This window comes from Candoia aspera, chromosome 13 (assembly GCF_035149785.1).
Source record: "Candoia aspera isolate rCanAsp1 chromosome 13, rCanAsp1.hap2, whole genome shotgun sequence".
Lineage (NCBI taxonomy): Eukaryota > Metazoa > Chordata > Lepidosauria > Squamata > Boidae > Candoia > Candoia aspera.
Genome location: NC_086165.1, coordinates 5,695,210 through 5,835,384, shown reverse-complemented (window position 1 = coordinate 5,835,384; position 140,175 = coordinate 5,695,210). Strand labels below are relative to the sequence as shown.

The window sequence follows — 140,175 nt, the reverse complement described above, 5'->3', positions numbered from 1 at the left end:
CAAGGGTTCTCTTTCTTATGAATCGGCACACTACTTCAAAAAGATGAGTGTATAAAGGTTTTCAATGCATAAATCAGTTCTCTTACCATACTGAGAGCAATGAAGGAGAGCACAGACATGGCTGTGAAGAGAATGGTGGGAATTAGCATCACGACAGCTGAGCCCACATTGGTCCCAAAGAAAGAGATTGCTGCAATCCAGCCACTGTAGGAAAACAAGAGAAAAACACTTTTTAGAGAAATTTGGGGTATTCTCGCCATGACTCAAGAGCTACTTATTCTGTCCAGATCTGTTTAACCCCGTGATGCTAAGGGTCCTAGCAAAATGATGCAAATCTTCAGTTTGAAGCAGGTGAAGGAAAAGACGCTCCTTGACCCCAGTTGCTAGTTCTGGGAACTAAGCTCCCGCAAGTGACGAAAAACGCCGGTCTGGGAAGCTGAAGGGAGCAAAACCATGAACTGATAGCAATGTCTTTCAGCAGGCGGCAGCGTCCCACTTACCAGACTCCCCAGCCGGGGATGCCGACTGCTTGAATGATGCTGATCACAAGCTGTGCCATGAAGGTGAAGAAGAACGCCATGAAACTGAAGGAGCTGTCTGTCCTGCGGGGAAAAAAAGGGACTCTCTGCACTGCCTTTCCGGTGACAAGGACGGGCACTGCCAAGAGAAAAAAAGTGAGTCCAGGCTCTTCACTGGAATTTCAAGAGCCAGCGGTACTGGCACGTGGGAAGGACCTTGGGAGACTGGGCCGAGAGATGCTGCCTAGGGAACAGTCAGGTAAGAGACAGCTGAGCCCACTGCTGGATAATGGGAGGGGCAGGAGGCTCAGGAGGGACCCTCCCGAATTTCTCGGGCTGTAAAGGAGACGGGGGGAGAATTGTACTTTCAGGCTTGCAAGATTCTCTCAATGTAGCCTTGCAATAAAGTAGAATTTGCTCATCTGGTCGTGTTTCCTGTCTGCTCTATCTGGGAAGGCTGAGATCAGCCCTCCAGAAGCAGAAATGTCTCACGGAGACCATGTTGCAATTCTGCTTGATCTAACTCCCTCCTCCAGGAGACCAACCAGGGCTGGATTAAGGCCAACCGATGCCCTGTGCGCAGTCCAGCAATGCTGCCCCTTGGCCCTTCCACTGCTTAGCAGACAGGCTGCCCTAACAGTCAGAAATCACGCTGAGACGAGGAGTAGGTCTCTAGTGTTTATTACTGCTACATAAAACAGAATCCTAACAAACTGAAGAAGTGTGGGAAAAACCCAGACAGATAAACCCCAAAAGCTAAGGCTGGTCTGATCTGTGTCTCTTTGAATGGCTGCTTAATTCCTCAGTACTACACATGTGTTTTCCACCCTGGATCGAGGCCCCCTCCTGCTCGCCATCAGTACTCATGACATCGGCCATGAAGACTCAGTAAGTGCTGAAGATGAAATAAGAGATTAAAAATTCAGTTTTCTTCCAGGAAATTTGGATGTAAATGCACGCATTGGTCGGAAAATGATTTTTTTATTACTGTTTATTACCACCATATTTGTGAACGGTCACTAACTGAGGTAGTCACTAAACGAGGAGTGGCTGCAAGGAGGAGGTTCTGATGAGCAGCTGCCGGTCATTGCAGAAGGAGGAGAGAGGAATGTAAGGCAAGACCCCGCCCTACCACTTACTTGAATGCTTTGTAAATGGGTCTAAACCAGCAGACATAGGAGCAGGGCGTAAAGAGAATAAGCCAAAGAATTGCCAGTCCAAAGTTAACCGCTCCACCACCTCCGATCATCCACGCGAGGCAACCGATCAGATTGACCGCCAAGGCGATGCTATTCACTGCAAACACATTTATACATAGAGACCAAGAGAGAGAGACAGGGAGAAAGAGAGAGAAGGAGCAAAGTAGCAGATCACACAGAGAAGGCCGAAGGTCCTAGAAAGGCCCCAGCTCAGAAACTAGGTGAAGGGCCAATCCCAGTTTCCAAGCTACACGTCCCAAGCGGCTTTGCGGGAAACTCGTTGGTTGAGAGGTCAAAAGAAGAGAGAGAAGCAATGAAATGGGGTGGAGAAAGCAAGATGCAGTTCTAAATGCAACCTCTGATTCAGGGTTTCTCAGCCTTGGCAGCCTGAAGATGCGTGGACGTCAACTCCCAGAAGTTGGCTGGGGAATTCTGGGAGGGGGCTTCAACTTCCCATGCTGGCTGGGGAATTCTGGGAGTTGATGTCCACGCATCTGCAGGCTGCCAGGGTTGAGAAACATGGCTCTAACTGAACCCCAGGCAGCCCTGTGCCACTGAGAGGGCTTAGTGGATCTAGATATGAAAGAGAATTCATATGTATTTGGGCTTTGGGGGATTTGGGGGACTTGATTCTGAAGTGGGATTAACGGTACACCGTCAGGGATGTGATGGCTTGCAGAAAAGCAGGAACATGGGGGCGGGGGGATTAGCAAATGCCTCCCCTACCTGCTGCCCCTCACATAACTTTAATCTGTAAGATCTGTAACTAGTAGTACTTAAGATCACCTTTCAGATCACAGGTAGTCCTTGACTTACCACCGTTCGTTTAACAACGATCCAAAGTTACAACGGCCTCAGAATGGGTGCTTTAGGGCCTGTAAAGCACTTCCGAGCATCACAAAACATTGCACCACCCCCCACAGCCACATGATCGCATTTTGGGCACTTGGCAACTGGCTCGCATTTACGATGGTGGCGGCATCCCGCAGTCACGTGATCACATTTTGTGACTTCTTTGCTGTTTTCAGGTAAAAAAATGCCCATTGGGGAAGCTGGATTCACTAAATGACCACAGTGATTCGCTTAACAACCCATGATTTGCTTAATGACCACTGTAAAAATAGTCATAAAATTGGGTCTGGTCACATGGTGACTCAACATACAACGACAATGGAAATTGTGTTGTAAGTTGAGGACGCCCTCTATATCATTTCCCTCCAAACCTGTGAGGTCATCCAATGCCTGGATGATCTGTTGGACCCTGTTCTGCCCAGAGAATTTTGCTCACAAAAGTCACAGGATCAGCCACTAAAAAGTGGAGGGGTTGAACATGGAACAGGCATGGAACAGTTTCCGCCAAGATGCACGGCATGATGGGAGCTGTAGTTCTACACATTGGTAGCGCACCAGGTTGGGCAAGGCAGCGGGGATTGTGCCTGTTACTGGTTTGGTAAAGGCAGGATTCAGATACAGATGAAAAGGGGTTAGCCTCCAGCTGAAATGCGTTCATCTTCCAAGTGCACATTGACAGATAAGAGCAACAAGTTTTTAGAAATGACACCAAATGGAAGATTATTTCAGGGTTGTTGTTAGTGTTGCCTTATGTATATAAGAGGGAATTTTGTCACAGAAAAATAATAGTTTTACAGGTACTCCTCACTTAACAACCACAATGGGGACCAGAAAACTGGTTGTTAAGCGGTGCAGTCACGTGACCAGACCCAATTTTGCAACCATATTTACAATGGTCATTAAGTGAATCACCACGGTCATTAAGCAAATCCAGCTTCCCCAACAGACGTTTTTTGCCAGAAACTGGCAAAAAAGGTCACAAACCAGGATCACGTGACAACAGGGTGGTGTGACGTTTTGCGACAGTCATATGTATGAGTACAGGCCATAAAGCACTTTTTCCGAGGCCATCATAACTTCAGACCATTGTTAAACAAACAGTCATTAGGCGAGGACTACCTGTAGTTATAATAACATTATATTTTTCTACAGCTTGTCTGGTTAGTTTATTGCCCCTTCCACCCGCAGGCCCCTAACTCACACATCCAGAGGTAGTAAAGACGTTTGACCGTGGTTCTGTGAAGGGGTGGAATTTCCTCCTCAAAATCCTGGTAAAAACATGGCTTCAGAGGGATGAATCGGGGGAGAGGGGGGAAATTGTTCACTCTTTCTGTAAAAAAAAAGCAAAAAGTCGTTTTGGGTTGGGGGTGTTCTCCTTTCCCAAACTGAAAAGCAAAAGTGAATCCTGAGCACTTATCTAGAATGAGAAAAAACCATTTTATATGCTACATGCAAAGTTACTGCTCGGGTCAAAGTCTTGATGTTCCCAAATTTTGCTCAAAGCACCAATCCTTTGCACAAGGTTTAAATTACCAGAAAATCTTCATCCACTTACCTCCCATGGTGTTTCCCTGTCTTTTGTTTATTGGGTAGCTGGACAGAAGAATTGATCTCACGTCCCCACGAAAGCTGAGCTAGGAACAAATGGGTGGATAGTGTCATTATAACATTGAGTCACTAGAGGGTGTTAGATTTGTTTGCACTTTGGAAGACTCAGGTGGACCAGACAGGAAACACGACCAGATGGGCGAATTCTACTTTACTGTAAAGCTACATTAACAGAATCTTGCAGGTCTGAAAGTACAATTCTCCCCTTGTCTCCTTTACACCCCAAGAAATTAGGCAGGGTCCCTTCTGAGCCTCTTTCTCTTCCCATTATGCAGCTGTGGGCTGTGCCGTCTCTTATCTGACCATTCCTTGGCAGCATCTCTTCACCCAGTCTCCCAAGGTCTTTCCCACATACCACATATGAAGATGTTACTCACATATCTGGGTTGGGTTGCCACATCACCCTCAGCCACAGTGTAGCCTGTCCTAGATTTAACTTTGTATCTTGGGTGAACAAAGCTATTTGGGAATGCACCCTGGTTTATGACAACCTGCTGTATGAGCCCTGCCAACGACGGCTTATTCAGGAAGCCTTGGTTGAACAAATTGTGGCTTGGTTTGATGAATGAATCCAGTAAATAGTCTTGCCCAGCTTCCTAAACAACGCCACAAAGAAACATGCCACGGAAAGACAGGACAAAAGAGGATACTGACTGGCCCAACCTGAACATCTTCTCATATAGATGTGCAGATGAAATTTTGGAAACAATTAATTTAAGTAGAAACACAGATCAGCCCAGCCCACCAAGCAAAAATGCAGATTGGCAACTGTCAAGGCCCTGGTGTGCCTTCCTCCAGTTTTTATTCTTTAAACTTGACATAGGTCAGCTAAAGGTCAAAGTTCCTTTGATTTTTTTTATTTAAAAAATATTTGAATGAAAACTTTTTTGCTGGAAATGGATAAAAATGGCAATGGTTTCTGAATCTGCTGACTGAAAAGGGCTGACTATGGGAAGAAGTGGATTATGTGATGTAACCTTGATGGGGGAGGACTGACAATATGTTGGTTTGTAACTGCTGTAGGGAAGATCAGAAGCCGTTTCTTTAAATATTTCTTTTCTTTTTCTTTTCTTATTTACTGCACTTTTTCTTTTCGTTCTTTCTTCGTTTTCTTTTTTATGTTTATCTTTTATCTGTTTAAAATATTATACAGAGAGATAGATGGAGATGGAGAGATGGAGATGGAGATAGAAAGATATTGAAAACAACTTTCAGGTTGTTTGTTTGTTTGTTTATTTTATACATTTATTCACCGCCCATCTCTCCTGGTTGAAACAGGGCTGGTTGATACTTGGAGATTCTGGAGCAGCCTTTTTGACCCTGGAGGAACCCTTGAAATATTTTTTCAGGGCTCGGGGAACCCCTGCACATTCAGACTCAAATATGGGGCAGAAGTTACAAAATTATTATATTTGTTTCATATATAGGCCTGTATTAACAGTGTTCTTAAACTGAAAACAAAGAATGAAACTTATTTCTTTAATGTGAAGTTGCCTGAATTTGAAATATCTTTTTAAATAAATCGTGAACTCCCAGGGAACCCCTAGGGATCCTAGGGTGCCATGGAACCCTGGTTGTGAAGCTCTGCTCTGGAGGTTAGCCAAGGATGGCTGAGGGCTATCCTGGATCAGATAACTCTTCTAAGGGAGGATGCTTTCAAAGAGAGGAATACCTAAGTAAAACAATACCCCTTTGTCTCCTGTTCCAGGGTCCTCACAACAGGAGGAGGGCAACCTTTTGATAGCTGAGAGGCCATTTTTAATCTTTTTCTGGGATGCTGGAGCCGCACAATTATGTAAATGGATGCCACCTGGATTTTCTAGGATTCTACCCAAAGGTGTTTAGAGGGGGAGGAAATGATATTTTTATTTTTATCATTTTTAAATTGCCAAGCTTGTCTTAGAATTCAGGCTAACATTTTTGGGTATTTTCTGCTTCAAGGTGGCAGGAAACCGTGTCACCGCTTTTTCCACTTTCAGGAGCTACAAAAAAGTGGGGGCTGCATTTGGCACCGCGGGTTCTGGAAATCCTTCACTATCTATCTTATCTTCTCTGTATGCACCTATGTCTGTCTGTCTGTCTGTCTGTTTATCTATCTCTATGTATCTATGTCTGTCTATCTATCTCTGTGTATCTATGTACAGTATGTTTATCTATGTATCTATCTCTATGTATCTATGCCTGTCTGTCTGTCTGTGTCCACCTATTATCTCTATTTCTATGTATCTGTATGTCTTGTTGGCTGGCTGGCTGGCTGGCTGGCTGGCTGGCTGGCTGGCTGGCTGGCTGGCTCTATCTATCTATCTATCTATCTATCTATCTATCTATCTATCTATCTATCTATCTATCTATCTCTATATGTCTGTTTGTCTATGTCTGTCTATCTATCTATATTTATATGTCTATCTATATCTGTCTGTCTCTATATGTCTGTCCATCTGTCCATCCATCTCTCTATCTACCTCCATCTGCCTGTTTATCTGTCCATCTGTTTATCTTTCTAAGCCAACATATATGATGTTGGAGGAAACAAACTAGGAAATAAACAGTTCCCTGACCTGCCTACTCTTCCACTTCTGATAGGCCAAGCCAATTTCTGCATCTTACATCTTACAGATGCAGAAATTGGCTTGGCCTATCAGAAATCAATCAAAATCACAATGACTCTGAATCAGGGGGAGCCGGTGGCCACCCAGACTATGTTGAGCCACAACTCCAGGAACCCCCATTGGCCTGAGGGTAGACACAGCCCATCTGGTAAAAATGGAACACAACTCTTAGAGAAGGGCAGATTCTCTATCACTTGCCTGCCATGGCTTTAAATGTGGATTTGGGGGGTCTTGCATAAGAAAACTAAAATGGAACCATGACTTGTAACTAGGAGGAACTGAGATAGGACTCTTAGTAAAGCTATTCTGGTCTTCTGGCAAGGGCTGCTTATCCTGCCTGTGGATTAAAGAGTAAGATGGTCAGCACAAATCAGAAGTAGGTTATTTCAAGAGAGTCAGATGCTAAGCCCCTCTTTCCTACATTGCAAAATCTTTTTTTTTTACTTCTCCTGAAGCCAGTGTGTTCAGCAACAGGTGTCTGAAGCCTCAGGAGATGGTCAAAGAGACTTGAGTGAACTTGCCCAAGATGATCCTGCTCCAACTTTCTCCAAGGGAAAAGAATCAATAGAGTTGGTGTCTATGAACCAACCTCCAGCGTCACTGTCAGCCATGGTGGTAGCACAGGGATCAGGTGGAAGCCCCAATGGCATCCTGTGCATTATAATACTGTTGCACCAAGAACCAACTAATTCCTTTGCACGATGATGATACGGTGCATACGATATCATTGTAGCTTGCACTGGATATCTACGCATGCAAGGTTTAGCCAGGTTTTAACCAACCCATGCATCATGCTAGGCTGCAGTTTGATGACTAAGCCACAACTGACTGGGTTCACACAACACACTAAACCCAAAACACCATGAAAACTATGTTACGGTTACTGTTGCACGACATGAGGACCCAAGCGTTAGTGCTTTGATGAAACAATCAGTTGAAATTAGAACTTTGCAAGGGTTGCACAAAGAGGAGATTAGGATTAAGAGACAGGCAATGTGAATTCTGTGATAGCTGCAATCTCTCACTCCTAGTCCAGCATCAAAGACAATGACCTGCAAAGCCTGAGGTATCTTTCTTTGTTCTCATGTTATATGCAAGAACAGCCTTGTCACTTCCAGCTCAAAGAACACCACCACGATTCTTGCAGAAGACATCTTTCTTTCTCACCCAGTATCCACAGCAGCAGCAGAGAGGACAATGGACAAAACTCCGCCCCTTCTATATGCACATAGTGACATCATACAGGTAAAAGGCGGAGCTTGCGTTATGACATCACAATGCACATTTCATCATTCCCGTTTTGGCTTGGAGCAGGGTTTCTCAAACTTGGCAACTTTAAGAGGTGTGGACTTCAACTGGCTGGGGACTTCAACTTCAAGCTGGCTGGGGAATTCTGGGAGTTGAAGTCCACACCTCTTACAGTTGACAAGTTTGAGAAACACTGGCTTAGAGCAATGTGTGAGCCCAGCCAGTGCAGTTTATGGCTTCGCAGTTAAACTATGCCTGATTTCAAATCAAATCTTTATTACAGTCATAGGCCAGCATACTATGGCTTATTTAACAAACCCTGGTTAAATTAGGATCAGGTATGAACTGAGCCATGGGCGGTTTATGCAACAACCTCCAAACACAATATTGCTCGAGAAAGTTCATGGCATTGGACTCATCCGGACAACAATCTTCTGCACACTGCTTTGAAGGCAGGCTCAGGGGGACGTCTACCTTGAGAATCTTTGCACTGAAAACCTGCAGCACGTTTTCTCACGCCCCGTCTTATATTTGAGAAGGACCTTTTCACCAGCCCTCTAAATTTAAATACACACGTAACCAAAACACATCTGTGCTGAGCTTCCTGGATGTGGGTGACAAACACGTCACTGTTTCAGAGTGATGCTTTGGAAATGCCAGGCAAGTCCCAGCCATCAGTGGAGCCCGTCCGGCGCCTACTGGCGGGGTTCACACATTTTACTGACCCGTCATGGGTTGGTTTGTAAGCACCAGGCGTGAAACCAGGGCTTCCAGCTGGGAATCGCAAAGCCACAGGGTGCTTATGTCTTGTCCAGCCAAGCACGGTTAACGTCGAGGGAGCTTTAGCGAGAAGCGTGCCTCTACCCTTTCGGTTTCAGCACCTTTGCGCGCTCCAGCGAGGAAAATTGCGGAGAAGGGAGAGGAAAGGGATTTTCCAGTAATCCCCCTAGCCAAATCTTTTGCTTGCTAGCCTCTGCAGCTTCTGGCCTCTGAATGACTCCTCTTAGATCCTATCACGGCTGAGAATTGCCGGGGTGGGGGAGGAAGGAGGAGGGAGGCTCTACCACAGACGTTGGCAACTATTTGCGGCTGGGGAGGAAGGAGAAGCGGGGAGTCATCCTAGGGAAGAGGAGCGATCTGCCGATCCGCTGGATCGTTCCTGCTGGCGGGAGGAGGGGGGGCATGAGGAAGGACCCTTTCCGGTGGCCTCGCTTGCAAAGGCTGACAGGCCCCCCCGCCAACCGCCCCGCAATCCCCCTCATCCCCCCCCCTCCCAGCCGCGTCCCCCTCTCCTCTGCGATGCGCAGGAGGGCAGGTCTTCCCTGCAACGGGGGGCCCAACACCGTCCCCCCGCGGCCCCCAGACTCACCCCCGATCGCCGCTCCTGCCCCTGGATCCCGGCCCGCAGCGCCCGCCCGCCGGCCGGCGCCTCCCGCTGCTGCAGCGCCTCAGCTCTCGCGAGGCTCCGCAGGCCGTCCTTCCCCGCGCCGGCGGGCGGGTGTCTCCGTAGGGCGAGCGAGGCGGAGCGGAGAGAAGCTGTCGCCGCTGTCCAAGGTCCTGGCGCGCGGGGGAGGCTCGAAGGGGAGTGGCCTGCCAGAGGAGGGGGCGGAGCTTGTGCCTTTGTTTACTGGATTTCGAATGACAACAACAACACGCAGGCTGGGGGGGTCTTCAGCTAGAAAGTGGAGGGGACTAAGTTGTCCATTTCAGCCAAGACACCCAAGAGTTTTGGGGCAACCCAAGGCTTGAATAAACAAATAAGCCATGCTAGGAATAATGAGAGCCAGTTTGGTGCAATGGGTAAGGTACCAGGCTAGAAATCAGAGGTAATGGTATGCAGGAAAGACTTTGGGAGACTAGGCAAAGAGATGCTGCCAAGGGAAGGGGCAGATAAGAGACAGCATAGCCTGCAAGAGGATAGTGGGCGGGGCAAGAGGCTCAGAAGAGACCCTCCCTAGTTTCTCAGGCTGTAAATGAGACGGGGAGGGGGGAATTGTACTTTGATCCTTGCAAGGTTCTGTCAATGTAGCTTTACAATGAAGTGGAATTAGCTCATCTGGCTGGGATTCCTATCTGGTTTACCCAGAGAGGCCGACATCAGTCTTGCAAGTCTGAAAGTACAATTCCCCATCCCACCCTGAATTCCCTTTACAGCCCAGGAAACTAGGGAGGGTCCCTTCTGAGCCTCTTGCCCCACCCACTATCCAGTTGCAGACTATGCTGTCTCTTACCTGGCTTTTTCCTTGGCAGTAATCGTCCAGTCTCCCAAGGTCTTTCCCACATACCTTTACATCAGGAGACTGTGAGTTCTAGTCCGGCCTGAGGCACAAAGCCAGCTGGGTGACCTTGGGCCAGTCCCTCCCTCTCAGCCCTGGGAAGGAGGCAATGGCAAGCCACTTCCAACAAAACCTTGCCAAAATAACTACAGGGACTAGTCCAGGCAGTCACCATGAGTCAACACTTGAGGGCGGCACATATACACACTAGTAATGATATCAGTAATCATCTTTCAGCCTTCCCCAGCGCTTACTGGATGGGGGAGAAGCTGCAGTCCTCTGAATTCCTGGCCTGCATGGGTCCAATCCTGGATGGAAGTGGTCATTCTGATTCCCTTGGATGGCATTGGATTGGTTTGTGGTTTAGCATATTGTGCAAATGGAACTATTGTGTAAGATATCAGGATGAGCCATAAGGCAGGGGCAGAGACTGGCAACCCTCCAAATGTTGTTGCATTAATCCTAACCCTTGGCCCTGCTTGCTGCAACTGATGTGGCCTGGAGTTCAGCAATACCCGGTTCCTTCCTCTGTTTTAAGAATGCCTTCCAAAATCGTGTCATCCATACACACATTGTACAGTAGACTCTCAGTTAACTGGCACCCATGGGGATTGGTAGATGCCGGATAAATGTAGTTTCTGGCTGCTTGAGAGTTACTATTAAACCCTAATACCCACTAGATGGCAGCAGAGAGACAGATTATTTTGCCAGTTGCTTGAGAGTGCTGGTTTTCATTTTCTGGTTGCTTGAGGGTGCCAGTTGCTTGAGTTCAGGTTAACTGAGAGTCTACTGTATCCAAGCATGTTATAGAAGGCCTTGCAACAATGGTAAAATATCCAAGTGCCTCAACCCTCTCTTCAGTAGAATTGAGGGTAGGTTATCTCAAGCACACAAGCCAGCTTGGCTTTGTTTTCTTTTTGCTTCCAAAATGTCAACAAGGCCTTTATTTTATCCCCATATAATTCTGTCTCAAGCTTTAATTCAGCCTAACTGCTTAGCTGAATTCCTAATAAATAGTCCAGGAGGAAGGAGGCATCTCTATCACAATCAGGAAAGTCACTCAGAACTGTTGTTCTTTCTTGCTATGACTCCTTAAATGTCTTGGTTTGAAGACTTTCCACTTTCTTTCCAGGTTCTTGTCCAATTAGGAAGGCTCACCTTTCTTAAAGTCCTCACTTAATGACCACAATTGGGACCAGAATTTCGGTTGCTAATGGAAGTGGTCATTAAGTGAATCTGACCCAATTTTACAACCTATTTTGCAGTGGCAGTTAAGTGAATCGTTGCAGGCATTAAGCAAACCATGTGGTTGTTAAGTGAATCACTCAGTTCTCCATTGGTTTTGCTTGCCAGAAACCAGCCAGGAAGGTCAAAAATGGCAATCATGTGACCATGGGATGCTGCAATGGTAATAAATGTGAACTGGTTGCCAAGCGCCCAAATCGTGATCACATGGCCGTGGGGATGCTGCAGCAGTTGTGTGAGGACTGGTCGTAAGTTGATTTTTTTCAGCTCCGTCATAAGGCCAAACCATCACTAAACAAATGGTTGTTAAGCGAGGACTACCTGTATCTCCACAAAACTCCTCTACTTCTGCCTCCCTTTTTCTCTAGACCCTCTTTGAAGTGGCAACATGTAATTTGTGCTTCTTTCTTTCTCACTGGCTGCATCAACTTTCTGAAATTTCTTCTTTCCTATCAAATATCCTTCCAGATTTGCAATGTGATGCTTTTATTTCTTTGCACACACCTGGTTTCTGCAAATACTGGAAACCTGGGTGAAACAAGGTGCCTAATATGCTTACAGAACAAAATGTGCACAGTTGATGTACTGATGTTCATAACTGGGTCCTGGTAAGAGCTATCCAAATCAAACTGTCCATCAGATTTGACCAGGAATGTATTGGCATTGAAGCTATGCTAAATTCTTCATTGAGCAAAATGAAAATGAGGCTGGTAATCCACTGTACAAAACCATTATGTGTTTTTTGGTTTTGGTGTAAAGTGTAAATTCAGCAGATGTGACTTGCAAACCGTTGGCCATGCACCAATGAATCACTGTGCCATATTCAACAAACTACAGTATATAGGGAACCAGGAAAAGTCCCTGCTTTTAAGGAAACCAAGAAAACCTGCAACATTGGGTTAAATCGAGTGAAATCACTAAGGGACGGTGAGTGTTAAGGGAAGACCTTGTTGTGACCATTAGATGGCACACTTCCCTTTCTACGTTCATTTTGTTACTCTGCATTACTTACTCAAGGCAGAGTACAAGCAAATTTAAAATAGTTTAAAGAAATAAAAAGAACCAGGAACTTTCTTCCAGGTCATAATGAGTAGTGACTATGGAAAGGGCATTTCTCTTGTATCTGGACTTCCTTAAGAAAAGCAGAGGTATTTCATTCACAACCAGGTTAATTATTTTCAGATTCTCTAGCCTAGGATAAGGCTTGTGGGCCAGGAGAAATGTCTGCAGAAGAAATAAAAAGCCTACTTCACAGGATTGTTGTTGCAGGGAAAAAAATTAGAAGAGAGAGCTATGTATACTACCTTGAATACCTGGAGGGAAATTGGGGTATAATCAAGTCAATCAATAAACACAATGATTGAAATTCAATACAAGAACACATAGAATCAACATATCCAATATAAAAATCAACCATTCAGGGGAAGAAGAGAGCTTGGCTTGGGCTTGGGCTTGGGCTTGGGCTTGGGCTTGGGCTTGGGCTTGGGCTTGGGCTTGGGCTTGGGCTTGGGCTTGGGCTTGGCTGGGCTTGGCTGGGCTTGGCTTGGCTTGGCTTGGCTTGGCTTGGCTTGGCTTGGCTTGGCTTGGCACCCATCTCATCTAAGGGACTCTGGGTGGCTCACAACAGATCTCTCTCTCTCTCTATCTATATCCAGCCTGATTTTTCCAGTTCTAAGAAGCTAGCCTTGGGACTTCTGTTGCTGCTGCCAGCTTATTTCACCCATTGTTAAAATTAATAAGCGTTTAGACCGCTGAGCTGCCGATCGGAAGGTCGGCGGTTCGAAACCGCGCGGCGGGGTGAGCTCCCGTTGCTCGTCCCAGCTCCTGCTCACCTAGCAGTTCGAAAACATGCAAATGTGAGTAGATCAATAGGTACCGCTTCGGCGGGAAGGTAACGGCGTTCCGAGTCGTCATGCTGGCCACATGACCCGGAAGTGTCTATGACAACGCCGGCTCCAAGGCTTAGAAACGGAGATGAGCACCGCCCCCTAGAGTCGGACACGACTGGACTTTACGTCAAGGGAAACCTTTACCTTTACTAGGGTTTGGAAATAGAATTAAACCATGGTTAATTAGAATCCAAAGGAGAAACTTCTGACCATCTTGCTTATGCTAGAAGAGGCTGGAGAACCATCAGTCTGTTTCACTACCACCATCAATTTGATTTTGGACACCACTTTTCCATCCAAGCAGGACAATCCAGCCAGCGAATGTGAGTTGAAAAAGAAAGAAAAGGGTAGAAGATACAGACACAAAACTACAGCCATGAAAACAAAGCACCCCAGAGAATTAAAACCGTTCTTTAAAACCATCCTCAGCCATGATACACTGCTGTCAGCTCTCTCCTAATGAAGGCTGGATCATTCCTGCTGCTGTGGGTTGCAATTGATGATTGTGCCTGCAGCACCCAGTCCAGATGGAGCCAAAGATGATGCAACGTTTCCCCAGATGAGCTGCTCCAATTCATGGAAAGCAATTGTGCAGAAGGCACAGTTGTAGAAGCAAAGTGGGGAGGGGCCTTTAAGTGTTTCCCACTCGGCTTCCCCGCTTCAGTGCTTGGGGAGTTTGCTTCCCAGCCCACTCCCAAATTCAAAGGGCTCCAAGCAGCTCTCACTGAATGGCCAGCAAACTGCATTCCTAACTGATCCACAGAGCTTCCCCTGGGATCTTTGCCTTTGGCCAAATGTCCTGCTGTCTCCCTTCAAAGCTCACCCTCCCCCAGAGAGACAGACACACCCTCCACCCAGACATCCTTGCAAAGTATAGAGCAGATATAACCATTACGGGCAAGATGAACAGCAGGGTGACTAAGACAGGGATGTGACAGAAGGTCTCAACGGGCAAAGGCCTTCCAGCCGTGGTCTCTACCTGCTCTTCAAGCAGAAGCCAGGAGTCCAGAAGGACTCCTAGATCATGAACCAGCTCCTGGACAGGTTGGGCCTGTCTTCTCTGGGGATAACACCATCACCAAAAGAGAGCCCTACTCTACAAACAGCAACCCCATCTTGTTCTCTCCCATGCAGACCTTCATAGCCTCCAGGCCTTGGGGTAGAAGATCCACAGCATCTCCCCACAGCCCTGGGTAGAGATGTACAGCTAGGTATCAGCAGAATACTGATGATACTGTTGGATGTCCTCAACAATAGATGTCAAAAAACCAAAGCAGATCTCTCGCAGATCCCATCTCCTCCATGCATTGAAAAGGCCTTAGTATCAGAGGATAATATTATTATTTTTTATAAAGAACTTTCTTATTTTTCAGAGTATAGTTAAAATACAAAATATAGAATATAGAAAAGCTAGAGTACAGAACTAAAGAAAAAAGATAAACTATAAAAGTGCAAAACAGAGAGAAAATAGAAACAGAAGGTGACTTCCGACCTTCTCCAGTACAGATATGAATACATTTACAAATAGAATCTCTTACAATTAGTTAAACCTTAGTAACATTATTTCTATCAGATCAAACCATTTAATCATTAAAACCTAAAATCAAAACTTCATTTTTTTCTGACACAAGCAAGTCGTCTAAAAGTGGTGGCCAAGTAGAAGGAAATCCAGAAACAGTATTTTCTCTTATCAGTGCTGTAGAGGATAATATTATTTTGAGTTATATGCCTAGTACATGGAACTTGGCAACTGGATCACGTAAATGGATTCTCTGTGTCCCTAGTGTGGCTAAAAGACTGATATTGCAGCACTGGAAAGATAAATGTATGGCCCCATCGACTCAATGGATTGAGGATGTGACTGCACTTGCCTCCTATGAGCAGATTGCCTTATAGATGTAGACTTTGTAGGGATAACTATAATGAAATAAGGGACTCATACAAATTACAGTAGGTTAAAAAAAGGATAGTTATACAAACGTATTAGAAATATATACGTTTATTGATAATATTTCTGTTCAATAAATATATATAGAATTGTAACTGGTTACTGCTATACTGTCACATTATACTGTTCTGTTGTTGTTGTACTTTTTCTACGTTTTTGCAAAGCGATTTTTTTTCCTCTTTATAACAATGTATGTATCTCCATCTGTATTAGCGTTGTGTTTTGTTTTGCTTCGTTTTTGCTATTAATTAAAAAGCAATAAAAGAATCAATTTAAAAAAAGAAAAGAAAAGGCCTTAGCAAGCTACTCTCTCTGAATCTCAGAAATTAATCTTCCCTCCAACGTGCATTTTTGTATAGTAGGTTAACACGGTTTTTTTTTGTACATTTGGTTAACATTGTTAATTTTTCATATTGTTAGCCGAATATACAGGGTGGCCCTCAGTATTCTAAGTCCTAAGTCCATGCCAAACTATGTTTGTTTAATCATGGTTTACTGAATCAGCCACAATTGGCTGCTCTCACAGAACCTCCTAATCCATAGCAAGCAAGCAAGCAAACATTTATTGCTAACATGACTCTATTGGGGCGTGCTCCAATCACAGTAAAAGCATTAAAAATAAGCAGTTAAAATTACACAAAGGGTATCGAAATAGTATGTGCCACGATGTATTTACAATCACAGTGAAAATGCAATTGTCAAAACCTAAGATCACCTATGATTGATTGATTGATCAATCGATCAATTGATCGATCTATCAAATTTGTCACTGCCCATCTCCTCCCACCAGTGGGACTTTATTATTAAGTCTTACAATAAAATAGCCCTACGGCCATTCACAATCATTGTCACCCATCAGTCTGCTTTCTTAAACCAACAGGTTTCTGAATCCATCTTAAATGCAGCCAAGAATGTGTCATCTTGAATAGGCATAATCTATGACTTACGAACCTCAGGCACAGCCAGCAAACAGACTGAGCCCCAGACAAGCAGCCTACATTATGGATTAATGTATTGTGTGAACCTGTCCATAAGACGTCTTCCCAACCTAGAACCAGAATCGTTGGGTACAAGATGGGCGGCAGAGAAATCTGATAAACAAACGAACAAACAAACAAACCTTCCCAATGTGTTGGGGCTCCCTGAGCCCCCAGCCATGATGATTCCCTCCATCCAGCACTGTCTACCACAATTGGAGAAATGGCATCAATTTTGCAAAGGGTGCTCCCAACTGTGCCATCTGGGGCTCAGTAAGGTAGCCTGTTCAATCGCCTCTCACTTGCACTGCAACATTAGACGGAGACCCAAGGAGTGATGCCAGGCACAGATAGAAAGGCATGGGGTGCCCAGTGCCAATGCTTCTGTATCGGATGCTCCAATTTTCCGTATTGCTCTGATAAAGGACAGGAGGGGTGGAAGGAAACAGAGGGAGGGCCAGAGATCTGATTACGCTGATCTTTTTGGCCCAGTTCTTGACCGATAATATTTCTTGTAAAGTCTCTCATGCATCTTAATTATTATAGCTGCAATAAAGCCACTAGAATGAATGAGGGAGGGAATGAATGAATGAATGTATGAATGAATGAATATAGAAAGAGTATATGATGTCCATTCCTTTAATGGCTCCAGGCAGCGTATATTAAAAACGTCGCCAATATCCAACACCACACACAAGATAATGGCATTAAAAGGTCTGGAGAAATCAATATGTTTTCAAGTCCTTCCTTCTGTTCCAGCTGTTGTGAAAAGAGAAAGGGTTCCACACTGCTCTGCTGAGCAAGTATGAGGACATTTGTAGTCTTCCCTCTTGACTGGGGAAGGCCAAAGCATATATCTGGGGGAAGGAAGTTCAGGAAGAACACAATCTATGTGCATCTGGGCAAAGAGGGGCATTGTTTCAAGTGTTCCATTTTCTAGGAAGAGAATTACAAACCCATTATTTTACTGCTCCTATCCTACACCTGTTTTCTTTGATGTAGTCCCATTCATTTGGATGGGCTCCACTTTCAAGGAAAGTATACTTAGACAATTGGAATGGGCCTGAAGGTTCAGGACACGGCTCTTTTAACATTTATGTCTGGTTCTGGGGGGGTCCATGGTGGGGGGGAGGGTATTTAAAAAGGCCAAATGGAAGTCTTGATGTTTTTATACCCCATCCCCTCCATGGATGCCCCTGCCTGCTGCCCATGGCACACTAATGCTGTAATGTGGGGGGGGGGGTGTCAGACTAGAGAGTTGCATAGTAGCCAACTATTGTGGCTTGCAAACCATGCTGCTAAATGGGATGTGTGAGCTCAGCTGACTGGGGTTAATGAAGCACATGATTAAGCCATGGATGAGGGTGATTTAAACAATAATCACTGTTTAAAAAGCACCTTGTTTCTGAAGCCACTGCAGGGATCCAGCAGTGGGGAAGGCCCCAAACATCTGGAAGCAGAGCTTTGCTACAGCCTTTTAGGTCTCCTTGTGCCATTCATGCATCAATTCCTGCTTGTCTTCTCTCCCTTCCTGCAGTAGTGTCTGAATTAAGTCACTACAGCTTGCCAAACAGTAGGGCTGGTTCTGCCAAGAAGGTCAAACCTCACATATCCTCCCACTCCAGTTGCCTATTTTCTGCTGGGCTAGTCCCCTGAAGCATGGCATATTCCCAAGTGGAGTAGAAAGGCCTTGTGTCACCCCTTGAAGAAGACACAGAGATGGCCAACCCAAATGACCAAAAATGACATTTGCTCCTCCAACGTTGAGTCCAAATGGGAAAGCGGATAACGACGGAAGCATCTCACTGCTCTGCAGATGCAAGGGTGCCAGAGCCAGAGATTGTCTAAAAGAGGTCCTAGCTACTTGTTTTGCATCATGGGTTAAGGGACGCTCCAGTATTAAAGAGGGAGGAAGGGAAGGGAAGGGAAGGGAGGAAGGAAGCAAGGAAAAAATGGAACAAGGAAACAAGGACCATAGCAATAAGAAAATGCAGAAAAACTAAATATAAGGAAGTTAAAAAGAAAACACTGTTGTTCTGTGTAACATGTCAAGTAATGCGATGGAAATTATTCGTTCAAAATAGTTCGAAACATCCAAATCTCTGGGCACAGTTTTGGTCTGCTTTAAGGGTGGGAACAATAAGAGTTTGTCTCAAAGTTCCTCCTGTTCCCATCTCAAAAAAAAAAAAAAAAGAGGGAGTGCAAGCGGGGGGGGAGAGAACTTGTGCAGCAGAGATGCTGTCATTTTGCGCAATTCAGCAGGGCGCATCAAGGCCCAGCCTTGCCTGAAACCACAAAATCATTGCTGGGGAGCAACACGCCGTAGAGTTTTGGGGTTGGTGCCACTAAATTCCACATCTAGGTATTTATGCTCCAACCCCACTGAGGGTGGAGTTGTAAAACATGCCCCTGACAAGGGGACTCAATTGAAAATACTGCCCGGCTTTTAAAAAAAAATATCAAAGGCTAGGCCAGGAGAGAAAGGGAGGGGAGAAGAAGCTGATGGATAGCAAGGAGAGTGCTAATCAAGCAGAGACAACTTTTCTTTTCTGACCTCCATTTTAATCACTCCTCATCATTTTCTCCAGCCTCTCCTTGTTTAAATCAATCAAGCAATTCTCCCAATCTCCTTCCCCCCCCCCCACTCCGTCTGCCAGTCATATCCCTCCCACTCATCCCATTCCCCAATCTTGGCTAGGGTTTATTTTTATTTTTTATTTTATTATTTTTTTGCTTGAAGCGCCTGAGCTAATTTCAGCTTTTCTCCAGCCTAGGATAACGGAGACCTCGCCATTGTCCTCCATCCAATAAGCTGACAGAGTAATGAATGGCTCTGGATGGCAATTAGAGGATGGAGCTGCTAATAATGAAATTCATTTACATTTTAAGCACTGCGGAGAGATCGAGGGGGAAGCAGACTGGAAAGCAGGGCTCTGGTGTCATTAACGCCCCCCTCTCCTCCTTCCCAAATTGCTGGCCTTGTGGAGGGAAAGCTCCCCACCAATCAGCTCCAGGAGGTGGAAACTGTTTAACATGATTGCTCCTGTCCTTGTTTAGCAGGCTGCAAAAAGAAAAAAGAGTTTGTTAAGCCAGGTGATGAAATGCCAGTGTTGCTTTGGATTTCAATATCCAACCAAGCCTCTTCGGGGTGGGGGGGTGGGGGGGGGAATTGCCACCCTGATGGGGGAAGCAATGGGGATCACATTGGGCAAGCTTGCACCTGTCTTGGCACCTTGGGGTGGGGGGAAGGTCAGGCACCATGCCAAGAATTTGCTCACCAAGGGTACAGTTGGGAAACAAACAAGCTTTTCTTCTCTTCCCTGAGCTTGGTTGTTTGCCTGCAGATGTCTCATCATCCAACCAGGTAGCATCATCAGTGGGGGTTTCTTCTGGTCCTCACCTGGTTCTCCCCTTTTCTTCCTTAACTGAGAGTGAATCCTGATGCACATGGGGGAATTCATAAGCCATTACATTGCACAACATGGGGCGGGGGGAAGGGTCAGCAGCAGTGAAAGGCAAAGTGCTGGAAAGAGATTTCCCTACTGATCCAATCCCTCTGCTTCCCCCAAGATGCAGCATTCACTAGCATGGACAGCAGCCTACAGGGGGGGGGGGCAACTTGCAGACTGGCCTACGCTTGACCCTCACTCTACCTTTATGTGGCCCCCCAGGCAGGTCTCAAAAGGCTTCAGCAGGTGACCTTAACGCATCTCTTTCCCCAAAGCTGTTTGCTTGGAAGAGAGTAGTTGCGGAGTGGTCGGTGAAGATGATGGGACTTGCTGAGATGGCTAAATTGACTTCTTTGATTAGAGAAAAGACAGTATCTATGTTTATTGCTGACTGAAACCCCTTATGGACTTTTTGTGTAAAGCAGAAAGAAATGAACTCATGATTTATGGTTTTGGTGATTAGACAGGATAGATTACAGAAAGAAGAGAGAGATGTTGCAACCATAGAATAAGAGGTAATTGTATAATTTTTATAAATTATAAATCTTCTTTACAGCAGTTTTATGTACAATTATAAATTTAAATTGCACATAAAACTGCTGTAAAGAAGATCAGAAGCTACTTCTTTGCACCTTTTTTCTTCCTTTTCCATTTTTCTTTTACCTTTTCCCCCCTTTCTTGCACTTTTAGCTTTTTTTCTTTTCTTTTTCTTACTTTATATTAGTTTGTATCAGTTCTTATCTTCCTTTTTAAAAAAATCTTTAATAAAAATTATATAAGTATAAAAGGAGAGCCAGTCTGGTGCAGTGGTTAAGGCACCAGGCTAGAAACTGGGAGACCTTGAGTTCTAGTCCTGCCTTAGGCTCAAAGCCAGCTGGGTGATCTCGGGCCAGTCACTCCCTCTCAGCCCTAGGAAGGAGGCAATGGCAAACCATTTCTGAGAAACCTTGCCAAGAAAACTGCCAGAACTGGTCCAGGCAGTCTCCAAGAATCGGACACGATTGAAGGGAAACAGAGAGAGAGAGAGAAAATGGGGTCAGAAAAAAAGAGGGGAGGGCCTGGCCCCACCCACTTTTGTATCTGGCCCCACCCACATCCTTTTTCAGCCCTGCCCAGCACTGAAATGTGGCTCCTGAGACATTCCATAACTGTGATGAGGTGAAGCCAAGAAAGAAATGCTTGAAGGTGGCCATCCTGGAAGTTTCGTTTCAGCTCCATTTCTATCCATTCTCCACCCACGGTTTTGCAACTATCTGCAACCAATTTTTTTAAAACAACAAAACAAAAAGCAAGCAACCGTTGCAAAACGTGGTGGTCTTCCTAGGAATATTAAAGAACTATGGACATTCCTACAGAACATCAAGAACTGCTTGGTTGGTGATGGGAAGGGAAATTCCTTTTGCATCCACAGCAGTTAGGGATGGAGAAAGAATTCACTGGAAAGGAATCGCCACAAGAGCTTGCACAGTTTGGCCTTCTCAAGTCTACGCACACAGTGAGTGTGCCCCCAATAGCTATGCTTTTCAAAATTTTATGTTGCATTTTTACAACTCAAAACATGTACATTTAAAACAACAACAAAGGATTCTTTTAAATTGGCGGGGGTAGAATGCACAAAGCCTGCCTGGGCAATGTTCTAAGCCTCTGCCTGTTCTAAGAAGAATAACTTGGATATTTCTTCTTTCAAAAGCAATTGCTTTATAAATTCCTCTGTGCCATTATCCACATAGCAATTTGTTTCCATCGGTGGCACTGATGGAAACCACTTTACATTTCTTATTTAAGCTGACAGCTTCACGCTCTTCTTCCTTCCCTGATCACGGCATATCAATAAGCCATTGGATTTCTTGCTGGTGTAATCATGAGTTCATGATCTGCGTTCCATGCTAGCCCTGCGTATTTATTTATTTATTCAGCAAATGTATACAGCCACCCACCTCGCAGAAAGGGACTCTGGGCGGCTTGCAAGTAGAGTAACAATTAAAACCATATCAATTTACTGTCTGGGGGGAGACGGGCGGTGATAGAAATTTGAATAATGAATAAATACATATCACAATTCAAGAAACGGCAAACATAATTTTTAAAAAATATATTACAGCTTCTCTTTGCTCATCATCTAAGCACAGCCTGAAGGAGCACCTTTAAGAAAGAATGCACTGGCTGTGAGCAACCCTAGCTCAGCTCGGCAGCCAAGAAGCCGAGCCTATTGTGCTTGCAAACGTATAAGATCATGGTATTGGCTTGTCTTACAGATGGGGATTAGTGGTAGTAGTAGTAGTAATATTTAGCAGTATTCCAGATAGATAGCTTACAGATAGTCCTCACTTAACAACCATTCCTTTAGCGATGGTTCGGACTTACGATGGCGCTGAAAACAACTTGCGATCAGTCCTCATACTTATGACTGTCGCAGCATCCCACAGTCACATGATCACCATTTTCGACCTTGCTTGCAGCAAGGAAAATCAATGGGGAACCATGTGATTCACTTAATGACCATATGGTTCACTTAACAGCCATGTGATTCACTTGACGACCAACACAAAATGGTTGTAAATGAGTCAGATTTGTTTAATGACCATATCACTTAGCGACTGAAATTCCAGTCCCAATTGTGGTTGTTAAGTGAGGACTTCCTGTATAATACACACACGTATACATATATAGACCAATTGGAGATGTTTAGCAAACAGTAATTCAGAAGGATCAAATGAACAAGGCAACTCAGCTGCTAACTGAAGTCTAGGTCAAGGATGCTATATAATTGCCATGCTTTATCAAAATAAACAACCTTATCATCCTTTTATCCATTTAGATTGCAAATTCCTTGCCTTTAGAGCAGCCTTCTTCAGCTCAGAGCTGTGCTTGCTATGTACAATGGGAGTTGTAATCCAGCAATCTGCCAACAACCAGATTAGAGAAGGCTGTGGACCAGATCATCAAGGCCAGAAAGTCTGGGTGATGGTTCCCATCTCTTTTGCTCAGGATCCCAATCCAGAGATCATTCCCGCTGTCTCATCTTTCCCGTTCCATCCCAGCAGCTTGGGGTATGACTGTGTATTCCTCCTTTCTCCAGACTGTATTCCACTCACCCAATGATGGGGACAATGATTTATGAAAGCTTATGTGATGATAGCTGTTGTGCCTCAAGACCATTCTTGTGTTTTTTTGCTAATACAGATCCAGATGGCTATGCTTCTAGAATGCTTTCATCATAATTAGGTGGGCATTTGCCTCATTACTAGTTCATATGTTGTACTAAGCCATGGTTTATTGGACAAGCCAACATTGGCCATGATGTCAGGTGCAGGGCTCAAGTTCCCCCATCATGCTTAGCCCAAACCTAACCAACTATACAACATTGGAAGCAACCTAAACTCAGGCCCTCATAAGACCAAGAAGAACAAAGACCATTGGGTTCCTGTTTGTGCTCCAGCCTTACAAAGAATAAAGCTACCCAGAGCTGCCAGAGGGTGTCCCTCATCAAAAGATCAGCCACCCAAATCCCTTTCCTACCTCAAAACCTCTTTGAAAGGCCAGATGGGATCTGTGGCCAACTTTCCCACTAAGGAAAGGCATGAAAAGTAACATCTTCCTTGAGCTGATCTCAGCTCCTGCAAATGTCTTGGCAACAGAGTGAAAGCAGCACGCCATTAACTTTTGGCCAGATAATGTTTAGCTCTCAGAAAGTTAAGCAGGGTTAGTAGTTGCATGGGACACCACCAGGAAATTCTGGGGCTGTAGGTTAGACTGGCAACACAATAAAATCATCCCTGAAGGCATGGCAAGCCATTTCGGTACTCCTGCTAAAACAAAAATCCAACATTGTCCAGGAAGTCACCAAGAACTGAGTTCAAATGGGAGTCTACCAGACCGATATGAACAAGAAAGAGCCATAGATAACAGAACGCCTTCTTTCCAGCTTCCTGGGTTAGACAAAATCCAGCCAACCCAACTAGGGTTTAAAGTCATTAGGCTGAAGGCAGGAGCTAAAAGGTGGACAACCTGTTGGAGAAAGTTGATGGAGTTTTTAAAGGTTAATAAAAGAACTCCAAGCAGCTATCAGCAATCCTGCAGAGTAGAAGCATGAACCAAAAGAGAACTTGCACATTAAGCTTAATTACATTCAGAAATAAATTCAGTCTTCACACTGTAGTTAGATGAAGAAAATAGAGATAGCTTACTTTTATTCAGCAGATCTGGACATAGGTAGGTTCATAGTAGAAAGCACTTAATCATCACTGGTTCTTTGTAGACACTTTCTATGGAAATAGAAAGTCTGCATGCAAGCGAGATGAGAGCTGCATTCTGCAGCACCTCCTGCTTGCAGGTCTGCCCCATGAGGTAATGGAGATTGTTAAACCCCCAAACCCAAGGAGGAGGAGGAAGTGGAAATCAGGTGACCCACATGCACAATATAGATACATCTACTAGAGAAACCCCCTCTTTATGCTTGTGAGACAATGCTGAGTTGACCCCTGATAATTCCAACAAAAGTACCCTCCAGCCATTCACAAGGATCTGTTCATAATGTTCCAGCTCTACCATCAACCATTCCTACCCATTCTCCATGGCAGGTGATACTTGCCTACTCTTGTTAGTTTTATTCCAGCTTTCTTCGACTGCTGTTGGTACTTCTTCAAGGCTGCGTGATTCTGCTCCATTTTTAATTTTTTCCTGCTTTTAACTCCAGTTTGTGACCAGCATAGGGAACTTGGTATTCATGGGCAGGATAGAAAGTAATAAATAAAACTACAGATGGAAACATCTTCTGCTCCTGGAAAATCAGGGTAGCAGAACTGAGTTCCCACATGGAGCTAAGTTGTAGTTAAGCACAGTTTACTGAATCCATCAGAACTGGCTGGGTTCACACAACCTGAAGCCAATGGCTTGCAAGTCACAATGGCTGAAAACTCAAAAAAAAAAAAGAAAAGCTAACCTAAAACCCAACAACTCAGCCAAGCTCAGTCTCATGGAGATGAAGAACTTTGATGCTTATCTAGAAAGGTCCAAATGCCATCCAGGTACTTGACAGACAAAAGGGAGAGATTTACAATCTCCGAGAGAGGCATAAAAACAGTCCTTGAGCACTCCATGCAGCTGATATCTCAATTGCAAATCAATATCCTGCACAGTTTATCCATCTTTCCGCTGTTTCTTCTCAGCCTGCAGTGCTGCAAGTCAGTCAAGAAGCAGTGCACGAATTGAGTCATAGGAACTTTCTCTTTCTTATGGGATAGGAGCAAAAATGACACCCTTGGGCAGATCTCTCTGTTGCCCAAGGGGAGGGTATCTTTGACAAAATGTACATCACAACGTGCTCTTGTCTCTGGAAGCTCGTGATTACCGCTTGGCCTGTAGAGGATCCAGGTTCAGTTCCCAACAACTCCAGTTTTAAATGAGCCCGTAATGGAAGAGCTGCAGCGCCAGTGCCTCTCGGAAGCATCTCTCTTACTAGAGCACATTTTTGCAGACAGAGATCTTCCCCTCCCGACTGCCAGCCGTGGCAACAGCAAAAGGATGCCACTGGCACCTTACCCTATTGCCATGCTTGCCCAACTGTGGTTTGTTGGCTAAGCCAGAGTGGGATTAGTTCTCCTCCTCACAGGCTCGATATTAAGCCAACCACAGAGCCCAATGCAAGGTGAGGCCCTGCCAGTCCTACTGCTGCAAAATGGGGATGAGGGGAATTGTCTCTACATTGCCTCAAAGCACTGGAGGCTGGGTCCAGTTTTGGCACTGCTGGATGCGTAGATGTTCTGTAATGTCTCAGTGGCTTTCTTAGTCCCTCGCCCCTAGCAGGGGAACCTCAGGGTTTCGGGAGAAGACAAACCAAAGTAAATACTGCCATTTCCACACCACTGATCTGGGGGATCTTAGAGCATCCCCCAGCCCTCATGGCGCCAACCCAGGTGGCCTTCACAGGACCTCAGCAGTGTCCAGAAGAGACTTGCAATGGTCTGGCGTATGAGGGGGGAAACGGCCTAGCTCTGAGCCAGAATCAGACCCATGGGAGTTGTAATCCAGCACAGCTGGAGGGCCACCACTTGCCAAGACTGAAAGAGGAGGTATGGTTAGGCCACTTTAGAGGGACCCTGCATTTAATACAGGAGGATGAGAAGGAGGAAAGAGGGGAGGGGAGGGGAGGGGAGGAGGAGAGGGAGGAGGAGTGGGAGAGGAGGGAAGGAAGGAAGGAAGGAAGGAAGGAAGGAAGGAAGGAAGGAAGGAAGGAAGGAAGGAAGGGGAGGAGGACAAGGAGGAGGGGGGAGAAGGGGTATGGGAAGAAGTTTCTGTTACTTGACTTCAATTGGTGAGAAGCTCTTGCCCACCCCACCCCCAGGGAATGCAGTTCCTTCTCAAGAGTGCCATCAGGACAGGGGACCAGTCCCCCCTCCAGGCCCAAAAGAAAAGCGCTTCCATCGCGGGCAAAGTTCTGACTTTCCAGGTGGGGTCTCGGAGGGACGAGGCCCAGGGGGCTCCAAAGCGAGGGTGGGCGAGGTACCCAGGGCTACACACACACACACACACACACACACCGCCAAGTCCGAAGCCTTATCCCGAAAGGGCCGGGCGTCTCCAGCCTTCCTGCTAGGCAGACCCGCCCCCGGGGCTCGTCCTACCCTGCCGGGCCATCCGCGCGGAAGCGCTCGAGGGAACGGCGCCTTTCGGGAGAGCCCACCACCCCCGGCAGAGGGCTCTCCCAGGAGGCGGGGAGAGAGGCGGCGACGCTTCCGCGGCGGGGACAGCCGCCGCCTGCACTTTGCTGACACGGGCGATTCCTAGTTGCGCACAACCCACCCGCACCCGGCGAAGCCCCGGCGCTCGTCCTTGAGCCGGAGAAGACTCGGGCGCCGCCGAGCGAAGCGGCGAGGGCGCGCCGGGACGCTTTCGGGGGGCCGGGCGCTGCGTCCTGGCGCTCAGCCGCGCCTCGACGGGGGCAGAGAAGTCGGGCGCGGGAAAGGGAAATGGGCGGGCGGCGGGCTGTGCCCCCGGCCAGGCAAGGCTGAGCGGAGGCGCTGGGAGAGGCGGAGGGCTGGCTCCCGAAGCCGCGCTCCCTCCCCAGCCCGATCCGTCTTGCCTGCCTGCCTGCCTCCCCTAGCTCGTGGACGGTCGGCGGAATCGAAGCCGGTCCAGAATGAAGCCGAGGAGGCTACGAAGGGTGCAGCCGGCCGGCGAGACGCAGCGGGCGAAGAGTAGGGCTCCCCGCCGCGCTCCAGCCGGGGGACAGCGCGGGCGATCTCCAGAGCTTCGGGGCACCTTTCTTCCCGGTGAGTCCTTCCCTTGAGAAGTCTTGGCCAGGTCGGGTTCTCAACGAGCCTCTCCGATTCCTGGGGAGAGAAAGGCTGGAGATGCAGCCGGGAGACTCCGAGCGGGGGGGAACCTCGTCCCTGGCCGGCGGTCCTCAGACCCCCCAGAGGATGAGTTCTGGAGCCGCCGAGGCCACGGCTGCCCTCCTCCCCGCTGGACCCCCGGCCGTCCAGTCCAGGATGGAGAACTTCAGGAAGGTCAAGACCTCAGAGCAGGGCAGCCCCCTGCCCTTCTCAGACTTGCCCCCCCACGTGGTGGAGATGAGGGTGAAGGAAGGCAGCAAAATCCGGAACTTGATGGGCTTCGCCATGGCCAGGATGGAGCAGGAAGACATCCGCCAGATTGTCTTCAGTGGCTGCGGACGGGCGGTCACCAAAACCATCACCTGTGTGGAGATCATGAAGCGGAGGCTGGGAGGTCTCCACCAGGTCACCAAGCTGCAATACCGGACCTTGGTGGAAGTCTGGGAGAACCAGGGACCCAGGGCGGAGGGCCCCCCTGAACATCTCACTGTCCACAAGAATGTGCCCTCCATCTACATCCTGTTGTCCAAGGACTTGGTGGATCCCAATCAAATGGGCTACCAAGCCCCCAGCCCTCCTGGCAGCGTCTGGACTGAGAGCAGGGCCGCCCCAAAGGGAACCAAGAGAAGGCTGCTTGCGCCCCATGAAGAGGACTAGCTCAACCAGATGGCCCAAAAGCAAGAATTCTGGGAGGATGTGGGTTGTGGATTTTGACTCATTTATGCACCCATCCGTCCCTTCCTGCCTTGGGCAAATGTGGAGGGAAAAAAAGAAGAAAAGAATCCAAGCCATATGCCAGTTGCACAAGGACAATTGGTCAAGATTGCACTTTACACTGAGAGATGCTTTCAAAGAAAAGGCGGGCTGCAAGAGAGTTGGCATCGCTTGTGCTTAGCCACCTTGGGTTGCATTGTTACCATGCACAAGGAAAATTTAGCTTGATCCAACCGTAATCTTTTCCCCAATGCTGACTTGTTGTCTGAGAGCCCTGTGGAACATATGCTACCTTGACTTGGCTGGTGAACAAAGCCAAATTTAGGTGGACTTTGGATGTGAGATAGAGCTGGGATGGAGGGTGGGGATGGGGGGGAAGAGAGACCCTATATTTTGCAGATGCACCCAGCAGAATGATAGGCCAGCTGCAGAAGGAGGCATCTGATGCACCAAATGCTCACGAGCCATAGACAGTACGTATGTTAAGAGCTTATGCAAAGGAGCATGTATATTTCACAGTAGGAAGGGAAAAGATTTTGTAGAATGCCCAGAAAGTTGTTACTTTTTGTTCCTATGGAAAGTTGCATGAATACAAATCTGTCTGTCAAAAGTACTCATTGGGTGTCCCTCAGTAGGAAAAAACTGGGTGTGTCCCTGTGGACTCTTAACACAAGAGGAGATTCACACATTGTGGGAAATGGCAGTGTTCTCTCTGGTTTGGGCTTAGCAGATTCTGTAAACCTGGGCATTGTGGTTTGTAAAACATGGGTTTGAGTCTGGAGTGTTGTGCACACCCCACCAGTTGCAGATGATTCAATAAAGTGTGGTTGAACATGTCATGGTTGAAAGCAACCTATCAACTCAGTTGTCAACTTCCTCTTTTTCATTGACCCCATTTCCTTGTCTGCTGGGGTGGCCAAAGGGTGATAAGGGGCTGATAATTATGCTAGCTGTAGGGAAAACAATCAGAGGGGTTCCCCAGCCTCCTTTTCCATTAAAAAAAATTAGCTTAGCCCAGAAAAACAGGAATAGGTGAGGATGAAACTCAAGACTGGCCTGCTGTCAGCTCCACCAGGTAAACCAGACCAGGGAATTAACTCCACCTTCTCCAGCTGGTGGGCTCCAGATGTGTTCGATTACCACACTGATCATCATAACTGGATCTGATTAGAGTTAGAATCCAGCTCATCCAGAGGATCAGGATAGAGAACACTTCCCAGTTGTGCTAAATTATAATGTGGTTTGTTTTTGTTTAAGCAGTTTGTACAACTCTCATTGAGGTTAGTGGCCTCTGGGCTGTGATTTAGCATATTGTGGAAATGGAGTCAATGTCAGCCCTTGGAGATGGACCAGGTCAGGAAATCTGTCATGAGCACTGAGGGTGAGCAGGAGGGGGCCCCTATCCAGGGGGGAAAACGTATGCGTAGTACTGAGGAGTTGAGCTGTCATTCAGAGAAACCCAGATTAGACCCGCCTTGACTTTTGGGGTTTATTTGTCTGGGTTTTCTCACGCTTCTTCAGTTTGTTAGGATTTTCTGTCTAATGTAGCAGTAATAAAACACTAGAGACCTATTCCTTGTCTCAGTGTGGTTCCTGGCTGTTAGGACAAAATCACACAAAATACTAGAACTCTATTTTATTGATACAGGCTATAATTACAGAATATTGAAAGCCTGATAGAGTTTCTCTTTCCCTCCCTCTTACAGCCAAGAGAGCCAAGGCAGGTGTAGAGAGTAAGGAAGATAAATATGCAGGAACCATTGCCCAGGCAAAAGGGGCTGAAACATTTTTTAGATCCAGATAGCATTTGGAAGCGGCTCAGACAGACACCTCCCTGATTCACTGGAGTATAGGAAGGGTGGGAGGAGGTTTAGCACAATCAGCCTTGCAAGATTCTGTTATTATAGCCCATCTCAATAAACGTAGCTCTAGTCTTCCAGTGGAATTAATTTCCTGGTCTGGTCTGCCTGGTGGGGCTGACAGCAGGCCAGCCTTGTGTTTCATCCTCACCCATTCCTGTTTTTCTGGGCTAAGCTAATTTTTTTAATGGCTGGTGCATACTTTCTTCAAAGCAATCTCTGTCCTCCTCTACAGTCAATATTCAATACACCATGGCTTTCAAACCAAGGCTTAGTATGTGCAATATAGCCCCATCTCTAACAGGGATGGGGGATTTGTGGCCCTCCAGATGTTGCTGAATTCTGACTCCCAGCCTCCCTTACCACTGGGCCTGCTGTCCAAAGCTCCTGGAAGTTGTAGTTCAGTAACCCTGGGAGAGTTGTGCGTTCCCCACCCTTGTACCAGACTAAGAGGTGAGTCCTCTCTTGTATACTTCTAGTTATTTTATCTTGGAAAAATGTCACCTTCCCATGGGCCAAGAGTAAGCCTGCCTGGTGGAGCTCTCCCTCACTTCAGTCCTCCTGAAATGTTGGATGTCAACCAGAGTTTAATGAGGGGCAAAGGCCCAAATGTCACCTTGTGACTTAACACCCCCCAGGTGGAGGCAGGGAACCCCGCCCCCGAAAAGCCACCAGTCTGCAGCCTGTTCTCAGCTTTCAGTGACAGGGAGCTGGCAAGCCTACATTGAGATGTCTGGGTTGTTAGGAAGAATGGAGGCCCTGTTGGAGTCACACCGCCATTACCAGCAGGCAGCTGTCGGGGTTATTAATGGCCAGCTCCAAGGCCGCAGCCAAATGATTTGTTTTGAGTAAAACCCAGAAACAGAAACAGACAGATGGACCTATTTTGCTCTTCTCTCCAGTGTGGTGCATCAGATCAGGAAGATGCAAGTCAGGGACCTGAAGCCATTAAATATCTGAAGGAGCTGCTGCTACTTCTACGGTTCATATCTGGGCCTACGTGGTTTGTTTTATGATGGAACGTACAGACTGAAGCTTTGCATCGGTGCAAAGTAGCCCTGGCTAGATCGTCAAAATGACTAATGCCATGCAACCAAGCGCTGCACTTCTCTGCAAACAGGAGCTGCCGTCGTTAGGAGCTGTGGGGCATAAATGGGTGGGTTCTGTGAAATCACTGATGGGACAAGGCCAGGGGTGGGTGCGTTGAGCAACCTCCCCCGTTTCTTTTTCTTTTTAACAAAACATTAAATGGGCACACAACGCATCTTGGTCTATTGAATGAGCTATTTGGACTCATTTCCCGCCCCCCAAAGATCAGGGGGGAATCATGCCACCATTTGCTATTTAATTTTGGCAACACAATCCTAGGGCTTAGGTGAGCAGGCCAGGGGCATCTCCCTTTGCCCTGAACCCAAAGATGAGAGAACTGATTATGCTTTATTCCTTAGTGAATGCAAGGTGTTTTTCTCCTTCCTGACATGTTTATGGTGCTTTTGTTTAAAAGGCTTCTACAACTTTCTAGGCATTGAGCAAATGTTATAAAAGTGGCACAGTACCAGGACAGGAGTCTTTATAAAGTTATATGAGCATTTCAAAAGCAGGTGGAAAACCCATCAAGAGAAATCTTTCTTGGAGACAAATAATGTGTCAGTGGGGATATAAGAAATATGCCAGGTTCACCACCAGAGAAATGAGAAGAAATATTCCCTCTCAAGAGAAGAGGCTGGCCTTTGAAGGATTCCATACACAGGTTGGGTTTGTACAAATGATGGGCCTTGCTGGTTTTTGGCTTGTTGTCATGTGCAAACCCAGTCAACTTAGTTTATTCTATAGAATCTGGTTAAATAAAACCATGAATTAGAGTGTTCTGTAAACCTAACAGAAGAACTGTGCTAAACCCTGAAGTGTTTGGTGTAATCCCAGCCACTATTGGGTTTAGATAGTTTTAGAGACTTGTGTGAACCCAAACAATTGTGGCTTATTCCAAAAAGCATGACTAAACAGGCCACTGCTTAAATCCCTGGGTTGACCCAGCTGCAGTCCTCAACCCCAAAGATCACATCCAGCCTACTGAATGAGCTCTCCATGGTGCTGGAAACAGTGAATCTAAACAGTCTCTTTTGCTGGTGTGACATTAGGTGAAGGATGTTACGTGTTGGGATGAATCCTGTCTTAACACTTTTAGCAAATAATGACAATTTTTTTTTCCTGGATTGTACCTCTTCAATAGAAGCCGAGTTGCAAATTTAGACCCTAAATCTAAGTCTAAATCTGCCCAGCCTTCATGGTCTGGCATCAGAATACCTTTCTCTGTTACTTCTTGATCTTTTCATCTAGGGTTGAACTTAGGACCATCTACATTCAAAGCATATGTTGTCCCACTAAGCCTCTGTCCTTCTCCACTGCCCTTTCATTCCTCTCTTGATCAACCCCTACAAGATAACAGGACTCAGAAGGATGACTTATAAAATTGAGAACAAGCTAGCTTTCTCACATGGGCAGCCAAGCATGAGATATCAAATTCAACCCCACACTGTGAAACATATTCCAACTTTCCATCTTTGCAGGAGCAGCTTGGCTCATCAAGGATCAGGGCAAGATTACTAGGTGGACTGATGCCAACCTTCCTTGGCCTTCAGCTACAAGGGATGTTCTCCTTGCTTGGGGACACCTGATGATTAGAGTTATAGGCAAGGTAGATTTGGAGCCCTTGCAAAGTGCACGGGCTTCAGACACTCCCCACCCCACCCCCCAGCCACACAAAAAAATCTGCAATGGTGTTCAAACAATAGTCCGCATCTGCTGGACGGATGGTGGAGTGACAAGTTTGAAAGCTTGGCCTCATTTTCCCCAGCACCCACTAGCTGTGCTTCTGCTTAATCATTAACGCACTGGTTTTAAACATAGGTATGTTTCCACCCAACTTTCAAGGCAATCCCCCGCTCCTCTCAAAGTAGCCCTCAGCAATCAGTTGCATGCAATTAAAGGTCATCATAATCAAACATGATCACAGCCCATTGATAACCAGAATTCAATTTCACCACAATGCTCACATCAGATGCAGTTACAGCTGAAACCCATTCAGGGAAAGAGAACAAATAAATTGGGCATTAAGGCTTTCTTCAGAGCTGGTAATGATCAGGTCTGGGTAGCTCATACATTCATGAAAAGCCTCCATCCGTCAAATTCTAGCCAAGAACAGCCTTCAAAGGAGAATCAGTGAGGATTTGGTGACTCTGTGGCAGTGTTTACAGAATACCCTTAGCCAGCTCAGTTAAAAATCTTGCATTTCCTCAACGTTTCAAGTCAGGTTTATTTTAATGCTGGTGGGGGAGTTTGGTGGCTAAGCTAACCCATTTGCTTAGTTTAAGATTCAGTGCATTGGAAAAACCCAGCACGTGGCAGACTTCACCCCCCAGATTAAGGAAGTTGTGTGGAAGTGCAAGCCTTGGCATCTTCTTTTTGTGAGCTCATCAAGATTCTGATGGGTCATGGAAAGATGCTCATTAGGAACGAATTCCTTGTCTTGCACCCGAGGCCACACATGGCCTTGGAGCTGCGTGTTTTAGCAGCACTCAGAAAAACAGGATCCAGGATGGATGGTTCCAGGATAGCAACTGCATTTGTATCAATGCAATTTAAATGGAATTATGACAAAGTTAATTAAGTGCAGGTAGCATGGTTCCATTTTGTGTATTTAATCATTTTTTTCCTCAATTGCTTTGGGGGAAGGGGCTGTGAAGGCTGCTCCCAAGTCTTGGGGAATATAAACATTCATATCAGATGTATATGAATATACCTGAAAGGTTGGGTAAAGTGTACAGCTAGTGTCAGAGCAAAGGTCTAATTCATGAAGTCCTTGCACACCCTTTAAAAAAATGTGCTTTTTTGCTTTGTTTTTTTCTGAACTCTCCCTTCCAACATAATGAAGACTTGTCACATACTAATTCTAAATAGAAAATCAACCTTAGGTATAGAGTTAAGTAGTGGTCAAGGCACCAGGCTAGAAACAGGGAGACCGTGAGTTCTAGCCCTGCCTTAGGCACGAAGCCAGTTGGGTGACCTCAGGCCAGTCCCCCTCTCTCAGCCCTAGGAAGGAGGCAATGGCAAGCCACTTTCAAAATCTTGCCAAGAAAACTGCAGGGACTTGTCCAGGCAGTTGCCAGGAGTCAAGACTGACTCAAAGTCACGTGCACACACACACACACACAAATAGAGTTTTTAGTTGTCCAGATGAGACTTGGTTTCTTCTGGGGGGGAGGAGGAAATCCACTGAAGTTCTTTTTTTTTCCCCCTATTTTCTAAAGTTTGCTTGGTGTGTTGCTTTCCCACTTCCTAAGGAAAGAGCTTAGGAATTGCACATACAAATTTTAGAACGAGGGAGGACAGCCCACTGTTTGGACAGGCTGAGATGGATTCTCCCTGTCTTGCCATCTCTTCCAATTTCATTGCTGTTAATAAAATGGAGAAGAAAGGACTGACAAAGATGAACAGTGGAAGCAAGCAGGAAACCTTGACCCAGTGTCAGAAGATGGGATTTATTTGGAAGATCCAGATTGCTGTGGGGAGGCTGATTCCCCACTACCACCACCACACTGAAGGCAATTTAGTGGCCTGCTAGAACCCCTGAAATGGAGCAGAGCTTATAACACAGCCGAGAAGCTGGCACAGAAAAAGATTATCTTTAAAATAGCGTCAGTGAGCATGCCAGAGAAATACAGGTTATGGATCTTACACATTCAGCCCTCCCAAGCATAAAGAATCACATGCTTAGACACATTAGGTTAAGATAAGTAAAAGAATTCTTACTGACTTCATTCTTTGTTGCTTTGCTACATCCATCTTGGTGGAAAAGATGAAGTTCCTTTGTTCTTCTTTTCTTTCTAAGTACTTAGTTTTGCCCTAAACTCTCAGCCCTACAGCTGCCAAGAGCTGGGTGGAAGAAAGGGGAATTCCAGGCCCACCACATGGTGCCCAGAATGGAGGAGAGCAGCACACATCCCTGCGCTTGCTTCTGGTGGAGAAGAAGGAAGAGAAGAAAGAGGAAGTGGGAGTGGGAGTGGCAACAAACAGCTTCTTCAGAGTTGCATTGTGGGACAACTCAATTTACATGTTGATTCACATGCAAATGAGGCATGCTGGATTTGCCAGAACTTCCAGCACACACTGCTTCTGTTGCCCCACCAAGGAACTGAGGCATGTCTCCCTTTGCCTGGATACTTCACTGCATGGTCAATTTCTCATCAAGGTTATAAAAAGCAATCTCTCCATAAATCTCCAGTTCTGCTTATCAGCCAGGCTTGCAGCTCAAGTGTATTCCCCCTCCCTTTATTTCGTCGCATTTCAACTGTGCTGCTTTGAGTTTTTGGACAGGAGAACTGACAGAGAAGGCTTCAGACTTCAAGGATGGGCAAAAGAATAGGAGAAAACTGAGCTGTTCTCTAACATCTCCCAAGCTGTTATCCTGTCTGGATCGTGGATATCTTGAACTGTCAACAGAGTAAGAACCTATACAGCAGTGCTTCTCAACCTTGGCAATTTTAAGACGTGTGGACTTCAACTCCCAGGATTCCCCAGCCAGCATGGGGAATCCTGGGAGTTGAAGTCCACACATCTTAAAGCTGCCAAGGTTGAGAAACACTGTCATAGCCTGTTTCAAATGAAACAGTGCCCCCCTCCCTGTTTTTAGAACTGTGGGTGGAAATGCAGAATTCAACATGATGCTTGTGTACCCAGTAGTAATACAGTCTCACCAACATGAGCAAGCTGGAATGAATGACAAATGTTCCACTTGTCCTGTGGATGGTGATTTTTTTATAAGGCATCGTTGGGTCATCAGGAAGGAGACTCAGCCACCCACACTTGGCTGCTGGCTGTCACCTGATCAGCAAGGACACCGTTTGCCGACACTTCCTTCTGCTTCTTCACACCCACCTTGACCTGCATCTACCATCTGCATCCATTTCCCGTCCGTCTGCAGACCCTTTCTTATTCCTCCTCTCCTGCTTTTCAGAACGAGGATAATGCTGCTTACCCATCTACAAAAGGTTGGCAAGCGGGGCATAGGCTGTGGCTTTTGAGACACAACATTTGCACACATTTGCATTCCCACCGGCTCACGCTCATTGGCATCTGCAGGCTGTCAAATGCTGCAATGGTTTCTCTAAGCCTCCAAGCGGCAGATAGAGAGCCACCCTCTCAGCACAGCTTCTCTGTATCTCTCTCTTCATCTGCCAACTTCTGCTTCTAATCTGGTGACAGGGCTGTAGGCTTGCTGCAAAGAATGACAAATCCGGGTTGGAAAATGGCACAAACTTTAGAGAAGGTCCAGGAAATAAAGCCAGACTGCTCACTGGAGGGAATGATATTCAAGGCAAAACTGAAATACTTTGGCCACATAATGAGAAGACAGGGCACCCTGGAGAAGATGCTGATGCTGGGGAGAGTGGAGGGCAAAAGGAAGAGGGGCCGACCAAGGGCAAGGTGGATGGATGATATTCTAGAGGTGACGGACTCATCCCTGGGGGAGCTGGGGGTGTTGACGACCGACAGGAAGCTCTGGCGTGGGCTGGTCCATGAAGTCACGAAGAGTCAGAAGCAACTAAACGAATAAACAACAACAAAGAAAGGGGGAAAGAAGACCCCCCATTCTGGAATCCCACTGCCTCTCTTTCTCCTATCATCAAGGGACCTTTCCTTTGAAAACACCATCCCTGCCCTAACAGAGACGGGGAACAAAAATAAGGAAGAAAGGCAAGATGTGCTGCAAAATCTACTGGAGAGGAGGTGGGAGGCTCGTAATAGGATCTGTTGTTAGATTGCCTTCTTATCTCCCAAAAAGCAGCTGGTTCCTTGGGGCTAATGGTGGACCCTTATCTCTTTGCAGCACAGATCAATTCACTCTGCTCATCTTCCTGCTGTGTGATTGAATATTAATTTTCAGCTGTTGTTCTCCTTCACCCCCCCCCCCGTTGACTTTATTCTTGCACGTCCTTCCTGACAGGGCTGGGACCAGGTATGAAAGGTGTGCAGGAACTCAAGCCATCAAGGAAAATGAACTGGGACCTTGGGGGGATAGGTTGACTGATTTGGCTCCCCACCCCCACCCCTCAATCTATTCAGATCCTTAGCAGCTTACCAATAAAATAAGTCACAATACAGCCAAAGAACAAAAATAACCCCAAAGAAGGCATAAACCTAAATCCCATCCACCCAGGATCAAGGCCTCCTGGAAGAGTTGGTCTTTAGCTTCTTCTGGAGGATGGCCAGCATTGGGGTTAATGGAGGCCATTCTAAAGGGCTGAAGCTGCCCCCCAAAAAACTACCACCTCTTAAGGATTAGCCCACTTGACCTCCCCAACATGGGGAACAACCAGCTGCCTCTCCTAGAACAACAGTGAGGCCAATTCCAGGGGGGAGATGTGTGGTCCTGTCATAGGTCTCGGAAAAGATGAGGCAGTCAGGAAATGACAGGAAATTGAAGCCAGGGATTGAAGCTTGGAGGTTTAATCCATCTTTCAGTCTTAAGAACTCAACGCCCCATCTGTCACTGGGGTTGCTCTTCCTCTTATTGATTTAGGTTGAGTGGCAGTGCGAAAGGACAGTTGTCCATCTTGGGTGCAGATGTCTTTTGTCCAAGTACAAGGGCCACAAAGAGGCTGCCTTTCCTGGTGGACATCTCAATCGGTCCCAACGAGGAGCACATTTCTGCACCTCAGAATAAGCTTTCGGTCCCCCCAGATCAAGAACCCTGTAGAATGCCTGGGCAATAATGGCTAAAGAGTTTAGGAACAAGGAAGTGAAATCTTTGTGCTTTGGATGAAGCCCAGGGCTGCAATTCTATCTATGATGGGGTTGATAAAAGTACTTCGATAAAAGACTGGAAACCTTTTATGGGCTTTTTGCTGAAAATAGAAAGAAGTGGAATGGTGATTTCTGGATCTGATGGCTGAAAAAAGACTGAATAAGGGGCTGAAGGGATTATCGTAATATTAAGGAGAGGGGAGGGATAATGCATTTGTAACGAAGGGCAGAAGTCACTTCTCTGTCCTTTTTTCTTTTTTTCCTCTTTAACTGTATTCTTTTTTTTCACCTTTTCTTTTCTTTATATGTTTCTGTATTTGTCTTTTAGCTATGTAAAAACTTTTAATAAAAATTAATTTTAAAACATAGTGGTGAGACAAGGAGAAAGGCATGAACCTTTTCTCTCTCTTTTTGGCCGATTTTCAGGAAGGGCTTAAAGTAAAATAGGTGGATTATACCTATTGGAGGCTTAGTGCATTTATTTTGTTCCTTATTTCCATATTTTTTTTAAAAAGCCCTCACAAATATCACCCATTAAGTTTGGTGTTTTGCCATGGAATTTCAGCAGCTGGATAAAAGGGAGGCATAAAATTGGGGAGGCATAAAAAAGTTACTGGAGGCCACTGTTCCTTCCCTTGGCTTACAGCCTCAGCATGTTACAAATCAACATTAGCAAAGAAAGGAAGGCGTGTTCCACAGGGCCTTAGGGCTCCCTCAAACCGGAAACTGACTTTCCTATCACAGAGATGCACATACCTTGCTTGCCAAGCTGGAGACTTATGCTGTCAAGGTCAAGGACTTCATTGTCCAGCTGCAATAACAGAGAGAAACACCAGGGTCCTCCTCATCACTCAGACGCTCTTACAAACCTCTACTCCAATGTAGCTGATCTGATTGATGGGTTTAATTTGTGGCAGTTTGGGTTTGGACACAGTTGAGGGCCTTCTTCCCTGCAGGCTTGCGATCTTTGTAGGGTTGAGAAAGGCTGCCATGATGGAATTGGATCTTGGAAGCTTGGCTGATGCACCAGAGGGCAGGAGGATGGGAAGAGGGGGTGAGAATTAAAGAGGCATGGAGGACTGTTTTAACTCCCAGCCAAGCAAAATACTGTAGTAGGAAACAACCAGATCATTTCTTCACAAGAGACCTCCAGAAATGTCAGAGATGGTCCTGAAGGTTGGTAAATTTGGGCGTTTTCCCACATGCTATTTCTTGCAGATTGCAATGCACACATCCAAACAGTCTCGTGTTTCATTATTTCATTTTGCACAGCCTATCTCAGGTAACTAAATGCAGCCCAATCAAAGGTGCTGCGATGCTTGAAGGACTTCCACATCCTGAAGCAAATCCTGATCAAATCTTGGGCCAAAATCATTCAAAATAAAACAAAAACAAAACTGAAGATCAGGAAGGACGTCAGTGTTCACCAGCTGGTGACAACTACCTAGCTTAGCTTTCCTCCCATAATTTTCTTCTGATGCCAAACTCTCAGAATTATCATAGGACTCTGGCTGGGAATTATGGGAGTTGGCATCCCAGACTTCAAAAGGGCACTCAGTTGGGCAAACTGAATTAGTTCTAAAAGGTGCTACTCAGCCAAAAATTTCCCATCTTTTCTAAGTTCTGTACACATTGTGGCTTCCAATGAAGTGTGAGTTCGGGAGAATGGAGAAGCCAACCTCTTTCCATGTACTCTTTTGCAAGGATGACATAGATACATACATACATATGATAATTATATTGTTGACTCACAGCAGAATGAGGTTGTGAGCCAAGGGCTGGAACTGCAGATTCAAGTAATTTTTTTTTGTTTCCCAAAGAAGCCTCTTTTGATCATGCTACTGAAATCAGATGGCAAATCACCAGCCTTAAGAGGTGAGATTTGTAAGGATTTTTTAAAAAGGAAATAAGAAGCAAAATGGATGCATTCAAGCTAATTAATATAATTGGAATGTATTAATTAATAATTGGTTTTCGTTGCAATCAGCCTTGCAGGTGAAAGCACCAGGCCCATGACGTGTATTGGCGGCAGATCAGTCATTTCTTGCTGTAGAAAAAAGGAAGACAGGAATGCTTTACATTAATTCTACAAGCAATGTTTTAAATGTTGTTGTGTATCCCCAAGGATCATGCTCCACAGAATCCTAGAGTCTCATTTGTCAAATTGTTACAGGTACTAAGAGCTTTAGAGTTTTTTCTTGTGTCGATAAAAAGAATGCCCTGAGCACCAGAAGGTTCATGAGTCACACCAAGGCGGCCTATGGGAGAGCTTCATCTGGTGAATTTCAACCCGTGACGGAGCAGTTAATGAGCATTGTGGCCTCTTGAGTCCAATAAAAATGCTTGAGTCTCACTTCCAGAAAGATAAAATTTGGGAGGGGGGGTGCACATTCAAGGGCCAATATTTCAGAAGGGAAATGCAGACTTCATCATAAGAAAGTTAAGCACCCTTTTCAAATATACTATGACTGGAACTTGTAATAGTATGTGGGAAAGACCTTGGGAGACGGGGGCGGGGCAAGAGACGCTGCCAAGGGAGCGGTCAGATAAGAGACAGCGTAGCCTGCAACAGGATAGTGGGCGGGGCAAGAGGCTCAGAACAGACCCTCCCTAGTTTCTCAGGCTCTAAATGAGACGGGGAGGGGGGAATTGTACTTTGATCCTTGCAAGGTTCTGTCAACGTAGCTTTACAATAAAGTGGAATTAGCTCATCTGGCTGGGATTCCTATCTGGTTTACCCATGAGGCTGACAGAGCTGCAGTGGTGCAAATCTATAATGTAGTGTATTTAATTCTGATTTAATATGTTGTACCAAGCCAACCATTGCAATTCGTAAAACATGATTTATGACTCAACGTAGAGGAGTACAGAGATGGCCCTGAAGAAGGTATACAGCAGACATTACCTAAACACCAGCATTGCCCTGGAAGGGAGGAGAGAGTGAGAAAGAAATGCAAGGAATGCCTTGATTCTCTTTGGTAAACGAAATAAGAGAAAATGTCTCTGTCAGGCTTTCAACTTGTTATATCTTGCAGTAATGGAGTTCCAAGAGTCCTTGTGGAATCTGTTTCCTGAGCTGACCTACCTTAAAGGACTGACACTTGGTATGTTATATAACTCCAGCCACTGGTTTATTCAGTAAGTTATGATTAAAAACCATAGTATACTATAATGGGAAGAAGGAATAACTTTGAGGAACAGGAGGAAGAGCCTCGACCAAAACAACAGATAAAAGAAATTTGAGTCTGGCACAGAAATGTAATTTGAGAAAGCGACTCGGACTTGGCCCCCCCAGTTCCCTTGAAAATAAAAGGAGGGAGGGGGAAAGTGCATTCAGTCTTGCAAGATTCTGTTACTGTACAATAATCCTATAATAAAAGGAGTATTAGCATTCATAACTCTGGTGTCCTAGTCTGGTCAACCTTGAAGGACTGACATAAATAGATGTGCAAGCCCATCATCACTTGCAGCCTGGAGACAAAAGGCTTGTTTCCTATTGTTAAATATTTTCTATCACGACTACATGTGCTCCAAGTATTGGCAACCTGCAATTTGCCTGCAACATACTGTATGTGCAGGGCAGAAGAAAACCAGCTTTGGACTCTGCAACCGTCAACAATGAATGTTTAAAAGAAACAGGTTTTAAGAAACTATCCAGAAATGTGTTCACCAGCCACAAAGGTGGCATGGCAGCTGAGAAGCAGTTGATCTCACAGAAGCAAAAACATCGTTTGGTTAATAGTATGTTTGCTTTGCATGAAGACTTCCTGCTTTATCCCCAGATAGAATACAGTAGAGAGCCATGTAGTGGCTGGTGTAGTGGTTAAGAATGGCTGGGTGGGGAATTCTGGGAGCTGAAGTCCGCATATCTGAAAGTTGCCAAGGTTGAGAAACACTGGGTTAAGGCATCAGGCTAGAAACCGGGAGACCGTGAGTTCTAGTCCCACCTTAGGCACAAAGCCAGCTGGGTGACCTTGAGCCAGTGACTCTCTCTCAGCCCCAGGAAGGAGGCAATGGCAAACCACCTCTGAAAAACCTTGCCGAGAAAACCGCAGGGACTTGTCCAGGCAGTCTCCGAGAATCGGACACGATTGAATGGATTAAAAAAAAAAGCATGCAGTAGTCAGCAGCTACTCTAATGAAAATGACAGCTGCGTATTCCCAAAACGGATGTGTACACACCCGTTCGCTTATGGAGCTTATTGCCACAATTATATGAGGAGGTCTTGCTCCCAATTAAATTTGCCTAAAATGGAAAGTATAGCTATTGCTTTTACTTATCTTGTTGTACTGATTTTAAGCTGGAACAATGAAACTTATGACTGCAGGGGGTTGGTCACCAGCTCAGACACTTGGTGGTGTTACATTCAAGGAACACCCAACCAGACCTACAGGTATTCATCTGTGCAGCTTCACTGCAGAGGAAGCCAATATATTTTGGGCAAATATTCTGCCTTCCCCTGATTGATAACAGCTACTTCAAGCACAATTTGCTGGATTTGGTTTAGCACAAATGCAGCAAAAAAGGATTATGGGGTTGCACTGCCCCAGACAGACCCGGTGCGTAACTTGGGGGTCCTCCTGGACTCACGGCTCCTGCTCGAAGAGCAGGTGGCGGCCGTGGCTAGGAGGGCCTTTGTGCAACTTCGTGTTGTGCGCCAGTTATGCCCCTTCCTGGAGCGAGAGGCCTTTTGAATGGTCACTCATGCCCTGGTTATCTCCCATATAGACTACTGCAATGTGCTCTACATGGGGCTACCCTTGAAGAGTATCCAGAAGCTACAGCTGGTGCAAAATGCAGCTGCGTGGGCGATCTTGGGTTTCCCAAGATCAGCACATGTCACCCCGTTGCTCCGCGAGCTGCATTGGTTGCCAGTATTCTTCCGGGTCCAATTCAAGGTGTTGGTTATCACCTTTAAAGCCCTACATGGCATGGGTCCAGGTTACCTAAGGGACCATCTCCTCCCCATCACATCAACCCGTCCCACCCGGTCGTGCAGAGAGGGCATGCTATGGACCCCGTCTGCAAGACAACTCCATCTGGCGGGGTCCAGGAGGCGGGCCTTCTCTGCAACAGCCCCTGCCCTTTGAAATATCCTTCCCCTGGAAGTGAGATTGGCTCCCTCCCTCCTGGACTTTAGGAAACAGCTAAAGACCTGGTTCTGTAATTATGCCTGGGGCGGGAGGGAGAGTAGCCATTCCTGGGGATGGTTAGTTTCTTAGAAGGACCCTGCTCTGCTTGCAAATCACAGAGAGCTTCCAGCCATCGAGATTTTTATATTTATTTTATTGTGTATTATAGTGTTTTACAGTTTTATATTTTTATTCATGTTTTATTGTAAACCGCCCAGAGTCCCTTTTGGGAGATGGGCGGTGATAAGTTTGATTGATTGATTAATTAATTAATTATGGGCTAGCAAGTGGCCCAAACCCAACAAACTCAAGCCCATTCAGTAAAACCTGGTTAAAACAAACCATGGTTAGCTATTTTTGCTCTCTCCAAATTCCTCAACTTAGAAATAACTTTTTTTCCCTTTTATTAGATAAAAACGATAATTATTTGTAAATCCCCCAGGGCAGAAAGCTGTCCTTTAGTTGATATTAGTGCCGGATCTGTGCATAGATCCAATGAAAAACACCAAACCATTCATAATATTATATATATATATATATATAATATATATGGTGAAATATCACAAGCAACAACAAAAAGAACCTTCATTGTACAGGAAAAGAAAAAAAAATGCTAAACAAATAAAAAAATAAATTCTGAAGCCAAGTAGAAACCTTCTGCTCCATCTTCTCCTTTTTAGAATATCTAGACATTTCAAACCTTGATTAAAAAAAAAAGTAACATCATCTATTAATCTTCCACCTTTCTAATCTTATTAGTTATTGTTGCTATTACAGCGAGGACTGTCATAAATCTTTCTGCCACTCCAACCTTTCACTCTTTCTATTAATCCGGTGTTGCTCAACCTTGGCAACTTTAAGATGGGTGGACTTCAACTCCCAGAATTCCCCAGCCAGCATGGGGCTTCTGATGTTTCCCCAGCATGGCTGGCTCGGGAATTCTGGGAGTTGAAGTCCACCCATCTTAAAGTGGTCAAAGTTGAGAGACGCTGGATTAACCCCTAGAATTCTTCTTCTTTTCCTCTTCTCGCCATGACTGGCCGCCAGCCAGCCCCGCCCCCTCCCCCACGTGCCCCTCGGTGCAGCAGAAACCCCGCCCCTTTCCCTTTGGACGGAAAGCCCCGCCCGCTGCCCGACCAGCCGCCAGGACGCCCGCGCGCGCATCCGCCCGCCCGCCTGCCTCGCTCCCTTCCCGCCTTCCCCCCCGCGCGCGCCTGCGTGGCGTCGCCGTTTGTCCCCCGCGCGCCGCCGTAGCCGGGTTCGTCCCATTTTTGTCCTCCGCGCCGAAGGGTGACCGGGGGCGCGTGTGGCGAGCGAGCAGCCGCAGTCGCGCGCCGGCCTGCAGGCAGCCTCCGTCCCGCGCTCGCCTCAGCTTGCCTCCCTTCCTCTTTCCCCCTCAGCCATGTTGGCCGCCGCCCGGCTCCTCCGCCGCTGCGCCGCCCCCGCGCTGCGCGGCCTGAGCCCGAGGACGCCGCCCGCCGCGGCAGGTGAGCCCCCGGGACCCCTCCCCCCGGGGGGACTGCGGCGCTGACGGGGGGAGCGGCCCCCTCCTCGGGGGGACTACAGCTCCCATCCCCCCCTCTGCCCGGAGGGGAAGTCCCTCAGCAACCCCCCCAACGTCTCCTGTCAAACTGGGCGGCGGGGGGGGAGGTTCTCCTGCCGGGCGGCTCCCACTCCCCCCCACCCCGCGCCTGCGGGGGGCCTCCCCGCCCCGAGTGGAGGGTCCCCCGCGGTCTCCCCGCTTCCGCCCTCTGCGCCCCGGGAGGGAAGGTGACATTGAGAGGGGGACAGGCGGAAAGGAGGAGGCGAGGCCCGCCCGCGGAAGGGGGAGGGCCGCCGCTCCACCACCACCCCGCAGGAAATGCCTGGTTGGAGCCGGGCTCGTCTCGAAGGCTGCTCGCGCTGGGCGGCCCCGAAAGGGTTAAAAACGACGGATGAGGGGGGGCTGCAAGAGGGACGCTTTAACTGCTCAAAGGTGGATTCCCCCAAGGGCCCAGCCCTCGGTGGGACTATCCAAGGGGTGGCTGTTAGTAGTAGCGGTGGTGCTGTTAGTTAAAGTGGTATTGATTGATTAAATTATTTCCGTAGAATAGGTGTGGGGGGGGCTGAGGAACAATCTGAAGGTTCATGAAGGGGTGGATGAGCTGAAGACTGCGGGGTCCCCTGCTTCAGGGCTTTCTTCAAAGGACCGTAGGGTTGGGGCTGGATGGACTTGGGGTGGACTAAGCTTGGACTTCCTTCCTGTGCCCCCTTTGTGGTTTTATCTGCAGTGTCTTTTCCATCTGTCACGCCCCTCCCCCACCCGTGACCTGTTCTCCTATACTTCCGTGTGTGCTGTGTAATTATACACTATGCAAACAAATATTACAGTATGTAACTGCATGAATGGGATTGTTTAGCCAAGGTTCGGCTTTTATTTCCAATGTGTGAATGTATCTTGGGTTGGCTCTCTTCTCTCAAGTGGGGTGGCTGTGAAAATGTATATTGTGCCCTTGTTCTGCTCTGCTCTGGTGGATTAAAGCACGATCTCCCTTTTTCTGGTTTCATGTTTTAAAAAAAATCATACGCAGCGCCTTTGACTTTTCTGAAATGGGATGCAAACATCAGTCAGTGACATAAGTTCTGATTTATGCTTATTAACTGACATCACTTCAAATTGAAAGTACGTCTTCTGTTCTTATTAAGCCACACCTAGTAAGTATGTACGGTAGAACAAAAGCCTAATACTTTAAGGAAGATGAAAGGACATTCCTTTGTGTTTTTACTCTCCCTTTTATTTTTCCTTTTATCAGCAATAAGCCTTGGTTGAAGAGCCTGTTGGTTATAACCTCCCTCCCTGGACTTTGTTCCTTTAGGTCCAGTCTTGTGTGACTAAATTTTCTTTAGATTTTACAGTGGTGTTCCTTTTCAGCATTTTCCTATTTCACAGTAGGAATTGTTTTTGGAGGCTGCCTCAAGAATATCTGTCACTCCTATTTGCTGCATGTAGGGTTTTTTTTCACACTAATGTGCCTAGAAGCTCTTTACGTTAGGTGTTAGCATCAGGGCACATTGGGTATTAGTGTATAAAATAATGATCCTTATAGTAATGGCAATTTTAAAGGGCCCCATTTTTAATTAGCTATAGTAGAATATCAAAATACCCAAGAAGGAGTTTTTTCTTTGCATTACTATTATTGCTATCCGATAAGCTTCAGTCTGCTTACCATTATAATGGTCAGTAGTGCTGAAACATTAAGAAAAACAGATGGGACCAAATTAGTAATTGCAGAAATGGAGATGCACAGAACTTACTTTGAATTTACAATGCTTAAAGCAAACCTAAGTTTCCAGTACCTAAAAAATGAAGTTACCCATTCTGTAATAAATTAATCTTTAAAATGCGATGAGATCCTTAAATGCAAAATGACTGTGCTTGAACTCAATTGCATCTAAGGAAGAAATGATGAAATAAGCACAGTAATCTTCACAGTTGCTACATTGCATTGGCAAAGGCTGTTGATGATATCTTAATACCTGTAACTAAAGGCCTAGTTACTTACAGATGTCGAAAGTTTAATTGCTCAATGTTGGTAGAAGAATTTGGCAGTTGAGGAAATGAAATTGCATGCAATTAAATACTTGAGGCTTAACATTCATTTAGCACAGTTTATATATGCTCATGAAAACATGCATCTTTTAATACAAATTGGTTAGTTGCAAAGGATGTTACCAGACTCTTCCATATTTGTGGAAGTAAGAATTAGTATTAGTCAATCAGCATTACAAGATTGCCTCATTTACTCTGGCATAGCCTACCTTAAAATGTTCTGAGACTAAGATTAACGAAGTAAAATTATAAAAATATCAAATAATTTACCAATTTCATATTAGTGTTTTCTTCCTGTGCCTAACCAAACTTCCGAAATTAGACAATGTTGAATATCCCCAGTTTCTTTTATGCCTACACAGTACTTAACTGTTGTGCTGAGTGAATTATTTAAGAGTAAAGAAACAAATATTCTTTCTGCCCAAGCGCAAAGATTCCAAAGACTCTGCCATCTTTGAAATGTGAGTGCAAAAAATAATCCTTAAAGTCACCCTCCCTTAACTGCTCCTCAACATCCAGCATATGCTACAAGTGAATGCTTTTCTCTGAAAGCACGTAACAAGATAGTTCAGCCTACAGTTCTAAGCAGACCCTTTGGATACTGGGAGAATTGGTATTAACTCGGGGCTGTCTTGTGTAGGAGGCCTTCTTACCTTCACCTGTGATGTTGTAGCTTTACCCTTGAATGTCTAACATCTTTGTCTTTTGCTCATTCCCATTCTTGTCCCGCAGCAGTGTTACCTGTGCGCTGTTCTTCTAATAAAACAGAGGTGACAGATGAAGAGCTTGATGCTCGCTGGGTGATGTTCTTCAACAAACCAAATATTGATGAGTGGGAGCTAAGGAAAGGTAATATCAGTGAGTGGGTGGCGTCTGTGTTCTCGCAGTACAGATACTAGATTTTTCTAAAGATTCTTGTTGATTTGTGCAACGCAGTATGAACTATATTTGTCCCTTTCCTGGACCTAATAGAATTATCCCAGAGCAAGAATCACGAAGTTCTCAAGTTTTTTTTCCCATTTTTAACAGCTACATTAGTACAGCAAAACTAATATATTATGATTAATATATTATGAGTATATTATGATTGTGTTAACTCTGGATTTATGCATCACATTAAACCACAAAGTTTCCTTGATTTTGGCATAGTAGCTTTAGGAATTCATCCTTTGTGTGCAAACCTAGCCAGTTGTAGTTGATTCAGTATCCTGTGGTTAAGCAAATCATGCGTTTATAGCGTGATGTATGAAGCCAGATTGAAGCAGTGTTCAATCCTTCATCCTATTCCTAACTTTTATCAATAATCCAATTCTCTTAGGGGTAGAGAGATTAGATTTATTCAGACAGGCTCTCATACTCTTGCACTAACTGATAATGAGAACTAAAATCATGAGCTGTGTTGACAGTTGGATTACTTGAAGTCTTCTATTTAAGTTAAAAAGGGGGAATTGATGAACAAAGAATGAGAATGTTTAGAAACTGTTAGTAGTATTATATCCACATATCTAGCTGAAAGTGGTCTATTTTTTAAAATTGTGTTTATTCTTCTTAGGAGTAGAGATTAAAGAGCAATGGCTGATTTAATGAGTAACTTCTGTGAATACTCCTTAACAGGCATGGGACAGAATATTCGCAGATGTACAGAATTTTCAACATTTGTTTTCTAATATGAAATTCGACGTATCTTTGTACTAGAATTTTGAATCCAAAGACAAATGTTAGAATTTGAGATTAAAATAAAGGTTAAAAAAATTAAGATTTTAACCCTGAAGTGACAGAGCTTAAATTTTATCTTAGATTTTGAATCTGAATATAAACAAAGTTAGGTTGTTACTGCACATTGTATGCTCCGTGGCAATGTCCAAGATGGTAGGATAAAATAGGAACATAGAGGGAGAGAAGAATTTAATTTTATATTACTAAGCTGTTAAATACATCATAAATATGAGGAGGGGGGCAAGGACTGGAATAAATGCAGCGCTCTCCTTAAATATTTGTTTCCTTTGATAGGTATTAACACATTGGTTGATGCAGACATGGTTCCAGAGCCAAAAATCATTGATGCTGCTTTGAGGGCATGCAGACGGCTAAATGACTTTGCTACTACAATCCGCATCTTGGAAATGGTAAAGGTGAGTAAAAGGGTAATGAACCTGAGCAGGAGGCATCCTTCTACAGGTAGTCCTTGCCTAACGACCATTCGTTTAGCAATGGTTCGGACTTATGACGGCAGTAAAACCCGACTTACGACCAGTCCTTATGCTTAACAACTGTCACAATGTCCCCACGGTCACATGATTGAGATTCGGGTGCTTAGTAACCAGTTTGCATTTTCAAGCGTCGCAGTGTCCCACAGTCATATGATTGCCATTTTCACCCTTCCCAACCAGCTTCTGGTAAACAAAATCAATAGGAAACCACGTGATTAGCTCAACAACCATGTGGTCCACTTAACTGCTGCAAAAATGGTTGTAAAATTGCGTCAGATTTGCTTCATCACTTAGCAACCCAGATTCTAGATACCAATTGTAGTCATTAAGCGAGGACTGCCTGTACTTCTGTATAATATTGAGTGTGGTGGTAAAATGTATCCTTCCACACATGCATGAGGTGTGTTCACTACCAGACCTATGAGATTCGTCCTCCCCCCCTTGCTGGCTGGGGAATTCTGGGAGTTGAAGTCCATACATCTTCAAGCTGCTAAGGTTGACAGACACCATATTATAGCTTCTCTGTGCATGAACTTATTTCTTCATTCCTCTACTATACGTGTCTACTCAGAAACAAGGTCAGTGAGACTACGTCTGAGTGGCAATAACTGCAGCTTTACAGCACTCAAAATGTTTGCTTCTCATGTGTGTAAGTTTGCATATTTATTCTCGAATAAAATCAGGGCCATAGAAGGATTAAGCTTTGGGGCTTAATTACTGTATACACGTCTTGCCAAATCTACTTTTTAAATTCTGAATTTGTTTTGTGTTCTCTTTGAATTAGTACAAAGCAGGCAGATACAAGGATATATATCCATATGTTATCCAGGAACTTAGACCAACTTTGGATGAATTGGGGATTTCAACTCCAGAAGAACTTGACATGGACACAATATAAACTTAATAGTAAGGGAATACATCTTCAATTTTTGGCTTGTGCACATATATTCTGTTTGGCGTTTAAATGTTAACTTAGGTTTCTAAAAATGGTAGAGAACACATTTGCCTGCCGATCTGATAAGATGGAGAAAAATATTGCTGTCTCTCTACAAAAAATGTAGGATACGTGATATGTTCTCAATAACTGGAATCCAACTTTCTGCAGAATACTTCGGCTCTAATACCTCTGGGATTTAAAGTATATTAAAAATGAAAAGACAACTCAGTCGTTTTGTACTTGTTCCGTTTACTTTTTACAGGGCCCACTTGTTTAAAATACGGTGGAGATCCCTCAAATACAAAAAGTCAAGCTCTGTTTTTTTTAAAATACTATTCAGATATGGTCCTGCTACCTTCTTAAGTAATTATTTGCTCCTCTTAACCACTTATTTCTACACACACACACACACACACACACACACACACACACAGCTAGTGGAAGCATTCTGCCAACAAGGCAAGAGTAGAGAAATTAGCACAAACAAGTTCATTGCTAAAATAAGACAGTTCTGTGGAAATTGCATGCTTATGAAAGCGCATGTGGTAGAGGTGCAGAGAAAGGTCTCCTGTTACAGAGCAAGAGTAGACCAGGGGTATCTAACTTTTTATTGGCTTTTGGGCACGTTTGGTGTTTTGAGAATACATTGCAGGCAAGCTCGCAGAATGGATTGGGGCCTCCCCATTCATAAAATGGCTGTGATGGAGGTAACTAGTTAAAAAGCCCCAGTTAATTAGAATGCTACCTGCCACCTTTTCTAGTCTCTCTCCTGCTTACAATCTCTGCTTATCTGTCTACACTGACTTTTTCTCAATCTGTTTTTTAACATGTAAAGTCAGGGCAGGGAGTCTGCTAGATATGTACAAAAACATCAGCAGAGGTGTTTTTGTATACAGTAGCAGCCTGGACATTACACTAAGGATCCCAGGTGGCAGTTAAATGGCAAAAGTCATTCTTTAAATTGCTTGATGCAGCCAGTTACTCATCTGCAGCTAGCATTAAAGTGGCAGCATCTTTTCCTAACCACTCTACCCATGTCCTTTTCAAGAGGCTTGTGAAGAGAGAACTTGAAAAGATCCAAACTAATTCCAACTATCTGTTCTCTTCCAGATGAACTTCCCATGAGTATACTGTTAAGGTTCTGTGATTGTACAACAATTACCAGGATATAGACATTATAATTATTTGAAATTACTTCTTCCTTTTATTGACTCCTGGATTGTGAAGCTGACCTAATAAAGAGGAAATGGTTTGAATTGACTTTAGTCTTTATAGCCTGTGATTATAGGTTAAAAAAAATATTTCCCAAGTCAAGATTGAGCAAACACAGGACGTTGAACAACATATTCTTCATACGTTGAATTCTGTATATTTCTGCACAAAAAGTAGTTCTCTACATTTCTAAACATGAAACAGCAGTCCAGCATTTTAACATGTAAACACTAATTATGAAATTACAATTTTGGGTGCCTCTGTATTAATTCATGTTAAGGACGGCATAGAATTGTTTCATACTGCTTTCATGGAACATAAATTGGGTGAGAAGCTTGATTGACTTCAGCCACTTACACAGGTGTTTATTTGCCACATAAAAAAATCTCAGAAGTCACCAAATTAAGCAACTTAATATGTCAGTTATACCACTTTTAAAAAACACATAAGTTTCTAGTCCTAATGGTTGTTTAGAGGTCCTTGAAAATATGTGGTCAGTGCTTCATGAGACCTGTTAACTTGCTGGCTGTCATTTCCATTGATCAGGTGACTTTTTCTTGTATCACTAAGAAACTACTGAAGACTTGTGTAAAATAAGAAAACCAAGCAGCTATATCAAGCTTGCATAATTTATATTGGTAAATCTTAATGTGTTTTGATGGAAAAAACACATAGATGCATTACGTCTCGACATGAAGCAGTTGTACCCCTGTGGTCCGTCAAAAACGAGCAAGGAGGCTTAGGAAGAGCAGCTCATATGTTACAATACAGTTGCTCCCATCTTTACATTATGGCTAAGAAGAGTTCCACGCCCCCGTCTCTTACCTGCCTTCACAGAGGCCATTGCTGCTTCTAATGCCGTGTTTCTCAACCTTAGCCATTTTAAGATGTGTGGACTTCAAGTCCCAGAATACCCCAGCTGGCACAGTTGAAGTCCACACATCTTAAAACGGCTAAGGTTGAGAAACACTGCTCTAATGTATCACTTTATGGAAATTGGTTTATCGCTCTAATTTTTATTTTGCGAGCCTTGGTGTAGCCAGTTTGGTGGTGTGGTGAAGAAACTGGGAGACTGTGAGTTCTAGTCCTCCCATAGATAAGGAAGCTGGCTGGGTGACTTTGAGGCCAGTCCCTCTCAGCCCAGCCCACTTTAGAGAACGGTGGTTGTGGGGAAAATAGTAGATGGGAGCATCACGGACAGCACTTTGAGTTGTACAAAATAAAGGTGGGTTATAACTCTAATAAATGGGGTTGGTTTGGGATGTGAAAGAATGCAGGCATGAATATCATAAGATGAGAAACCTCCCTGACATTTTCTCAACTTTTCTCTGAATTTTATAGCATAACCAAGACAGCCCGTTTGGTGTAGTGGTGGAGGGGCTGGCCTAGAAACCAGGAGACGGTGTGTTCGAGGCCTCCCTTAGTCACGAAAGCCGGCTGGGTGACCTTGGGCCAGTCACTCTCTCAGCCCAACCCACCTCACAGGGTTGCCACTGTGGGAAAAATAAGAGGCAGGGGTATTAGCTATGTTCTCTGCCTTGAGTTATATACAAAAAGGCAAGATGAAAATATAATCGGAATAATAATAATAATAATGCTCTTGCAGAAATCAGATTTCAATTTTATTCCAGTTCCTATTTTCTTGCCTAGGTAGTACTGCCATAATCTTAACGAGCGCAAGAGGATATTACAAGTCTTAAAAGCACAGCTAGGTCAGTATCAGTTACGTGGAATTCTCAGGAAAATTGTAAAATTCATGTTAATGTATTCCTTGTAGGCCCCGCTTGACTCCAAACTGGCTCTGGGGCGGTATACAACAAAACCAAAGAGAATGGAAAACGCACTATCATAATTATCAAAAAGGAGTAAGAAAGAAAGAAAAAGAACAAAATGACTACTCCAGCTAAACATCCACACACTCAGTTGAATCCAGCAGGGGCCCCAACCACCCCAAGGCCTGGGAGGACAGCCCGGTCTAAAGCTTTGCCGCGTCAGAGGAGGCACACTTCCTGGGTCCCCATAGATGACACTCAGTTGGACGTAAAGCTCTGTTGGGATTTATACAAGCATTCCCTTTTGTGGATGTTATCAGATGTAATAAATGGGTAAATTACATTTTACCCATCCCATCTAAGGGCAGATAGATTCTTTTCCCGTATTTATTTATTTATTTATTTTATTTATTACTCATATTTAGCCACCGCCCATCTCCCCCAGAAGAGGGACTCTGGGTGGTTTACAATAAAATTCCCCACATTAAAATCACATAAAACTATTATAATAAAACCCAATAAATAAATAAAATCCAAGAGAAATGTAAAATCCAGGCTGGTGGGAGGGACTCTAGGGTGCGAGCCATCCCCAAGAATGGTTATTCCCTTTCCCACCCCAGGCGAGACGGCAAAACCAGGTCTTCAGGGCCTTCCAGAAGGTCAGGAGAGAAGGGGCCTGCCTCACCTCCAGGGGCAAGATATTCCAGAGAGCAGGGGTCACCACAGAGAAGGCCTGCTTCCTGGACCCCGCCAAATGAAATTCTCTTATGGACGGGGTCCGTAACATGCCCTCTCTGGATGATCGGGTGGGGCGGGCCGATGTAATGGGGATGAGACGGTCCCTCAGGTAACCTGGCCCCGTGCCATGTAGGGCTTTAAAGGTAATAACCAACACCTTGAATTGGACCCGGAAGCAAACTGGCACCCAATGCAGCTCGCACAGCAACAGTGTTATATGTGCCCACTTAGGTGCACCAAAAATAGCCCGCACGGCTGCATTTTGGACCAGCTGAAGCTTCCGGATACTCTTCAGGGGTAGCCCCGTGTAGAGCGCATTGCAATAGTCTATATGGGAGATAACCAGGGCGTGAGTGACTGTTCGGAGGGCTTCACGATCCAGGAACGGGCGTAACTGGCGCACAACCCGAAGTTGCGCAAAGGCCCTCCTGGCCACGACTGCCACCTGCTCTTTGAGCAGAAGTCATGAGTCCAAGAGAACCCCCAGATTATGCACTGAGTCAGTCTGGGGCAATGCCACCCCATCCAGAACTAAAGATGACAGTTTCCTGGAAGATGAAGCCCCATCAACCCACAGCCACTCCGTCTTACCAGGGTTCAGTTGAAGCCTGTTGTTCCCCATCCAGACCCCCACAGCCCCCAGGCACCGAGAAAGGGCAGTCGCTGCATCACTTACCTCACCCAGGATAGAGATGTATAATTGGGTATCATCAGCATACTGATGATACCTCAACCCGTGGTGACGGATGATCTCATCCAGTGGTTTCATGTAGTTGTTAAACAAGAGAGGAGAGAGAACAGAACCCTGCGGCACCCCACAATGGAGGGGTCGAGGGCTGGATCTCTCCTCTCCTATCACCACCGACTGGGACCGGCCCTGGAGGAAGGAGGTGAACCAGCGCAGAACTACGTCGCCCACCCCCAACTCCCTGAGCCGTCCCAAAAGGATACCATGGTCGATGGTATCGAAAGCCGCTGAGAGATCAAGGAGAGCAAGAATGGATGCACTGCCTCCATCCCGCTCCTGCCAGAGATCATAAGTGTGACCAATGCCGTTTCTGTCCCATATCCTGGCCTGAAACCTGACTGAAAGGGGTCCAGATAATCCGTTTCCTCCAGGACCCTCTGGAGTTGTAACGCCACCACCTTCTCAACCACCTTCCCTAAGGGAAGTGGGAGACTGGACAAAAATTGTCCAGCACAGTTGGGTCCAGAGATGGCTTCTTGAGGAGGGGGCGCACCAGTGCCTCCTTACAGGGGACCAGGAACACCCCCTCCCTCAAGGATGTATTTACCATCGCTTGGGCCCAACCACACGTCACCTCCCGAGCTGCCTTCACCAGCCAGGAGGGGCATGGATCTAAATAACAGGTGGTGGCATTCACAATCTGGAGGATCCTGTCCCTCGGGTCCAACCAGATCAAACTGCTCCCAGATAACAAGGCTAAAACGTTCCCTCGGTGGAGATACTTCAAGCATGGAGTCCAATTTAGACCAGATCCGAGTGATTTTATCCTGCAGATGCTCAGAAAACTCTTCCGCACGGCCCTGTAGGTGGGTCACTGGGCCCACCTTCCCCAAAAGGGTACGTGTGCTCTTAAATAGGACCGTCGGACGGCAATATGCGGATGCAGTAAGAGCGGAGAAGTACTGCTGTTTCGCTGCTCTTACCGCCACAAGGTAGGCCTTAATAGCGGCCCTAGCTTGTGTTCGGTCGGATTCGGTCTTTGTCTTCCTCCAGCGGTGCTCTAGGCGTCTCTTAAGCCTCTTCAAAACTCTCAGCTCCTCCGTGAACCATGGGGAGTGTCAGGTTGGATGAGGCAAGAGAGGCCGCACAAGCGCGATCCTGTCCAAGGCCCCGGCCACTTCCCTGCTCCAGGCAGCAGCCAGGGCCTCCGCTGGACCGTGCAGCAGATCCTCGGGTATAACCCCCAGCTCCCTCTGAAACCTCACTGGGTCCATCAGTTGCTGGGGGCAGGCCAATCAAATGGGTCCTGCCTCCCTGCGGAGGGGAGCGGCATAAGAGAATCTCAGGGCCACCAGGGCGTGATCTGACCATGACAATGGGGACAGATGCAGCTCTCCCCTCAGATCATGTTGCCGCTGCTCCGACAAGAAGACCAAGTCCGGAGTGAGACCACTGTCTCGAGTCGGGTCCCGAATGATCTGGGACAGGCCCATGGCTGCCATGGTAGCCATGAACTCCCGAGCTGCCTCCGAGGCACGCCCCAGGGAAGGCAGATTGAAGTCCCCCAAAACCATAAGTTTGGGGAGCTCCACCGTCAAACCCGAGATGGCCTCCAGCAGCTCAGGCAGGGAGGTTGCTACACAGCAGGGGGGCTGGTACAGTAGCAATACTCCCAGCTGTTCTCGGGAACCCAACTTGAAGAACAGGGTCTCACACCCGGCAACTCGTGGGGCAGGGCCCCTGAAGGCCACAAGAGACCCTCGGATGACAACAGCCACCCCTCCTCCCCTCCCCTGGTATCTCAGCTGGTGCCACACCCGAAACCCAGCTGGGCACATTTCCGAGAGGGCTACCCCCACTTCTGAGCCCAGCCAGGTTTCAGTGATACACGCCTGTATCATACCTTATTCTGTAGTGTCGGGATCCAAGGTTGCTGCCAGAGGGGTGGTTCAATTTAAGCACTGCCAATTAATTCAGTGCCCAGGAAAAAAAAGTGCCACGGTGGCCAATTAAAATAAAATGAACTTCAGGTTAAGCTGGTCCTCGGCACTAACCATAGGCAATTCCCACCATTTTCCCAACTCGCTTGCCTGGATGTGATGGGAGTTGTAGTCCAAGACATCTGGACCAGGCTGGAGAAATTGGTCCTAACCTTTTCCCCATAAATGAGGCCAGATTCCACTTGGAATTTTTGTTTGCTTAATAAAATTACTGCAGGCAGCAGCATTGTATGCGAGATGGGCGGCAGAGAAATTTAATAATTAATTAATTAAACTGTGGGAGAGCTGGACACACACCACGGAGCGCAAGACCGCCAGCCTCCTAGAGCGCCCCTTCCATTCCGCCGTTGCTCTCCCAAAACTAAAAAAGAGGAGCCGCCTCCCGTTGGCTGGCTCTTCCTCCCAGTCGGCCAGTAGACGTTGCCCGCGAGACAGCAATGGTGGGGCCTTACAGACCGACCAATGAGGGAGAGCGTCAGATGCTAATTTTGGGGGGCCTGCGGAGTCGCGTTTCCTATTGGCGGAGTGGCGCAATGACGACGGGAGCGGGCGTGGTTTCGAGGACACTCTCCGGGAGAAGCGGCGATGGCGACGGGAGATGGAGGCGAGGAGGGGTCGCCGCGGGGGAAGGATGCCGGGCCGCAGCTGGCGCCCGGCGGCGACTTGGTGAGGCAGCGGCAGCCGCGGGCCTGGGAAGGGAGGGACGGCGAGAGCCTCTTCCCGGCTGGCGCGTTGGTTCTGGGTCGGCCCTCGGAGCTCGGCTGGATCAGGCCGGCGGAGTCCTCAGGGATCAGCACTATATTTATCTCAGTGCCTCTGGGAGGCCGAAAGCCCCAGGCTCTTCTTGCTGCTTTTCGTACCCGAGGCGATAGGGGACGGGTAGACTGCTCCTGTCTGGGGAGGCTCCATTCCCAAGTGCCAGGCCGTACAGCAAGGAGGGAGATCCAGTCTTTCCCAGCCTGGATCCCTGCGGGAGGATCATCCCGACCACCCCCACCCCCACCCCGCAAGATTGGTTGTGGAGGGCGGGAGAGGCTTCCTAGCCCTTTGGAAGCGGGGAGAGTCGGCATTGGGCTGTGCTTTCCAGCTGCCCCAGCTGAAGGTTTCAAGTGAGGGGGGGCAGCTCTCGCAGCTGCTGAAAGAGAAAGGCTGGCATCGTGCCCCATGTTTCGCCCAGATTCTGGATTCGCCCCTTTTCTGAGGCGTTGAATTGTGACCTGACCCAGTGTGTTCCCCCCAACATGCTGAAGGAGGAAGAAACAAACTTGGTTTAGCATTAACCCAGCATAGCACACCGTGCCAGTGCATTGTCTTGGTCTTTCGACTGACTCAGGGAAGTGGCTGTGGGAACCCAGTCGGTATCTTCTTCAGTCGGGGTGCACCTGCAGAGGTAGCCCTTGCCTGGCACCCCAGCCGTCTCATTTTTTCTTTTTGGAGGTGGACTAGGTACATTCAGATCTGACACTGCAGGTGGGTTTATCTGGGAGAAGTCAGTCTCGTCAGAAGAGGGCAGACTTGGAAGGGAGAGATTGGAAGCTCTAGGACAGTGTTTTTCACACTTGGCAACTGTAAGGTGTGGACTTCATCTCCCAGAATTCCCAAGCTGTTTGGGGAATTCTGGGAGTTGAAGTCCACGCCTCTTAAAGTTGCCAAATTTAAAAAACACTGCTCTAGGATAACAGGAATCATGGAATACCTCCTCTTGAACTTCCACTATTCTACTCTTGTATCCTCTGCCCTTAAAATTAGCTTGTTTTCCTTGGGCAAAATGCAAAGCAAGGCTTGTTGAGCATTATGCAGGGAAGAAGTCACATAGACCGCTGCAGAAAGCATGGGGTTCCTGTTAAAAATTGGCTGGTTATGATGAGGAAGCTGGAAGGCTGGGAATGTCCATTAATTTGAAGAGAAAGTCCTGCAAATTTGCAGCTGGAACATCTGAAATGATTAGGACGAGGCCCTGTACTTATTAGTCTCTTAAGTTTATGCACAGCTTGCAGGTCCATCATGAAAGAGGATTGTAATTAGACAGGATTATGATCATCATTTTCGGGGCATAGTCAGAGGGTGTTACATAATAATACTGTCTTTATTCTGCAATAGAAACATCAGATAAAACTGCTGATGGGAGGCTAGCAGTAGAACATTTTGCAGAATGAACGGCAGAAAATATTATAATCATCATCTTCATACTGTGCCAAAAGATTTGGAAAAGCACTTGGTCACAGTAGGAAAGAAGAGACTCTCAACTCATCAATTACAAAAAGTTGCCTTACTTGGAACAGTGCATATCTTATAGCAATATCTTTAGCTATCCTAAATCCTTGGGAAGGATCCAGCAGTCAAAACTACTAAATCCAGTCGGAGCTCTTTGGTAGACTGTGTGTAAACAGCAGCAGCAGCAGCAGCAATAAGCTTCTTGCTAATTTTGCTCTTTTTGTGTTTTCTTTTTGGGGTGGACAGTGCTCGACGCAACTGCCACTCAACTTCTCCCTCATACCTTTCCTTTTTACAGGGGCAACTGGACAGACGAAGGATGTGCCGAGAACCCCCGGTAGAGAAAAGGGGGCCCTACATTATGAGCAAACCACCTTCTATTCAGGACAAGCTACGTGAGTAAAAAACACACTGCCTTCAGGCAATCCTCCTCCTCCCCAGAAATGTGCTGTTTATATCTTTTTGGGGAAAACAGCTCCCCTCATTACAAGGGCATTAATGCATTCTGTACTATAATTCATGGTATTTGGATGTTGCAATAAAACCAAGCGAGGGAGCTTATAGCCCACTGGATGTTGAAGTGACCTTCTTCACCTTTGGTTCTGCTTTGCTGGCTGCTGTAGCTTATCGTGCAGGAACACTGGGAGCGCAACAGGTTCCCCAAGCTGGTGCCCTTCAGACGTGTACAGACAGCTGTTGCCAGCCCTGGTTGTCAGCTGCTTTACAAGTCAATCCAGCGCTTCCTTGCAGAAAGTTTACAAAGCTGGTTGTGCAGGTTAAGAAGGGAGACCTCTTTTTTAGAGTGGCATACTTCCTTCTCTTTACTGCACAGGGAGGCTTTCGGGACTACTTCTATGCCCGGTTCCAGCTGCACAGGGGGGTCACTCTGTGCTGCAGCCTGTGGGATATACCTTTTTCTTTTCTGGATTCTGAACTCTTGTTGAGAGCTTGCCGATATTTTAGTGATCCAAATCAGTGTTTCTCAACCTTGGCCACTTTAAGATGTGGGGACTTCAGCTCCCAGAATTCCCCAGCCAGCCATGCTGGCTGGGGAATTCTGGGAACTGAAGTCCCCACATCTTAAAGTGGCCAAGGTTGAGAAACATTGATCCAAATGGTGACCTGTAAATGGTGGGCCCAAGCGCTTTCTCTCTCTCTTCTCCCCTTGTCCCCCTGCAGTAACTAATGCTATAGATTTTTCAGCTATGGGTTGTTATTTACAGAAGCCCAAAGCATACAGCCCCTTACTGAGTTTCTCTGTTTTTCGGCGTCGCAGAAAAACACCGTGAGATGGCGAAGGCGATGCTGCGGAGGAAGGGGGTGCTTTCGGGAGCCGTCCGGCAACAGCCCAAACCAGGAGCCGTGAGGTCCGAGCTCATTTCCTTTTATTGTTGAACCGTGGTGATTATTGCTTTTCAGGATTGGCCAGGATGCAGGGCATATGCAGGGGAAAATCAGCAACTTGAAACGTGGACCCTGTGATTCTGGGGATAAACTACCTTTTATTCGGGACCAGCTGCAGAAGGGAAGAACACACGCCCTGTGGGCGTCCCCCGTCTCCCCAGAGATGTTTTGCTATTTATCTGTCTTTTGGGAGTAAAACAATTCCCATCCTTAGAAGTGCATTAATGCATTCCGTTAGATGTAATGGTATGTGGCAAAGAGATGTGCCAGGAGCACAGTCAGATAAGAGACAGCATAGCCCAAAGCTGGACAGTGGGTGGGGCAAGAGGCTCAGAAGGGACCCTCCCTATTGTCTCGGGCTGTAAAGGAGACGGGGGCAGAGAGAATTGTACTTTCAGACTTGCAAGATTCTGTCAATGTAGCCTTACAATAAAGTAGAATGAGCTCATTTGGTTGCAATTCCTATCTGGTTTACCCTGCGAGGCCAATAACCGTTTTGCATGTCTGAAGGCAGCTTCTGACCTTCCCTGTGCCTTTACAAGTCAGCTTGACTGCAGAGCTCACCTTTCTAGCTAACTATGATTTTGAGCCCCTCTTCTGTGTTCAGTGGGCAGGTGTATAGAACATTCTGATCTCCAAACAAACTGTTCTGATGGTTCTGGCCTCATTTCATTCAAAGTCAGTTTGCCTGATGTATGTATATCTTTACTGGAAGTCCCTGTGTAGTAGTCTTTTTTGTACTTTCACCCCTTTTTAGATTTTCTCTATTTCTTTGTAAGCTCTTTTGTTTCATCCTTTTTAGTTTTTATCTATATATTGAAAAAAATTAATAAAGGTTTTTTTTTTAAAGTCACATTTGTCTGATTTGGATGGCTTCAGGAAGCCAGGGGCACCACTTAAGTTGGGAGTAGCCTGTTTTGGGTGGGAGCATTCCACAGTGGATCCTTTGGTGTCCCCATTCCTACTTCTGCTTTGATTACTGCTAAGAATCCTGTTTGATACATCAGGTTGAGGCCACATGTCCTGCCCAAGGCCACTTTGCTGCTGAGGGTGGATTTGAACATGGGTACATTTGCTTCAGCCTTCTGTTCACTGCCCTGCACCATCTCCTTCCATTCCCACCTTCATCCCTTCCATTCCCAACCACGTTTCATGGTGGTTTCTTCCTCTTTTACCAGGACGATGAAATTCAACAAGGGCTACACTGCGCTCAGCCAGATCTCAGATGAAACCCTGGTGTCCCTTGATTCTGACAGGTGAGAGGCACGTAACAGTTGCTTGACTTTTTGGTCAGGAAAACTGAAGACAGTTGAGTTCTGTCCCTCAATTTAGCTGGCTCTATTTATCATTCGCAATGTTTATAATCCACTCCAATCCCAAAAGGATTCTGCACGTTGTACAATAACAACAATGGAATCATAATCAAGGGCCATGGGCTCTTCATCCTGGTGGATCTTTAGAACTCCTAGATTCAAACACAATATGCTTCTAAGATCTGTTGCTTCAGAGCAGGAATGGGAAAGTTGTTCTCCTTTATGCACATTTTGGAGGAAACAGTTCAGGACTCTCTGGATCAGGGCAAGTAACCTTTCAAGGCTGAAGACACACACTGACGAACATATTGAAAATCCCAGTCTCATAGCAAGTTTTGGGATTATTGTTTGCAGGCCTGGGACCTTAACCTATGGGCTTCTGATCTAGATAGATACCGAAGCAGGAGGACTTTAAAAGAGGTGTCAGGACCAGAACAAACAGCATCATGTTTATTTAAACCAGTGTTTCTCAACCTTGGGTATTGTAAGATGTGTGGACTTCAACTCCCAGAATTCCCCAGCCAGAAGGTCCACACATCTTAAAGTTCCCAGGGTTGAGAAACACTGATTTAGGTTGCCCCCATTAATTACTTACAGCAGCAGGGGCTCCTCCTCCATCTGCCCTGATGAACCCAAGTGGCAATAATGGTCTCCAGAATTCCACTCACTAAGGGGTTGCTTTTGTTGGGCAGGTTTTATAGACCTGCAACCTCTCTTTCCCCTTCCACCCCCAGAGCTGCTCAAGTTAGGCATCAGCAAAGGAATTTGCTAATACTGATATTACAGGTAGTTCTCACTTAACGACCACAATTGGGACTGGGATTTTGGTTGCTAAGCGAAGTGGTCATTAAGTGAATCAGTCTGGATTTTATGACCCTTTTTGTGATGGTCATTAAGTAAACCACATGATCATTAAGCAGTTCCCCATTGATTTTGCTTGCCGGAAGCTGGCTGGGAAAGTGGAAATTACGATCTCATGACTGCAGAATGCTGTGATGGTCATAAATGTGAACTGGTTGCCAAGCGCCCAAATCATGATCACATGACTGTGGAGACACTGCAATGGTCGTAAGTGTGAGGACTGGTTGGAAGTTGGCTTTTCCAGCACCGTTGTAAGTCCAAGCTGTCACTAAACAAATGGTTGTTAAGTAAGGACTACCTGTAGTGAGGATTAAACATCAGGCACCTGCTACAGCAAAAGAAGGAAATAATGATTCCGTTAGGGTTAGAGCAAAAAGTTGGTTACCTCACAGCTCCAAGAATGAATAGGGAGAGTTTGCTTGCCTAAGCAGCCCCCCTCGTCTCATTTCATGTCAGAAATGCAGGAAATAGAAAGGGGAAAGTATTAATTAAAACTTAAAAAGTTAAAACATTTAATAAAAATATAAAGTTTACATAACTAGCCCAGTGCCTCCCTTCCAGGTGTTCATTGAAAAATGCAGGTCTATCCCAGGATGACTTCTTACAGTCCTGTGGGAGGCCCACTGATTTTTATCGGTGATCGGACAACTGACAACGGGGCTTGCTGTATCCTTTCAACCTGTCCTCAATTTTCTTATCCTAGTGATGACCTGGAATCGAGATGTTCCTCTGGTTATTCCTCGGCCGAGGCGAGTCTGGTATTTTATGTACTGCTTATTCCCCGGGTTTGTTATCCTGCGAGCTTCAGAGCTCAGCCCCTTTGAGGAAGGCAAGTGTTTGCTTGATCTGTCTGTTCTCTCTTCACACACCCACACACACACGCACGCACCCACCCTTACACCCTTACCCTGCTGTGCACGCTTGGGCTCCCAACCTCAGGAGATGTTGAGAAGAAGCAAACCGGAGCTGCAGCAGGAGGATCGAAGAACACCCAGACCGCCCCATTCCACAGATCGGGGAGCCAGTTAGGATTCCCGTGCTGATCCTCATTTCCAGAGTCCCGGGCCAGGCTTAATCTTGTGGGTGTGCATCCTGAAACAGGAGGGCCAGCTGAAGTTCTAGATGCAGCCCTGAATGTGCCAGTTAGGTGTAAGTTGGAGGTTGTTACTCCATATTCCCATTCCTTCCTCAGGTCCACCAGGATCTCAGTCGCCAACTGCTGCAGGACGGCTACCGCCTGGATGAGATCCCGGACGATGAGGATCTTGATCTCATCCCACCCAAGCCCATTTCGTCCTCGCCTTGCTCCTGTTGCTTTGGGGAGTCTGCCTCCTGCTCCATCCAGTAGGAAGACGGTTTGGAGGACTTGCACTGCACGGGTCAAGAATTCAGCACTTTTCTTCCCAACCAACTTTTTGTCTTTGTTTTGGGTTTGTGGATGCTTGCTGAGCCCAGCACAGAACTTTAGGTCAAACCAGCAGGATGGGGGAGCCCTGGAGACTAGGCACCTGGGGGCAGCAAGACATTGCACTGTTGGCACCTTGCTTGGAGCTCCAAGGGTCCTCTCGGTGGTGCAGCGTAGAAGTGGATTAACTGCAAGGGCTCAGGAGGCTGGTGGATTCTCCTTGCCTCAAGTTGCTTCTGTGGACGGGCCCGGCACACCCGAGGAATAATCCAAAGGCAAGACCTCCCTATAAAAGGTGAACGGAAAACCCTCTCTCTGTGTGTGTCCACGCATGTGAAAGCGAGCAATAGCCATTCTGATACGAGTTTTACAAAATGCCGGGGTTGCAGAGGTCAGTGGATGAAGGAAAAAACCCTCAGTGCTGCACAGGGACGGAGGAAAGAGATTTTCCTGGCCTGTCCCGGCTCCTGTAGTCTTGGGTTGCTGCTTCTGCGGAGAGGGAAGTCCTTGAAATGTTTCTGCACGACCTCCGTTCTTGCGCAAGGTGGGCAGAGCAGCTTGGGCCAAGTCTCTGGGGGACTTGGGCCTTTTCTTGGTCTCCAGCCAGCCTGCTGATGGCTTTGGTTTCTAGAACCGTTGACCGCTCTTTCTGTTCCCTTTAGGAAGATGAAGGGGAGGGGGTTGAAGGTGCCCGAGCTGGTCTTCAGCCTGTCATTGACCTCATGGACGAGTCCCAAGGCAACTTAACCATAGCAATAGCTTATCCGTACAGGCGAAGCAATGGGATCCCTCTCCTGTCTGAAGGCTGGCCCTCTCGGATCCATGGGCCAGCCTGGCAATGAAACAGCAGATCTCCCGAGAAACTGCTGGGCTTCATATGGGAGCGATGGCTGCCATTTAGTAGCCAAACAATTGATTCCTTCGGTGATTCTGACGGGAGTTGGTGCTGGTTTGGACCCACTTCCTTTCTTGGGAAGTTAAAGGAAGTAACAGGGGAGACCAAGCGAGGAGGAGAAGGCTGAGCCCTCTGGGACACATTGCCTCATTTCTGCCCTGCCTGGCCTGGCCTAATCAGGTTTGTAGTCAATTAACGCCCCCATGTTATTGAAAGAGCTGTCACTTTCCACGTTCTCTCACCCGGCGTCCTTCAAGTGGATTGGATTACAAATCCCATCATTCCCGTGCTTAGAAACAGCGTCCGGAGACCACCAAGGGGATGCAGTCTGCTTTAAATTAACCCCTATAAAAAGACGCCTGCATGCTCTCAACCCATTTCACCTCTGGAGCTGCTTGTAGGAGAAAAAGGATGAGTTTTAGGCAGCTTGTATGGACAGTGTAAGTGTGTAACTTGGGTGCCAAGCAGTAGCAGGGAACAAGGGGTAAGATCTAATCTTCCTGGACCACCAGCACTGACTGACTGACTGACACAGAACAGAGACGGTCCATTGTTTGCCATTTTAAGCCGGCTGTTCTAAAACAGCATTTCTCAACCGAGCGCTTCTCAGAGGCGTCGATGGGGCAGCTGGAACATCCAGCTCTGGTGACAGTGTGTGGTGGGGACCCTGGGTAATGGGGGTGTTCAGCTGTACTCTATGCGGGGGTCGTGGAATTCATCAACATGAACTTGTCCGTCTTTGCTTCATTGGTTGCGGGGGACCCAGTGTTACCTCTCAGGGCATGTAGTTTGATGGCAGAAGATCTAGAGTTCTTCAACTGCATCTCTGCAGTTTGAAAAGGATGCCCCAGAGTTGACATCCTGGGCATCTCAATGCTGCTCATAGCAAAAGAAAAAGCTGTTTCTTCCTTAGACGCACAGATCTGCTCTTGTGGCTTATGTCTCGTGATTTCCTCCTAGTCCACATCTTCTCCGGCTTCAGGTGGCATTGCCCAGGATGAAATACAAAGATGCCGCTCTGGAAGCTGACTTGCCTCCATCGGCGCAAAGTACGCTGTCTTTTTTCGAGCCACCTGCCGTGGATGGCCGTTAGATGGCAGCCAAGACACGGCACCCCTGGCACCTTCTAGGCTGCCTTCTACTGGTTATCTGGAGTTTTCCACCCCAAATCTGGTTGCTCCAGCCTTTTTTAATCAAACTATCCAACATGAGTTACTAGGCAGGCAGTAACTGCACGCACTGGATTTTTTGCCCTGCTGGGGAACATCACCAGCGAGTTAATTTTTTAAAAAGTCACCTTGTACATACAGGCCTCTGCAGAATTGGCTTGCAAGAGCTGTAGAATCTGCATTTCACAGCCTGGTTCCCTCCATATGTGCTGAACAGTAGCTGGAATGTTCAGAATTGAAGTCTTGACCAGTCGGGAAAATGCTAGGTTGGAGAAAGCTGCACTAAACTAAACCAGTAACTTTGTGGTTTGGGTTCCCTTTCTTAAAAGCTGCTGTCCCTTGCATTGATTAGGAATATGGGCTTCTTTGCCGGCAGGATCTCCACAGGTGGTTTCTCCAGGACTGAAAGTAAAACGTTCACGGCGGAGTTCATGTTACTCACGCACAGCTAGTTCCGTAAGCTTCAGTGGCGTGTGTCTTCATAGAGGCTTGGAATTTGAGGCTTGGATGGGACCTTAAAGATCATCTAGTCCACACCCCTGCCCAGAGCATTTATCTACATATATAATTTTGCAGGAGAGGAACTAAGACACTAGCAGACCTTGTAGAATCACATCCTCCCTCAGTTCTCTGCTACAAAGCCAAGGGAATGGATGTTTCTACCTATATGGGCATTTTTAGAGCAGAGATCACTACATCTGCCCAGTAGTTTTTTTCAAAGCTGCCTTAAAACACTGAAATGCATTATATGAAGTTTAAAAAAAAAAAAAAAACTGAACTGCACAGAGGACAATCTTATGGGATATTTAATATTATTGTATACTCAGTTAATTATGTCTTTTTTTTTGTACATTCTAACCAAGGAAAGCGTCTATCAATAAAATAACCTTCTACCGTTCACACTTGTATCTTTGTTTACCTGAAACTGATCTTCTTCTAATCTAGGTAAGAATGCCAACTACAGACTTTTTGATCGGTGAAGTCATCCATAAGTTGGGTTTGTATAGCATGTGAAAAAAACAGGTTCATAGCATCGCACACCTGGGTGAGCAGAGTAGTAGGGCTCAATGTGGTGGCTGGATTTGCACAGTATGCTAGGCTGGACTAAAATGGAGCTCAGTAATATGTATGTTGCATTGATCAAAAGGTTGACAGTTAGGATGCTTGTCAGGCTCCAGTGGGAGGGGGGCGCGGGGGGAGACGATGGAGCACAGTCAACCTCTTGTCCAGTGAAAACTTGAGATCTCAGAAGCTCGACTTTGATGATTAACTGAATTAATCAAATGACATGGGTTTGTACTTCAGACTGAACTGTAAACTAACCACATGGCTTCATCCTAGATACTGAGCCACGAACAAGCTAAATACTGTACTTCTTAGCCTAAGCTGCTGTGTGGACCAACCAGCCATCTGTTTAATATCTACTTTGGAAAGATGGCCACTTTCTCCTGTTGCCAAACCATCTTCTGCCCCAACTGGGGGAACTCCAAGATGATTACAAACTGGCTGAGGTTGTGATCATACAGTGACGGGTTCACTGAGACAGATGCAAGTTTAGCCTCTGGTCAGACTCACAAAAACACACACCTTTTTTGCCTTCTCTCTCTTCTGGACCAACAAGGAGATACCCACAAATGCTGGATTACCTTCAACCTCAGATTATACCTGATAGAATGGTCTGTGGGAATGACCTTGGGAGACAGGAGGGAGATCCACAAGCTGGATAGCTGGCATGTAAATGATGTCTCAGACCACAGAAGGAGGGAGGGCGTGGGAAGTGTCTCAGAAGGGACCCTACCTAGTTTCCCGGAGAGTGAAAAGAAGAGGGGAGAAATACCTTCAGTCTTGCAAGATTGTTAGTAGTGTTTCTCAGCCTTGGCAACTTTAAGACGCGTGGACTTCAACTCCCAGACTAGAATGTAGTCTGCTGCTTTATGGCCTAGTATGTTGTACAAGCCCAGCCACCTCGGTTTCTTCAGTGTTAGGACATTGTGCAAATGCACCTGGATTATTTTCACACTGAGCTGGCTAAGTAGGAACCCTGTTGCATCTGAGCAGTCACAGATTCTTCAAGTCGGTTACAAGGTAGAACTTCAGGTTCCCAAGATTAAAATTCCTCCAGGAACAACTGGTTTTGTACGTCTAAACAAGTTGAGCTAAAACAAGTGAGGCAGAGACAAGAAGAATTTAAACACGCAATTGTTCGAGATGCTAGTCCCGGGATATTGTGGAGATGGTATTTTTCAAGGCTCCCAAGACTTCATGGAGGCCACATCAGCTTGACGAGAAAGACAATCAGAAGAAAATGGGAATTATGGGAATTAGATCAACATCTGCCCCTCTGCTGTGGCCCTGTTCAATCAACACATTAATTTGCAAACCTCAACAAGTAAATTATGTTTTGTCTAGCATTGGCTCAATGTGGTACCTTTGCTTTAGCTTAGGACATTGGATAAACCCAAAAGGCATGGTTATCTACAGTGAGCACGGGAAATGCAGTTAGTTCAAAGTTATTTTCTACTGGGTTTCTATGCCACGTTAAGTCACAGTAGAACAAGTCCTAATTGTTGACACAGGAGTGTGCCGATTCCATCACTTCAGTGCTGCAAGTACTTTTGCAGCCCAAAGTCTCTGAGAAGACCCCCCCCCAATGCAAAAAGAGGACCCCCCCCCACACACACAGGAGGGTTACAAAATGGGCAGCCTACAACTTTTGGATTGCATTTTCACACCCTTCGTTTAAACCGTAGTGTGTGACTCACCATGGATGGGATCACACAACTTGCTAAGTCAAAGACGAAACCTGTCAGATAAAGCCAAGGTCCTCCTAATCCACTAGGTAGTCCCCGTTCCAAAGGTCTGTCCTTAAGTCCAATTTGTATGTAAGCTGAAACAGTATTACTGTATAATTAGTATTGTGTAATTAGCTCCAAGCATTGTGTATTTGACTCAAATTTTGCTAGAATAGGCTCCTTTATTAACTATGGGTCATCCGTAAACCAAGCATTCTTAACTCGGGGACTATCTCAACCTTGGCAACTTGAAGATGCGTGGACTTCAACTCCCAGAATTCCCCAGCCAGCCAAGCTGGCTGGGGAATTCTGGGAGTTGAAGTCCACGCATCTTCAAGTTGCCAAGGTTGAAAAAAACTGTTTTAGTCTGAGGTACGGAGACCAATCAAAGAAGCATGACACAGGAGAAGCATCACTTGAGACATCATGTTCTTTGGCAACTCTGACTGTGGCATCAGAAAACAAAACACTGCCCACAGCCTCCAACCCTACATTTTAGAGCAATTAACAGATGGTAGCATTGGCCGAAAGCCAACTAAGGAGAGAAGACAGTTGATATGCATAGGTAGCGTGAGCCTCGGTCCTCAAAGGCTCTGAATGTGAAGAAGGATGGAACAAACCGGAGACATGTAGAGCCAAGGGCAGTTTCCACTGATCTTAAGCTGAGTCACCGTAAGGATGAAAACAGCACAGCGTCCCTTACTATAAGAGGCAGCAGGCCCGGAAGAGAAGCATCCCCTCGGCTGAAGAAAAATGCAAAGACATGCTCTCGTTAGCAGAGATGAAAAGCACGGTCCCTGGGCGTAGGGCCATTTCAGACACAGTCGCAGTGGAGGTCCCGACGGCTGAGCCCCGGACCACCAGCAAGATGCTTGCGGAGTCGACGGCCGAAACAAGGTACAGCTTAACGGAGGAAGGGATCTGTAATGGAAAGCAGAGATGCTGCTCAACATCGGAAGCAAGCAAACAAATGGGCTTCTTGCATCGCTGGAACAGGAAGCAACTGAAGCTGGAACAGGCCAAACCCAGAATCCCAAATAGGACCAAGGAGCTGAATTCCAGAAGAAAATGGACTGAGGGGAGAAACGTATAACCCCCAAAGATTAGAATCACAATGATCTGTCCATTCCTTCTGTTTTTGGAAAAGTCTCCTAGAGTGAATTTCTGGTACACTGCTAGAATAACCTTTTTTTAATCGCATGGCATAGCTGCTTTTTCTTGCTGGGAAATCCTTGTGAGGTCCAGCAGCCAGATGTGTAGACTGTTTAGCCGTGACAAGCCACGTTGCCCGGGGTGCCCCATGAGGAGGTTGGTCCACATTGCACCAAGTCAGGCTGAGAGAGAGGGACTGGCCCAAGGTCACCCAGCCGGCTTTCATGCCTAAGGCAGGACTAGAACTCTCCTACTACGCCTGATTGGCTCTTGGGCTGAGAGGGAGGGACTGGCCCAAGGTCGCCCAGCCGGCTTTCATGCCTGAGGCGGGACTAGAACTCTCCTACTATGCCTGATTGGCTCTTGGGCTGAGAGAGAGGGACTGGCCCAAGGTCGCCCAGCCGGCTTTCATGCCTAAGGCAGGACTAGAACTCTCCTACTACGCCTGATTGGCTCTTGGGCTGAGAGGGAGGGACTGGCCCAAGGTCGCCCAGCCGGCTTTCATGCCTGAGGCGGGACTAGAACTCTCCTACTATGCCTGATTGGCTCTTGGGCTGAGAGAGAGGGACTGGCCCAAGGTCGCCCAGCCGGCTTTCATGCCTGAAGCGGGACTAGAACTCACAGACTCCTGGTTTCTAGCCCAGCACCTTCACCACTAGACCAAACTGACTCTCACTAGAATAAGTAATCAGCCTTCTTTTCTGCTCAGGGAAACTGGTCTGTTACATTAACCTCTTGGCCACTCACTCTTACTGGCTGGGGTCACATACATTAAGCCATGGTTTGCTTAATCAGGATTAATTGAATAAAACACAATGGGCTGAGTTCTCATATTGCTTTACATTCCTAAACCCTGGATTATAATATAACCACAGCCTTTACCCAACAGACTAAGCAAAAGCCAGACAAACTCAGGATGCCTTAGGAACCCAGCCAAAGGGTGAGAGAATTGCACATCCCCTTGGGGGAAGTCAGGAGAGGGGAATCCTTACCTCTATCCTCATGACCGCAAACTCTGGAACGGGTGGGTCATACACGGAGACGCACGGATCCAGGCGGCTTTGAGTGGGGACCAACAACTTTGAGCTGGGGGGAGTTGGCGTGTAGTTCAACATTTCGCACAGGGTCAGAACATCAATGAATTTGGGCGTCAGACCAGCGCGCACCGTGTTGTCAGAACAAGCCATACATTCGACGCAGTCTGCACAAGAAGGACAGCCACGCATCGGGCAGGGGAGCTCAGACGCCATGCTGAGTCAGAAGCCATGTTATGGTTAGGGGATGTGGGAACCCAACCCCAGCCCCTTGGCTAAGAGAGATCTGAAATACGCTCTCTCCCACCCCACGCCTCAAACAGAATGTCCTCTGTGCAGGCACTCGCTTCCCATCCCCATGGAGAAACCCACCTCCATAGAGGTATGCGTGAGGCTCGTTTGCCCCCAGAAACATGCAGTCCCCAGGCTGCAGCTTCATCTGGTTCAGGAAGTAGATAACAAAGCACCCGATATCTCCCGGGAACTGGGAGTGTAACTTGAGAAGCAGCTCGCCACAACTGGCTGAAGTATCTCTCCCTGCAGCAGCTGGGTGACAAGATACAGGACAGGTTGCTGAGTGAGGGCTGGTCCAGATTGGGCTCTTCATCTTGCCATTAACACCTTCATCCTCATACATGGTCAGTACGTTGAGCTGAGACTAGCCTTACAAAAGAGCCCCCAAAAGTGATTTGCTGCAAAAACATTCTGGGCAAAAAGTAGGACAAAGAACTTAAACGGTAGTCCTCGACTTATGACCACAATAGGAACCGAAAAATTTGTTGTTAAGCACTGCGGTCGCTAAGCAAGGCATCACATAATTGCACCTGATTTTACATTTTTTGCGGTGGTTGTTAAGTGAATCACCACGCCCGTTAAGTGAATCATGTGGTCGTTAAGCAAATCACATGGTCGTTAAGTGAATCGCATGGTTCCCCATTGATTTTGCTTGTCAGAAGCCGGCCGGGAGGGTCGCAAATGGCAATCATGTGACTCCGGGCTGCTGCAACCATGATAAATATATGCTGGTTAATGATTCTGAAAAGAATCTCCAGTCTTTGGAAACAGGATGATGGAGACCTTGTTGGGATCCACCAAAGCACATGACCAGACAGGGGAGGAGGGATCTTAAAGGACTTCCACCATAAAGGCTCCTTAAAGAAATCCATAGCTTGGAAAATGGCAACCCTTCATAGCAAAGAATCACCAGATTTAGTGGTTCCTTACAGTTTTACAAACTCTAATCAAACAATTAAAATAGTGTATGCTAGATATGTGCAGGAATGTAGTGCTAATCTTGGGGATAAGGAAGGAATGAGTCAGCCATTAAGGGGAAACTTGCAGAAAAGATTACAGATGCTTGAGAAACAGGGTAGCTTGAGATACTCAATAAACTCAGATAATCCCATCTTGATTTTGTTTGGCATAAGATGGGACAGATAGAAACTAGGACAGGCTTTCAAGAATCTATTATTCCACCTTTCAAAAATAAAAAGGATTCCTGGAATTTTTGCTGTGCCTGTTTCTTGACCCGGCCTACCCTGAAGGTCTGATATTGATCTTAAAAGCCTGTCCAAGTTTCTCTGTCCCATCTTACACTGAACAAAGTCAAGACAACTCAATTATTTTGAATTTCTTTCTCACACTTCCCTCTTTCTCAGGACTGTGTAAAATTCGTCCTTAATCCCCAAGGTCAGTTTTACATTCCTTCATAAAACCAAAGCTGGAAGAGCTGAAACATCCAGATGTGGCTGGAACTACAGTACCCAGCCTTCTTTAGCTTAGAGTTTAGGCCACACTGACTGAAAATATCAGGAATTGTGACTGCAGGAGCATGGGTCCATGTTGCACCTCTGCACTAAGCTCTCCTTACAAGTCTAACCTTCCTGGGAAATCCGCTTGACCAGCAGGTTGAGGTGGTCCACAAAGACCTTCTTCTCGCTCTTCATCATCCTGGTGAAACAGACCCGCAGAGCAGCTGACACGCCTCGGGGGTCGTCATTCACGCTGCGCTCCAGTTGTTCAGCCGCCACGTTCCCGATCAGAGCTCGAAATTCAGGGACATCTGCAGAAAGGCCAGAGAGACGGTGGGAGTCTCACCATGCGCATCGGCCAACGGATGGCTGATCTTCCATTTAGTCTCTCTGATTATACAGAAGGTGACTTGGTGGAGATACCCAATCTCAATCAAAGTAGTTTTAGCCTTCCTGTGGAGTTGATTTCATGATTTGGTCTACCTAGTGGGGTTGACACCAACTGGGGAAAAACTATTTGGGGGGATTTTTTTTTTTAATCATATGGCATAGTTTGGTGTTCGTGCTGCTTTTTCTTGCTGGGAAATCCTTGTGAGGTCCAGCAGCCAGATGTGTGGACTATTTAGCCATGACAAGTCATGTTGCCCGGGGTGCACCACACGGAGGCTGGTCTGCATTACACTGAGTCGGGCTGAGAGAGAGTGACTGGCCCAAGGTCAGCCAGCCGGCTTTCATGCCTAAGGCGGGACTAGAACTCACAGCCTCCTGGTTTCTAGCCCAGCACCTTAACCACTGCACCAAATTGGCTCTCATTTGGAGAGATGACGACTGCTCTCTCGAGCCCACCAGTACCAGGAGTTCACCACCTGTTTGTGTGTGGAACTCACAAATTTCCCACACTCAACTCCACTCCTGAATACCTCAAGTTTCAGGGTGGGTGTGAGATTATATTGCTCTACTATTACTTTAACTCAAAAATCTCACTAACTAATCACCCAGAGAGGTACCCGCAGTCCCAATGCAACATTTTCCCTGCCTCGCTCAAAGTAAGAAGGCCTCTTGCAAAACTCCCAGGATCTGCTAAGCCAGATCTTTTACCTTACTAGGGCTTGCATCTGGTGATACTTTTTCCCTTTCCCATCATGCACTTACTCTGGAGGAAAGCTACAATCTCTTCTACAGGCCGGAAACCGCACAGACCCTCGAAGGGAGTTAGGGCGATGGCCATCTCGGGCTTGTGATTGGCATCTGGGTAGTGCTCTGGATATTGAGCGTGAAGTTTCCTTGCCAGTTCCTAGGAGAGGAGAAATGGGCAACCAGTAAGACCAGGACCAGGATCCCTGGGGCAGCTTTGATCATTGAACCTTTACCTGATCATTCCCTGATCAATGGATTGCAGAATCTGGGAGACATCTGAGAGGAACAGACAGGTGGGCTAGTGAAGTGGAGCAATGGATCAGAAATGACCCAGAAGCAATAAAATTTGGAGATGGATCCAAAAAGTTCCTTCGGTTACAAGCAGCTTGGTTGGGACCCATTCTTTAATATCAACAGAGAAGGAAATCAGTTGGACTGGCAGGATGATCCATCCCCTTGCATAACATTCTGATGTAGGATTCAGCCCTTAATGCTCCCAGATCCAACACAAGTGGTCTACTTTGACCCTGATATTAACCCTGGTCTTCCCTACTGCTTCCATCCTTTTTTGTCATAGAACCCAAGACAAAACTGCCTGCCCATCTTTGATACTTCAATGCCATCACTGACAATGTCATATATAACAGAAGAGCCTAATTAAGTAGCAGCACCTAACCAACTTCGGGTGATTTCCAGAAGCTAAGCAGGCTTAGACCTGGTTATTATCTGGATGGGAGACCAGCAGGACATGCTAGGATTATGGGCTAAGGTGCAAAGTCAAAAAAGCCTTCCTAGAAGAAGACAATAACAAATCATTTCCGTAGGGTTGCCAAGAAATCCATGGACACGCCTGGGATGTTACCAGGAGTCAAAGCAAAGGCAACCTATGTCCTCTACCCTCTGCCTTTTCTCCAACCCAAAGCTCCTTCTAAATGCAATGGAGTCCCCTGCCAATCTGAAGCCCGCCCAAAAACATATAGTGTAAGGTCCTAAAATAAGAGCACACCACGTACCTCCCTTCCCCAAAGAAAGAAAGGGAAAAAAGAGTTAAAATCAGACAAGTAATAACACGCAACAAAAAGATGGGACAATCAACGCCGTTCATCAGCCAAGAGGAAGCACCAGTATTTCCTGCTGAGAAACCACAGTGGGAGAATGGCAGAACATTTCCCACACCCATCCGAGGAGAAGACCTTACCTTGGTAGGGTGTGCCTGGATGGACAAAGCTGTGTTGACCGACAGCACTTTGAGGAGGAAAGGCAGCTGGCCCTGAAAGGCGTCCTTCACCTTTGAACCCAGGCAGGCAGGGTTATCTGCAATCCACCGGCTTAAAGTCTTCTGGGGGATGCGGTTATCCAGAATGACGGCATCACCCTTGGGGTGAGCACCCATCCAGAGCTGGAAAGGAAGACAGCGATGGCACCGGGGATCCCACAACGCCCTTGGATTTGGCAAAATGTGAAAAGTGAGCCCAGCCCCTTGTGGTAACCATGGTCAGATCCATCATGGCTTCACGTAACGAGTGAACCAACCAGAGAAGCCCACCTGGTCTTAGCAAAGGGACAGGCAACCTTTCGAAAGACAAACATGCTTTTTTCCCCTTGTAAAGGGTTAGAGAGACAGTGTGGTATAGTGGTTAAGGCATCAGGCTTGAAACCAGGAGACCCTGAGTTCTGGTCCTGCCTTAGGCACAAAGCCGGCTGGGTGATCTCGGGCCAGTCCCTCCCACTCAGCCCTAGGAAGAAGGCAACGGCAAACCACTTCTGAAAAACCTTGCCAAGAAAACTGCAGGGACTTCTCCAGCGGTCTCCAGGAGTCAGCACAGACTTGAAGGCACACACACACACACACATACAATCTTGGGGTGGCGATGGACAGGGTGTTGACTCCAGGGCAACGCACGAACAGATGGGACTCAAAAACGTCACGCTCATGGAGATGGCCATGATTCTCAGAACGTGTCCTTGGGGAGGCTCGTGGGAGACTTTGCTTGGTTCTGTGTTCTTAACTCCTAAGGTTTGTTCAGCTTCACATGAAGGAAGACCAGAGTGAGATTTTTAAAAAATGAATGCCAGCCACTTGGTTGGTCTACAAGAACAGGGACTCACCTCAGCGTAGGGCTTGTTGGCTTCAATCTGCGCCATCGGATCATTGCTTTCTAAGAGCTTGGCAACTTGGCTGTCCCGGCCTAGCTTACCCCACGCGTAGTTCTGCACAGCGCAGGCCAGGGGAAACACTAAGCGAGCAAGCAAGAGAGGGAGAAAAAATAATTCAAGGGAAGAAAAAATAATTGAAGGACTCTGTCTAACAAGCATCACCCAAGAATGTCCTCCTGGCCACCAAAGATTTCTCACAGCTGGGCTTCTCTACCAAGAAACATATCTTTATCTCCTTCTTAATCATCAGCTAAAAACACATCTAGGGAAGAATAGGGCTTATGGGGGTCCAGGCATGGGAACATCACCAAACCTAAGCAGCTTTGGATCTGATCAGCTCTTTGAGGAACCCCGCAAATTCCATTCCACGTCCTCTGGAGACAGATCAAATGGAGATCAACCATCTCCATTTCAATTCCTCTTTTTCCTTCGCCAAGATCTAGAGCATGGGTTTTCAAACTTTTTCAGGCCATGGAACCTATTAAAAAATTAAAAATCCTGGGGCCTCAAGGAAGAGACAAAATGCTAGTGATGGGAAACCGGCTAGGTTTGAGTGAATGTTCGTTTTGCCCTTATTTGCTCTTGGACCTCATCAAATTCTTGCAGAACCCTAGAATTCCATGGAATGTACCGTATAGAATTGCGGATAAGGCCACCTGCGGATAAGCCGACCCTCAAAATTTCAACCAAAATGCCATGAAAAACGCATTAACCGCAGATAAGCTGACCCTCAATTTTTTTACCGCAGCGACAGGCAGGAAACTGCAAACGGTCACGTCATCATTTATAAAGCTGCACAATTTTAAGGCTGTGATGGGCTTTAGAAAATCTGAGCTCTGGTCCGCAGATAAGCCGAACCCAATTTTTTTTTGGGGGGGGGAGTATTTTGGAACCTAAAATTCTCAGCTTAGTATATATGGAAGTTTGAGCAACCCTGATCTAAAAGCCTAACACCCTTATTGCATGAACAGATGTATACGGAATCTCCCTTCTCTTGGGAAATTAGGTTGATACCCACATTTGGAGTCTTGTGAACCTCATCTAGATAATTGTTGGCCATCTTAAGGGAACCCTCATAACCAAACTCGTTGGTTGCTCAGTCTGGGTTCAAAGACAATTCTGGGAAACTTGTTTCCCCAAGATGGTAATTTAATTATTAAATAAAAATTCCCTGGTGCTTAGCCTTTGTTATAACTAGAATTATTACTTAATGGCAGAGAGAGGTGAATCCAGGACACGACCTTGCAAAGAATTGTTAGCACTCTTTCTGCTGACTTCAACCTCCAAGTTAAACCAAGCCATAAAACATGGTTAGTTTCGGTCAGCTGAGCATGCTGTGCAAACCCCACCGTTAGGATTGGCAAGCCAAAACTTACATCTTTGCTTATGAACCCAGCCAATTTCAGTCTACTCCAAAAACTAAGATTGAACAAACCACATTTTGCTGTGTTCCACAAACCCACCAGCGCGTTAATAAATCAGAGGTCGATTTCCCTCTGATTTATTTAACATAACAAGCAGGGCAAACCAGAGGCACGTCATGATCTTTCCCCCCTTTTTATAGCAAATTGGGCCATTTCTGTGCATTTGTCACCGAAGAGAGAAAAGTCAACTGATAAAAGATGACAAGGATGATGATTTGCGATAAATAGCTGCGGCAGTTTTAAAGGGTAGCATCACGTGCCTGACCTGACCCGAGGCGAATGCCTAATTGGGGACCGCCACAAAGCAGATTGGCAGTGGGAAACGACCCCGGGCGTTGCAAGGACTTTTCTGCATTCATCCGTGCAAACTCCACAGATGTCCGGTGGAACCCGCCTCCCCAGACAGAAATATTATGCATCAGACAGCCTTGTAGAGAGCTGATTTCCTTGGCGGCTGTAGCTCACGGCTCTAGCACTCCGTTTCCTTGCAGAAAGTTTTGGTTTCCAGTCCAGCGTTGGCACAAAGGGCTGGAAAATCTCCCCACCGAAATCCCAAAAGGCAGATTCATGCATCTCAGTAAACCGCCCCGTGGGTCATTTATGCATCTCTGCAGGAGGACAAAATGCCAAAACCGCTGAGCCCCTCTTTGGGGGGAGATGGGCAGTAGTATAAATTTGAAAAGGGAGGGAGGGAGGAAACCTGCTCCTGAAAGGGGTTGGCCATGTTTTTTTTTCCCCCTAGATTTTTTAAAAAAATATTTCTCAGAATAACCTACAGTCCAGGGCCTTCTTGGTAATCGCCCATCCAAGCCCTCCCCAGGCTTAACACCGCTTAGCTGCTGAGCCCAGGTAAGTTGGGCAGGACAGAGCGATGGTCCCACAGCCACGGGAGCGGTCCTGCTTTTCGGCTTGCGCGCCCGCCGCGTAAACCTCCTCCGGCCCCGGCCGCTCACCTCTTAACTCTGCCATACTTCCGACACCGCGCGTCCAGCCCTCTCCGCAAGCCGGGGGAAGAGCCCCGCCGCGGCCGCCACGCCTCTTCCAGGCATCGGCCGGGCAGGCTGGGAAAGGTAGTTCGTCAATCCGGAGTCGCTCCGTCGAGATCGCTGCCCAGCGAGAGGAAGGGGCACAGAGCGGGAGGGCGCGCGCGAAACCGGAGTGACTTCGGAGCCGGAATCCTTTTTGGAAACCTCGAAAGGTGGCCTTTGAAACACAAGCACAGGAGACAGGCAGACATTCCACCGGGGCAGCCGCCTTCCGTTGCTTTGGACTACAGTTCCTATAAACCCCTTATCCCCAGCCAGTGCAGTAAGGAATGAAGTTTTCCTGCTATATAGTATAATATGTAGATATATATAGTGCAAGCGGTTCTCCACCTTGGCCACTTTAAGATGGGTGGACTTCAACTCCCAGAATTCCCCAGCCAGCCCGCCATGGCTGGCTGGCTGGGGAATTCTGGGAGTTGAAGTCCACTTATCTTAAAGTGGCCAAGGTGGAGAAACACTGACGTACATGATACTTTGTAACTGTGCAGTAAACCTCTTAATACAATTTCAAAAAAAAAATTCCCCCCAGCAACCATAGGCAGCTGGGTTGTTTTTTTTAATAGGAAGGACATGTAGGAGTTTGTTTCTAAAAGGAAAATAAAGGATTCTAGGGAATCTTAAAATACTAGCAGTACTTTAGGGGATGGAAGCTGGTTTAGAGATTTATACATTTTTTTTTCTTTAAGGGGAAGGAGCAATTAGTGATTTCTATGTGTGCTGATGGATTGATTTATAGAAATAATGTGATCTTGGTTTGATATAGAGTAAGGGATTGATTATGGAAATTGCTGTATATTCTTGTTGAAAGTCGGAAGCCACTTCTTTATGTAATGTTTAAAATTATTTTTTCTTGTGTTTCTCACTTTTTAGGGGTTTTTTTGTAGTTTTTTTTGTACTTTTTATCTTTGCTTTAAACTTAATAAAATTCTTTTTAAAAAATATATTAGCAGTAGTTTTTCTTTTCTTTTTCATGCCTTTACAGATAGTCCTCGACTTACGACCACAATGGGGACTGAACTTCTGTCGCTAAGTGAGGCAGTCATTAAGTGGGTCATGCTCAATTTTACAACCTTTTTCGCCACAGCCATTAAGCGAATACGGCTTCCCCCCTTGACTTTGCTTGTCAGAAGCTGGATAGGAAGGTCACAAATGGCGATCAGGGGACTCCGGGACGCTGCAACCATCGTAAATGCATGCCGCTTGCTGAGCGCCTGAATTTTGATCACATCACCACAGGGATGCCGCAATGGTTGTAAGTGCAAGGACTGATCATAAGTCACTTTTTTCAGCAATGTTGTACCTTCGAACATTCGCTAAATGAATGGTCATAAGTCGAGGACTACCCATATTGTGATTTTGAAACAGCTTCCATCAAGCAGCTGACAAAGATCTTAGGGCATCCAGAACCAGAACCTCATCCCATTTTAGCCTCAGCATGTTTCAATTACTGGTACTTGTGCTCCAAACAGCCAAAAGTTTCTGCTGGGTTTGCAAATGAGAACCTTTTCTATGCAAAGCCAAGCCAATAGGCACTGTGATGCTTCAGCTCTGTTGTATGAATGGGTGCCTGTGGTTAGTTTATAAGTCAGTACGTCATGTGACCCTCCCACCCCAGGGTTAGTTTAATAAATCTGGATTGCATTAATCATAGGTAAATGCATTCTGCAAACATAGGTTAGGGATCAGATGATTTATCCATAATGAGCTTTTGCAGGTTTCTAATTATGCTTGTCTTTCATTTACCCTGATCTGTGTTTTTGGTTTAATGCTGCTACGTTTGAGATGGAAAAAAAAATTTTTTTTAGATATTTTCAGAAGCCATTTGCCAGGTTGAAAAGCAGAATATAAATCTGGTTATTTTATTATTTATTTTATTAAACGTTTATTAGTAACTATTAATAAAAAATAAATATTATTCCTTCCTGCCCTCCAAAACTTAAGCAGCAGAAACATATAAGCTTTAAATCAATAAAACAATGAAAGAAACTAATTTGAGATTAAAATGCATTATCATTGAAAACAAAATCTGGCCATATGGCTTTAAGAAACAATTTGAAATTTGAAAATAAAATTTCTTGCAGGACAAGCATACTTTTTTTTCCTGCCCCTTTGTATATACTTCTTATAACACAGAATTGCTTGTCAAGTAATTTGAACAATGTCCTTAGGCCTCCCACTCAGTCCAACTCCTCCTTTAAACAGAAAGAAACGTCCGCGCTATTACACCATACACTACGGTACCGAAGTAGACCTTTACGCCATGCGCATGCTCAGAAAGCCTCTTCTTGTTTCCCCCCCCTCTCAACTGTTCCAGTCCACCTTCCTCCAGTCCACGGAAGGCGGAGACAAAAAAAAAAAGTCCCTGCACGCATGCGCCTTCTCGCCTCGCTCTTTCTCCTCCGCCCGGCCGATGAGATCACAGGGCGGGGAGGAGCTTATTGTCACGTGCAAAGGAACGGCGTCTCGCCCCCGAGGCAGCATTGCGCAGGCGCGGCGGAGCCCGAAGGGGCGGAAACCAGCCTTCTCCCGGAAGTGTGTGGTTTCTAGGGTGCAGGAAGCGGACCGGGCTGGGAACAGGTGCGGCGGACTTCGTCCCGGTTGGCGGGGAGGAAGAAGCAGCGGCCATGTCGGCCTTTGAGGCGAACCCCTTCGCGGATCCGGTGGACGTCAATCCCTTCCAGGTAAGCCAGGCCGAGCCGCGGGTCCTCTCTTGGCGTGGGGGGGGGAGGCAGGGAGTAGGCCCCACCCTAATTGTGGGGAGGGGACCTTTGCCTCCCCCCATAGATTCAGTGGGGGGAGCAGTGAAGTACCTTGACTCAATGGGCCTGCAAGGCAGCCATTCCCGACCTGGTCCCCCCCAGGTAGCTTAGGACTACAACTTCCAGCATTCCCAGCCCTCCTGGGCTGGGGGTTCTGGGTCGGGCGAGGGCGGGGGAAGTGGCTGCAGAGGGATTCATGGGTCTGGGCCGGGGGAGGTATTGCCAGCTGGCAGCCCTCTAACCCCAACTTAGCCCTTTTCAGGCGCTGAGCTTCTTTTTGGCATTTAAATTTCGCTTTTCGTTTTTAAACCCAACCACTTGTAGAGGAAAAGTAGACTTAGGAATAGTGGGGGAGCAAAGGTCAGCCATGAAGTGTGGATCTGAGCCTTGGCTTCCTCTCGTATTCAGGAACTACCTGCTCCACCAAGCTGGCATCCACAGCGGCCAAACTAGGCAAACGCTCCCCCTCCCCTTTAATAACATGCGCTTGTTGTTAGTCACACTCTCCTGGAAATTAGATTCGCTATCTATTTCCTTAACTGATTGACTCAAAGAAGTAGCCATGCTAGTCTCTTACAGCCAAAACAACATTTAAGAGTATTGTGGGTAATGCAGTCAACCCAATTTGGGTAAGAAATGTGTTTGTCCCCAACATTCTTTGTGGTTTTAGCTAATTTAGACACTTTCCTGCTCTCTAGCTCTGATCCATATCTTTTAGCTGGGCGAATGCAGCGTGCTTAATGCTGGCCCTAAGAATAAAAATGTAGCTGCTTCTGTTTCTGTAACACGCATCGCTGCAGCAAATAAACCATTTTGTGCTTTAACACGATAGCCTGGTTCCTGCAACATTGTGAGCCTCAAACTACCCATCTCTATTTTAGCATACAGTAGTGTAGTGCATTGGGTTAAACCAGCCAAAGGATGGGGGTGTTGACCACGAGCTTTAAAAGGAAGAGCTTAATTGCGCTATCCTGAGCTACTTGGAGAGGGATTGAGGGGGGGATAAAGAAATAAAATGTAAAAATGGCTGTCGCTAAATAGGTTGGTCAGATTTGTTTAAGTTGCTCATTTGTCCGATACAGAAACACTGTTTCTTCTGTTGGGTATATAATATAACACAAAAATGATACTAGTTCGTGGAGGTGAATAATAAACAAGGATTATGGAAGAGGCTTCTGATCTGCAATTTGAGGCTCCTTGGTTAGGGAAATGGCGATTCAGCAGGCTATATATGGGCCGAGCCACCCTTACATGATTTTCACAACTTTTCTTCTTGAAATACTAGCTAGCTTTTGGGACTGTGCTGCAGAACCTCTACAAATTTTTGCTGCACTTTGTTCTGCTTTGCAAAGATGGTTCCTGGCCCATTTTCCAAAGTGTTTTCTTCATCTATTTTGGTACCCTGCTCATGACCTTTTAAATACAAAGTATATAGTGTTTATTAAATATGAGTAATCATTCAAATGCTGCTGTAACAGTGTTACTATTCATGATCTGGCACAGAATTGATTTCATTTGTTTATTTGATTTTACAGCTTTAAAATACATTTCCTGTTGCTTTCCTCGTAATTCTGTTGGAAAGCATAAACAGCGCTTTGATGTTTGTCATTCCAAGTAGGTAACAATGGAAAAGAACCTATTCCAGATACTATTTTTTTAAAGTTTTTATTCTTGATCATCTATTTATTTAGACCAAGGAAGAGGAGGAATTTCCTACCAAGACCCATTTCTCAGTATCTTTTTCCTAAATTAGCTTACTTTATGGATTTGGGTAAAATAAAATTACTCCCATTTTGGGACTGTGAAGGAAGTGGGATGTAAATTTAAAGTTTATGATGATCTCCTAGGCGTGACAATGTGATTGTTTCTGTGCGTGCTGGCAGCCCTTTGAGGTAGGCCAGCTCAAGAAACAGACACAGCAAGGATTCCAGGAATGCTACTTTTGTTGTTGAAGGATATTGTATAATTGAGAGAGCCCATCTGGTGTAGTAGTTAAGGCATCAGGCTAGAAATCGGGAGGCCATGAGTTCTAGTCTCGCTTTGGGCATGAAGCCAGCTGGCTGACCTTGGACCAGTCCCTCCCTCTCAGCCCAAGAGCCAATCAGGCGTGGCAGGAGAGTTCTAGTCCCGCCTTGGGCATGAAAGACAGCTGTGTGACCTTGGGCCAGTCACTCTCTCTCAGCCCGACTCGGTGCAATGCAGACCAGCCTCCCCGTGGTGCACCCCGGGCAACGAGTCACGGCTAAATAGTCCACACATCTGGCTGCTGGACCTCACAAGGATTTCCTCAAACCATGTTTAGCTTTCTTTCAGGGCTAAGTTAAGAATGGAGAGCCGGTTTGGTCTAGAAACCGGGAGACTGTGAATTCTAGTCCCGCCTTAGGCATGAAAGCTGCTTGGGTGACCTCAGGCCAGTCCCTCTCTCTCAGCCCTAGGACGGAGGCAGCGGCAACCCACTTCTGAAAAACCTCGCCAAGAAAACCGCAGGGGCTAGTCCAGACAGTCTAGAATCGGCCACGATTGAATGGATTTTAAAAAAAACCTGTATAATTACAGAACCTTGAAAGTCTTTCTGAGTTTGTCTCATCTAATACTAAATCAAGACGGGCCTATTTTGAGCTAAGTTTCCACACTTCCTTCGATTTCTGGACTGTGTAATCTTCTTCAAGTCCTTCCTTAACTGCTCTTTCATACCTTCTCCAAGGCCAGCTCTAAATTCTTTTACAGGCCCACAGCTTAGGGTGGCTGCTGCATCTTCCTCCTTCCACTTCACGTTGTCTTGGAAAGTTAGAACTGAGTCGCTGGGAGGAAGAACTCTGATTTTATTGTTTGGGAGGAAAAAGATTCTTTTGTTTTAAAGCGCACCTTCGAAGAGTCACCGTTTTTATACGCTGGAACTTGTTTGTAACACTTTTCTTATTTCGCTAGCTTCTCTTCCTCTTGACGTGAGAATGGTTAACAAAGGCACTAGAGCCAAGTTGCAATTTCTTCAACTGGGAGCTCTGACAATAGGGTTTAGAAGAAATTTTGAGTCACGTACTGCGTTATCTCTTCAGATATTTTCGTTTTTGTGTCATGTAGCATTTCCTCTTGTGAAATACCTTTTGCTCTAGATTGGGAGCCTGTAGGAAGATATTTTTTGTATCTTTTGACACAATGCTTAGGATCTTTTAGGCATGTTTTTTTTTTAATTAGACAAACATGAATTTACGACATTGGGAAACCTTTTATCTAATGAGATGGACTTTGGCACTAATTGTACCATTGTAAAGTTTGGGGATTCTTTGAACACTGCAGATCTGCTTGGATTGCAGTGTTTTTCAACCTTGGCAACTTTAAGATGTGTGGACTTCAAATCCCAGAATTCTGGGAGTTGAAGTCCACACATCTTAAAGTTGCCAAGGTTGGCTGGTTGGGGGATTCTGGGAGTTGAAGTCCACACATTTTACAGTTGCCAAGGTTGAGAAACACCGGACTATAGTAATCTTTCCATGTTGTTTTACTTCTGAAATTAGCCTGTAGGTTTTTAATTGCTGCTTGGTCTAGTTACTCCTATACCATCAGCCCTACTGGTTCATAACCTGTGACACCCGGTTTTATGGAAAATGGGCAGAAGAAAAACAATACCCTAGATGAAATTATAAAATGAGCTTTTTATTATGACATGGTCATAATTCCTAAACACATGTACAAGGGAGTGAGTCTCATTGAGTACAGTTAGTACTGTTCTTCTTAGTAATCATAAGTAGGGTTGTGCTGTTCCCTTTCCACTGGGCAGTCAGCCCTTGTACTGGGTTCAAATGAGCCCTAACAGGCTTTCAGTTCACCAGCTTAAATTCTAACCCTTAGTAAATAAGTGAATTACGTTTTTAATCCTAAATTACAGCATTCATAAATTGCTAGACACAGATTGCAAGCAAGATGATCTGCACTCTGATCTTACGGATGTTTACTTAGAATTAAACTTCACTCAACTGGGTGACATTTTTTCCCAAAGGGGGGGGGGGAGCCCATGAAGGATTCCAGCCTTACTTTGGTGAGATTCAGAGGGCTGGTGTGCTGAGCCAATAGTGGGGCAGTTCTTTTCTTAAAATTCCCAGTTTCTTTTTCAAAGGCCTGGTTGCCGCATGAACCCAGTCTTGTAAAAGTAGTTTGAGCTTTGCACGAGCAGCTTGTCATACAATTATGTGGATTTTTACCGCATTGTTGCAAAATGACGGGTATTAGGGTGAGACACTGGAACTCTGAACGCCAATTTCCAGCCTCTGTGTGATTGTATCCAACACACTCCTGTGCTCCTAAAGGTATATTGTACTTGGGCCAAAGACATGTCCTCCGTTTGCAGAATTGCCAGTGACTGATAGCCCTTTCGGGGGAATTCTCCCAGCCTGCGAACGGTTCCCCTTTTCTTGGCAACGCCAATCAGCTGAGTGAGCAGAACATATCCATATCCTCAGGAAGCGAGTGTTGGGCTGAACCAGCTATTGCAGCCATGCCTGGCAAAGCCCATCTGGTCTCAAAACAAAGTGTCCTGAATTAGCTGGCTCCACACAGCATATGGATTGACATGTCGCTGCATTCCTGGGCCACCAGGCGTCCTTTACTCCCTAACTTTTGACGTCAGGAAGCTGTTAGTCTTTATTGTCTTAGAGCTGCTGTTTTGTTTTTAATCCGTTCAGTTGTGTCCTATCCTTGGAGACCGAATGTCCCTGCAGTTTTCTTGGCAAGGTTTCTTCAGAAGTGGTTTGCCATTGCCTCCTTCCTAGGGCTGAGAGAGGGTGACTGGCCCAAGGTCACCCAGCTGGCTTCCTGCCCAAGGCGGGACTGGAACTCACAGCCTCCCGGTTTCTAGCCTGCTTCAAACGGCTTATTTGTAGAGCTTGAAACTGCTTGCTTTTTGAGCTGCTTGGTGGGGAGTAAATCCCCCAGGGAGTTTCTCCATTTCTAGAATGCAGCTTGAATCTCAGTAAAAAGATTTTGGTCCATCTCCAAACCCTGTCTTTGTTTGCCAAGGGAGTTGGCAGCTGGATTCTAGGCTCCTAATCTTGTTGAACTGGGCGTGGGGGTGTGGGGCAGAGGCTAATGCTGTCAGTCAAAGGCTTTGTAAAACATAACGGAACGATTCCCAAGCATTGTAGGGAGAAAACCTGTGGCACACAACACAGGTGGGTAACCTTTTAGAGGTCAGAGAGGGTGTGGTAGAGGCCTTAAGTTGTTGCAAAGACTTGTTTAAATGGGGGCGGGGGCGGGGGAACTGTTAGGATATGTCCGGGCAGTCACAAAACATCCATTAACCAGAAGGTGAACTAGCTCTCTGGATCTCTAGGGGACCTTTGTGAAGCCTGCCGGCATGCTTACAAATTAAAACCATGCTAGAAGACATTGCTCTGATTTGCAGCACAGCTTCCTTAAAAAAGTTTTTCTTTTTTCTTTTAATTAAAAAGAAGTATTTCAAAACATCCTCTGGAGCAGGTAGTTTGGCCACAAGAAAATTATCTGGAGCATCCTGGTGTGTTTGGCACCACGCTGCCTCCCCTGCAGGATAGAGATTTCTATTCCACCCCGTTCCGGAAGTCAAACTTTCACACTTAGGCAAACTTGGTGTGACAAAATAGCTGATGCAATTTGCAACCCTCCTCCTTCCCTCTCTTCCCTTTTACAAAAGTGAGGATTCTGTAATTTCAGTAAAACTGCCAAGCACACAGCAGTCTTTCAAGTTGTTTAGCCTGTCCCATGATGTTTTTTCAGAATGCTGCTTCTCCTATGATCTTAAGCTTTATCGGTACTTAAAACAGAATCTAGGGTTCTGGGCTCTAATTGGTTAAAAATAACTTGTTCCATCAGTTAGATTCAAGTCTATATTCAGTGAAATCCACGTTTCAATATTATTATTAGGTTCTCTTCCCCCTTCTCCCTTTTTAATTTTTTTTAAAATCTGAAACATTAATTTTATTGTTTTACTTTTTCAAAAGGAAATGATATCTCCTTGGTCAAGGAAATCAAATGTAATCAAATTTTTAAATATAATCATGTTGAAGTGACCGTTTTGGAGTACTTTCAGTCATCCATTTGACCCGGTTGACTTTTAAATCTACAAGTATAGGCCTTAGCTGGGGAAATCAGCCATGGAGACAGGCATTTTGAACTCTCAGACCTTGGTATTACTTTCCAGTGAATCAGTTCCTGTCAACGCATGATGTAGCCAGACCGAAAAAACAAGTTTTGCTCTTTCCTCTCACTGTTAAGGTCGTCCTCTATACCAGTGTTTTTCAAACTTGGCAACTTTAAGATGGGTGGACCAACTCCCAGAATTCCCCAGCCAGCCAGCATGGCTGGCTGGGGAATTCTGGGAATTGAAGTCCGCCCATCTTAAAGTTGCCAAGTTTGAAAAACAACTGTTCTACAGTCCCTACAGATCCTGCATCCTTGTAGAGGAAACACTGAACCATGGTCTCAATGAAAATATGAGGAGTCTGGGACAATCAGGAACTTAAGTTGAAAGATTAAGCAAAAGATCTATGAGCTTTCCTCGTTTGTTTGTTTGTTTAAATATAGAGGCCAAATGACTCTGGGCAGCTTCCATTTTAAAGAACAATAGGAAAAAAGAAAAGCAAGCACAATTCACCAAGGAAAAACCCGGGGTCACCCTACCCTGAGGCTGTCTTGATGCTTGGGGCACCTATACAAAGTCCTTGAATGGGGTGTTTTCAGCTGCTCTGTGGGTCTGCCCCCCCCCCCCCCATCTCAAGCGAGGGAGGAGAGAAAGTGCTTGAAGGGAAACATTTTCAGTGTAGTTTCAGTCCAGCGCTCAGCTGGAGGGTTGGACGATACAGAGCTTCCCCGTGGTTGGTTGGTGTGTCCTTTAGTAGGTGCTGCTCTCTTTTATTTCCATCCTGTGCATCAAGCACCTTGCCTCAGTATAAAAATCAAGCTCAGTAACTACTCCAGAAAAGCCGTAAGTTGCAACACACAGGAGCTGTTCTTTGGAACTGGTGGCTGAACAATCATGTACCAACCAGTGCTAAATAATATCAAAACTAATACTAAATAATCGGAAGAGGGTGAACTGCGATTTTTACAATCAAAATTTACCTCTGCAGTAAACTCTAATTGCAATCTCCAGGATATGTAACATTAGAAAAGCTAAAGTGTGTTTGGGGAAATATTCTATATCAGAATTACTGAACATTTAAATGTTCCTATATGATTTAATGAAATTCCTTATTAAAGTGTCAGGATTCCTGCGTTACATGTTTTTTTCCTGCATTCACAGAAAAACAATATTCTTCTTGTCAGTAAGATTGGCTGCTCTGTTACGTTCTGCGAATTGGAGTGTCTTTTATGTCTGGCACAAAATCCACTTTTTGGATATTTGCTTCCTTGGCAAACGAGTAATATCCTAGTTATATATCAGTGGGATTTCAGTGGGATTTTGAAGATTGCATAGTGTTTGATGGGATTAGAGGACATGGTTTCATTTCCATCTTTTATATACTGTAATTAAAAACTAAGCCGTGCACTCAAAGGACTATCACCAAAGCCCTTACATTAGGCGAAATGCAGCCACAGTGCTTGGGGAAGAAGTGAGGTTTCAAAGCACAAGAGGTCCCAAAGGAGAGATTGGGTCTCTAAAATAGATGGCACATTTTGCCTGCACAGGTCCCCATCTTCAAATCTTGGCTTCTCCAGGTAGAGTTGCAAAAGTCCTAGATAGAGAATCACTTCTTGTCCATGTAGCCACCATTAAACTAGACATATAATAATAATAATAATAATAATAAGCTTTGCCACAGTCATCTTGTAGTACAGCTTGGCCGCAAAGAGCCCCTACCACACTAAAGCCTCCTGTGTGGAAGAACTTTGCTCTGGACTGGGTGGCAGAGAAGTCTTCATGCCAAGAACTTTGTTGAGTTCCCCGGTTTTCTTTTGGGGCTGCTCAGCAGCTACTTCTGAATTTTTGCAAAGCAGTGGAATATGCAGTCATGGTTGCTTCCCTGAATTCAGCAGGCCACCTCCATAGTAAAAATATGCTGGATTCCAGGCTGCCTGCACCTGTTTCCCTCCTGGGAGTGATTCACAAAGCTTAATCCGGGAGTGTCAGGACCTGGACTGTTTACCTGAAGTTATTCATTAAATGGGAGCTTCCAGAGTTCACCTGTCGGGCTAAGCTGTAATGGAGGTTGTTTCGTTTGGCTTTGAACAGGGAGGAGCATCATTTTGGTGCCAAGGGCCCCCTTTACATTTGGGGGAGTAGGGGTGACAAAGGAGGGGCGGCCACACTTGGTGGAATTCAGATTTTGTGGGAGTTCTATGCATTTTCTTCATTTTGTGACCAATGTTGTGACCTGCTTTAGGGTTTATAGTTGCCCACTTTAAGTTGCCTATCTGGGAATAGCAGGAAACTGCCATTAGTTCTCAGCAATCATGATTAGAGGGTTTCCATAGCCACAAAACAGGGTCAGAGGCAGGTGGCCCACCTGTCTTTACAAGATGGGTGAGAACCTCCATTCTGAGTGGTTAACTGATTCCTGTAATGTAAGACCCCAGCTAATATGCCTTAGTAAATCCAAGCTTATTGTGATAAGCAAATTTAGCTGTGGGTGACAGGATACAGAGCTGCCAAATGGCTCTGCCTGTGCAGTATTAGACCTGGATCTTTTCACTGACCAACCGTCCCTTCCCATTATTTGCTTGTCTTTACTTTTACAACTATACCTCCCTTTCCCCATCTTTCTTGTTGCATCTCACCTATGTCTGCTGCATCTCCCTCAGAAGGTTGGCTGAAGGATTCCAGCTGCCTTAAAACGCTCCTGTCTTTTCAGTATATAAGTGGTGCATCCCTGGCCTTCTCTTTCCAATCTCTGCTCAGAATCCACTTTTTCCAGCAAGCCCACAGCTTATCTTCTTTCTTTGATCTTCCCAGAGCTGGTGCCTTGTGGCCGGCAGAGTCAGAAGGGAATGTGTGCCATTCAACAGATCCAAAGAGCAGTGGCTTGGGTCAAGCTGTTCTATGGTGACCCACCTTGAAGTAAATACAATGGCTTTTCGCCACATTCTGCCCTTCCTCTTTTTTTCTCATCATTTCCTCTAGGCGTAGGGTTTCCCAACTTTGGCCACTTTAAGACATGTGGACTTCAACTCCCAGAATTCTCCAGCCAGCATGCATGAACTCTGGGAATTGAAGTCCACACGTCTTAAAGTTATCAATGTTGAGAAACACTGCACTAGCCACTGGATTGCCTGTATTTTTAAACCGGGGGGCTCACATCCCCATCTTGCAAGGGAATCACGTGATCTGTCATTGAGTATAGTTCCTCCCCTTTTTTGCTTTATTAAAATAGCACGTCTTTAAAAAAATAAGAGCAGCAACAGTAATGTAAAAGCTGCTTTGGAGACACAAAGACACATGCATAAAAATAATGCCCTATAAAGATAAAAAGCAGTTATCTGACGGCTGATCACCAGTTAAACCCATCAGAAAAATACAACTACAAAACCCAACCCAGAAATTGGGGAAAGTTCACTAGCCAAGTTCACTGGCTCTGCTGGCTGGGGAATTCTGGGAGTTGAAGTCCACACGTCTTAAAGTGGCCAAGGTTGGGAAACCCTGCATCTAGACTGTAAACTGAATGGGTCCAAGAACCTCATCTAAAATTAAACCTACAGCAGTGACATGTTCCAGGAAATATATAATATTCCTCCTCTTCCTCTCTCCTTCTCTTCCAGGATCCTTCAGTCACCCAGCTGACCAATGCAAACCAAGGTACTCTGGATGAATTCAATCCATTCTCGGAGAACTCTCGGCTGGTAAGTTCAGGATTAGATTCAGCCTTGAATGACGACCATGGTTGAGTCCCCTGTGTGGGAGCTGTGGAGGACTATTCTTGATGCTCTGCACCTGGGAGCCCATTTGAGATATTCTGCCTCTCACCTTCTGATATTTCCCTCCCTCTTTAGGCGAAAGCAGCTCAGACGTTGCCAGCAACCCAGCCTGCGGGTGGCTCTCAGCCCGCTGTGCTTCAGCCTTCTGTGGAACCCACCCCACAGGTGTGCCCCCTCCTTTACGCTTTGTGTTACTGGATTCTGTCTCTGCAGGACCCCATCCCTGCTACCGTAATAGGCAGGCCCATGTAGTGCTGATCAGGGTGGTAGATCTCTGGAAAGGGTATCTTAATATACTTTTTCTATGGAGATATATATATATATATCAGGCCCAGAACACTCCTTGCCACTCCCCTTGTCCAATTAGGTTGGGACTCCAACTCCCAGGATTCATAGCTAGCATGCTTGCTCAAAGGATTCTGGGAGATGAGGTCTCAGCACATCTGGAGGAGGGGCCAAGCAGAAGAAGGCTAAAGTAAGATGTGAACTGGGTGGATTAAATTGACCTTCTGCCTCTGTCACCTTTATTTCACTCTACTAACCTGGAATATCTCCTGCTAGATCCCTCTCTTCTTTTAGAAGTCTACCAGCCATTTAAGGCACTTTGCCCAAACTGTCTTCATTCCCCTTGGGTCGTTCTCGGCTTCTCTCTCTTGTCTGTTTCACAGTCCCTCCTTCACATGTCTGTATTTCAGCTTCTGGACTTTGGGCTTCCCTCAGTGTGGTTTCTTCATAGCCTTGGCTTTTCCTTCCTCCTCAGCATTTCGGCCTTAAGTACCCTGCCTGTCAGGCACCTTCTTAGCTGTTTGCTGGGGCTGATGGGGCTTGGCATCCAGTGTGCAGAGGCCCATAGATTCTCGATTCCCAGCTTAAACTAATGACGGCACAAAGAAAAGATTTGCAAAAACTTCATCAGGATCAGTTCATCCATGGATGACAGTGACTTTGCCTGAAAAAAAAAATCTGAGGGATATTTAATATTCTTTTGGTTGTTGCATCGTGGGGAAGAACAAGTTGCGCTAAATATTCCTAGTGGTCTGTTTTCCCCTGTGCGTTCTTCTCGTTCCCTGCCCTGCTCTTGTCTTACTTCTCTAACCCGTTTCGAGTGTGAATTCCTCAGTTCCAGAAGCTAGCAGGCCAGTCCCGTCCCACAAGCTTAGAACAAGCCTAGTTGTGTGTTGCAGCTGCTGCTTAGACAGGCCAGCAAGTACCTGACTCCCAAATTCATCTCAGCAAGTTCAGAAGGTTCAGAGAGGCAGAAGTTGCTAGAAGACAGCAGCAGTCAGAGTCACCACCAGGTAAAACGGGAAGGGTAGGAAATCCCACCAGAAGAACGTGGCACCCCTCCCTCCCTCTAGAAATTCAGTTGCTTCTCCCAAAGCGAGGGAGGGAGGAAGGTGCTTTACGTTTCAGCATTATTCCTCCTTTCCATTTGGAATTATATTTGAAACAAGCACCCGGAAAAGCAGAGGGAAGTGTTGCAGGGAAAGGGGCAGTGTTTGCCCACAGAGAGGGAGAGATTTGAATAAGTTCTTCTGTCTGTGCCTCTGAAATCCTTTATTTCATATGGACGTGGGTCTGCCGTTTTGCAGAAAGTCAGGAAAGCTTGTCACAAAATGCTGGAGAGCAATAAATTTTGAGAACCTCTGGGGTTTTTTAAAATATTTTTTTTAGCCTTTTAGAGAAACCTAGAAACAGATACCAGATTCTTCCAAAAGACTAAAATTTGAGGATTCGGTTTTGCCACTTTTTAGCTGTTTGCAGGGTTGGAGCGGAAGTGCTGTATCTACAGAATGCCTGGATGCTTTTAAGGCAGTGTTTTTCAAAACTTGGCAGCTTTAAGATATGTGGACTTCAACTCCCAGAATTCCCCAGCCAGATCTTACATTACAGGAATCAATAAACTGTAGTTAACCCCTCACAATGGAGGTTCTCACCCATCCTGTAAAGACAGGTGGGCCACTTGCTTCTGACAAGACCCTGCTTTGTGGCTGTGGAAACCCTCTGACCATGACTGGCTGGGGAATTCTGGGAATTGAAGTCCACAAATCTTAAGGTTGCCAAGTTTGAAAAACATGGTTTTAAGGGCTAGAAAGCAACATAACCTCCACTCCAAAGCAATGACGTATACTGTCTCTTGCTAGCCCCCTGCCCCAAGCTTTACTTTCAGCCTTCCCTTCCCTTTTCTAATAATTTTTATTGCTTCTCCTTGCCTTCAGTCTGTCGCCTCAGCAGCACAGGCTGGCCTCCTGCAGCAGCAAGAGGAATTAGAAAGGAAAGCTGCAGAGTTGGACAGAAAGGAGCGTGAACTGCAGAACAGCGCAGCAGGCTTCAACCGTGAGTGAAGCTCAAGCCTCCCCGCCCCAGTAAAATAACTAGACAATCCATGACCCGTTGGGTCATCGTTTCGGAGATATTTCCTCACCAGATTCCTCAATGCCTGCAACAATGGCAGAGCTTCCGATGGGCTACCTTCACTGGGAAAGTTCTTAAAAATTCAGGGGGGTATTCAGAGATGGATCTGCCTTGAAAGTACCCCGTGTTGAACTGTATAGCCCAGTCAAACATCAGGAGTTGACCACGGGAAATGTTTTATGACCTTTTGTATTATGTCATAAAACGTTTTATAAAATTTGCCAAATTTCTACTCTGTGGGAGTCACGGGTCCCAGATTTTGGACACATTCTGTAAGGTAGCCCATTTGAGGTATCCTGGTTCAAAAATTGTTGCCCTACGATGCACCATTTCGCCCGGTTAAAGGTTACAAAGTATCAAACAGACACAAGAGTTTTAGTAGTGTATATATCAATACGGAGGAGGACATCTACTCCAACCCCCTCCTCAGGGCAGGCATGTGGTGGAAGCCCTTCCAGAAACGCGTGTTCTTTTCTCCACCTAGCCAAACAGAACAATTGGCCCCCACTTCCAAAGAACTGTCCGATCAAGCCTTGCTTCTATCAAGATTTCTCTGCGGACATCCCAGCCGACTATCAACACATTTGCAAAATGCTGTATTACCTGTGGATGTGTGAGTAGAAGTGGTGAAGGGAGGCTTGGGGGCATTCTCCAAGATAATGAAACAATTACACTTTTTTTTAATTATTAAAACGATCGGTACAAACTCCCATTTGAAAGTGCCTGGTGCATGGTTGATGACGCCTATGTGGAATCAACACAGGACTCACAGCACAAATCATCAAAGCTGACTGCAGTCTTTATTGATACAGTGCGCACCGGAGGGGTCCTCACCAAGATGGTGGGTGCCTCCCCTGCAGACAAAAGAAATGCACTGATATTTATACATTACAGAAAAGGAAAGGATGTAAGCATACATACTCAGGATGATGCAGGCATATATACATATTCATAAGCAATAGATCTCAAGTTACTTTCTGTCCTACTTATCTACTCTGAAGAAAGCCATTGTCTTAGTGGGAAGAAGGGAGGGAGCAAACTTCTTGAATAAGGGATTTGTGGGTTGCTATAGGAATGTCCTGATAAAAGTTAGCAGAAGCTGGTGTGAGATAGCTTCCAAGGTTGTTGCCACATACCTTTATGTTTCAATTTGGTTTAAATGGGACCATTCATCTGAAAACTTATTTTTCTCACACCTATTTCCATAAGTGGTCTCTTCTAGCATATGGGTGGAGGAAGGTTAAGGGAGGGAGCATGAGTTAACATTAAAAACATTGATATTACATTATTATGCCACAGATTTAACAAAGATCTGAAAAGTTGGAGTGGGAAGCACCACTGTATTCTCCGGAGGTCCATAAAAATTGATTTGGTTCATGAATCAACCTCTCCTTGAACTCAATGTTGCCTCTCCTGAAGGCTTCACACCAGGCACAGGGGAAGGTTTTTCTCTCATTGTACTCTGGATTATGAGTAGCACAAAAGATTTCCACTTTTAATGGGTTTAACTGAGCCACAGAGCCAGTGAGAGCATACAACGGGTTAGAAAGGTTCTAAACTGGGCATTTTTCCTGCTCAAAGAAGAGATTCCTTGCCATGGCATTCTATAAAAAATAGGTTGGTGACTTCCTGGCATCCTCACTGGGATTGGCCGGTTGCTGACAGCAAAGAAATCACGGCAGCTCGGGAGCTGCTAAATAGGAACTGCGGAGTATTGACGTTTCCTGACAATCTGCTGCAGTGATCTGCCTTTTGGATCAGTTTTCTTTTCCACTGAGTGGCTATCAAAATGAGTAATGCGCAAGGTTGCAGTTCGATTAAATCATAGATGGTGATTTATCAGTGTTGTAACTGCACATTGGAGAGATGGTAGAGTTTGTGGCTACTTGCATGGATGTGAAAGAATGGTGGGAAACTCACAGCTAGCTCTGCATGCTACACCTGAGACTGGTGTGTGTTAGGTCGTAGCAGACCCTAAATGGCACACACTTCTTTGGTGCTCCTTTTTGAGGAGAAAGATGGCATCCTAGTCTTCATCTTACCTGCAGTTTTATTAACAGTCATCCCAAAACGGAGGCAGCTAATGGTAGAATCATCCTTTTCAGCAACCTAGATTGAACAATCATAACTTAGCTTAAATGTAATGAAGTATAAGACGATACACAAATGAATCCTGATACACATAATCCTCTTCCATTCTTGACACCATCAGATATTCCCATTTGCCACCCAGTAACCCATTTCCCATTATGTCCAAGCCAGAAAATTCTTAATTGCCAGACCTGGAACAAGCCAGATCTTTTACCGCAATCTGAACGTTAGCTTTAAATCCCAGCTTAAATCCAAAATTAGCCTTAGTTTTGAGCTCCAGTGGGACAAGAAGCTCAAGTTCACTACGATTTTCTGGCATTTTTGCAGCAAGGAGGAAAGGGTCCCACGTAGGCAAAAGACATTTGGACTGCTTGGTTCATCAAGTGGAGGTATGATTGCAGGAACTTGCCCAAGATTATGCTTTCAGATAAAACAGTCCTTTGAATAATGTCCATGCAATGCTGAGCGTGTTACCACTCTAGAATTTGAAATCCCTTTTGGTACAAGAGCACACATACAAATACTCCTTGCTTAACGACCACAATTGGGACTGGAATTTAGATTGCTAAGCATTGCCATCATTAAGTGAATCCAGACTGATCTTATGACCAATTTTGCAGCGGCTGTTAAGTGAACCACATGATCGTTAAGTGAATCACATGGTTCCCTATTGGTTTTGCTTATCGGAAGCCAGCTGGGAAGGTTGAAAATAGTGATCGTGCGGCTGTGGGACGCTGCAACCATTGTAAATGCATGACGGTTACCAAGCGCCCGAATCGTAATCCCATGACAATGGGGACGCTGTGACGGCCGTAAGTGCAAGGAATGGCGGTAAGTCGGTTTTTCAGCACCGTCGTAACTCCAGATACTCACTAAACGAGTGGTCGTTAAGCGAGGACTACCTGTATTTATCTTTCCCCCAGGCCTCAAAGAGCTTCATAGGCATTTCAGATCTTTACCAAAGCCTTTTTGCTGATTGCATTTTCTTTTCTTTTCTGTCCTGGCCAGTTCACTCAGTCACCCTGCTGCTAAACCTCCTCGCCTGCCTGGCGCGGTTCACAGTGGTCCCCGATAAAGCAGGAACGGACTTCGGCCTGTCTATCTTATGGCTTGTCTTGTTCACCCCCTGCGCTTTCCTTTGTTGGTATCGGCCCGTTTACAAGGCTTTCAGGCAAGTACCACGTTCCTCGTGGAGGGGCAGGGGCAATATCTAAGGTTGAAAGGGGCCGTAAGCCAAGTTATCTTGTGGGGGTTCCACGTTCTTGATGGAAGGTTCCACTTCTCCGTCTGTATAGCGAGCAGGTTTCTGAGAAAACTCACTGAGGTGCAAACTGCACAGATAAAAAGCTGGGAAGGAGGAGAGCTTTTTCACGGCCACCTGTTTGGTTATCTCTCTCTTTGGCCGAGAATAGTCGCTGCTCAGCCACTGCAGACCTATTAAAAAGAGTTAGGCTGAGAACTTGTGGGTTGCGAAAGGCCTTGCGGTGAAGTTCGTAGCTTGGGCCTTAAATATGTGTGCCAAATATTGCCGAGGGTAACTTTAGGAATCTGCGTCTGAAAAGATCTGCTTGTACAGGTGACCGTTCCATGCTTAGCATCCTAACACTTGGATGTAGATGTTGGGGAATCATTTGACAGGTCCACTTGCTAATTGTTTTTTCCACTAAGAAACCCGATGGTGGCACGAGGTTGATCGTGGAGCTTCACGCTCTCTTGGGAGATAGCCGTGTAGTTAAGTACGGTGTGGGGTAGTAGTAAATGTGTTGGACCGGGCCAGGGAGAGCCAGACTCAGGTCCACCCTGAACTCCAGAAACTCACTTGGCTGACTTTGAGCCAGTCACTCCCTTTCAGCCCAACCCATCTTACAGGATTATTGTTGGGAGGAGAGATTGCTCTATACATCACCTTGAGCTCCTCATGGAAAGGCAGGCTATAAAAACCAAATAACTAAATAAAAGAAGGAGGCTGTTTAGAATGGGGCGGGACATCTTCTGGGGACAAACGGGGTTATTCTTCGTTCTTTGGCCTGCTGCTGTTCTAATGCTCCCCTTAAAGCCAACCAGCCCTATGTCAAAGGCGTTGTCACATAAATGCTTTGGGCTCAGTGTTAAGAGTTATTTGTTCTGGAAAAGAGCCCTCGGATCCACAGTGTGCTTGTGCAGAATCCAGAAAGCTTAGCCCAGAACTTGGCTTCCGGCTGAGAAACCGCCTTCCGTTGTTAATGGTTCACTGCTATGACCGCCCCGGCTTGACTCTCTCCCTGTCTCTTCACAGGTCTGACAGCTCCTTCAGTTTCTTTGTGTTCTTCTTCATATTTTTTTGCCAAATAGCTATCTACGTCATCCAGTCTATTGGCTTCCCTAATTGTGGGAACAGGTAAGCCCAGGCACTCCCCGAAAGCCATGATGGACACAGCAGGCTGTTTTGCGTGCAGGCAAAGATACTGTTGCCTTGCGGGTTCCCTACTTACCACTTCTAAAGCCTCTCTCTTTTTTCTCCCGGTCTGCGGCTTTCACAGATCCCAGCTGAAGCACCTCTAACTCCATGCTTCCTGCTCTCAGCCCTCCGCCCAAAAGGCCTGTATCTCCTCTGACCTTTTCTAATGCATCCTGCCCGCGCTGTGCTTGCCCCTTGCATGCTTTCTGATGGCTGAATGGTGCCATCCTCCTCTCAACTGCTCTGGCTTCAAACAGCCTTCTCTCCCTCACAGGCTGTATTTTCGGGGCTCACCCCCTTAAGGCATTCTGGACTTCGTGGTCCTCAGCATTCATCTCTGTAACCCTCTTCTCCCTTTCTCAAGCAATCAACCCAATCAAGTCGTGGGGGTGGGGGGTTAGTTTATGTGTCCTGAAATCATTTGACCAGAACAAGCCAAAAGGGGAGGGACAGAAGCATAGAGGGGCCACAAGTTGTCAAAATCTCATGGAAGTGATGCCATGGGAACAAAGTGGGCTTTACAAATTCACTGGGCATATAATTCCTTTGTTCTGCATCACCTGCTTTATATCAGGAGGAGACAACTGGTCCCTCACGTAATGGTTCTTAGATCATCTTTAGAGATGTAGCTGAAGCACCCAAGGAAGCTTTTGCACAGTGCTGACAGCTCTTCTTGCCTATCTGGACCTTTTGTGGGTCAGTTGTGTGTGCAGAATCTGCCAGCGGCGTGTAGGACTTCATGCAGCTCCCAATTTATATGCCGGAACGGCTGGAAAACGAAACTGCGTCTGTGAACCAAGCTGGATGTGCTCAGTGGGTCTGGCTTGGTGTAAGACGATCTCCTTTTCTTGTTTTTTTATTCACCCTTCTCTTACTGCCCAATATTTCAGAACCTTTCCAAGTACAGATACATCACTCAGAAAAGAGTTGAAGAAAGAAGGATGGGATTCCCTTTCAGAAACTTTTCTGTTCAGAAATGAATTTTGAGATGCTGTTCCTTTAGGAAGCTGGGTTCTGCATCCCTCTCCCACCGGGGGGGCTCTGTTTTGAGTACTGTTTTAAAATTCCGTCTTTTAAAAATCCCACGTGTATGGCCAAGGCGGGGTATGAAAATTAATTTCTGTATCAACTAACAAGGCATCCTGGACTTAAAAGCAGAAAGACCCTTCCCTGATTGTCCAATTGTGGACAATCTTGATTAAATACTCAGAATTGGTTATCCCTGGGTACTACCTGTGGTAGCATGAGACATTTAGACCAAACAGGCCTCTTTAAGCAGCTGCTGAGGCACAGAAATTTCTTAGTTTTTTTCAAGTGGCTTCTTGGGAACCAGTAAGGGACTCAGGTGGGTCTTTGATATAGCTGGCCTCCTGTATCCGCAGTATTGATTCCCCATTCCCAGTGCAATCTGGATTCCTGCTTTCCTCCTGCTCATCCAATATCCCCCCCCCCCAACTTTTCTTCCAGTGGCTGGATTTTAGCACTCACGACAGAGAACTTGGCAGTGAGGATTATCATGATGGTGGTGGCTGTGTTCTTCATGTCCTGCGCTATTCTCTCCCTCTTCTTGCTAAAGCGAGTAAGTTATGGGGAAGGGCAAACGCTCTTCCGTGGTCCAGGGTCCTACAGTCATTTCTGGGTTGGTGTTCGTGTGGCTTGCCTCCCTCATCTTCACACGGGGGAAAAGGCAGCTTTAACCTTTCAGCAGCTAAAGGTCACCAACTCCCTGCCTTTTCCTCGCTGAATGGGGCTGACGGATAGCACAGTCCCAAATATCTGAAAGGGGCCTGTTGCCTACCCCACTGGTACTGCATTGCAACTTTTCCCAACTCTCTTTTTTTGCCACCTACATTTGGCTCAGACTGCCATCAGCTCCCTGATCCAGGGGGAATAGAAATATAGATTCTTTCCTCTTTTAAAGTAAGTTCTCCTGGGCAGGCAATCTACATGGCTAGACCTAAAATCTATTCTCTTAACACTGCTCAGAGTCACTATGCCAGTGTTTCTCAAACTTGGCAACTTTAAGACGTGTGGACTTCAACTCCCAGAAGTCCTCAGCCAGCATGGCTGGCTGGGGAATTCTGGGAGTTGAAGGCCGCACGTCTTAAAGTTGCCAAGCTTGAGAAACGCTGTGTTAGATTCTTATACGCAGGAGGACTGTATCATTTTTTGCTTGCTTGTTCCCCACAAATTTTAGGATAATTCTGATGTTCACATTGTCTTGCTAGCTTCTCTGCAAGCCCCTGCCAAAAAGTAGCTTGGGGGTTATAGACAGATCATCCATTCTGCAATGGTTAATTTACAATATTTGCATCCGTGGCCAGAGAGCCACCACTATCACCCTGCTTTGGGGTTTGTGTGGGGGTGCTTCTCCAGTGGAGCAGGGGATGAGCGGTGCCAGCTCGGCACCTGCTGGCGGGGCGTTTGCTGGAGTTCTGCTCTCACCCTGCTTTTCTCCACTCCCAAAGGTCCACTCGCTCTACCGCCGGACAGGCGCCAGCTTCCAGAGAGCGCAGGAAGAGTTCTCCCAAGGCATCCTCACCAACAGGAACTTTCAGACTGCCGCTGGCGGGGCAGCCTCTGCAGCTGCTCAAAATGCTTTCCGGGGAAACTGAAATTTCCCAGCGCGGGCTCGGGCCCTGCTTCCCTTCCACGCTTGTTCTGATTGTGAACATTCAGGCGGTTTTCTCCCACGGATACAAGTCCTAACCCCCAAGAGGCCTGCGGGGACTCTTCTCTCAAACTTTGCCCCGTCTCCCTCCGTGTCTTGTTGGAAGGTGCAAGGATCGGGGTGTCTAGCCTTTGGTGTGGTCTATTTCCTCCTCCCTCCCTCCCAATATAAATTCCTCCCTTTGGGTTACATGCATATATTTCGTGCACTTTCCATTCCCTCCAATGCCGGTGTTTGGGGAAGGTGATTTTGCACTCTTGAATGTCCCACTGGAAGCGTTAATGAACAATTACCCTCCTCCTCTCCCTTCATAATCCCAGTTGCTGCCCTTGCTGATTTTTAATTAGTCGGAGACCTTTAACTGCCGGCGTAGGATGGGTGTATGGCCTGCTTCCCCCCCCCCCCGTGTTTTCTGTGAGATGCGAAGGACACGATTTGAGAAATAACACTCCTTGCTAATTTTTTCCCCCCCTACAGCCTCCCAAAAAGCAGGTTTCCTATCTGTGGTTGAAATTTTGGAGAGTCGGGGAGGATAATTTCTTATTCGCCGGCTAGATTTGCCCCTGAGAAGTTAGCGACGTGGCCTTAGTGCCGGTCTTGGATCTTGAATGGAAGTGACGGGGTTTCGGGTTAAGCGGTTGAGTGCACAACTGAGATGAAGGGGGCAATTATTTCTCAACCACCTTTTTAGGCTTTTTGGTGATCCTGTGCTGATTCTACTTGACGCTGTCGTTTCTGTTTTGAAAAGTTCTTTTTTTCTCCCCCCCACCCGCCAACCCCAATACAACCATCAAAACAAATAGTTCAAAAAGAGCATGTTAACAAAAGCCCCTATTTCTGAAAAATAGGCCTATGGAAACAGCTCGCCTGGTTTTTACCAGACTTGAAACCGCAGTGAATTGGATGTGATTCAACAACGTGCATTCGTTTGGCAGAATTTTCGGTAGCAAACCAATAGCAAATCCGGCAATGTTTGTTTATCCCATCCCTGGCAGAGGCCCTCTGCATCTGCCAAGTGGTGGAGGTCTTAAGTTTGATGTCAATTCACTGCAGTGAAGAAAGAGAAATAGGTTTCCCAGTTGCCAGCACGTCTGGATTCAAAATAGTTTGGAGAGAAAGACTTAAGTGTTAGCAAACACTTGCTTGGGGCAGGATTGGGCGACAGGAAGCTCGTACAGTACGTTATCCTCATGTTCTCCAACCCAAGCGATGAACAACAGGCTCCACAAACATTCGGGCACTTTTCAAAGGCCTGTTTCAGCCTCTGCAAACAAATCAGTGTAAAAGCAAAACTTCAGCCGCCCCATCTGATCCACTTGGGGTTTTGATTGATTCCCCAAGAGCTATACCACCTTGGGGAGAACTAGAGGATTGGGAGTGTAGCTCTTAAAAACACTAAACGATCTGTCACTCTGTTACTTTCTTCAACATAATTTAAGTGATTAAGATGTATATCAGAGGCTTACAAGTAACTTTTAATAGATCTGATGGAGGGGGAATATTCGGGGGACTAAGATGTGGTTGCAGTCTTGCTGACCATTTTTTTTCCTTGCTTTTTACTCGTTTAGATGAACTTGGTGTCTCTCTCTTCTACCCTCCCCCAAAATACATAGGTTTTTTTCCCCCCAGATGTTTCCAAACCTGTTGTGAGGTTGGATGTAGCCTAGTACATCCCAGGGAAGTATCTCTTGGTTTCTGTCTCTTTCTTATTTTTATTATTATTATTATTCTTTGAATATATGTAATGATGGCAGAAATGAGATTTCTTTTTTTAATATCTTCCCCCCTTGGATGTATTTTCCACCTCTGATTTTTTTTTCCATGTAAAAAATGTATATGTCAAACTTTTGTGCTTAAATACAGAATAAAAATATCAAGACTTAGTAGAAACTTCTGGATCTGTTTGTTTTTTTTAATAGTCTCTCTGCACAAGGGGAGCAGTTGCTTATTTGCTTGTTATCTTCTGCTGCTATCTCCAGTATTGTTTCTTTGGCCATTTTATTTTCACAAAAATCTGTGAAGTAGGCCAGATTGACAGAGGCTGGGTCATCACCCTACTCCAGTGCTTCCCAAACCTGGGCAAATTACCCAAAATTGGGTAAAAGCGGTTTTCCTTTGGTAATGGTTTTGTGTATCATTACCCAATCACAGCAGGAACATTTAAATTGACTTAAAGACGCTTAAAGATGCATACTAAAGTATATTCGAAAATCTCCCAAAGTACTGCTATTAAGATGAAAATCAATGAAATTACCAATGGTAATTTGTTGAAATGACGTAACAATCCGTGATGTTGTTTTTATAATACAGGTAGTCCTCAAGTTACGACCATTTGTTCAGCGACCGAAGTTACGACGGTGCTGAAGGAAGGAACTTAGGATTTTGGGTATTGAAGGAAAAGGTTTGGGAAGCATTGGCCTACTCCATAACGTGATTTGCTTGGCTCTGGTGTTCCTTGCAGTCACTGGAGTTTACAAATCTTGGCTTGTGGCTTACTGTGACCAAGCATAGTTCAGTAAGCGCCAGTTAAATGATGGCTTGGCCCACATGAGCCAAGCCTGTGGCCTGAGCCACACACATGGACTCCATTGTCCTTGTACAACGCTGGCTTCAGTCCTTAGCTCAAAAGTATCCCATAGAATGCAATGGAAAAGACCTTCTTTGCTGAAACTCAGTTATAGAATAAAGACCACTTGCCTGAATGGATCGCTGATCTGGATTTGAGTCTGCTTCCTACTTCACACTAATGTTCATAGGATGGGGGGAAAGCATTTAATCTCTGACCTTTGAGAAAGCAGCAAAAAGGATGGGAGCCAATGACTTGGCATTACAGAGGCCTTCCCCAGAGGGCCAGAAGGTGTCCTTGATGGTGTTCTTCAAAACACCAACAGGAGTGATGCAAACCGATTTCTGCAGACATCTCTCTTAAGGATGGGTTAGCTTCAAGAGACCATTTTAAGGTATTGTCCGATAGGCTGGATCTCAGGGGCTGTTTGCACGCCATCCAATTTTCTAGCTTTACAGGACACACTAAGTCACAAGCTTAACGCAGGCTGGGCTCATGCAATACCCTATGCTACCCACAAGGAATTTAGCCTGTTGGGAAATGGAGCCAGCGCTTCCCTTCCTACGTAATTTCACCAAACAGTGAAAACCTTAATTGTATCCCTATCTTAACTCACCCTCGAAATCCCAACTGGCTTAAACGCAATGCTTAGATTACACAACACTTACACCATGACCCACCTCTTCTTTCCTTCAGGAAGGAAACATCCACACGTTAGGTGCCTTCTTGGATGGAGCAGTGGACGGGGTGCTCTCTCCTGGACCAGAAACTCACATCCTGGAAGCCTCGAAGGCCGGGGATTAGCTTCAGGAAAGGAGGAAGTCACAGCATAGGAAGGATACCCCTTGGGAAGATGCCCAAGATGCCCACTCTTTATTTTTTTTTCCCCTGCCTTTCAGTCAGTTTTTGATGACTGCCTGGAGAAGTCCCTGCAGTTTTCTTGGCAAATTTTTTTTGGAAGCAGTTGGCCATTGCCTGCTTTGCTAGGGCTGAGAGAGACGGACTGGCCCAAGGTCACCCAGCTAGCTTTGCCACCCATTCAATAAAGCCTCCTTTACTGTATGCCAGTGTTTCTCGACCTTGGCAACTTTAAAATGGATGGACTTCAACTCCCAGAATTCTGGGAGCTGCCAAGTTGCCAAGGCTGAAAAATGCCAGAGAGAGAGTATCCTTCCATTGCCACTGAGCAACTCCAAAAACGAATAGTGTCGATCCAAGTCTGTTGGTCATAAAGTGGCCCGCCATCCAGTCCGGAGAGTCCCGGGCCCAGCTGCAGCACCCCAGCCAAAGGCTATCAGACCTTCAAGGTAGGCCAGGTCAGGAAACGGAGGCTCTACTTTATTGATCTAGGCCAGTGTGGCTGGCTGGGGAATTCTGGAAGTTGAAGCCCACCCAGCTTAAAGTTGCCAGGGCTGAGAAACGCTACTATATACTGTGTGTTGAAGCCAAGGGAACCTTCTTGTGCCAGCCTTTTGCCCGCAACAGAGAACTCCAGAGTCCCTCCATGCGAGGGGACTGTGTGTGTGTGTGTGTGTGTGTGTGTGTGTGTGTGTGTGTGTGAGAGAGAGAGAGAGAGAGAGAGAGAGAGAAGCCGCTTAATTGGGGGGTGGGGTGGGGGTCCTCCCAAACCGAGCTCCGCTGGAGGAAACCCCGCGCCCTTCAAGAGGTTTTGCTCCCCACGGGGACAGGCCGTGCCAGGGGGGCGTTAGGGCAGGGCCGCAACTGGGGGTGGGGGTGGGGGGCGCAAGTGGGGCATGTGCCCCGGGCGCCGCGCTGGGGGGGCGCCCAAATGGGCACGGAATCCCTGTTTGCCCCGGGTGACAGAGACCCTAGTGGCAGGCCTGCGTTAGGGGGTCCCCCTCCGTCTTCGCCCCGAAGCAATGCTCTCCCCCTCCCCCCCGGGGTCCTCCCCCCGCCCCCGGGGAGCCAGCGCGGCGTGGCAGCGGCGGCGCCCAGCCCGCGGCGGGCAGCCAGGTGGCGCGGAGCGGCTGCGCTGCCAGGGCAGCTGCTCGCCTCTGCCAACCAGGAAGCGGCAGCGGGAGGAGCCTCGGCCGCCCCCGCCTCCCGCGGGGCCGCGACTCGCCTGCCTGCCTGCCCTGCCTGCCTGCCGGCCGGGCGGGCGGAGGAGCGGGAGGGAGATGGCCGGGGGCGGCTGGGCGCCGCCGCAGCTGGAGGACTTCCTGCTGACCGAGCGGCTGGGCAGCGGCACCTACGCCACCGTCTTCAAAGCCTACAGGAAGGTCAGGAGGGGCCGGCCCGGAGAAGCGGGAGGCGCCTCTGCCAGGGCCTGCCGGGCGGGCGGGCGGGCAGGGCAAGGCAGGGCGAGCGTCTCCGGCAGAAGTGGAGCCTCCCCAGCGTGAGGGCGTGTACCTGAGAAGGGCAGCTGCGCGCCTCTCGCGGCGTGGGCTGGGCTGGGACGCCCGAGCCTCGCGCGCGCAAGTGGGGGGGTGGGGGGGATTTGGACCGGCGGTTCCTAAACTCTGGAGTCCTCGGGGTGCTCTGAGCTTGGCTGTTGGCTTGCAGACGTTTCATCACCCGGCTAGGGAACAGCATCAGTGCCCTGATCATTATCACCACCACCACCACGCCACTGATGATGTTCCCTAGTCGGTGATGAAAACGTCTGCAGGCCAACAGCCAGAGAGCCCCCAGGACTCCACCGTGCAGTCTATATTTTCTTGTATTGGTTCCTAAACTTCTTCCTCTCCGGAATCCTCCTCCTTTTCAAAAATTAGGGAGGACCCTGAAAGAGCTTTGGCTGGAATGGGCTATATTGATCAATACTGACTGTATTCAAAATGAAAATGGACGCATCTGTCGAATCTGTATTTACTGGATCCTCTAAAAGAACCAGATGAAACCCATGTGATATTAAGAGGAATGCAGTGTTTTTCATGGAAAAAAAACCCCTATATTTAACAAGTAAAAAAATAATGAGAAGAGGGACATTGTTTTTACATCTTCGCAAATATCTGGTTTTGATTTCAAGGACCCCTGAGAGGGTCTTGGGGACCCCAAGGGGTCCTAGGACCACCCTTTAAGAAACACTGATTTAGACAAACACTCTCTTCTGGGCAACCTGGGTTGAAGATAACAGCCTGGCTGTGCGAACTAGCCATGTTGCTGCAGCCTTAACCTGATGACAGTTTTGTGTGTCTTGCAAGGAATGCTGGACTTGAGGCATCTTGTCTTTTTTAAGCAAGAACGGAGGCCCATGTTTTCTTCTGCTTCTGTGGTTCTGCTTCAGTTAAGTCTGCTGTGTGATCCTTGCCCTAAACTGGGTTCATGCATCACACTAACCCATGGTTTACTTAATTGTGTTTCCTTGGTTAAGCCACAATTAATTGGGATTATATTAACATGCTAAGCCGGAATCAAACAAATCGTTAGAGGTTAGAGCAGACGGTGTACCAGGTTCATCTGTGGTGCTAAACCAGTTAAGACTGACTTAAGATTGAATAAATTACTATTATTTGTTATTTTATTGCATTTGAAGGTCTCCTTAGGTGCCCTTAACTCCAGCATAGGATAAGGGACTCAGTTTTAACACAGTGTTTTCAAACTTGGCAACTTTAAGATGTGTGGACTTCAACTCCCAGAATGCTGGGAGAATGCTGGGGAATTCTGGGAGTTGAAGTCCACCCATCTTAAAGTTGCCAAGTTTGAAAAACATTAGTCTAAAATGTTGACACCACAGCCCCAGGTTGAGTCTAAGAGTAGGACTTCCTGCTCCTGTGTGCTAATTTATGGAGTTTTGATTGTCCAGCCCCAAAGTTTTCCACAGTGGCTTATGCACAGCCAGTGAAAGAGAAAAATGAAAGAAATCCCAACTCCCAGTCTGCAAACTGATGGTTCTAAAACATGCAGCACAAAGAGAAAAGGGGATACCGAAGGAGGGGAAGGTAAAACATGCTCAAGTACAGTTTTGTCAAGTTAAATATTAGCTCTTAACTGGAGAAGACTTGCAAAGCTGTCCTGAAGGAGGACAGGTGGAATGACTCTCTTCTTAGTCAGTTCTTCTCTCCCCAAAATAGGGAGCGAGCTGCCTTTAAATATTGAGCATCAGCACTGGCCTCTTCCATGAAGTCTTCTCATCCTCCTTTAAAGTTGATTAAAGACTGTCCAGTTGGTTACATTAGCTGGCCTCCCGGAGGTAGAACATGGACTTGCCTATCATGGTCCCAACTTACTAGAAAATTCCAGACCTGTTTCCTTTCTGTCTTGTTAGAAAAATGCCCGGGAAGTGGTGGCCATCAAGTGTGTGAGTAAGAAGAACCTGAACAAGGCCTCTGTCGAAAACCTGCTGACTGAGATCGAGATCCTCAAGACCATTCGGCATCCACACATTGTGGAGCTGAAGGACTTCCAGGTGCAGAGCAGAAGGGGCAAGTTTGGCCGATCTGAGGTTGAGTGTGGTTAGAAGAAAGCTGGTTGGCTTGGAACCCTAATTAACCACCACCCCATCCCCAAGTTGTTTTTAATGTTAGGGTACCGGGGTTCACATCATGTCCTAGGCCGTGGTTTGCTTAACCACAGTTTATGGAACAAACCACAACAGCTACATTTGCATAAAAATGCAAAGAGAAGCAGACCATGTTGTGGCTTAATGTAGTGGATGGATTAGGCCAGACTGCCCAAGTCCTGAAGTTCACAGACAAAAAAGATTCCAGGAGACTGTCTCCAGTTAAAAAGCCCCTTCCCAGATTTTAAACAAGGATTTAAATATTTAAACCAGGATAATATGTTTTTGAACAAATAAAGGAGCTGCAGCCATTTCTATGACTAAGCCAGTTGGACACCAACTGTCCTGATATTGACAGGGCCCTTCTGCGCACATTTATTCAGCAATAAGTCCCAGGCTTGCCAGCTGGGACTAGGTATCACCCAGATGGCGTCCATAAGGACTAGGAACTTGAAAAAAGAGGGTGGCTTGATGGGGATGGAAAAGAAGATCTACTTCTGATAAACTTGATTTTTTCCCCCCCTCTCTTTTAGTGGGACAAAGAATACATCTACCTGATCATGGAATATTGTGCTGGGGGTGACCTGTCCCGCTTCATTCATACCCGGAGAATTCTCTTAGAAAAGGTGGCTTGTATATTTCTACAACAACTGGGTGAGGAAGAAGGAGAGAAATAGGGCTTAAAACTCGTTAGTAAGAGCGCTTACTTTAAGGCCAGAAACTTGGTTCTTCCTTTTGGCCCTCATTCAGTTGGTTTTCTCTGCTGAGGCTGGGTTTGTACCAGATAGGGAAAAAACAGGACTGTCCATTTGTGGTTCACCTTGACCCCAAATGGGAATCTGGTTGTTCTAGAACCAGGCCATACCCAGCTTTAGAGCTTCAAGCGCTGTTTCTCAACCTCGGCAGCTTTAAGATGTGTGGACTTCAACTCCCAGAACTGGCTGGGGAATTCTGGGAGTTGAAGTCCACACATCTTAAAGTTGCCGAGGTTGAGAAACACTGGAATAGCAGTTTGTAAACAATCAGTCCAGGATTTTAAGTCCAGAGCAGCCTTTCTCAATGTTTTGACCCTGAAGGAACCCTTGAAATATTTTTCAGGCCTCAGGGAACCCCTGCACATTCAGGCTCCAATATAGGCCAGAAGTTACAAAATTTATATTTGTTGCATGGGTAGGCCTGTCTAGATACATGAACAGTATTCTTAAACTGAAAATAAAGAATGAAGCTTGCCTCTTTCATGCAAAGTTGCCCGAATTAGAAATAATTTTTTAAATGAATCGTGACCTCCCAGGGAACCCCTAGTGACCTCTTGCGGAACCCGAGGGTGCCACGGAACCCTGGTCCAGAGTTGATTTTTTTTTCCGGAAAAGCAAAACCATCTTCTTAGCTGTGCTTCAAGTCTAATAAATGCAAAGTTCTTCATAAACAGATATATTCCATATTCTCAGTATATGACTGAACATCCCATGAAGATCTTAAACGGTATTTCTCTTTGCGAAATCATAATGTTTGAGATCAGCTGAAAGCCACATAGACTGAACCCAAATCTAAGTGCCTTCAGTTATATTACATCTCCAGCATCTGCTGAGGTGTCCAAGACCATTCTCAGTCTTAAGAATTGGGGGATTTTTCCGCATGAAATGTTTAGCTTAGCACTGGGTTGGTATATTACACGGGACATTAAATCTTGGGATTTGGACTGAGGTCCTATAAAGAAATTTGACGGCTTAGGGACATACAGTTATATATAGCCATAAAGAAAATAGACTGTTTCTGAGTGCACTTCCTTTTTTCAAATCAGCCTGTGCCTTGAAGTTCCTTCACGATAAGAATATCTCCCATTTGGACCTCAAACCCCAGAATATCCTCCTGACTTCTTTCGAGAAACCTCACCTCAAACTGGCAGGTATGGGAAGGACTTGAATGTCAGGCCAAGGAGGTGCTCAGTTTCTCATTCAGCTCTCCTAAAATGGATTTTGCTCTCAATTAACCAAATCACATGGACTTCCTTTCGTCTCCCTCCTCATCTCCAGCATAGGAAGGTGGGAAGAAAAGTGAAGATGCCCTTAGGTGTAGGTTGGGTAGATGTATCCGTGCTGCCTACCTGAAATCAAATAGAAGTGATGAGTCCTTAGCTTTTTCCCAGGACGGTTTTGAAGCAAAAACCTGGAATGTTACTGATTTTATGTGGGTTTTTTGACATCCAAAACGTGCCCCAAAGCCACAGCAAGGGAGGCTCTATAGATTCCTCTGTCTTAGCTGTGTTCCTTTTATTTGCATTATTGTTTCGGTCACTTCTCGCTTGCTTTTCTAGGTTCTGCACCATGGCTACATACAGGTAGTCTTTGCTTAATGACCACACTTGGGACTGGGATTTTGGTTGCTAAGCAAAGCGGTCATTAAGCAAATCCGACCCAATTTTATGACCTTTTTTGTGGCGGTTGTTAAGTGAATCACTGCAGGTGTTAAGCAAACCACATTAAGCAAATCACATGGTTTCCCCATTGACTTTGCTTGCCAGAAGCCAGCCAGGAAAGTCGAAAATGGCAATCGTGTGACCACGGGACTCGGTGACAGTCATAAATGTGAACCAGTTGCCAAGTGCCCAAATTGTGATCATGTGACCGCAGGGACACTGTGATGGTCATAAGTGTGAGGACCGGTCATGTCTTTTTTTCAACACCGTCATATGTCCGAACTGTCACTAAACAAATGGTTGTTAAGTGAGGACTACCTATACACCGTGATTTCCCTGAGATACAGGGATGATCTCTGCTTTGAAGGTTTTTAATCAATGGTCCCTCTTCCCCCCCCCAGATTTTGGATTTGCGCAGCACATGTCCCCCAGGGATGAGAAGCATGTGCTGAGAGGTTCACCACTTTATATGGCACCAGAAATGGTGTGCAGTCGGCAATACGATGCTCGGGTAGATTTGTGGTCAGTTGGGGTGATCCTCTATGGTAAGTCCATCTTCGGTGTCAGGGATGAACGGAGGGGGCGGCTCAGATGCTGCCTCCCCGCAGCTGTCTAGGAATTGCAAGCTCAGGCAACAAAAAACAGGAAAATTGAACTGTCTGTGCCGGTGTTTCTCAACCATGGCAACTTTCAGATGGGCGGACTTCAACTCCCAGAATTCCTCAGCCAATATAAATTCTGGGAGTTGAAGTCCACCCATCTGAAAGTTGCCAAGGTTGAGAACACTGATCTATGCTAAAAAAGATTATAGAATTGGAAGGGGTCCTCGAGGCCATCCAGCCCAACTCTTACCATGCGCAAGAGTCCAAGATTAAAGCATCTCTGACAGATGGTCGTCCAGTGAAGGAGCCACTACCTTCCCTGGTACAGTGAAATCTTGTTTTAGGGGACCAATGGATGGAGGGGGCTTCTGTTACTCCCCAAATTCCCGTAAATTCAGGGGTATGTCATCACGATGATGCCAATGACATCATATGTGTGGTGTCATGCGACAGGTAATATAAACTGAAGCACGTCATGTCACTGATACTTGCACGATGGACATCATAATGCAGATGATATAAATTGCTTCACTTTAAGATGGGTGGACTTCAACTCCCAGAATTCCCCAGCCAGCATCCTGCGTGTCTAGTGGTGGTGGAAAGATGGCACGGTCATCCCTCAGCTCAGAGGTGGACGTCCCCGATGCCCTGTGTTAGTTTCTTTTGAAATCCATCCGCGGCCAAGCGACTTGACTGCCGGTCGCGTGAGGACTGTCTCTGAAAGGTATCAGATCCTTAACCAGGTGGTTATTTTTTTTCCCTATAGAGGCTCTCTTTGGCCATCCTCCGTTTGCCTCCAAGTCATTTGCTGAGTTAGAGGAGAAAATACGGAGCAGTCAACCTATTGAGGTAACCCGGCAAGGCTGCAGACTCAATTATCTCTTGTGATTTGCAAGGGCAGGGGGAGAATAATCCGTCTCACTCACCAGGATCCTGGTTTAGGACCTCTGGGGTTGGGGTTTTTTTTTTTGTGCATTTCCTATCTCAACGTGCTAAATCAGCTGCTGATTTTGTTCAGAAGGAGCTTGGGGAGTGCAAGAAAAAGGGGTTCAGGAGACTGGGGGTGTCTCTTCTGCTTTAGACGCTGAGTTCCTTTTTATTTTTTTATATTGCTTTTTAATGAATAACAAAAAAAAGAAAAAAACACAATAATAATAGTAAGGATACATGCACTATCAAGAAGAAGAAAAAAAATTAAGTGCTGTTATGAAAAAGTGAAAAAAATATGGCAAAGGGAAAAACACTTGGCATGGTATATCATCATAACAGTTACAAATCTATCTATCTATATATATATATCTAATGCAAATATTCAGATGCATATGTATTTCTGATACATTTATATGGCTACCATATTTTTTTAACCTACTGTATTTTGTATAAATGAGTCCCATATTTCATTATACTTGTCCATACAAAATCTACCTTGGTAAAGAATATTATCCTCTGAAAATTTCAGCTTAGATGCTAAGTTCCTTAAGATAAGCATCTTTTTTTGTTTTTGTTGTTCAGCTGACACTGTCCAGCACTCTGGACAAAACATGGGTACTATGTAATAAAATGCTGAAAAAGGATGTCTCTAGTGATAACAGTACCCATCATCCCCCACAGCTGCTGATACAGCCTTTGTTGCTTGTAATGTAGGCTTTACAACAGGTTTTTAACCTGCTTTTAACTGATGGATTTCGGGGTGGATAGGAAAAAAATAATTACCAATTTATTTTCGCTAACTTCTAATGAAAATTTAGCTTTTCATTCAATAATGGAGGTAGGAAACAAAATAGTTTGTGGCCTCTTGACTCCAAAAGTGCTTCTTAATTTGAATAAATCCTACTGTCTAAAATTATTTGAATTGTTTTAAATATTTTGGTAACTGTATCTTTGGCTTCCTTTGTAATGCAGCCTATATCTATACATTTTTTAAAATTATTATTACTATCACTAGATTTTTTTATCCTGCCTTTTTTACATATAACTCAAGGCGGCGAACATACCTAATATTCCTGCCTCCTCCTATTTTCCCCACAACAGCATCCTTGTGAGGTAGGTTGGACTGAGAGAGGGACTGACCCAACATCACCCAGCCAGTTTCATGCCTAAGGCAGGACTAGAACTCACAGTCTCCTGGTTTCTAGGCCAGCCCCTTCACCACTACACCGAACTGTCTCTCCAGGCCAGTGTTTCTCAACCTTAAGATGTTGGGCTGGGGAATTCTGGGAGTTGAAGTCCACACATCTTAATGTTGCTGAGGATGAGAAACACTGCACTAGGCCTGTGTTCCGTTCCATTCCGTTCCATTCCGTTCCGTTCCATTCATATTTTATTTTATTTTATTTTATTTTATTTTATTTTATTTTATTTTATTTTATTTTATTTTATTTTATTTTATTTTATTTTATTTTATTTTATTTTATTTTATTTATTTTTGTCTTTAGTTATGCATTTTTCTGATAAGAGATCCATAGGTTTTCCCAATTCTCAAAGGGATCCATAACACAACCCCCGGTCCTCCCTGCTTTATAGACCATCTCCCCAGCTTGGCCTCCAGTTGAGTGGTAGAAACGCTTCCTGGTCAGGAGTGGGACACCTTGAAGACTCAACCCACTTCTCCCACCCTGCCTTCCCAGCTTCCCAGCCGCCCCCGCCTGTCACCGGAATGCCGAGATCTCCTGCAGCATCTGTTGCAAAGAGACCCCCAGCAGCGCATCTCCTTCCAGGCGTTCTTTGCTCACCCGTTTGTGGACATGGAGCACATGCCCAGTGCGGAATGTCTGGGGAAAGCAGTGAGTACTCGCAAAGGTCCCAGTGTGTGTGTGGGTGTGTGTGTGTGAAAGAGGGAGAAAAAGAGGTTTTGCAGTTCAGGACTCACAGCAGAATCCAGATGGTGCTGTCTGTCAGACCCACTAGGTAGATCACACTATGAAATCAACTGCACAGGAAAGCTAAAACTACAGGTAGTCCTCGCTTAATGACCACAATAGGGACTGGAATTTCGATGTGGTCGTTGAGCGAGGCACCACGTGGCTGGACCCGATTTTACAACCACTTTTGTGGCAGTCTTAAAGAGAGTCACTGCAGTCATAAAGCAAGTCACACAGTCATAAAGCAAATCAATTGTTTCCAATTGATTCTTCAGGTCAGAAGCTGGCTAGGAAGGTCTCAAATTGCAATCACGTGACCCCTTCCCCCTTTTAAAAATTAGGTAGGACCCCAAAAGAGCTTTGGCTGGTATGGGTTATATTGATCGATATGGACTGTATTAAAAATTAAAACTGACGCATTCGTAGGGTATTTATTTATTGAATCATGTAAAAAAAACAATATGAAACCCATGAGATATTAACATAAATAAATTACCTTTCATGAAAAACTCTATTTTTTAACGAGTGAAAAATAAGAACGAGAAGAGGGACATTGTTTTACATGTTTGCAAATATCTTCAATATCCGGCAAATAATTTTGATTTTGTGGACCCCCATGAGGGTCTTGAGGGACCCCTAGGGGTCCTTGGACCGCGCTTTAAGAAACGCAGAAGGAGGAATGAACTCCACGCATTCTCTCCATTCACCGCATTCTCACCCTTTGGTGCAGCTATGATGGGTCGCAGTGGGAATATGGACAGGCCGAGTCTGCTCACTCTTACCCATGACTGCTATCAGGAGGGCAGGACTTGCCCCTCTCTAAACTGCACTCAGATGTTGCTCTTCATGCATGTGTGTGTTGATCCCATTCTCAGGGAGTTCAGATCCATTGAATCATCAGGTTGGGAGGGACCTTCAAGGTCTTCTGGTCCAACCCCCTGCCCAGAGCAGGAATCTTCATACCATTCTGGACAAACTTCAGTCTTTTTGTGAAAACCTCCAGTGGCAGACCCCCACAACCACAGGTGGTTCCACTGCTTATTATTATTATTAATTTAAATTTATTGGCCGCCCAACTCCCATAGACTCTGGAGGTAGCTCTCACATCAGGGGATTCCCCCTTTGTTCAAGTTTGGGTCTCTCCTTCAAAGCTTCCACCCATTGGTCCTTCTCTTACCTTCTTCTTCCTCTGCAACGTTTTCCAAGGGACAGATGGATGGGACTTGAACAGCAGCCCATGCGTGTTTGGGGCAGGTGGGACCAGGCCTTTCCACCACCCCCTGAACGAGGTTAGGTTGTCCTTCGAGAAAAAAGAGGGGTCCTTCGGAGGACGGAGCCCCTTGGCCAACTGTCCCTTCTCTTGACGTCTTCCAGCGTTTTGCTTCTTTTCAGACCACGCTTGTAATGGAAGCTGTGAAGAAGGACCAAGAAGGTGACATGGCCACCGCCCTCTCGCTCTACTCCAAAGCTCTGGAGTACTTTGTTCCTGCCTTACGCTGTGAGTAGCCTGCTTGCTCTTTGCTTTCCCCCTCCTCCTTTCCTCCAGAGTAAGTCAACCAACTCTGAGTAAAAGCAAAGGGCTTGAGAGGGCAGCTGTTCGGCCATCGTAGAGCTGAGTTTGGGTCATTGCGGACCAGTCTCTTCGTGAGTTTATTCATTTCCTGCAGGACGAACGTATTCCCCCAAATTGCTCCCTGTCTCGACTTGATCTTCATTTTCCTGGAGTCCCTTGTTTGCCTGTTTCTACATTGACTGCTAAAATCATCATTAAAAGGGGCCTGAAAGGGCATCTATCCCAGTGTTTCTCAACCGTAGCTACTTTAAGATGTGTGGACTTCAATTCCCAGAATTCCCCAGCCAGCATAGCTAAGGTTGAGAAACACTGATTTATCCAAACCATGGCAGACTCTGCTGATTCTGCCCCTCTATGTAATATGCAGCCTGTTCCCCCCACCCCACCCTGGTCTCTCTTGTTGCCTTCAGATGAACGGGATGCCCAACGGAAGGAAGCAATCCGATCCAAGGTTAGTCGGCCACCCGCTTTCCAACTGACCTGATGGCAAACTTTTCATGCAAACATTTGGGGTAGGTTGAAATGAGACCTGGCATGCAGGGCCGGACAAGGATTTCTGCCTTAGGCAGGGATCACTCACCTCACAGGGTTGTTGTTGTGGGGAAAATAGGAGGAGGAAGGAGTATTAGGTATGTTCGTCACCTTGAGTTATTTATAAAGATGATAAAGGTGGGATTAGAAAATCTAAATAAATAAATAGATTTCATCCGTCAGCTTTTTCTCCTGTTATGCCTCCTTTTGAGATGCAACTTACAAAGCAGTTAGGCTTGAAAGCGAGCTGAGGAACAGGCTCAGTAAAATAAATTAAGTAGCCCAGTGAACTTCTAGTAAATATGGGTCAGTTTGTTATATTGGTAGGCATATAAATGCTCATAAGTTCATTTTAAAAAATGCATATCCTGTCTTACTAATAAAGTAGCCCCAGTTGTCAAAAACGTATCATCAACTTATTTATCTGTGCAAAGTTGTCAGAATTAAATGCAACCAGGAATAACCTTGAGCAGCGGTGTTCTCTGATTCCTGTCCACCTTCAGTAGTGCCTAAAAGCATAAAATTCCATTGCATTTTGCCAATGCGTAAAGCATAGAAACAGTCTATTTATTAGCAATATTCTGCACCGGGAGCCCTTTGGATGTGCTGAACCCCCCCCCCTTTGGGGGGAAGAACAGGCACCTTAATTTGCAAGGCACCTACTTTGGTGCAAATAATAATAATAAGGGCTCTTTTCTGGCGTTCCACTTCTGCTTCCTTGAACCAGCAGGCTCAGAGTCCGATGAGGCTCTGTTCTCACCCTTTAAAGCCGGAAGTTTTGTCTTCAAGCCCCATTTCTCCTCTTCCCCAGGTGAGTGAATACATCTCACGGGCAGAGCAGCTCAAGGTGCTGGTCGCATCGGACAACAAAGCTCTTCTGCAGAAAGGCTGCCCTGGCCGGGACATTTTAAAAGGTAATTTCCAAGGGAGCGAAGCTGTCATCCATGTTGGCACATTGAGAGCCACCAGAGGGCGCTGCTCCACAGCCTCTCATTTATCCAAAATCGAGATATTTCCTCTTGGCTGTATTTACTATTTTAGGAGAGAGCTGGGAAAAGAGGGGTATGTTGTGTTTGCCTGCGTTGTAGGTTTCCAAGAGAGCCGATAGCCCAGTACAAAAAGAGGACCCTGCGTTGAAGGGCTGTTGGAAAAGAACTGAGGATAAAGGAAAGGATTTGGAGAAACAAGCCATATTTCAAGGAAAAAATGGAATATTATATTGGATTAGAGCACATCCATTAACTAAAGAAAAACTTGAACAAATAGTGGTGCCTCAAAAGTATAGAGGGAAAGTCTCCAAATAGTTCTTTGCCCAAGAAACACCCCCCCCCCCCAGCACCTGAACAGGACATGCTTAATCATTGATACCTTATTTTGTTTTCTTGCTTCCTTCCCCATTTTTCAGATGGGCAAGTTGAGGCTCAGAAAGACTGTGTTTGGCTTAGGAACATTTTTCCAAGGCACATCTGATTTCATGCTTACTGGGAGCCTTTTTTACACAGAGGAAAGCTTTGCGGAGGGAGGGAAGAGACAGAGAGGAAGGGAAGGAGGAAGAGGAGGAAGAGAGGAAGAAGAGGGTACCAGTCAGTCTACACCTCGCCTTCTGTATATGGAAACCAGCTCCTAATCCTGGCCCACCCGAACCCCCAGGAACTTTGCCTTTCATCCTGTGCAGCTCAGCTGCAACTCTTTTTTCCTTTTGTTTCAGAGATGTCCAAGGACAAACCTCGCCTTTACACCGCTCTGGAGGTAGCATCTGCTGCTGTGGCTAAGGTCAGCTGCTCGGGGAGGTGGGTTGGGTTTCCTTGGTTGAACTGGGAGCACGCAGGGATTCTCAGCTTGAAGGCGAGAACGAGCTCTGCTTGGCGCGTTGAAGGCTGCGCTCCCAAATGATCAGAGTCGTGATGCGTGTGAGGAAGGCTCCAGGGGATTTAAGGGAAGAAATGGGTGTCTTAAGCCCCTCGGTTCAGAAATGCAAAATAAGGGCCAGATGTTGTGGGGGGCCTCAAGGGGATTTATAGGGTGGGAGAGACATTTAATGGAATTTTTTGCTCTAAATCCTGTTCAGCCAAGACTTTGCACCCCTCTGCCTGTCTGCTGTTGCAGTCCATTCAGGTGGGAATGTGCTCAGTTGCACTCAGAAAGGAATTGATGTAACAGCATTCCGCTGTTTAACTCAGCATTGTGTGAGACATCCATCCCTTTCTCCCTCCTAAATCCCCCGTCAATTTAATCCAATGACCCCACATCTTGAGGGGACGAGGAAGGGAAGAAAACTTGATCCATACCATCCGCCCCATGCATGGCATTTTCTGGCCTCCTCTATCCACATTTTGGCGCGCACTTCCTAAGGGTCTGTAGAAGAACAGCTGTATTAGTCTGTGATAGCCAGAAGTCAGAAGTCCAGCTGAAGCTTTCCAGGCTTTTGATTAAAAGTGTGGAGGCTTGATTCATATGTACTTCACTTATTTCCTTTTAGAAATAGCCTGTTTGGTGATTTAAAGCAGAAACTGCTGTAGAACTGCACTGCATCGGGGCTAGTGGCCTGGAGCAGAGACAGATTACACAGAAACCAGACAACGTCATTCCTTAGCATGGGAACGGAATGGTGTGAAAGGGAGGAAGTGTGTAAATACAATAAACACTGTTGTTTCTAGCACTCTTTCAGTTGCTGGTATCTCGCAGAAGAGGATCTTTCTAAAGTGAAGGAACGCAGGGGCACCATGATAAGGTCGCTCAATCCCCCCAATCTCTCTGATTTACACGATTTTCTTTATCTTTCTTATGTAGTGTAACGATCCAAAGATACATAACATGTAACCTCGCCTTTTCCAGGGCTGTTCTGCAGTTCTTTGGTGCAGAGGCCAGTGATCGCTGTAACTTGTGCAGGCCCATAAAAATACACTTTATGGCTTGTCTCTCCAATCACTTGGGTCCGCAGTTTAAGTGGGCGCTTCCCCACCAGAACAGGCATCAGCATTTGTAAATCACAGTTCCCTTCATCAGATGCAAGGAGTGAGCAGTAGCTCACAAAAGCTTATGCCTTATAATAAAGTGTGTTAGTCTGAAAAGCTTCCAATGGATTCCTTCTGATTTTTGGCATCCTGTGATTAGATGCTTAAAAAAAGCCCTTGGTCCAGCTGGGATTCAGCTCACTCTCCCTCTCTTGGCTCCAGGAAGAAGAAGGCAAAGAGGACAGAGAAACGCTTGATCTGTACCAGCAGAGTTTGGGCGAGCTGCTGCTGATGCTGGCTGGTGAGTGAAAAGATCGTTGTGAGATGGAGGGGGCGAGAGGATGGCTGGAAATGGCCAGGTGCCGCTTCTGCTGCAAATGGGCGTGTCGGTGATGGAGGCACCCAAGTCATACCTGATGCCAGTGCATAGGGACCCTGGGAGGTGTAAGGGGCAGAGGGAGGAAGAGCCCTTGATGGACAGGAGGAAGAGCAACTACGAAGTCAGTGGTCAGATAAAAGGAATCTGAGTCTGGGCCAGGAGTGTGACCTGAGTAAGCATCTCAGACGAGCCCCTCCTCCTTTCACATGAAGATAAAGGGAGGGAGGAGGGAAGCACACACAGACTTGCAAGGTTCTGTTATGTGCTCTACAATAAAAGTAGCACTTACCTCTGTGGCATTGGTTTCCTAGTCTGGTCTACCTTGCAGGGCTGACAGGAGGTAAGCTGGGCAAGGCAGACTCAGACTCAGCCCCAACCTCTGCAGCTTAGATTAGTTTATTGCAACTTTTTTGCATCTGGATATTTGGGGGAACTTTGGGCCGCGTTCATACATTGCACTAAACTGTTGCCTGGCATCCTTGGTTTAGACTTAGCATATTATGAACCCAGTGATCATGGTCGGTACCCTGTGCTTTATGACTTAGAGGCTGGGAGAGCCCAGCCCGTTGTGGCTTAGTCAACCACCCATGCTTAAAACAAACAAAGGCTTACTGTGACGTGTGGACTCAAGTTGCGAAGATGTTGCTGAACCCCATGGGTGAATATCCAGGGTCTGCAGAAGGCAGTTTTAGAAAAGCTTCTCTTGAACTGAAGACTAAGGAGCAAAAGGAAAGCCCAGGAACCAGCAGACAAATCCAGTAAATAAACTTAACCTCAATCTGGTGTCTTCCAGACAGGTTGGAATATAACTTCCATCATCTATAGGTCTTGGCTGTGCAGAGATTCAGGTGGGAAGGGCAAAATGTTAGAACACAACATGCAGCACGCCTGTTGTGTTCCTGCTGGGAACGCATTAAACCAAACATGCAACATGCAGGTGTTCCTATTGGGAACACATTAAACCAAGCATGTCTTTACCCAGGCTCACGCATCAGCCCGGGAAAAGAGGCAGTTGCTTTATGGTGTTCTAGACAGTGATGTGCGAGGCACACCCTGCCTTGAGTTCACCTGGACTGAGGCAATAGGTAAATCCCATAAATAAGTCACAGTTTATCTTTTGAATCCAGCTCTCTGCACAGCCCTGTAATGTTGCTGTAACTGGTGGGCTTATGACCTGACTCACTGCATTAATTTTTCAGTTTTTAAGCAGTCAGACCCTACCCTTTTCCTTTTCTCTGTTTTCCTAAATCCAGCGGAACCTGCAGGGAGAAGACGGGAGTTGCTACACGCTGAGGTATATTATGGGTCTGCAATTCCCTGGAATGGAATCTGGGGCCCTACGGAACAGGGAGGCTGTTGCATTCAAGGGAAAACCCCTGTGCCAGGAGCCACAGTGTGACAGCACAAACGTGGCATTTGCTGTCGTTGGTCAAGAGTGGGGCATCGCACATCTGAATGTGCACCATATAAAGAAAGAATCCCGTGCGTAGAAAGGCCGTATGTATGGGTTTGGCAATGGGACGGCCACGAAGCATTGCAGCCCCAGAAGCATTTCCATTCTTCTAGACTCCGTTATTCCATTATTCTTCCCAGGGCCCGTTTATTTTCTGCGTGCATTTTTTTTTTTTTGCACACCAGCATATGCTCAACATGCCCACCAACACTCAGCTATTGGAGGGTCTACAGGCAAGTGTCTTCGGGCATTTTTGTTTGTAAACTTGGGACCCCTAAACTGTTTTTGCGTGAGGAATGCTGCTTTGGCCACCAGAGTGTTGGTGCTTGGACGCTGAATGCTGGAAGTATTGGAAAAGGTGTCCCATTGTCCTCGCAGTATTTGCTGGGGCACCTATAAATGTTCTCAGAGGGTCTCCTCGCCCAGCCCAGACTGATTCCTTCTCTCCTTTAGCGGGGGTGCTGGAATCATTCCTTGCTTTTCAATCATGCCTGCAAGTGTGTGTGTATGACTTCAAAATTGCGGTAATAGTACAATGAACACAATAGGGACCAGAAAACTGGTTGTTAAGCAGTATGGTCGTTAAGTGAGTCACCATGCGACCAGACCTGATTTTACCACCATTTCTACGATGGCTGTTAAGCAAATCACTGCGGACATTAAGCAAATCCAGCTTCCCCAGTGGACTTTTTTGCCGGAAACTGGCAAAAGCCACAAATTGCGATCACGTAAGCACAGGGGCAGGACGCTGCAACTGGTCGTAAATGCAAGACAGCTCCCAAGTGCCTGAATTGCAATCACGTGACTGTGGGGGTGGTGCAACGTTTTGCAATGGTCATAAGTGTGAGTACAGGTCGCAAAGCATTTTTTCTGAGGCCAATGTAACTCTGGACTGTCGTTAAACAAACAGTCATTAAATGAGGACTACCTGTACTCACTCTGAACAGTTATTGAATGGGATTGAGTGGGTTCTACTTCCCGAATCCTATTTGCAGACCTGAACTGTGCTTGCTGGGAAGGGATAGGAGAAGGGGGTTCTCGCCCTCCAGGCCAGGCTGATGGGCTTCCCAAATGCTCTCAATGGCCATTGAGGGATGGACAGTGCTGGACTTGAGGGACCCAGAGGTTGGTCCAACAGGGTTCTTCTGATGTGTTTTAGGATTGATTGATTGATTGATGACATTTCAAGGACACTTCCTAGTGTCCTAATTCTCAAAAGAGTTTGCAGTCAATTAGAAAACACAAACATCCGTTTGTCTTGGCAGATCCAGACGCTGATGGGCCGAGCAGAGTATCTGAAAGAACAGATCAAGGTAAGGCAGGGAGGGAAGAAGGAACTGGCTTCAGTTGCCTTGCGAATTAGGACACGCCTAAAAGATTGAGCAGAGGTGATTGTAAAAATCGGTTAAGCGGCAAAAGGAAATTATTGAAGGCATCGCTGAGGTACAGATGGCCTTCTAGAAGCCTGAGCCCAGGAATAGAGTGGGAGCTGAAAAAAATGGGAAGCCCTGAGCTCAATTCCTAAGTCAATTCTCCTGTCTAAGGAAATACTCTCACTTCTCCATTGTGGTGGAAACGCCGTAGCCCCTGTGGGCAACTGTGGGCACCTCTGGGTACACAGACACCCCCTTGTCCTTTTATGTTAAATCCCTTGCCTCTGTTTTCTGTCCGTGAAATGTGTCTTACGTCTCCGTTTGACTTCGGGATTGAAATCTGCCATGCTTCGCTTAGAGCGAGCTGCCGAATGTTGGCCTAGAAGGGGTGGGAGCAAATCAGGGGTTGCTCCGTTGCCTTGTGCCCTACTTCTTGGATCAGTGTTTCTCAACCTTGGCGACTTGAAGATGGGTGGACTTCAACTCCCAGAATTCCCCAGCCAGCACCCATCTTAAAGTCGCCAAGGTTGAGAAACACTCCCTTGGATTATCCGGCATTCAGTCTGCTCTGGCAGGAGGAGCTTTCCGTGCAGCTAGCAGAGCTCTCGCCCTCAGGGGTGGCATGTCTTAAATTCTCGCAGCTGACGGCCTAGGGGAACGGATTATACCTTCCAGCACCCTTAGAAAGCTCAGAAGACACCACGGATCTCTCTTCCTTGTAGATCAAGGAGTCGCAGTGGGAAGCCGAGTCCATTGGAAATGAGGGCCTCTCCGATTCTGTGAGAAGCTGTAAGTCTGCTCTCCCAAGTGCCTCCTCTCCTCTGCTCTGGACACATGTTTAGGACGAGGGTCCCATGTCCTGTCTCCATCTGTTTTCCATCGTTTTAACATTCTGGCTGGGTTTGCCTGTTGCCTGAAGCAATAACGGCATCTGCTTGGTACAGTATTGTGCAAAACCAGTCATCACGGCTAGTTATGCTGTAGAATTGGACAGACCCAAATTAATGTAGAGAACCAGGTTGATGTACAGGTAGTCCTTGAATTACGACCACAGTTGAGACTGGAATCTCCATCGTAAGTTGTTGCGGTCATAAGTCGAGTCACCACGTGACCGGACCCAATTTTACGACCATTTCCCGTTGCACAGAAACCAGGAGAGTGGTGCATGTGTGCACCCAAGTGTGGAATCTTGTCCTCAGTGTGACCAGTCTCTCACACACACAAGAATTCATAAACCATGATTCGTAAGCCACACAGGGACCAGGTTCACGCATCCCACTGAGCCCCAAAATAAACCTCATGATGTGTTGAGAACCCCATATTTAAGACACACCAAAGGAAACGACTTCTTGAACTTTGCTTCTGTCATCCGAGAACCCAAATCCTCATTGCATTCAGCGCTGAAACAGCGAAGAAAGAATCTTTGTTACGCCTCCCTTTCATAACGCTTTCATTTTCTTTGAAAATGAATCCAGCCTGAACCAGCCATTTAGAACGTCAGCTTTAAAATTTGCTATAACTAATCTGAAAGCAGTGTTGCTGGATTTTTTTTTTATGGATTCATTTCAGGCTTAATCCAAATGGCTTTCTTTCTCTTCTATCTTTTTTAGCATGTACTTTACAGTGACCCATGGCCAGCATTGTGCCTGGAAGCTTTGATACTTCAAACCAGCGAGCACTGGACAATCCGAACGCAGACCCCGTTTATGTAACCGGGACTAAGAATTGCCGATGTGGAGCTGTGTCCCATCTGCAAACCCAGACTGATGGAGCAAACTTTAGGGCAGTGTTCCTCAACCTCAGTGACTTTCAGAAGTGTGGACTTCAACTCCCAGAATTCCCCAGCCAGCATTCTGGAAGTTGAAGTCCACACTTCTGAAAGTCACTGAGGTTGAGGAACACTGCTTTAGGGAGTATGAGGTTTTATAGATTGTCAGTGTTTGTACGGCGTAATTTATTTTTCTGCTTGGCAAAATTGAATTTAACGTTAAGTAAGTTAAGTAACATTAGAGGCTGTCAAGGATTTAACATGGAGGGAAACAGCTCAGAGTGGTTTTGTTGAAGCTGCATGCTGTGGTGCACAATCCGGAACGAGATGCTTACAAATCAGTTGTGCCAGGATGGTGTTCCTGGATAATATCCTGATTGAGGGAAGATGGAAAGAGAAATGTCTTCATAAAGTATTTTCTGACACCTGCAAGAGAGTTGGTGGTTATTCTGTTCTTTCATTTACCATTGGGGGTGGGGTGGGGGAACAACCCCATATCTCCAGGTTTTGCAAAGCAAGTCCAATTCAATTTGAATTTTTGAATTTATTTGGAAATTAGCTCCAGATTGATCTGGAGGTTTGAACTGGCTCGGAAAAATCTCTGTGATTTGGATGTCTGAACGGATTTAGACCAAATGGGTGATCCACACACATGGGTTATGCGCCATCTATCCAAAACCTTTTCTTTCCAGTTATGCTCCACTCTGTTCCATCACGTTCAACAGCAGTACCAGGCGAAGGTCTGTCACCTGCTCTGTGTCCCACCTGTTTTTTTTTTTTTTTTTGCAAAATTCTTGAGGTCTCTGCCCAAACAGTGTGACAATTATTGTGTGGTGCTCCTGGGTGCCAGGCCAAGGAATCTCACCACCCTTCTGTGACAGCAAGAAGGATCTACCCAGGACCATTTTAGGCAAACTAACTTTGCCTGCCAAAATGTAGTGTAAAGTCAGTCTGTCGAAGGAAAAGGGGTTACGCTTTTTCTTTGGGTCCTTACTGCATGCGGGTAGTTCTCGCTGACCAACCGCTTGTTCAGCAACCATTCGAAGTTACGACGGTGTCAAAAAGGAGATTTACAACTGGTCCTGGAAGTTGCAGTTGTCGCAGCATCCTCACAGTCACATCATTGCAATTCGGGTGCTTGGCAACCAGCGCGCATTTACGACAGTTGCAGTATCCCATGGTCACATGATTGCCATTTGTGACCTTCACAGCCAGCTTCAGACAAGGAAAGTAAATGAGGAAGCCGGCAGGAAGTCCCAAGTCAGTCATGACCCACAAGGATTGACTTAACGACCGCAGCTGGAACTGCCATAGTAAGTCAGGCACGGTCACGTGATGTCTCACTTTACAACCGTGTCACTTAGTGACAGTTGCCAGTCCCTATTGCAGTCAGTAAGTGAGGACTCCCTGTATTCTAAACCAAAGACATTTCAATGTCTAAAAGTGTTATCCTCTGGACAACTTCCAGAAGCCTCCCTGAAGAAGTGGCAAACATTGCCCAGCAAAGACAGAAATGCACCTTGTCCTCCCCCATCTTGTGCCAAGGGAGAATTGTCCTGAGCCCATTCAGAGGGCAGGAGATCAACTTGGTCTCACAGTGTGGATCCAGTGGGTCTAGGTGAGCCCTGCCCGGCTTCCCTAAAGGAGGGAAGGTGCCCAAATGCCAAGACGGACCACCCTCTCTGCTGGTCTCCCTGTGAGAGATACCCATCACAGCCTTCCTCCAGAAATCCGGGCTGGAAGCAGAGGCCCACGGGGGCTTGGAGTGCCTGGCAAAAGGGGCGCTTGGCGCAGCGGTGGGCACCTGTTGGCATCGGAGGTGTGCACCCACGCAGCCCCTCTCCGCCGCCAGGGGAGGCCTGAGTCGGGCCGGGCTGGAAGGCAGTTTCCAGCGGGCGGCGCTCAGGTCGCTCCAAGGCTGGCCGGGCGCACTTCAGACGTGCGAGCGCCCCGGCTCAGTTTGCTGAACCGCCGCTACCGGGCCAGGCTTCCTCCCCGTCCAGCCCGGGCCGTGGGCAGCGCCGCGGCCCGCTCGCCTTGGCCGCGCGGCTCGGAGCCCCGGGAAGCGCCGGCGGCTGCAGGACGCGCGGCCGGGGCTCCAGTTCCAGCGGAGGAGCGCCGGCTCGGAGGCGCCTTCCCCGCGCTCCGCCCGCGGCTGCGGGAAAGGCCGCCCGCCTCTCCCGCCGGATCGAGCACAAGCCCCGAGGCGAGCGGAGAGCGGCGGGCTGGCTCCCCTCCGCCTCTGCGGGAGCCCCCGGCCCGCGTGGCCGCGGACTTGGCGGGTCGGGTGGGGGGCCCGGGGGCGCGAGCGTGCCTTTGAATCGCAGTCGCTCCGCATCGGAAGCAGCGCGCGGCGGCTCTGCCTGCGCCCGACGGACTCGAGGCGCTGCGTCCCCTCGGTGCCAGATGCGCCCCCCGGTTCCTTCGGGGCGCGAAAAGCGGGTGGGGGCATCGGAGGATGTTTTTTATTATTATTAGCCTTCCGGGCGGGTAGCGGCCCCCTGCTTCTCTGGGGCTCTGCTCCGGCGCGGGGCGGGGGTTCTTTGGGGTGTGCCCCGAAAAATCGGCCTAATTCACCTGCCCTGCGCTTGACACTCTCTCTTCACTTTCTCCAACCCGGCGCCCTCTTAGGGCGCAAGCTGCAGCCCCCTCGCCCCTCGCCACGACGGCTGGCTGGGGAGCTGAACTCCGATTCGGCTGGAGAGCCCCGAGTTTGCCAAGGCTGTTTGCCAAGAATGAACTGTGCGTCCCATTAAGCCCTGGTTGGGGTTTTCCCGTGGTTTAAATCACAGTTTGCTGGGATCGTAGGGCAAAATAGCCATTAACCAGGGTTTACGACTTAGCCTGGTTCATACTACAGGCTTAGTGCAATGTGTGAACCAAAGGAACAGATCACTGGATCTTAAAGTGACAAGTTAAAGGGTTTTAACCATTTTTCTAATACAGATACCTTGGAACTGTGTTTCTCAACCTTGGCAAGTTTAAGATGAGTGGACTTCAACTCCCAGAATTCCCCAGCCAGTCTTGGCAAAATTCTATCAGCCTATGTCCTGCTTCATTTTGTTCTCCCAGGCCATGCTTACCTGTAATTCCAGGTGTCATTTGACTGCCCACCTTAGCATTCCAGTCTCCCGTGATGAAAATAACATCTCTTCTAGGCGTGTTGTCCAGTAGGTGCTGCAGATCCTCATAGAACTGCTCTACTTCAGCTTCTTCAGCATCTGTGGTTGGGCCGTATATTTGGATCACTGTGATGTTAGATGGCTTGCCCTGAATTCGAATTGAGATCATTCTGTCGTTTTTTGGATTGTATCCAAGCACTGCTTTAGCCACTTTACTATTAATTATGAAGGCTACTCCATTTCTTCTGTGGTCCTCTTGTCCGCAGTAGTAGATCTGGTGGTCATTTGATGTGAAGTGGCCCATTCCAGTCCATTTCAGTTCACTGACGCCCAAAATGTCTATCTTTAATCTGGACATCTCACCAATAACCACATCCAATTTGCCCTGGCTCGTAGATCTTACATTCCAGGCTCCAATGGTGTGTTGATCCTTAGAACATCGGATTCGCCGTTCGCCACCAGCACCGTCAGCCGCTAGCCGTCCTTTCGGCTTTGGGCTAGCCGCGTCATCACGTCTGGGGCTAGTTGAACTCATCCTCTGTTCCTCCCCAGTAGCATTTTGACCATCTTCCGACCTGGGTGTCTCATCTTCCGATGGTATACCGACATATCTCTGGTTGTACTGATCCATTTAGTTTTCACGGCAAGAATACTGGGGTGGGTTGCCATTACCTTCCCCAGGGATCGCACTTAGTCTGACCTCTCTGTCATGACCTTCCCGTCTTGGGTGGCCCTTCACAGTTTAGCTCATGGCATTGTTGAGGTGCTCAAGCTCCAGCACCACAACAAGGTAACGATCCTTTGCTGAAGATATATGCATATACTGAGCATTTAAAAGCTGCTTTCTCTCAAAGCACTCTCAACACCAAACCCAGGGTTGTCAGAGGAGAGACATGCCTTCAGTTTCCTTACATTTCCTTCCATGATTCTGTGGCCCCTTTCAGGGATGCGGGGAGAGGGATCCAGAAAGTCATGGTAACCACAACCTGCCCTTATTTTTGCAAATTAGTGGAAGACCAGCGAAAATAGGATTGTGTCATCCCCAAACCGCATGAAATGATGCCTCTCTCTATCTTTATTTTATTTTATTTTATTTATTTATTATTCACATTTCTATCACCGCCCATCTCCCCCTAAAAGGGGGACTCTGGGAGGTTTACAATAATCCCTTGGAATTATATGTGTGGTGGTTCTTGTTACATAACGTTTTGATCTAAGGATAATAAAACTGACAAGGTGAAATTAAGTCTCTCTCTTTTTCAATAAGGGGTGGAACTTGGAGTCTTTCACGTTCCTTCTCCAGTTACAGTCAGAGCTGAACTTTTAGAGGCCAGTTCACTGTCACCTTCCTTGATTATCTGAATGTTACAGGGGGAAAAAAAGCACAGCTTGCATGACTGAATGGACAGCTCTATCTGTATTTGCAGCAACTTTTCCTGCAATCAGGAATTTGAAAAATGCATGAAGCGATGAGTAACAAGATGGAGCTGAAATTTCTCAGACCTTGACCTGAGAAAACTGTTGATGTTTGAATTTTTCCCACCCACACCACCACCCATTGGAAAAGAAATGCCACGTTGCAGAATCTTTTTCCAAGCGCACCACCGTTTGTGTGTGTGTGGCAACAGCAGCGTGTTTCCCAGGGGGGAGCAGATTGTACCATTCCCTTCTGCATCCCCAAACCTTTGCCTTTTGCCCATTTCTGCCCTCTATGTTGGGGTTCGTTCCTGTCTCTGAACAAGGCATTGGGTGACCCTGATGCTAAACCAAGTGTGAAAGATCCATGTTCACCTCCACCCATTTAAGGTCATCGTGGCATATGGTCAGCAAGTCACTTTAGGAGTTGTGATTTCATTTCATGGCAGCTGAAATAATCTTCTGAATATCACCAACATCGTTATTAATCCCAAATAATCCTAACAATGAATGGAGCAGCTGTGAAAGGGAAATGACTCTGGACCAGTGTTTCTCAATCTTGGCTACTTTCAGAGTGTGGACTGGCTGGGGAATTCTGGGAGTTGAAGTCCACCTTGACTACTTTCAGATGCAAGGCTGGCTGGGGAATTCTGGGAGTTGAAGTCCACCTTGACTACTTTCAGATGCAAGGCTGGCTGGGGAATTCTGGGAGTTGAAGTTCTCACATCTGAAAGTAGCCAAGGTTGAGAAACCCTGCTCTGGACCAACATCCAGGAATGTAATATTTATCTCCTTAATCTAAAATGGATTAGGAGAGCAAATAATGAGAGATGAAAAAACAATTAAAATCCCAGATGGAAACTGCACAAGATGGAAAGATTCGGCACTACCCACCATGGGGAATGGTGGGCGAAATTGGCTGAGCTTGCTGAGATGGCCAAACTGACTTCTTTGATTAGAGAAAAGTCATTATTGACATTCATCAATGACTGGAAACCCCTTATGGGCTTTTAGCATAAAAAAGAAAATGATTTTGTGACTTATGGTTTTGAGGATTAGAAAGAATATGTTATAGAAAGAAGGGAATTATGATGTAATCTTAGAGAAAGAAGTTTGATTAGAAGTGTATGTAGAACTGCCAAGAGGAAGTTCGGAAGCCACTTTTTAAATATTTCTTTTCATGTTTTCTGTTCTTTTCTGTTCTTTTTCTTTTTTCTATCTCCATTTTTCTTGGTCTCTTCTTTGCCTTTCTTTTCTTTTTCACATTTACTCTTATTTTTTTCTTTGAATGTATTTCTTTCTATATGTATAAAATTGTTTAATAAAAACTACTTTTTAAAAAATCCCACTTCTCCACCTCATTGGTACCTTTGCCCCAGAAATATGGAAGGGTGGATTCCATTCCTCCGATGGGAGGAGATGGGCAGGGATAAATTTAATAAATAAATAAAATTTTACAAGGTTTGGACAAAGTCCATTCCTCTTGGATTTCTCCCCTAAGGGTGGGAGTCACAGGCTTGTCTCTCAGCCGTGACTATTGGCAGGGGAAAAACAGGGGAGGATGGTTGACAGTTGCTATGTTGATTTCCCACAATGCCCAAGGGGCCTTACATCAGGGCATTGTGGGAAATCGTCTTGGTAAATATACTCAGCCTGCTGGAAATGGCTTGGGAGTGCAAATCAAATTCTTAAGATTCTGCAGCTTGGTCTGAGTGGTGAAACTTTGGCCAGTGAGGCTTAAGAGCCCTCGTTTCAAGTGTTGTCCCAAGGACTCCATGAACTGTCATTAAATTATAATTGTCAGTGTGGCAGAATGAGAGGGGAGAAGCAGTTAAATGTATGATTGGAAGATCATTCCATTATTCATTTCAGTGAAGTTAACTTTGATTTGGGGGTGGGGTTGCCCTGGCCCTTAGCCCCTGCTGTTTTCTTGGACCCGGACCCTGCAGGCAGGTCAGGGGCAAATTGTCCATTCTGGACTGGAAGAACTTGTATGATCCTGGCCTATTTGGGGCTGTCTCCTCTGTTTTTCTGTGCTAGCTCTTGCATGAAAGCACAGGCTGTGACAGCAAGGAGCGCCTTTCCCTGCAACTGGCATCATCTGATTGTGCCACCCAGCTTGCCAGAGCCTCCATGGGGCAGATTATTGTTCCAGACCGAATAACATGTGCAGCCTTCCTTTCCTTCCAACCGGAGGTCATATTGGCTCCTAAAATAAACCAGGGGAACATCACATGGTCTCACCAGTGATGTTGTCAAAAGGGAAGAGGGAGGGAGCGAACAGAAATGTAAAAGAGATGCCTGGGAAGAGAAAAGCCTCAATTATTAAAAAAGGACTGCATAGGAGTCACAAACAATCAAGGGGAAAAAATGAGGAAGAAGACGAAACGTCAAATTTAAGGATATCGTGAAGGAGGAAGACCAAACTCCGTTCAAAGAAAGGATTTGAGTACTTTCATAATTAGATTTCCAAATCATTTTTTGGCACCTGCGATCCTGCTGTACCCAACTGTCTTCCTCTCCCCGGTGCCAAAACAGCTGGTTCACCAACTTCTCAAGAATTGCCACTAATGAACGGGGATTGGCTTTGTCCAAGCTATTAAGAGTACTGTTCTGTGAATAAAGCATCTGGTCTTCAAATGAGCAGTTGGACTCCAAATAAAGGAAATAAAGAAGGGGGGGGGGAAATGACAGTTTTAAAAAAAAAAGGTTGATGCCCAGATTTGTTTGAACTTATTCAAATGCCTCCCTGCCCTTCCGGTCTTTACGTAGATTTTATTATTAAAGGATTTGTATTTGGTGTTCCTTCATCTGACGGATACTTCGGTAAGCCTGCTGGACAAGCTCACAATTTGCTAGCCTGGGTAACAGTTGTGCAGTTAAATATCCGAATCATTTAAGAATGAGAAGTTGGTTATCCTCAGACTGTGCCGAAAACATTTTATTTATTTGTTTGTTGATTTCAATTTATATGGCCACCCATCTCAAATTCATGACTTCTGGGAAGCCACCAGTTAAAAACACCATAAAACCTGTAAAAATAAAAACAACGTTATCGTTCAAGTAATGACCTCATACTGGATAAATTCTTGCTGGTATAGGGAAAGTATAGCATACAATTGCCTAAATTTTCAGCAGAGATGCAAAGGTAGAAGATCAGTTTGTGAAACTACCGAGCTGTGAGGTATGTTTTCTTTGGATTTGGCATGGCCTGTATACAAGGTTTGTAAATGATGCCTTTAACTTAGCATTGGTCCAGTTCATAGGAAACACTTAAATGGGTAAATGGTGGGATGGGTATATCATGCAACCACCCTAACACTGTTAATTAACCCCAACAACTAACCCAGGGGAAGTTCACATTATCCTTATCCTGTCAACCAAGTTGTGTGAACTGCTTACTCGGAGTTAATAGTCCCTTCATGTTTCTGAGATAGAGATGAATTGTAGAATAGGCCTATAAATTGGGGCCTTTCCAGGCCCTATTTTTCTGCTCCTTCTTTCTTTTCCTCCTCTTCAGCCATATGGTAGGAAAGGTGAAAAGGCAGAGCAGAATAAGTCAAAGGTGGATGAGACCCTCCCCCATCTTTCTGTAGTGGTACCCCCCCCCCATCCTTGGGAGAAGAGCAATGACCAATCTCGATAAAATAGTTAAGAGCAGAGACATCACACTGACAACAAAGGCCCGCATAGTTAAAGCAATGGTGTTCCCCATAGTAACATATGGCTGCGAGAGCTGGACCATAAGGAAGGCTGAGCGAAGGAAGATCGATGCTTTTGAACTGTGGTGTTGGAGGAAAATTCTGAGAGTGCCTTGGACTGCAAGAAGATCCAACCAGTCCATCCTCCAGGAAATAAAGCCAGACTGCTCACTTGAGGGAATGATATTCAAGGCAAAACTGAAATACTTTGGCCACACAATGAGAAGACAGGACACCCTGGAGAAGATGCTGATGCTAGGGAGAGTGGAGGGCAAAAGGAAGAGGGGCCGACCAAGGGCAAGGTGGATGGATGATATTCTAGAGGTGACGGACTCGTCCCTGGGGGAGCTGGGGGTGTTGACGACCGACAGGAAGCTCTGGCGTGGGCTGGTCCATGAAGTCACGAAGAGTCGGAAGCGACTGAATGAATAAACAACAACAACAACAACAACCCCCCATAAATGCCAATGTGGTTTTTCATTTATTTCCCCCCACCCTTCTGGCAGAAACCAGAGCTAAAAAACAGCTTTACTGTACAGAGGCTGGGAAGATGCAGAAAGTGGTTAGCTCACAAATGACCAAGGGTTTCAGTGTCTGTGCACTGCTGGTGCACAGTATTAATTCATCAGTAAAGCAACTTTGATAGTCCTGCCCTAGATACACTTAACACCAACCCCCAATTCGATTGTATTCTTGGCTGCATCTGTATTAGGAAGAAAATTGCAACTAAACTTGAAGCAAAGTCCCTCTTTCCAAGTTAGGAAGGGACTCAAAGCTGATTTATTTTCCCCAGTTGTGTCTGTAGGGGGGGAGTCGAAAAAGTCAATATGGTGGCCACGATCATGCAATCAAAGCCCCTCCCCCTTTTAATGTGCATCATGGGGCTTCAGAGGCATAATTGTGGCCTCCATCTTGACTTTTCTGACCTCCTCCCTGCAGATCCCCCCTGCCCTAGGCCTTTTAATGCAATTGTTTTAGTTTTGGGGGCTTGGTATCAGCCACGTTTCAATGCCATTTCACTGCAGTTTGTTAGCCACTCAGAACTAGTAAGGATTAAGCTGCATTTGATTTTTCAGAAATAAACTGTTGGGGAGGTAGATGATTTGGTTATTCGTGTCACCCCAACATGGCCACCGTGTGTCAACCAGGTCACTATGGGTTGCTGAAGAAACCATGTCTAAGACACAAACAGTGTCTTACTGGGTTTGAACAGGCCTTGGAAAATATGTGTGGCACCTTGGATCCCCTGAATTCCCTCCGACTCTCCATTCTGAGAAAGGTTATCCCCAACCAGACCTTCTTGCAAGGAGATGCTTTGCTCTGCAGACATTCTCGGGGTGATCCTTAAAGACAGACTAAGAGAAAACGTATGTCAGGACAACAAGATGCTGCGTGGTGTATTTTTAGTTACCCGCCTTTATTCTCTCTGTTGCAAAAAAAAAAACCTAATTTAAAAACTCTGCCGGATTGTTTTTCCAGCACTTAACTAGTGCAAGGCAATGTTATTGGGCAGACTTCTATAAAAGTAGTAAGTCAAAGACAGGCTTCGAAAGGGGACTTCCATCGCATTCTTCAAGAAAGATGATTGCTGGGTTACTAAATTACGGCCAGTTCTCAATCTTGGATCGTTTGCTGTACGTTTGCATCTCAGCAACGCTTGTTTTAATGAGGTTGCTGTCGAAAAGCAATTCTGTGGGTGGAGAATGTGATGTTAAAAGATGCTTGGAGTTAGGTATCTGGCCTGTGTGCGAAAGATGGAGTTTGTTCCTTTGCTTGCTCTGGGAATGATTCATATCAGGAAGTGGTACCACTTTTTATTTTTAGAGCAGACAGGATCCCTAAGGTCCTCTGCACTGCTTGTACGAAATGAGAAGCCACAGCAGTTGGCTTCATCTCATGAGGAAGAGAGAGAAAGAACAAAAAATCCCCAAATCCATCTTGAGGTAATATTTTTATTAGGTCAACTCCAGGCTTACAGAGAATCTGCAATTGTGGAGTTTCCAAAAATATTTTGTCAAGCAAGATGGTTACAAATTCTGGGAAAGGGCTGGGGGAAAAAGGAAAAAAGACATATGGCTGCTTTTAAACCCTATCTGGGCCAGATTAGTCTTAAATAATGTATTACAAGATTTACATACTTGCAAACTGGTGCGATCAAGTCTATAGTGGTGCTGGGCTGGGGTAAGGATTTCTTCCAGTCCTTACTCTTTATCATATATTTATTAAACAAGTTTATATGGCTGCCCAACTCACACAGGGTGACTCCAGGCGGTTTACAGAATTAAAATCCATGATACAATAAACAAACAAACAAATCCCTGCCCTCCGCTACTAGGAAGCAGAAAAAACAAATAAATAGCTAGATCCCCCATCTTTGGGAATACCAAAGCCAGCTGCTAATGTTTAGACTATTTTCATCCTTTGCAAAACACAGAAGTCCCTTGCTAGGTGGGGAATCTGCTAACTCCAATATGCATCTAAGACTGATACAGGCCTGATTTCACATCACCTCATTTTTTCCACCCTACTTTCATCTTTCCCCTTCTAGACAGTTAACCATCTTGCTTGAAAACGATGTCCTGGCTTGCAACTGTTTTGTAAACCTTCCATTGACTTAATCTTTGCCTTCAGGACATTGTCTGGATTTTATTTCTGTTTATTGCACTAAGCAAGAAAGGCGTTCTCAGAGGAGTGTAAATGAGTGACTGTTGGCAACCAATTCATTAGCACCGTTCCCTAAAAAAGAAGGGAGAGAAACCAAGTTTTTGGATCCTGGATATCTTGAGAAGGTTCGCTCAGTGTACAATGGCAGTAGAGTGGAAGTCTAGCTACTGAAACCTTCCACAGTATTGTTCCCTCCCTTTGTCCCCAGCTAGGATCTCAGGCTTCAGGGCAGGGTTTCTCAACCCGGGTTCCGTGGCACCCTCGGGTTCCGCGAGAGGTCACTAGGGATTCCCTGGGAGTTCACGATTTAGTTAAAAAAATATTTCAGATTGAGGCAACTTCACATGAAAGAGGCAAGTTTCCTTCTTTATTTTCAGGTTGAGAACACTGTGAATGCATCTAGACAGGCCTACCCATGACATGAATATAATAATTTTGCAACTTCTGGCCTAGATTTGAGCCTGAATGTGCAGGGGTTCCCTGTGGCCTGGAGAATATTTCAAGGGTTCCTCCAGGGTCAAAAGGTTAAGAACAGCTGCAAGGCAGGCTCTTTTTCCCAAGGCCCATGTAACCAACAGCTTGATGACATACACACTTTTCTCTCTGCAGGTTTCCACTGTCATCTCATCAGTGAATAGTAGGGAGTAGAGTGTGGCTGATCCTGCCCAGCTATTCAGGCATTTATCCAGTTGGAAAGATTTGTTCCTAATTTAGCTAATGGATAGGAAGACCTCTAGACCACTAGTAGGCTATCAAGGGTAAAATGAGGACATGTCTCTTTTCTCCACGGATACGTGTGAAAGCCCACACCTTAATGGAACCGCAAACATCTTCATCAGAAGCCCACCTTTTATCACGCTGAGACCTGTCTCTCTTTTGAAAAATTGGAATATAAGTAAAGATGGGGAACTTAAAGACCTACGGCTGTTTTTGTGTGAGAAGATGCTTCCTTGTGAAAAAGGCTGGTATCATAAACCTGGTGTGTAATATATGTGTGTGTGTCATACATCCATCAAACTTTTCAGCAGGGAGAGAATACTTAAAAAAAAATATGCTGGGGAGTGAAACACCACCATAATTCAAATGGAAATGGAGGCAGATTTTTGAGTGATTTTGTTGTGCTTCTCTGTGTTACTGGGGCTTAAAAAAACTTGTTAGAGTGATACACCTCTTTGGAGGCTCATACCTTTTTGCTTTGCTTTGAAGATGCAGTTAGAAATTGCACAACTGTGACATAGGCTGTGTGTGTTTCTTGGTTAATGTGCGATGATGGTGGCATTTGTCTTAGCCCTTAAGAAAAGAAACAGCCTGTGTTTAGACTCCAGAAATGCAACACCGTTTATCTTCCTGGGAGAGAATCACAGGACAAAGGAATGCATAGAGAAGCCTTGGTATTTATTTCACCAAATTTAACAGTACCATGGAAAAAAGAGGGAAGCATAGAAGATCAAGGTTCATAGAAGAATACTGCATAGTCACATTACAACACACAGATTGCCACATTTGTAACACAGGTAATTATACCCTTTCCGCTATTTGTTCGAAGCACGACAGTGAGAGGTCCCAGGATGTATTGTTAGACATTGAAACAACACAGAACGCCTACAGGGTTTTGCCTACGGTTGATTAAGCACCCACCAATGTGACTTTCATTGTTGCACGGCTTCAGGGGCAGGATGGATGGGCAATCTGTGTTTTCACCACCTGTAAAATGAGGATAATGCAACCAGGCTTTCTGAGGTTCAGTTAAGTTTTGTTGAATAGTAGGAAACTACTGCAGCGGGAGGCGGGGGGTGGGATTTCCCCTTCCCCCCCAGGCCTTGAACTGGAAGACACACAAGTGGCCAGACCACTTATTTTCCACGAATTAAAACATGTCTTTACAACTATTTCCTGGCTGCTTTGCCATAATTCTAAAAAAGCCCCCTCCCAAAGGTGTGTTTCTGTAGACGAGGGGTGTGTGTGTGTGTGTGCGTGCACACTCATTTCAGGACACAGCCAGGACTACTGCTGGAATAGTAAATGGCTTGTATCCTTCTCCACCAAGAGGAAGGGAAAAAGTTGAAGGGAGGTAGCACTTCAAGTTGGATCGGATTGTCATAAGGGAAGGGGTAGAAAATGATGCTTCTAACCTGAGACAGGTAAACACACCTCATGTTCACTGCACAGGGATGGAATAAGTAATATATGTTACAAGGGAGGGAATTCTGGCTGCCAAGAAAATAGCTCACGCACACACACACACACGCAACTCATTGGGAATCAGTTGGATAATTCTCATAAGCTAGTGTCAGCCTTGCACATCCACAGATCCCCCACTCACACATATCCCAAATTGACAGCTGGGATTTTGAGCCAGTCAAGAGGCCGCCTTCGGTCACATCATGGTGCATTTCTCAGCAGACTGCTTCAGATCATCTATGGTGGCTTGGGCTTTATCCTTCAAGGAATCTAGGTCTATGTTCTGGATGTTGGTCAGCTGTCCGATAACAGAGTCCTTTTCCTCTTCCTCCTCGTTGTCTTGCTCTATCATTTTGGCCAGTTCCTTGGGGAGCTCCACTTCGCCCCCAGCTAGCTGGATCTGGTTGTCATCCATTTCATTCTAGAGATAATAGGGTTAATTGACGGTGCCAACTCAGGAGAAGCAAATCCCATTGATTTCAGTGGGTGGTGAGTCTCAGCAGAGGGCAATAGCTTTCTGAGTTGGTCTAGGCGCAGAAGCTAAGCAGGGCTGGGCTTGGTTAATATTTGGATGAGAGACCACCAGAGAATTCTTGGCCAACAGGTTAGGTGGGAAATTTCCCCCTCCTCCCCAAATACTCAAAAATGACAGTGACAAACTTCTCCACTGTAGCCAAGAAAACTACATGTATGAGTCCATGTAGTTATCAAGAAGTAACCTCATCTTGAGGGCAGCTTTGCCTCTACTTACAAATATGTGGGAATGTGAAAGCAGCCTTGAAGGAGATACACGAGGTTCAGAATGAGATGTCTTGATTATCTAGTGAGATTCAGACTAGCTACTTTCACCAAACAGTGTTAACCAGGTCAGCTAAAGATCCAGTGGCAGCATTCATACAACATGCTAAGTTCGTTAGGCATAATCTTCTTTGTGGCTTAGTACCCCATGCAAATCCAAGAGATGGGTCAGTTCCATGATCAGATTAAGCCTGCTGCCATCACAGAAAAAGGATCAGATTGGCATTTAATAAATAATTATCTCCCTGATGTAAGATATGCTTGCAAATGTCACATGTAGGGTTGCACACTAATAACTAAATGCCAGGTATAAAACTAGGACATTTTGTCAGGTCTCAGCCTTGGGGCACAATCCAATAAATACTGTTAACCGCATCCCAATGAAATAAATGGAGTGGAACCAAGCTGCATTTAACATAAGCTCCATTGATTTGAACAGGACCAGTTAGGGACACAATGATGAACATAATTGGTCTATCCTAATGATGTCTGGTCTCAAAAAAACACCATGGCAGCCAACAGGCAGAATGTTGGGTTTCAAGTTCATGTTGGGTTTCAAGTTCAACTGGAAAGGATTCAACTGGATTCAGCTGGAGGCAATCGAATATGTGGTAGCTCATTGCTGGTCTTTGGAGGGCCCAACAATGATCACCAACATTTTCCCTTGCAAAGCCATTGGGTAGTACCAAAGATGCAATTGATTCACCAGATCAGTTCAGCCAAAAGGATTCCCTAGAGCAGTGTTCCTCCAGTTTGGCAGGTAAACACACCTTAAGACAGGTAGACTTCAACTCCCAGAATTCCATGCTGGTTGGGGAATTCTAGGAGTCGAAGTCCACCTGTCTTAAAGTTGCCAGGTTGGAGAAACACTACCATAGAGTGTCCTATGCATTTTCCCCAGAATTCCCAACCAGGTCCCAACATACTGAAAAGATGCCGTGGTTCAGGGGCATTGAGATGGGGGTTTCCTTCATGCAGTCAAAGCTCTCCCTCTGTTTTTTGCTCTTGTCCATGCCCAAGACACATATTTTTCAAGGCAACAGGGTTTCAGTGGGTGTTTGTGGCCACCATCTTGACATTTTTTAACCCTCCCCTTGCAGACACCTCTGCTGTTGTCTTTGTAAAAAAAAGTCTACTCCTCTTGCAAGGGGCAACTGTTCTGAGGAATGGGGTTGACATTGTAAGGCTGAAGATCTGTTCCTAACTTTCATCCTCTTTCTGTCATCAACTGACAGTAGAGGACGCCCACATCGCTTGCTTTTGGGAACTGGGAAGTTGTGTTTATTTCTGTTTATTTATTTCCAATATTTGCAGAGTACCCAAGGACGACATTCTTCTGGTGCTCTGCAGTATAAATTAAAACCATGTAATATCCAAATAAAAGTCAAGAAAAAAAAATCGAAGGACACCAGCAGAATTAAATCGAAACAAATCAGATGCGGAATTGTAATAGCAGGAAATTTCTAAACAGGAGACACATCAACCATTCAGTCTGAAGATCTGATTCAATGGCAATTATGTTGAATTATCTCTTCAATTCAAATAATCAAATAGAATCAGGTGCAGAGTCCTCGGTGCCCTCTGAACTGGGTTGTTGGCTTGCAGATGTTTCGTTGCCTGACTAGTGCACTGAAGATGTGACCAAGTTGGGTGATGAAACATCTGCAAGCCAACAACCAAGCTCAGAGAGCACCAAGGACTCCACAGTTCAACCCTGAGCTACAGAGATTCTCTTCTATTAGATGCCTCTGAATCAGTCCCAATATTTGATAGACTTTGGCACACAGGCCTGCACACAGACTCACACAATATCACATACTCTCGACCAACTGAATTGGTGAATTGTTTTGATTCAGCCAGTCAAATTGCAAATTGATCTGATTCTACCCTTTGGGTCACATCACAAATTCAGATCAAACTGATCCAGCGCTTCAAATCAAACCGCACATTTCAAGCATATCTTGGCTGAATCTCAGACACTTACTAAAAAGTATTAAGGCTGCAATTTTAGAGTCCATGGAAAGGTGTCCCACCATGATATCTTCTGGGGCTTCATAAATAGACAAACTCACCACCACCACCCTGTTTCTCTCTCCAGCTCCCTAGATCCCCACTACTCCAGAGGAAGTGCAAAGAGAGAGAGAGAAGCAGCTGGCTAGGGAAATGACAAGATTTGTCTAAACCAGTGTTCCTCAACCTTGGCAACTTTAAGAAGTGTGGACTTCAACTTCCAGGATTCCCCAGCCAGTTAGCTGGGGAATTCTGGGGATTGAAGTCCACACTTCTTAAAGTTGCCAAGGTTGAGGAACACTGGTCTACGCTTTAAAAAAGAAAAGATGGGCACGTGGATTAAGGGGAGCCCTTTGCAGGCTTTGGGGCCCCTGGCTTGCACCCACGGTTCCCCATAACCGACCACACTCTGGGTGTTATTATCATCTCTGTATACCTGCTGGGAACCTAGCTACTGTAGCATTTCTTCATTTTGATTGCTAAGCTTCAGTTCAGTAGAGTTGTGTAGAGAAGCTCCCTAAAGGAACCAGACCAGGGTTCATGAAGGCCCCACTCCATACCTTGGGTAGTTTGTATTTGTCTCGGAAGTGGGTCCGCAGCGTGGCACGCTCAGCCTTCCGCTGGGCAAACTGGGCATCTCGCTCCATCCTGCAAATGGCATTGGGAGAAAGAAATTGATTTCAACCATTGACAGGGCCGCTCATCTCCCCAGATTGACTCTGGGCACCCTACAAGGGTTAAAGGCACAACAACAGTATAAGAGAACCAAACCCCCAAGGCCATAAACACAATTCAACTGATAGAATAACGCAACCCCATTAACCAGCAGAGCTTGCCTAAACACATGGCCTCCATGCCTGGAGGAACAGCCAGATCTTTAGTACCTTATGAAAGGCTGGTAGGCCCAGGGCCATCCTACTCTCTGGAGGGCAGACAGTGCACAGAGAAGGCAGGATGCTGGGACCCAACAAGATGGCACTGTTTGATGGAAGAGACCGGAGAGAGCCGGTCTAGCATGCTCTCTCTGCTAGATCTGGTGGGGCAAGCAGAAACGATGGGGGACAGGCAGTCCCACAAATAGCCTTGCCCTATTGTTAGCAAATGTGCCCCACTTGGCAAGCTAAGCCAAAGCTGCCAGAGGATGACCACATGGGAACAGAAAACCAGAGATTTCCCATAGCAGACTGTTAAAATTGGCTCCACTTTTCAGCATGTTATCTGGTCCAGTGCGAAGTCAGTCAAAAGACATGGGCAAGGTCACATTAATTAAGCAACAAAACTTTGCTTAATTACCGTGAAATAATTGCCTGCCTGCTTTCTCTACCCATATTCAGCCATTGTTAAAGTAAAACTGCTGTGCTGCAGGTTACATACATATAAAAAGATGTGTGCTTGTGTGATCCAGCCTAGCTTGTAAAACAGCTTATTGTTATCATTTTACATCAAATTATCCAAAACTGGGTAAAAGTGGTCTTTCCTTGGGTAACAACACACAGACCCATTAAATTGACTTAAAGTGTTTTACCTAC

At 46.2% G+C, this 140,175-nt stretch overlaps 8 protein-coding genes across 12 annotated transcripts in view; 5 read left to right on the top strand and 3 right to left on the bottom strand.

Moving 5' to 3' along the window:
• Nucleotides 1-9,535, bottom strand: part of SCAMP5 (secretory carrier membrane protein 5) — an 11,219-nt gene extending 1,684 nt beyond the window's left edge. The window contains exons 1-6 of the mRNA XM_063313961.1: nt 9,404-9,535; nt 4,125-4,198; nt 3,771-3,899; nt 1,658-1,814; nt 501-602; nt 87-204 (exon numbers count right to left, since the gene is read on the bottom strand). Coding sequence (XP_063170031.1) covers nt 87-204; nt 501-602; nt 1,658-1,814; nt 3,771-3,899; nt 4,125-4,131 — 513 coding nt within the window. The 5' untranslated portion in view covers nt 4,132-4,198; nt 9,404-9,535. The remainder of the gene's footprint in view (nt 1-86; nt 205-500; nt 603-1,657; nt 1,815-3,770; nt 3,900-4,124; nt 4,199-9,403) is intronic.
• A 17,767-nt stretch (nt 9,536-27,302) lies between these two features.
• RPP25 (ribonuclease P and MRP subunit p25) lies at nt 27,303-27,809 on the top strand. Its single transcript, XM_063314425.1, has one exon. The coding sequence runs from the start codon at nt 27,309-27,311 to the stop codon at nt 27,807-27,809; it is 501 nt and encodes a 166-aa protein (XP_063170495.1). The 5' UTR covers nt 27,303-27,308.
• Nucleotides 27,810-43,984: 16,175 nt separating this feature from the next.
• Nucleotides 43,985-50,657, top strand: LOC134504680 (cytochrome c oxidase subunit 5A, mitochondrial). Its single transcript, XM_063313987.1, has 5 exons — nt 43,985-44,148; nt 46,983-47,099; nt 48,261-48,382; nt 49,245-49,366; nt 50,508-50,657. The coding sequence occupies exons 1-4, from the start codon at nt 44,064-44,066 to the stop codon at nt 49,356-49,358; spliced, it is 438 nt and encodes a 145-aa protein (XP_063170057.1). The 5' UTR covers nt 43,985-44,063; the 3' UTR covers nt 49,359-49,366; nt 50,508-50,657.
• A 1,564-nt stretch (nt 50,658-52,221) lies between these two features.
• On the top strand, nt 52,222-65,965 carry FAM219B (family with sequence similarity 219 member B). Of its 2 annotated transcripts, none has more exons than XM_063313891.1 (6): nt 52,222-52,321; nt 58,320-58,416; nt 59,298-59,388; nt 60,604-60,681; nt 62,303-62,348; nt 62,792-65,965. In XM_063313891.1, exons 2-6 carry the CDS (start codon nt 58,341-58,343, stop codon nt 62,945-62,947), a joined length of 447 nt encoding a protein of 148 aa, XP_063169961.1. In that variant the 5' UTR covers nt 52,222-52,321; nt 58,320-58,340; the 3' UTR covers nt 62,948-65,965. The 2 variants fall into 2 exon arrangements, with proteins under 2 accessions (XP_063169961.1, XP_063169960.1); XM_063313890.1 differs by lacking the exon at nt 52,222-52,321 and adding an exon at nt 56,375-56,473.
• Nucleotides 65,966-68,276: 2,311 nt separating this feature from the next.
• MPI (mannose phosphate isomerase) lies at nt 68,277-77,595 on the bottom strand. Its single transcript, XM_063314146.1, has 8 exons — nt 77,469-77,595; nt 75,044-75,171; nt 74,133-74,333; nt 72,950-73,091; nt 71,926-72,108; nt 70,419-70,592; nt 70,005-70,213; nt 68,277-68,781 (listed from the first exon to the last, which is right to left on the bottom strand). Exons 1-8 carry the CDS (start codon nt 77,482-77,484, stop codon nt 68,563-68,565), a joined length of 1,272 nt encoding a protein of 423 aa, XP_063170216.1. The 5' UTR covers nt 77,485-77,595; the 3' UTR covers nt 68,277-68,562.
• Nucleotides 77,596-80,056: 2,461 nt separating this feature from the next.
• SCAMP2 (secretory carrier membrane protein 2) lies at nt 80,057-101,706 on the top strand. Of its 3 annotated transcripts, XM_063313854.1 has the most exons (10): nt 80,057-80,242; nt 90,047-90,127; nt 90,278-90,367; nt 91,387-91,500; nt 92,422-92,539; nt 93,102-93,230; nt 95,717-95,879; nt 96,984-97,085; nt 98,613-98,724; nt 99,614-101,706. In XM_063313854.1, exons 1-10 carry the CDS (start codon nt 80,186-80,188, stop codon nt 99,758-99,760), a joined length of 1,113 nt encoding a protein of 370 aa, XP_063169924.1. In that variant the 5' UTR covers nt 80,057-80,185; the 3' UTR covers nt 99,761-101,706. The 3 variants fall into 3 exon arrangements, with proteins under 3 accessions (XP_063169924.1, XP_063169923.1, XP_063169921.1); XM_063313851.1 differs by lacking the exon at nt 91,387-91,500 and having other exon boundaries at nt 80,059-80,242; XM_063313853.1 differs by lacking the exons at nt 91,387-91,500; nt 98,613-98,724; nt 99,614-101,706 and adding an exon at nt 97,228-97,523 and having other exon boundaries at nt 80,058-80,242.
• Nucleotides 101,707-104,471: 2,765 nt separating this feature from the next.
• Nucleotides 104,472-122,819, top strand: ULK3 (unc-51 like kinase 3). Of its 2 annotated transcripts, none has more exons than XM_063314105.1 (16): nt 104,472-104,622; nt 106,611-106,751; nt 107,378-107,498; nt 108,646-108,750; nt 109,662-109,805; nt 110,629-110,711; nt 112,490-112,645; nt 114,098-114,221; nt 114,707-114,747; nt 115,639-115,741; nt 116,536-116,600; nt 118,004-118,082; nt 119,414-119,454; nt 120,879-120,926; nt 121,709-121,775; nt 122,597-122,819. In XM_063314105.1, the coding sequence occupies exons 1-16, from the start codon at nt 104,521-104,523 to the stop codon at nt 122,611-122,613; spliced, it is 1,437 nt and encodes a 478-aa protein (XP_063170175.1). In that variant the 5' UTR covers nt 104,472-104,520; the 3' UTR covers nt 122,614-122,819. The 2 variants fall into 2 exon arrangements, with proteins under 2 accessions (XP_063170175.1, XP_063170176.1); XM_063314106.1 differs by having other exon boundaries at nt 104,475-104,622; nt 114,116-114,221; nt 122,597-122,817.
• A 12,257-nt stretch (nt 122,820-135,076) lies between these two features.
• The window catches only part of CPLX3 (complexin 3), a 9,509-nt gene continuing 4,410 nt past the window's right edge, over nt 135,077-140,175 (bottom strand). Inside the window, exons 2-3 of the mRNA XM_063314044.1 lie at nt 139,207-139,294; nt 135,077-136,259 (exon numbers count right to left, since the gene is read on the bottom strand). Coding sequence (XP_063170114.1) covers nt 136,035-136,259; nt 139,207-139,294 — 313 coding nt within the window. The 3' untranslated portion in view covers nt 135,077-136,034. The remainder of the gene's footprint in view (nt 136,260-139,206; nt 139,295-140,175) is intronic.

Bases quoted from the DNA above. Each gene is read 5' to 3' on its own strand.
- RPP25 (XM_063314425.1), top strand. From the start codon at position 27,309: ATGGAGAACTTCAGGAAGGTCAAGACCTCAGAGCAGGGCAGCCCCCTG.
- LOC134504680 (XM_063313987.1), top strand. From the start codon at position 44,064: ATGTTGGCCGCCGCCCGGCTCCTCCGCCGCTGCGCCGCCCCCGCGCTG. The intron at 44,149-46,982 runs GTGAGCCCCCGG...CTTGTCCCGCAG, and splicing joins GACGCCGCCCGCCGCGGCAG to CAGTGTTACCTGTGCGCTGT. The intron at 47,100-48,260 runs GTAATATCAGTG...TTCCTTTGATAG, and splicing joins TGAGTGGGAGCTAAGGAAAG to GTATTAACACATTGGTTGAT.
- FAM219B (XM_063313890.1), top strand. From the start codon at position 56,393: ATGGCGACGGGAGATGGAGGCGAGGAGGGGTCGCCGCGGGGGAAGGAT. The intron at 58,417-59,297 runs GTGAGTAAAAAA...TCGGCGTCGCAG, and splicing joins TTCTATTCAGGACAAGCTAC to AAAAACACCGTGAGATGGCG. The intron at 60,682-62,302 runs GTGAGAGGCACG...TTCTTATCCTAG, and splicing joins GTGTCCCTTGATTCTGACAG to TGATGACCTGGAATCGAGAT.
- MPI (XM_063314146.1), bottom strand. The intron at 72,109-72,949 runs GTAAGTGCATGA...GCCTTTCTGCAG, and splicing joins GATTGTAGCTTTCCTCCAGA to ATGTCCCTGAATTTCGAGCT. The intron at 70,593-71,925 runs GTTAGACTTGTA...CTTGTCACCCAG, and splicing joins CAAGCGGATTTCCCAGGAAG to CTGCTGCAGGGAGAGATACT.
- SCAMP2 (XM_063313854.1), top strand. From the start codon at position 80,186: ATGTCGGCCTTTGAGGCGAACCCCTTCGCGGATCCGGTGGACGTCAAT. The intron at 92,540-93,101 runs GTGAGTGAAGCT...TTCTCCACCTAG, and splicing joins CAGCGCAGCAGGCTTCAACC to CCAAACAGAACAATTGGCCC. The intron at 98,725-99,613 runs GTAAGTTATGGG...CCACTCCCAAAG, and splicing joins CCCTCTTCTTGCTAAAGCGA to GTCCACTCGCTCTACCGCCG.
- ULK3 (XM_063314105.1), top strand. From the start codon at position 104,521: ATGGCCGGGGGCGGCTGGGCGCCGCCGCAGCTGGAGGACTTCCTGCTG. The intron at 104,623-106,610 runs GTCAGGAGGGGC...CTGTCTTGTTAG, and splicing joins TCTTCAAAGCCTACAGGAAG to AAAAATGCCCGGGAAGTGGT. The intron at 119,455-120,878 runs GTATATTATGGG...TTGTCTTGGCAG, and splicing joins GGGAGTTGCTACACGCTGAG to ATCCAGACGCTGATGGGCCG.